At 41.2% G+C, this 144,179-nt stretch overlaps 5 protein-coding genes and 1 long non-coding RNA gene across 11 annotated transcripts in view; 3 read left to right on the forward strand and 3 right to left on the reverse strand.

Moving 5' to 3' along the window:
* The first annotated feature begins 12,710 nt into the window (after positions 1-12,710).
* si:dkey-205h13.2 (cartilage intermediate layer protein 2) lies at positions 12,711-16,851 on the forward strand. The gene is made up of 6 exons (XM_040125963.1): positions 12,711-12,810; positions 13,953-14,009; positions 14,671-14,842; positions 15,628-15,737; positions 15,864-16,038; positions 16,752-16,851. Exons 1-6 carry the CDS (start codon positions 12,711-12,713, stop codon positions 16,849-16,851), a joined length of 714 nt encoding a protein of 237 aa, XP_039981897.1.
* Positions 16,852-23,363: 6,512 nt separating this feature from the next.
* Positions 23,364-89,002, forward strand: LOC120788908 (glutamate receptor ionotropic, kainate 2-like). 5 transcript variants are annotated; one of them, XM_040125167.1, is made up of 18 exons: positions 23,364-23,497; positions 28,727-28,803; positions 46,273-46,440; positions 47,351-47,614; positions 47,836-47,910; positions 50,080-50,261; positions 51,783-51,836; positions 53,326-53,499; positions 68,072-68,215; positions 69,075-69,182; positions 69,328-69,441; positions 69,561-69,767; positions 71,196-71,419; positions 75,251-75,369; positions 76,368-76,585; positions 77,663-77,888; positions 81,827-82,077; positions 85,281-89,002. In XM_040125167.1, exons 2-18 carry the CDS (start codon positions 28,782-28,784, stop codon positions 85,443-85,445), a joined length of 2,715 nt encoding a protein of 904 aa, XP_039981101.1. In that variant the 5' UTR covers positions 23,364-23,497; positions 28,727-28,781; the 3' UTR covers positions 85,446-89,002. The 5 variants fall into 5 exon arrangements, with proteins under 5 accessions (XP_039981101.1, XP_039981103.1, XP_039981102.1 ...); XM_040125169.1 differs by having other exon boundaries at positions 47,351-47,608; XM_040125168.1 differs by lacking the exon at positions 23,364-23,497 and adding an exon at positions 26,260-26,334.
* Positions 89,003-101,617: 12,615 nt separating this feature from the next.
* On the reverse strand, positions 101,618-117,951 carry lin28b (lin-28 homolog B (C. elegans)). Its single transcript, XM_040125729.1, has 4 exons — positions 117,848-117,951; positions 116,812-117,002; positions 105,211-105,398; positions 101,618-101,930 (listed from the first exon to the last, which is right to left on the reverse strand). Exons 1-4 carry the CDS (start codon positions 117,855-117,857, stop codon positions 101,618-101,620), a joined length of 702 nt encoding a protein of 233 aa, XP_039981663.1. The 5' UTR covers positions 117,858-117,951.
* Positions 117,952-129,285: 11,334 nt separating this feature from the next.
* LOC120789458 (prolyl endopeptidase) lies at positions 129,286-136,508 on the reverse strand. Of its 2 annotated transcripts, none has more exons than XM_040126188.1 (14): positions 136,401-136,508; positions 135,791-135,865; positions 135,260-135,393; positions 134,869-134,999; positions 134,303-134,512; positions 133,789-133,910; positions 133,576-133,681; positions 133,210-133,401; positions 132,888-133,085; positions 132,675-132,778; positions 131,882-132,113; positions 131,543-131,674; positions 131,250-131,406; positions 129,286-130,293 (listed from the first exon to the last, which is right to left on the reverse strand). In XM_040126188.1, exons 1-14 carry the CDS (start codon positions 136,506-136,508, stop codon positions 129,999-130,001), a joined length of 2,196 nt encoding a protein of 731 aa, XP_039982122.1. In that variant the 3' UTR covers positions 129,286-129,998. The 2 variants fall into 2 exon arrangements, with proteins under 2 accessions (XP_039982122.1, XP_039982121.1); XM_040126187.1 differs by having other exon boundaries at positions 136,225-136,429.
* Positions 135,914-144,179, forward strand: part of prdm1c (PR domain containing 1c, with ZNF domain) — a 22,473-nt gene continuing 14,207 nt past the window's right edge. The window contains exon 1 of the mRNA XM_040126185.1: positions 135,914-135,967. The gene's annotated coding sequence lies outside the window, so the exon portion shown is untranslated. The remainder of the gene's footprint in view (positions 135,968-144,179) is intronic.
* Positions 143,875-144,179, reverse strand: part of LOC120789462 — a 9,966-nt gene continuing 9,661 nt past the window's right edge. The window contains exon 3 of the long non-coding RNA XR_005707389.1: positions 143,875-144,179. This exon is cut by the window's right edge and continues 704 nt beyond it. This is a non-coding gene — a long non-coding RNA (uncharacterized LOC120789462).

The following is a 144,179-nucleotide window of genomic DNA, read 5'->3' on the forward strand; positions in this document are numbered from 1 at the left end:
TCCTGGAGGAGACGGCGCAGCAGGAGGGCTCTACCAATCATGCGTCAGCACAGAGAAATTCTCGGATGCACGCCGTCACACATCAGAGATGAACAATAAAGCAGGGAGGTGAGTGAGAGGGCGCTCACAGGAAGTTGATGATTTCACTTGTTGAAGTGTGAGGCCTGTGATGGACAGATATGCAGGTGTTAATATCCTGCCGAAAGGAAATAGCTGTACACTTTACTGACCTCCACTGAGCACGGGAACCTATCCTCAGGCTCCCTAACGCTTGGCTCATCTTCACTCGGACTGCGGACAAGACAAAATGCCGGCGCGGTGGTAACTAATTGTAAGTGGAACTCTGAAAAAAAATAGTGTTCCATGCCGAGTACATTTACAAAATCCGCCTTGCAGTCTATCTGCTGAAACACTCCTTTGTTTATGTTCAACAAAATGGAGCAAATGAGACTCAGACAAATAACAAGATCACCAGTGGAACTGTAGCGCCCTCTTGTGTTACACATGTTATGTTATCGTGTCATCATCTTTATTTCCAGCACCTTAACATTAAATTATAAATGAGCAAAACTGAAGACAGGGCCAGATTTAAGAAATTCAGACTTTTGAAGTCGAATTAATGTTTTTTTCATGATTATCCTTAAGTGTTTGTAAACCAAGGATCATTGAATGATGTTTGTGTTTCTAAGAACTAATAATGGAAGACAATGGGATAAGAATAAGCCTGTTAGTGCCCCTGAGATACAGTGTATATAGTATAAGTATACATATAGTATTTTCTGTATATCTACAGTGTATATACAGTATATCCCTCTGTCTATATTTCATTGATACTTGCATCTTAAACTTGTTTCATAACCATTTTCTTTTATGATATGATTCTTTTTCAGGTATCTTTGATACTTTTTACCTTTTCTGCTCCACGGGCGATTTATTGATTCCAGTTCATCAACATGTCTTTGGATGGTGGGAGAAAAGAGCGAACCAGAGCACCTTGGGGGCACCCATCCAAACACGGGGAAAACATGCAAACTACATGCAAAGAAGACTTGGCCTGTGTGCCCCCCATGGCCTAATGTTTTGAGGCACAAACCATGTTATAGCAACATCTGTGGTTCAGCTCTGGCAGGGAACCATTGTTGCATATCGTCCCCCTCACTGTCTCACCCCATTTCTTTTCTGTCTCTGCTGTCAATCATCAACTAAATGCAAAATACTGAAAAAAAAAAATCTTTAAAAAAACCCCAAAAACACGCTGACATACGATCCCAGGAGCTGCTGAGAGGTGACAACCTTTATGTCAAGATATGTTCTTTGTGTCCCTTGCAATGTTCATAAGCAGTCCAGTCAGAGTAGTCCAATCATGGTTATAGACATTTTGCTCTTTCAAGGTTTGTAAAACTCGGTGATGTATTACATTACACCATACTCAATATTCAAAATACAGCATAATGAAGCAGAGGTGCCAGAAGCAGAAGCAGAAGCAGTGGTAACAGAACAGTTAATTTACATGCATTTAGTTGAAATAACCTGAGCTGGATTCCTGGGACACCAGGGGGGTGTTTGGTGTAGGGGGGATTTGTCCTTCAACCACAGAGGATGGGTTCAAGTCTTTGCGTCCTCGAGCCTTGCCGATTTGTCCTTCAACAAGACGCTGAATCCCTTTAGCGGCAGGGGGGGCTGTTCTGTAATTAATCCTGACCTCAGATCACCCAGGAGGACGGCAAACAAGAGGAGGACTTCCTGACTGGGATCAATAAAGAACCTCAGGGTAAAAGAGAATGGTACTGTGCAGTTGCTGGTGACTAATTCAACCACTAGGTGTCAGCTCAGTTTTACTGTAAAACTGCAGCGGCACTGGCAAGAGTTGAGAAATTGCTGCTTGAGTGTATACAGAAAGAGTAAAGATGCTGTACATTCAGTGCAATAATACACTGGCATGAGTAGTCTTATATGCAATGACACAACTTTTCAATCATGACAAGTTTTCTTTCCTTGTGTCCTTTTCAGTCTAAAACTTTTTTCATCTTTCTCTCTTTGCCTCCCGTTGTCTGCAGTCTCCATTTGTCTCATTACATGTTGAATCACCTAAAAATTATTAGTATAGTATAACCTTTTTAATTTTTTTACTTTCTTTAATCTATATCAAGAGCTTCTAAACATTTGATCCCTTACTCTGATGTGAAATTAAACTGGCATAATAGTCAGCCAGATTGAAAACAAGAGACAAAAATTATGCACAGTATATTAATGTGCTTCTCTGCAAGATAGACCTAAGTATATACACTAATATGATTATATCCAAAACCCGGTCAATAACATTAACTGTGCCGGACATACATTATATTGAGAAGTAATGCAGGTTGCAGTCGGTAGCAGAGAAGATTTAGTTTCTTCTAATCAGTAATCATTTTCATTTAATAGACAGGTAATCATTACAGACAACACTTATTAAGAACTGATTAACAACGCTGCCTATCAACCAGCAGTTTCACAATCTCTCTCACATGAATAACAGAGAAAACGCTGTTATAAAAATATTGTACAATCAATATTATAGGGGATGATGAGAGCAAGATAGAGGACAGAAATTAGGATAAACATGATGATACTCATCTGGGTTGTCTTCTGTGTCTAATAAATGAACACGTCGTGTCATTTTTTATCATCGTGTCATCATTTTTTTTAATCAGAGCTCTGTCATATGTTCCTGTCATGTTAAAGGCTTGAAGCTTGACCAAGATAATATCATGAAAAATGACACAGGATACAGGTGTTATGTGCTTTCCAAGCCTGGCTGTGTAGGTTCTGTGGTTTACCCATGAAACCGACTTATTCTGTATACCTTTCTTTTGGATACAACGTTGCATGTGTTAAAATGTGTTAAAATGCCACGTTCACACTGTCATTCATTATTAAAAGGGGGGGGGGTGTAACAAAAAAGCCCTCATTTACTACATGTTTCCTGTTGTCGGGTACAAGACGTCTGTGTGTTCTTTCGTCGACTTCCCCAATCTCCCAGGGAGTCAGTGCCCGTCAGACCGTTTTTAGGCAAAGAGGCTGCTAAGGAAAGGCTGTCAGCGGAAATGGATGCTTCCCGAGCTCATTAAAGGCCTGTCTGCGGCATGCCAGGCTCTGGGAGACAGAGCCGGAGATAGAAGGCAGCATCACAAAGGAATTCCATCCATCATGTTCCTCCGTGACATTAATATCTGTCATACACCTTTGACAATGCAATACTGCACCCCTGGAGTGAGACATCTTTCTATCATTGAGTTGCAGTGCATGCCAAGAGGTGCACTCAAGTGTTTTTGTGTGTTCGTGTGCACGTGTCCCCGTGTTCTTACGCATTTGTTTGAAGGAGAGAGGGAGGATTTACGGACGTGTTACATCTTCTCCCTTGTTCGTATTATAAAACACTGACTGTGATATCGCTGCAAGTGTATGCTCTTTTTCCAACCAGAGTAGTTTCAGTAGTATTCTGCACAAAGGCAGAGCTTTCAAACCACTTCAGGCTGTTGAACCAAATCAGGAATTTGGAGCGCTACTCCGGGATGTTTACAGTGAAGTGATTCATAATGCACAATATCAGGGCGGAGCAGCAATATTAAGGTGAAAGCACTGTACTCAGCACATTATGGATTTAAATGTGAGTCCTTGCTGTAGGACGTGCCAACCCCCTGTCCTGTTCCTTCACTGGGCTCTATGTGGTGAAGCAGAAATGTCGCCAAAATGAAAAGAGGAGAGATTCACTTCTGCATGACTTTCCAACTCTGCCTCTGCCTCACAGGGTTCTATGTCTTGCTCAAGGACACACCAACAGCAGAGACCTTAATTGGATGAAGGACTGTTTTGTTGTTTCCCATGTCAACCTGCTACCAAGTAGAATAGGAAAAGGGAAATAATCCAAACATTCCCTAGAATTTGTAAAGTGTAAGTTTTAGTTACATTTCAGCCATAATAAAAGAAGTATTCACATCTTGAATAAAATTGTAATACCACAGTGAAAAATGCTGAATTACAAATATAAGTCCTGCAAGTAAAAGTACATGAGTATTATCAGCAAAATATACCCAACGTTTAAAAACATAAAACTACTCGGAATGGCCCATTTCACAGTGTTACATTATTAGGTATATATAAAATTATGTGATTGTTATAACACCTTCATTAACATTTAATGAGCATTTTTAATGCTACTTAAAAGACAGTAATTATAACAACTTTATATACTGTTTGGTAGTTAAACATCAAATTAAAATCCTCATGTTTTATAAAACTATCATAGTTTTATAAACTCACCCTATGTTTTGTATGAAAAATCTTAACTGCAAAGTAGCAGCGATAGATGTCAAACAAATCTAAAATGTTCACTATTTCTCTCTAAAATATAGTGTAGTTTTTAAAGTAGCATGCAAAACAAGGCAAGTTCAAGTTTTATTGTCATCAGCATAGAAATCTACACAATAAAATTACAATTTTTGTTTAAATAGAGCACTTGAGTGAATTTACTTGATTACTTTCCACCCCTGCATTTCAATATACTATCCATTTCTGAATTTATATATAAATATACATTTTACATTTTTTTATTTATATTTTTCAATATTTTTACTGTTGTTTCAATCATCAGATTTCAAGCTGCATTTCATGTATGAAAGGTACCATAATTTGACATTTCAATCTAACAACAGGTCAGTAAATTAAACACTGATTTATGGTCAAACAAATTGCCTGTAACAGTAGATACTCAGCTACTACTACTTGGCAGTAGTATCTTCTGTATTTGAGTCCCAGCCTCTTACCCTTTAACTCTGCTGGTACTGTAATACTCCCCAGATTGAAATCAACCACTGGGGATGATTCTGAAATGTTATTCCCTCGTGTGAAGCATGTCTCCATTAGAACCTCTCTCTTTCTCTCTCTCTCTCTCCCTCTCTCTCTCTCTCTCTCTCTCTCGCTCTCTCTCTCTCTCTCTCTCCCCCCCCTCTCTCTCCCTCTGGATCATAACCAGACTCAGCAGTTTTGACCTGAATAATCGGCCAATAAAACTGTAAATCAATCTGCTGTGGATGGCTTTTCAATTGCACACTGGTTAACCCCAGAGCAGGCCCAGCTTGAGTTGTGATAATCACTGAGCATCTTTTCCTCTCGGTGCGGTGCTGTATATTGATTGCTGCAACCATTCTAAGGGTTTTCATCTGTTTTTTTTGGAAATAATTTTCAGACACAGCATCTTGTTGAATTACTTTTTGACGTAAATTGATCGAATGTCTGTCTCAGAGACTGAATCTATGAATGTTTGCGCCTTTTTAAGATCATTAAGAACCACAGATATATTTTGTGGAATTCTCCTTCTGTTCTTCCTCCTTTCTCCCTGTCTCATCACTCTCCCTCCTGCTGTACGTAGCTCCCCAGATCGCCGCAGCATCACAGGGCTGACTGCCTCCGACAGGACTCTCCTTGGACCTCTCCTCCGGGCCATTTGTCAGCAGGCAAGCCCCGCACAACAGAGTACCGATTGGCAGTTGACTGTAACGCCGTTCGGCGTCAACGAACATAGGCACTGTAGGGGCTGTGAATGAGAAATAATACAGAGGCGAGCTGCGTAAACATGATCCTCCAGCGTAATGACTCAGTTCATAGCACTTCTGTGACAACAGAGGCCTGCCATGTATAAATGAATACACATGCATGAATATTCTCCCCTGGTTAATATTTTATCAGTTACATACCACATGAAACATCATAAATGTGATGAACCAGCATCCATGCGAGCGGTGACCATATGTTGTTCCATATTTCTTTTTCACTGTCTGTGAGTTCGGAGTGAGGCTTGTTTGCTACAAGTCCCTTCTTCCAAGGTGATTAATCATAATTTCAGACATAACAGTGAAGTGAAAAAACACCTCAATTCTCCTGAGTGTTGTTTTGTTTGCTGTTCAGCACCCGTAAAACTCCTGCAGCAAAAAGGGTTCCATTAAACACCTATTTTGCGGCAAGATGCTTAAATCACAGCTGGAGTAAAAGCAGAGGTGACTAGTGTTTTTAAAGGAAAACGGAGATATGTGGTTCTAATTAGACCAGGGACTGTCTCAGCAGACCTCACTGTCTGTGCCCAAACCCTCTCTTTAATTACTCACAGAGGAAAGAGGATGTCAAGTGAAAATAGCAAGTAGGCTCCATGTTCGACATGCTGCATGATTTCTGCTGTGGGGCAGCAGAGATGCAGACTACAGCACTGGGAAGGATTCTTAGACATGTAATCCATCACAGAGAGCTGAATGCAACTTTGAACGAATAATTACAGTAATAGCATAAACATGTTTTTAAAAATAAGCGATTCTAATTTTATTTCCCCTTACTTTTCATCAGGCACCACCATCAGACCAAAATTTTAATTTTGTCCAGTACTTTTGTTTATGACCAAACCTGCAAAACCAATAACTTTCCCATCAGCCTCAGTTATACCATGTGTATTAGTGCTAATTAGCAAATGTCAGCATTCTAACATGCTAAATTAAGATGGCGAACATGGTAAACATAATACCTGCTTAACGCATTTGGCTTAAAGAACTGCTGCGCTTAAGTATAGTCTCTAAAAGCTGCTAGCATGGCTGTATAAGCTCAGTCTGGTCAAATCAGCACCTACCATCAACCGTGGCTTCAGACTTAATCTACCTTAAGGTCACATTTTTTAAAAGCACATGCACTCTGTCATGCGCATCTTTACTCAGTTTTAATTATACTACAGTATGCTTCTTTTTAATTTAACGGTAATCAAATGTTATCGCCACAGCCCCTGCACAGCTCCTTGTGGATATGGTGCTGCGGCAGGTTCTGCAGCCTTTACTGGATAACTAGTGTGGAGATTTTCCAGGCCCAACAACTGATGGGAGAAACCCTGTACGCTGACACACCTGTGGCACATCGCAATTACCCACGAGCCTCAAAATTGTGGGCGCACGCGTGCGAGGTGCATACGCACATGGGGAAAAGCAGAGAGAGAGAAACAGGGAGAGATGGATAAGCTAACACAAAGTTGATGTTTTCACAGCAAAAAAAACAAAAAACAAAAACAAGACAACGCTGCATTCGCCGGCTTGTTGGTGGGTCGCACACCTCCACAGTTACCATGGTAACAGCCATCCCCGTGGAGAAGGGTTCCGGCTCAATCCTGGAGGCCAGTGTTTGATTGAATGGTTGTCGGGATGCAAGACGAATGATGACGTATGAGAGCACTACTGACAGATACACTTCACACAGGGGCGCAGTTAAGAGCAATAAAAGGTTTGTGTGTTTGTGTGTGGGTGTGTTTGTGTATGTGTGTGTGTCTGCTTGTGTGTGTGTGTCTGTGTGTGTTCGTATAGAGCATGTATTAAAGAGTGGGTCACCGAGGGGTCTAGAAGGATTTTTGCTGGCCTAAGAAAAATATCAATGAGTCCTCACACTCTCACTCGCTCCTCGTCTTGGAAATACACACGTGCATAATTTATGGCATGAATTCTCTAGGAATAAATGTGTGCATCAATAAAAGGACCCACCACTGTATGTAGATGTATTAGACAGTTACGGCAATCCCAATTTGCGTGTGCAGCAGGCGCAATAATACCTTTTAAGAGTAATGTACAAATGTTCTCAAAACACCATTCTCCAAATTGGAAAAGGATCGCTGTCATTTCTGGTAACAATCTGAATCATTCTCCATTTCCTGCCAACCTCTTGCTTGCACATGCTAATATTCAATAGCAATAAATAAGCAACAACATATTAGTAGATGAACATTTTGTGCAACCTCAAGATGTGCCAGACACAGGGAGCTGCATTTAAAAGGCACATTATCAAATCTGTGCCTCCTAAGTGCCAATATCTTTCTTGCCTTTATGCAATGTGAAGTTCATTTCCAGTGATAATTAAACCCTCAGCACATTTTCATCTTCTTACCTCTATTTTACATAAGTATCCTAGGGCCAGCTTCTGCTGCATGGAATTTTAACAGCTGGATAGTGAAGACAAAGCTTCTCTCAAAGGATATTATGTGTATACGGGGAAAATTGCGTTTTTAGTTCATGGCTATCGTCAGTAGCGCGTCTGACCAGATATGGGCACATGGACTTCCATAATGGCACTTTGATCTTTAGCTTCAAATTCAATTTTTAGATTAAAACAACATTTAAACGCTCAAGCCAACGCAATGCTGTGAAGACAACATGAAGTTCATTATTTTTAAATAGCAATCAGCCGTTATTAGGTCATGATGATTCTGGCGATCATCCAGGAACACTGTCGCTAGCAATTACAAGCAAATTTGCTCATGGGAAAACAAACCGGTCCAAATCAACAGATATTACTCCCCCCATCTTAAATAACCGCTTTTGTACTATCAGTAAGTGACTGCAGCAGTAGTACTTGCCAATTGCATAAGTGGTTCACTAATGTTATGGTTAAGCTTATGACTCCCTAAACAGCCTGTTTCGTCGGAGGGGAGTGTGGAGCACTGAAAGGTCAAAGATGCGTTTTATATTATACAGCAGTTATACCATAGTAGAGTCTGTGCATCGTGTGCATGAGTTACATTTCAGCTGTGAGGTATTACAAATGGCCTTGTACCTTCCTGCTGCTTTTAGCACTGAGAGGGAGCTGAGATATTCAGTAATAAAAATGCATAAATACAGAGGTGTGATGTGTATGTCTGTGTGTGCCTTTAGTTTTATTCTAATGGGAAGCTGCCAGAGTTTTAGACCTTTGCAGTGAATGCATTTTTTAGTGTGGTCAGGGTTGGTACTTTTCTAAGCTGTTAGTTCGAGGTAAAGAGTTGAGTTGAAGATTTAGACGACAAATGGGAATAGGTAAGTTATACATTAGATAAAATGCATAAAACAGAAAGCTTCTATTTTCAGTGCACCGCTTAGCTCATGACACCCTACATATTCCAAACAGTATATATATATATATATATATATATATAAATTTCTCACTTGGCAGTAGACATAGTTTTGGTTTTACTTGTCCAGGTGTCAAGATACACGTATTTGAGATTTCGGTCTCTAAAGGAGGTGAACGGAAGTTTGTTTGTGGTGCATTCATTACTGAAATATTACATTTAGAGCAGCTATGATCAGTATTTTTATATTAACAACAGCTCACATGACTACATGCGTGTGAAAGATGTCGCCCATAGTGACAAACACACTGAGAATTATCTCTCTCTGCAGTTCCCCTCTGGTCTATGAAGCATTATAGCAACTTTCAGCTTATTGTTTTGGTTACTGGGCCCACAACTTTAATGTTTTGGTGCACCACTCTCATTATTGCTGTTTTCTGCTACGACAGGCTGCTATTTTCATTGTTCCCGATTGTACACTCCCTGCTCAGCACCAAGACAAAGTAAGCAACTAGCTGGACATAGTGGAGCATTTAGCAGCTAAAGAGCCAGTTATTTCCCTCTGAAGTTGCTGGACATCAAAGTGGAGCTAAAAGGAGACTGAATATTGGACTTACATTCTCCAGTTGGCCAGAAACACGACTACAAATGAATGCTAATGTAGCTCCATGTCTGCTGGAGGTGTGAATAGGCAACAAATTTGGCACCTTAAAAGCTGATAATCTCTCAGTGTTGTGTTCACATCTTTTTTCCACTTCCCCCAAATGGCCAATTAAAATAAAAATAAAAATCAGTTAGTATGAGTTTGAATTTTAAGCTTTTGTTGACACCTTATTTCATTTTTGAGAAACAATATCCATATTAATATAATGAATCCACAGGCTTTTCTTTGAAATTTCCATTAGAACTACTTTCTGACAGAGAAATTGTTTATATGCAAACAGCTGACAGCATGCCTGTAAATTATAATTTGGCTAAACTAACCCTAACATTTTCTTGTTTGTCTTCTCGATTTAACATACCTTTTTAACTATCAATAGAGGTGTCTATTTTAACTGCTGCCTGACAATTCAGCCTGACTGCTTCAGTGGCAATAAAGCTTATAACGTGAGATTTTTGTTATCTGGCGGAGCATTTGTTCTCTTAAAGACACAGAAAGAGGACTGAGAAACAGTAAACAGAGTGGTACATAAAACATGCACTAATGCAGAGACACACTGGGCAGAAAGAAATAACAAAACAACATAAGAAAAAAACAAAATTAGTTTTTTCCCTCAGTTACTTACAATTATCTCAGTCATTAGGATCAAGATGAAGATTGTTTATTGTCCTGCCCTTGTGCAAGTCAGTGTTGACTACTACACTATACGCTCATTCATCACCCGACCTCAGCATCATGTCACCATCACATTACGCTGAGCATCAGAGTTGCATATTGATAGTAGTAGACATTAGTTTTATATATATATATATATGTATATGTATGTATATATATATATATATATATATATAGGTATATGTATGTATATATATATATATATATATAGGCATATGTATGTATATATATATATAGGTATATATATAAATGGGTATGTATATGTATATATATATATACATACATATACCTATATATATATATACACACACATATATATATAAATAGGTATGTATGTGTATATGTATATATATATATATATATATATATAAGTATACATATAGGTATATATATAGGTATATGTATATATATACATACATATATATGCCTCTTTTATGTTATAGAATAAATGTAGAAAATGTAGAAAGCTCTTACAAAGACAGATAAACAATGTGTGTGTGGCTGTGTGTATTTAAGATGCCACCTAAAAACAGTATTTTCTCAGAGGTCCGTCTGCGTAAATGGGGCCGATGGTCAACAGAAAGTCTGCAGTCAGCTCCTTCACCACAGGAGGATGGAAACACCAATGATTTCCATGGTGACGGAGAAAGAGAGCGAGAGACGGAGAGACTGGGAGTGTGTGGGGGTAGAGAGATACAGGGGGGTGTGTGTATCCAGGGGTGGGTGGGTGGGGGGATGATAAATGAGTCTACACCATGCACCAGGCATCCAGTCCAAAGCACAATTTAGTGTAAAATATTATGCCGGCCCTTTCAGATGACAAAGTTTAATGCTGATGTATGAATAGACATAGACTATCCCCAGCTGCTATTGAACAGAAGGGGGTAGCCATTCTTCTCAAAGGGCAATTTATTAGCGTACACACAACCACTGCAGACGATGGACACTGAAAAAGGGCAGCCATACTCTGTTCTTTTATGTGTAACAACAAAATGCAGACAAGTCAATGTAGTGATCAGTGATGTGAAGTGATTAGAAAAACCAGACGAGAAGGTGGGAACCCAAAGAGTTCTGGGGCACTGTCTATAACATCTAACACTTTGACACGATGCATCGCATTATTCTGACCTATCTCAGAAATTCATGAGCCGTTTTGAAATCCTTGGAACAATTTCAGTGTTTCACAAATTTCATGAGAAAATGTTGATCCTCATTTCCAACAGAGAGTATTCGTGTTTTAAAAAAATCGCTTTACTTGTTCTTCACTGCCCATCAACTTCTTACAGAATACAATCCCTTTCACTTTTTTTTCCCCTTTTTTCAATTTTTTGGTGTAGGAGTGGGCAGGTATGCTACCTACCCACTCCAAATGGCAGACAAAGTTAGCAGCTAGACGATGAACATACTGGATTATTCCATGCAGCTGCTAAAGAGCCAGATATTTCCCTCAGGGGTTGGTGGAAAGCAAAACAGAGCTAAAAGGAGATCGAATATTGAACTTACATTCGTCTCATGGCCAGAAACACGACTCCAAATGAATTCTAATGTTGCTCCATGTCTACAAAGCCACTGTTGGCTAATATGTTCACCCTTTTAATATTGTTACTGACTACACTGACAGTATGTCACTGTTGTGTTTGCAGTTTGTTATTGATGCAAGTTTAAATAATATAATGAGGATTACTACATCTCTTCTCTCAAATTGCCTCATTGTGATGGCCTGTTCAGTCTCTTTGTTCAAAGAGCTGGACAGACTTGTTTGAAATTACCCTGGGACAGTACATGGATAGGTCATTGTCGATGTCTGAAAGTAGGACACAGAAGGATCTTTACAGAATCAATTTAGTTTTCCCCTCTCAAACAGAATAAGTCTCCATGTACCCACATGGGCATCAGAATGCTCTGTTAGAATAAGAAAAATTATCTACCTTATATAACCGCAACACCTAAGCAGTTTCAAAAATAACTGTATTACTGGTGCTAACTCAGAGTGCAGGTGCTATGAACTAACTCGTATCAGCCACATGCACTCGAATCATCCTTTTATAATTGCAGAGATAGCATGACAGATGCCTTTAACTGCCGAGAGGAAGCCAAATTTGTGCCCGGATAATGGCATTCACTGCAGCTGTGCCGTTTCAGTTGTCACCCACCGTTCTGTAAAGGACAAGAAGGTAACTGCTGCAGTTGTAAATGTTCATTATCATCATGGCTTCAGTTGAGGAGATGAAAGTGGTGTTCAGCCTGAAAAATTGGGGATTTTGCATATTGTCGCCCATGTCTGTCTATCTATCTATCTATCTATCTATCTATCTATCTATCTATCTATCTATCTATCTATGTCTAATTATCTGCAAGGACAGCAGTGTTGTGGTTTCTGACAGTCTTTCTTTAATAAAAAAAAAATCATTAAATTAACACACACATTCCCTTCCTCACACCTAATGAGCTTTTAAAGGTTAAATCCTGCTCAAAGACACATTTGTACGAATGTGGGCCTCTGATCTGTTTTTGCAGATTGTGGGATACGATCTGCTCAGCCACCCAACACATTTCCTGTGTCCTATTGAGCCTTTCAGATCTATTTACGGTAAAGGAGCTGAAATGCTGCAATCAGAGAATTTTGAAAGAGGATATGTCTCTTCAACCCATTGTGTACCTACAGGCATGGATCCCCTTGTGTTTTGGATTTGTCTCTGTGAAACAGATATGCAAGGGAATGAGGTTTAAAGTGAGTACAGAACAATAGTGGAGCTGTACACCTCATCTCCAACAATTATTTTCCTATTCAAACCCGTGGAATGTAAGAATTATATTTGCGCACATATCTCGTTCCAGACCTGCTGTTCTTTGAATGGGAGATTGTTTCTTTGGGTGTGTTTGGTAACACATAAACCCAGTGAGTGTGACTGTTTACCTGTTGTCAGGAACTCAATATCTTCCAGATTGTGTCGAAGCACTATATTTAGGTGAGTAGATGGGACAAGTGTTCATTAAACCAGGCAGAGGTTCGTACTATCATATTGTTCTGCTGAGAGGTTCTGTGGGTGAGTTTTCTTCTGTTTTTGCAGAGAAAGGTAACATTCTCTCTTCTGACCTTATTTTTTGCAATAATCTCTCTGTTGCCTCTTGTAGTATGTGTATACAACCATGTGAGACACTTAAGAACACTTTCATTAATCTAGTCCAATACACTCTAGTAATTTCTGCTACAGTCACAGTATGGGCATTTCGTGAATCTGGATTTTATGTTTTTAAGGAAAATTAACTAAAAATCCAGATGTGTTAAATTTAAAAAACAGGGGAAAAAAAATCTTATACTTGTTCATCTCAATGAATGTTTTTTTTATTTCTTGCACCCCTTAAGAACTTAATTTGACACTGCACACATTTCTCATTTTATTCTCTTTTATTTATATTGATGAACACACACAACTCCACTCTTGCGAGACAGGTTTGAAGTTCCAGTATTACCTGCAATCATGATCAAATTGGTAAAGTATGACCTGTTGTACTATGTTTGTACATACATTAGATAAGTGTACTCTCATATTCTGTAAGTGCAATGTTATAAATTTCTATTTTCTCTTATAGTTAAGCGTTGCCATTGCTGCAGGATTGGTTTTTGGTAGGTTGATCTCAATAACTGCAATGACCATTAACATCTGTGCATACTGATGAACTGCAGTCTACTAGCACTGTACTCATGTGATCTGTGATCATTTTTACCAGAAAGCAACCAGCAGGCCCTCAATGTGTCTAACTCATTGGAACCAATGGATAAAAAGAGTAAGTACCTTCACTGTATTGTGATAAAATGCATAGTTTGATCAAATTTACACCCAGTGTGCGGTACCATGAGTGAGGAAAAGCCTATGAACTCTATGGTTTGCAGCAGAGCAAGTCTCTCACTGTTCCATGCAGTTGTGAAAACTGAATAAATTTCAATATTAAATCAGGTTCTGAAGCAACTGAACTGTTGTGTTGTTGTCGTTGTTGTTTTGTAGTTGCACTGTCTTTCTTTTTCATGTGTTAGTAAAATAAGACTTTTGAAAAATCTTTGTCATTTGTCACACAGGAACACTTTCACCTCCCTTCCTTCCAGTCAAGCCAGGTTAGAGATTTCCTGTCAGTGGCAGTCCTGACTTCTAAAGTACAAACTAAACAATTCAGTGGTTTACTTTGTAAAGAAAATTCTGACACCTTTTGTGTGTTTACGTGTTTGTTTTTTAACCCCATTCAGGATGGCCCTGCTACTTTCCCACCCACATTCGTAAGAAAATTACATCATTACACAATTTTTTTTTTTTACATTTACATTGCATTTGCCTTTGTATCTTCGTTTGGACATTTGACACTCATCTGGATCAAATTGCAACATGTGCAGTTACAGAAAGGTTTCAAATTTCATGTGGCTGTAATTGATCTCAATTTAAATACCTTGGTCCAGGATGCTGGACAGACTGGTTTGACAGAGATGACCCTATTGGAACCGGAGACTGGGAAACCCTCTACAATCTTCGCAAAGAGAATCCAGGAAAAATCTGCCCCAAACCAGTAGATATTGAGGCCAAAACTCTATCTGGGCTTAGTGTGGCTGCAGCAGGGGATGTGATTTATAAGTGAGTAGTGTATGGATACGGTTTGAACGTGTTGAATCCAGTAATTCATATTGTATTCTACTGAATGTGTTGTATTAACGTTGTCAATGTATGTGTCTGTGAACCTGTTGAGACCAAACACACAATATTTCCATTGTTTCCGCTTTTCAGTCATGTTTTGGTAACCACTGAGCATCAGACACGGCATACTCAGCAAAACGATTTATTCGTCTGAACAACTGTTAAAACGTTAGTTGGTGGTTTAATATACAGATCTATGATAACATATTAATTGGACATAATTCTCTTCTAATTAGAGACTGTCCTGTCATTTGGGAGTCACGATATTGAATATATAATATGAATGAATCTATGTATTAATATTTAATATGTTTTATACCACACACCAAGAAAGCAAAACATGCTAATGCTAGACTCTGCGAGGCTGCACTTATGCAGATCAGCCTGCAAAAATGCTCACAGAAACAATCGTACCATGCTGATAACAGGTTTAACATTTCACAGCCTTAGTTAAGTGTGGTGGCTTGCTAACATTTACAGATTAGCACTAAATAAGAGGTACAACTGAAACTGATGGCAGAGTCATAAGTTTTGCAGATATTTGGTCGTAAAGTATTTGACAAATTAAAATTTGAGGCATTTCACTTAAAACCACAAATGTGAAGCTCTCGGTGGCGCTAAAGGATCAACAGACTGACTTTACCATCCCTTGAGGGGATGCACTTAAGTGGATGCGTCCATTAAATTATTTTTGAGTAAGTATCCCTCTTTGTTTTTTTTGTCAGAAGTGACACAACCTTAGGATTCATCTGCAGAAACAAGGACCAGTCCAAGAAGATGTGCAACGATTACCGTGTTCGCTTCAGCTGCCATCCCCCTTTCTGTGGTGGAGGAGGTACTGTGTGAGCACCTTCTATATGTGCAGTGTTAAGCTGCCGATGCAAAGTGGACTTCTTCTCTTTTTATTGTTTGTGTGCATGAGCACTCATCTAGAATGGTGCTCTTTTATGGCTTCCTGCAGTGTGCTGGACCAAGTGGTTTGACCGGGACAATCCCAGTGGAACGGGGGACTGGGAGCTTCTGATTTACCTGAAGGCAGCAAACCCGGGAGAAATTTGTGACTACCCTCTGTACATCGAAGCTGTCACCACTGACACAATGACCCCGGCCATCCACACAGGGGAAACCTTCTTTGCGTAGGTTTTCTTATAGGGGAAGAATATTGAAAAAATGACATGTAATAATTTTGAGACCAACGACCGACCAATCAATCAGTTCTTCTCAACATTAACACTTCTTTTCCAGAGTTTCCAAATCATTAAGATGTACTGCCTGGAGCCACTGCTTAAACAGTCATTTGAAACTTTGTAGATGCACATTTACATTAGATAAGATGAAATTTTAATGAGCCCCATGAGGAAACTGGGTAATAGGCACGTAATGTCTGAAACTTTTAAACCTAGCTGTGCCTTACTTTAAAACTGTGCTAACAACTTTTACTGAGAAAATATAGTCTGTGTGCTCTGAGGAGTAAGAAACATGAATACACCAATTTACTGGCATTTCTTATTTCTGATTATTTTATGTTATTTTGATTGGACATTTGAGACATTTAACATTTGAAAAGAGGTGACACCTGACATTATGACATGGCCATGTCAAGAACAAACAAAGAATAGATAAGTATAAATTTCATCTTTCATCTTTATTTCACCTAACAGCAGTTTTACAAACTACATGTTTCTTTTTTACCATTTTTAAACATTAATTTAAATAAAAATAACAATGAATGGTTTTAGCAATGTTCCCCATAAAAATTAGGTTTTGTTTGAAACTATTTTAGAAACGGGAAAACATTTCCTGCTTTAAATTTTACTGATTCATTAACCGTTTGCAATCCTTTTTTCAGCTACAGTCCAACTCAGGGATTTGTTTGCCGCAAAACGGACCAGAAAAGTGGCGGTTGCCGTGACTACAAAGTTCGGTTTGGATGCCCATGCAGTTATTGAGCCCTGACTCCACAGCAACACTGAGAGTGATGGGGAAGAGAAGAAATTCCAGTTCTTATTACTTAAATTTTTGTCTGCTTGTTCCTTTTCTTCTATGTTATATCATTTACTGATTTCCTGATGAAATAAATATGTATAAATAGGCCTTTTTTCACGGCAGACATTTTTTGACTCGTCATAGTTGGAAAAGCACCGGTGTTACTGATAACATTAACAACGGCTCTGGTCTGATCAAGTGTCCGAGTAAGCCATGGCAGTGTGACAATGAGCCAGCATGCACAGTAATGGGACCCTGAAACTAAAGCGGCTAAATGGAATTCAGTGTTAATTTTATTATTTGCATCTATGCTTTTCCCACCATGAAATGTCAAATTATCTTCTGTGGCAAAAGGCCTTTTAGGTGCTTTATCAGCCTATCTTTTCATTTTGGTGATTATGAAGTCATTATCTTGTATGAGTACTGTAGAAAACAAATTACCACAATAAAAACCCTGATAAACAGCAAATCCCTTTTCTCATAAATTTCCACTCTACCCAGCTCATTTGGACTGTACGTGGCTCACAGGTTTACACAAAGTTATGATTCAGTGTGAGTAATGCAGACATATGTCCTCTCAGCAGATGGTGGGAAATAATATACAGATAGTAGGAGGTGCTGGATAGGAGTGCTGTTCAACAGCAATATGGGAATGTGGAGAGGTCAGTGAATCTAAATGTTGTATCATCAAAAAAAACATACATGCCAACACTGACAAGCGCAGGTATAACAGGTAATATTTGTTTTCCCTTTGCTTCTTCTTTCTCAACCAACATTATTTCTTTTTATAGCAGTAATAGTTTGCGTTTTCAGTGCAGGTTTAGTGTCCTTGCGACCCCGCTCACTTCTCTCTGCCCTCAATCATGCCTCTGCCATGTTTCCCTCAAAGTCAAATGCTCCTGATGTGAGCCTGCAACCCGCACAAGCTCCTGCAAACCCTTGAATGTACACACATAGGCAAACAGCCATATGCAGTATTTATACACACACATAGTGAGGGGAGCAGGGAGATACAAGGTGATTCCTGCCACCTCAACACCATCGACAGTTCCTCGGAAGATGAACACTTGTGATAGGTGCTGGAAAGAAACTCTGCAGTGCATTTCACAGAATGCAAAATGAGGGGAGAAAGCTTTTCCACTGTCTGTTGTTGGAAAACCTTGTGTTGTTTGGGTGTTTTGCTAATGCCTGCGTGCTTGTGCTGCATCAGTATTTCTGCCCTTTTATATGTTTTGCTGCTATTTAGCTTCGAATATGCATGTCTGTCCCCCAGTAAGACTGTGTTGATCTTGGCAAAATATGAGGAGACAGAGAGGAGGAGGAGGGAGGGAGTAAACTGGATGCAATCTGCTAAACTTCCCCTCTTCACTTTTTCTTAATGATGAAACTGAAGCGGAGAAATTCTGCTAGTGGTAGTGAAGCAAAAAGAAATCTGCACTATTGAAGTGCAACAGAAGTGTTGAAGCTTCAGAGCGTTATGGTGTTCCATTCTCTTCCATTAATCTCCCAATATTCCAAGGCTGTGAAGGCCTATTTATAGACCAGGGGATGATTAAGTGGTGAAGCACTGTGCCACAAAGGGAACCAAGCTCATTTTCTTTTTCCCATCCTCTCTCTTCCTCACTCACGCTCTACCTCCTTCTCTTTCTCTCTCTCTTTCCCTCCCTCTGTGTCTTTATTTTCTTTATCACCATCTTCTCACTCTGTCTCTCTGTTGTCCTCTTTTTCACAAGTATATACATTATATTATATACCCACCCTTCTTTTGCATAATTTAGCTGTCAGTGGAATTATGTTAGACTCGAGGGGGTATGGATTAGTCCCTCAATTCCATTTTTTTTCCTATTAAGCGTTTGACAAAAGAGTTTATGGAAGTGCTAATTGTTATGAGGCTACACAGGGGAGAGTGACAGCTTTAATAAGGGAGGATGAAGCCCCATCCAGCATGTTTTCATGACTACGTCGAGCTGGATCAAGAGAGATGGGTGTCCATTAGTTGTAAATAGAGGAGGAAAACATTTACCGAGATCCAACTTATACCTGCTATTGCGAAATGTCCTTGTAGAAGTAGAGCACTGCACAGGAAAAGGGTTAAGGTAATTTTTGCGTGATTAATGGTGGAAAGGAGAGAGGAGAGGGGAGGAGAGGACGGGACAGGACTGACCTCGCTCATGCTCAAGATCGGCCTCATTTCATCACCTCCTGAACACAAAGGGCGTAAATGAGATCAAACTCTTCTTTATGTTTTCAAAATGACCCTCCCTCTTCTGGTCCAGGTCCATATTTTTCCCTCGGTTTTACGGAGGCTTAGGTGGCAACCTTTTCCTGCAAGGCGGATTTTGCACAGGGCTTACTCTAGATGCTGAGGACCTCTGTAACAAGTACTTGTCTATTAGAACCGGCCTGAGGATTTGTGCGAGGAAGAGAAACAACAGACAGTCATGTAAGACTTGAGATTTGAATATGTTGACCATTTTGTCATTCAGAAAAGCAGGAAGGTGTCTACATCTATTTGTGAGTGGGATGCTCAGAATTCTATATTGAGAATTTATGCAGAAGTATATCTCTTATACAAAAGAGATATATGTTTTTCTGTCAATAACTTTAATAGTTAGGGGTTGAAAGTCCCTACATTTATTGCAATTTAACACATCTCATATGTCCTTAAATCTATCACAGTTCTTTGCAACCACACAACAACCAGAGCTTGTATTTAAAGACAAATTTGTCACACTTTTTTAGCATTTCTGTTTATCTGCCCAATATATTTTGGTACTACTGCAGTCTTGGCAGTCCATGAAAACACTCAAGCTGTAGAAGGCACAGTCCATGTACCTTGAGTTATTTTTAATAAATCCCTAACCAGGCAATTTGATAATTCTCAAATCCGTGCGTCAAATGCCATTTAATCTAAAGACACAAATTTATCACATTTATGATGGTACAAATTTGATTCATGCCGAATTACGTGTAAATTAATAGCTCAGCCTCCAACACTACACTGTCTGGGTAGTGAAACACCAACTTTAAATCCCCTTTACCAAAGCAATATGAGCCTGAAAAGCTATTAGAGCATGACTCCTGAGAGATGAACAAGACAAAAGCGTTATGCCTGTACCCTTCCGGAAGGTGAGAACAATACCAGGCTATTTTCACTCTGAAAAGCCATATTAGTCGTGCCAGCTTTTGCCTGCCGGCAACTCCTCTGTGATAGCTGTCTGGGGCATTTTGTTTCCAGTCACAGTAGCTGATCCCTTGATTGAAAACATTGAATGCTGAGAGGGTGTTATCCCTGTTTGGAGTTTCTGATCCTGGATATCTGAGGCGACTGCTGGGCCCTCTCACCCCCAGCTGCAACAGTTGATCCCTGGATCTTTGTGGAAGCAGAGTGGATTACAATGCTGGGATGGAAGCCCTAAAAATGTCAGAGATGTTTGCCTGGTACGACCCTTCACTGAGAAGAAATTTTTCAGGTGTGTAAATGCATGTAAAGCAGATTTCCTCATGGAAAAGCTGAGGCATTCCTACCAGAGCTTCCCTGTCTGTGGGACTGTGACTGTGAAAGTCCTTGTAGAGGTGTTACACGCCTGAAAAAGATGCCCTGTGTTTTCTTGCTATCACTTCCTACGTGTTGACACAGGTCTAGTTTTATATTGCATGGTGACATGACATCATGTTAGTGGCATTTGCATTTACAGGTGGTTTCTGTGCCTGTTCTGGCAGTGGTTTGAAAAATGGTGAGAATTGGACCTAGCACTAATGAGCCTCCATTAACAAAGCCCCAGATGTGCACAATATCACCCATGTGTGTCCATACTTTGTGTACCCTTCCATGTCTTTCTCTGAAAGGCCCTTCTCCGACTCTCGTTCATGGATACCAAACATGGCGATGTCTTTGCAGAGAGCAAAATTTATTTGAAGCTTTTGTATAACAGTTTGCGAAGCCTTGTGAGCTCCCTTCTTATTCTCCAGTCCCTTTCTCTGCAGGCAATTTCTTGACCACTATTCCAAGGCGGAAAGTCACTTTAGCAAGCATTGCCAAGATCTCTATTTGAGGGCCAAAATATTTAGGCAGACAGATGCATTTGTCCACGTTTTGTCTATTCCTCTCTTTCAAACTTACATTCCGGCTCTCTCTGTCTCTCTCTGTCTCTATCTCTCTCATACACACTCACATCCAAGCACACACAGGGGGCTGTTTCTTCATGATTCACACTGAGAAATGCCCTGTAAGGATGTCCTTATCCTGCAAACCAGACTCTGCTGGATGCTCTGTAATAACAACTCCAGCCGTCCACCATCCAATAAGCCTGACTCTCTGCTGTGTATGTATGTGCGTGTGCTTTTGTTTTTGTGTGGCTCGGTGTTTGTGAATATGTATGACTTGATCTGAAACCACAAAGCTCAGAAAGCATTTATTTTCCCAACAAGTACAAAGAAATAAACAATTTATACTGAATAAATAAAGGAAATAAAAATATTTATTTATTTAGTTTTACCTGTGTTTGATTGCATTTAGGGGTTATTAGAAAATCTCAGCATCTCATATTTCTCTCATAGATAATACGATTGATGGTGAGAACCCTAAATAAAATTTTAAAAAGTAAAATAAAAATTTTAATTATTGATTGCTTGGAACATAGTGATCATATGGATGGACAGAAGCAGATTACACTGCGGGAGAAGTCTGAGAAGTTTCTTTGAACATTTTTACTTTTTTACACCAGGAAACTGGGTCAGCTTGCCATCCATCAGAACGACAGTTCTAATGGATGGCAAGCTGACCACAGCTTCTACGAACTTTTCAGACCGACCTTTCTGTATTTAATACTCAAAATATAGGGGTTCCTTTGCAGTAGCACCTAAAACATGGTACAGACATGTTATAAAAATGAGACCGGGGGTTATCATTTGTAAATGGTGGACACAAAGTCCGTTGGCTTTTATTTTGAACTTTTGTGCAAATGGTTATGGCCACTCTGGGACCATGAAGCATAATGCTTTACTGCCTTGTTCATCCTTGTCTGAAATGATGATGCTATCTTTAACTAAAACTAATTAAAATTATGGATCCAGAGAGTGAAAGAGATTTAATTTAAGATACATTGCGTGAATAAAATCTGAAGAGGAGCCAATTTAGAGGTCCTAAAAAAAACCCATGGTCGATTCACAAAAGTGTTTTACTTATTTGGTCTAATTACACCTCTTCTCTTGCTATGTGGGCTCGTAAAGAATGTGCTTGATTGACATCTCCTTGAAACTCCCCGGCACTTTCATTGGTTTGTGAAGTTTGGAGAGCCCATGTAACTCCAGCATAGCTCCACCCATCCTAAACATGAGTAGAGGTCTAATCGGACAGAATAAGTGAAAACCTGCGTGGACATACATGGGGCTTTAATCAATGGCGAGTAGACCGACTTGTCATAGCAGGCAAAGCACAGGTGGAACTAATAACATGAACAATGGCTCAATTCCATCAAGTTTCCCAGTAAGCTATGACTGTGAAGCCGCATGCACAATAGCAGGGCCCTGAAACTGCTGGTCTAAATGGAATGCAGTTGTTATTGTTATTGATCACAACTGTACTTCTCCTGCTGTGACATGCCAAAGTGTCTGCTGTGAAAAAGGTCCATATTGGTTTCATTAGAGACCTAAGCTACACGTATTCAATGGGGCAGAAGGGTCACAATTGTCATGGTAATCACCAGTATTGATTTTGATTTTCGTGATACATTGCAATACAGATGCAGTAACATGACTGAACTATACCACAGTAAAGATGCCCTTTCACACAGAGGACAAATTGAATTTACAAATGTATACAAACCAGTGCGTGATTCAAAACGTCGCACAATGCAGGCGTAGTACTAGAGAGAAATGAGGCACATCCAACTATGCTACACAGTCATTCAAAATACACCTCCATTGTCGAAATTATTGCAATTATTGTAATCAAACTGTTTGTACGGCAGTGTTTCGCCACTGTAAAGTGTGGCGCCGTTGAATGGATGTTAGTTTTTAAAAGCGGTTGCCGCTATGCATGTCTTAATTCTTTAAATGGGTGACAGAGAGGCCAAATACTGGACAATATTTAGATGCAGTGTATTTCTGTTTTGATTTCAAGGAACAGTAGGGTCACACATTCTGACAAGGGTTCACCAGAAGCTGTGACCCTTCATTCTCATGTGCTTCTGTTAACCTGCGAAGAGAGGAAGCTACGTTCAGTAATTATCAGGCGGGCCACTGGGCGTTTCTCCCACCTCTATTAAAGGCTGAAAAATATGTCGAGGTCAACCGAAGCTCATTAGAAATTAGAAGACTGTCATTTCTGACACAGTGCAATTATACAATTATACAAGGTGACGTCCGTGCAACAGCGCCGCCCTTGCGGTCAACGCTTTACAAAGGTCACAGAATGCGTTTTTTTAAGGCAGGAGCGTCAGGTGGAGCGTGACAATCATCCCGCCCTCGAGTAACCTGATTGGACAGGCTCAGTAACAGCCTATCCCTGAACAGCATCCGTCTTCCTGCTTAATCCATTCAAAACATGACGAGGTAAACAGTCCCACGCCCGAGCTTAACTTCGTTGGAACGCGCACGACGCTTTTGGTAAGCAAATTATGATTTAACGATTTGACCGCGGCCGGTCCGGTCCGTGTTTTGACAGGAGCAGTTGTTACCAGACGCTAGTTTAGGCTAGGCCTACCGAAAATGTTGACCTACAGGTAGCCCCCCCCAGAAGCACGAGCACTTGTGATAGCCAATGTTAGCTAACATAGTGTTACGCTTTCGTCGAGCTAAATGAGTCTCTTTTTTTTTTTCCTGGTCAATTTTGAAAAGTTTTTTTTTTGCGTTGTTTATGTTGTGATGCCTGTTACTGAAGCTGGTCGACAGCATTGTCTTGTCAGAACTGTGCGGTTTACGGTCACATTGATATTCGTAATCTCAGTTGCCAGACTACCGGCTACACCGTGTTGTCCACCCCGTATATATCAGTGAGGGTAGGCTGAATAACAGAAACACCCCTCTCTGTAATTGCAATGCAGTTCAACAGCAACACAGACTACGACCTCCAAAACCATAAAGCATGAACTCCTCTCTAAAACGGTCTCAACAAAAGCTGAACATTATAACCTTCGTGAGGGTGGGATTTACTGCACGACCGTTGTATTGGACTCCATTAGTTTCAGAAAAGTGCAACTTAAAAACTGGCGGCTGAGTGTATCATCTTTTGTATGATTTTCAACTTATATTGAGCAGCTGTAATATGAGGTATTCCGCACATGCTGTATTGTAATGCACATTACTAGTTTTTCTGTAATGCTAAAAATGGGAACCTTTCTAACTGTGGTAGTACTGTAACGTGTTAATTTGGTCATTACTGTAATGATAAAGTACCTTGGTGCTACCATGGTAATGGGTGATTTGGTCACAGTTACGATGACACATGACCACAGGACTGGTAGAATTTACCATAGCACATCATGGCGCTGACTAAATTACTGTGCCATTTTTGGAAAAAGTATTACTAGTGGATAGAAGTTACAGATGGCTGTCACATTACAAAGTCAGAGAGCAGCATCGGAAGCAAATCTGCCTGACTGCAGTTACTGGAGATGGAGGGGGATGCGGTGGGGTTTGCAGGCATCTGTCAGTACTAACTGGAAGTGACAGCGTGCAGAGAGGTCCTAATTACTGTCTCACTTGACTAATTGTCATCTCTGAAGAATGTATTCCCACTTAGGTCCTAGGGATTTCATTGACAGCACTGCTCAAGTCATATAGGCCAATGCTGACTTCTGCATGCGGCTATGCTCAAAGGCATTGCTGAGGCAAAGCCATCAGTGGGAAATGTAAATATACTGAGCTCAAAACTGCCATGATTGCAGGCTCAAGTGAGGCGTGCATGGTGTGGTACATTTGCAGGGACAAATGCTGTGACACCGTAGCCGGGAAAAGGAACGGGTTTATACGTTTTGTATGTGTGAGTGCTAAAGGAGAAAGCGTGTGTGCTTTAAAGAGGCCCCTACTTCAACTTGCCAAAGTGTTAAGACATCCTCAGCTACAGTCACCCTGACATAATAGGCAGATGAAGTGAGACCATTGTTGGCTTTCTCGAGCCAACCAAAGTTAAAATAAACTTGTAGCATTCAGAATAATGAGGTAGAGATGGGCCTTTAGTACGGGCAACTGAAATGAATGAATGTCCTCTTTTTCAGGGTTTTACCATTCAAAGTGCATCAGCTTCTCGTTTCCATGGTTTCCCTTCCCTGTGCCAATGCTATCTTTCACCAGTCTGCCTGTGCGAGAGAGCTAAGGAGGGAGGGCAGAGAGCGAGAGAGAGCGAGAGACAGAGAGAGAGAATGACAGAAGGCTTTTAGCAGTGGTTATCTCTCCTTTGCATAAAGTCCCCTTTGCATTACCCAGTGCATGAATGGCATCGGAATAAACACACCAGCCAGCTCATATGGAAGCCTCCCTGGGTTACAAGTGAGTGGGTGTGTATAAACTCATCTAATTTGTGGTCTCCTTCAAAAAACGACACGGTGTGATCATGGACGGGAAAAAGAAAGAGTACATCTCCCAAATGGCACAGGGGTATTTTCCCATTAGTCACGACAAGCTAAAGGAGCAGGAGTCATTTTAACATTGTAATGAGACAATTTGCCATACCCATCACCTCCTCTTGTCTAAACGGTTTACACACACCGTTATCTCATCCTGACTGGATTACTTGGAAGCGAAAAGTTTGTTACACTATGACCTCTAATTGGTAATCAAGATATTATCACACAAAACAATGAACTCGGCTGTTTTTTTTTGTCAAAGTAGCATAAGCCATACTTTTGTTTTTTAAATGTCCAGGGTTCAGGCACAGAAATACGATACTATTTAGATTCACATTAGAGAATCGAGTCGGAATCAATTGTGGCAGTGGCTTAATTCTATCTCGCAAATTAAATTTTGGGTGCACTGAGTGTAGGAGCGCCCGGTGGCATTTCACGCTCAGCGCGATGCCTTCGCATCGGGCCAGGGGGCGCTGTGACTTCGAGAGGCAGGCGGCGTGTGCATGTCGGTTGACGTCGCCTCCCCGAGTTCAATAAGCAATTCCTCTCATGCCGCGTGAGGCTCTGCCGACTTGTACGGAAACCCCGAGTCTTCTCCTTAATTATGCCAGTGGTCCAGATGGCGGCGTGATGAGTGCCGTTCCCTTTGATGTGCTCACACTGCAGAGTGCCGGTGTGTAGACCCCGCGCCGAAACCCACACGCGTTCAAAGTCGGTGTTCGCACCGCCCTACTTGATCCCACCTCGTGTCCTGCTTTGGCTGATGATAAAAGCGCCGTCGTCAGTGATAAATGTGTTAGCTTTTATTTGTGTGTGGGGGGGATTCGACGGATCCGGTAACGTACAATGGGGTAGCACTCCAACAAAAGACGAGGGCGGGTCAGTATGTGTCAGTATGTGTCAGTGTCCTTTGCTTATCCACACCTTTACTATTAATGTCACTATTCTGCGGTCTAATGACGATAAAATGCATGTGCAGTAAACAGCAACGATGCTTCAAAAATATCCTAGTGACACCGGAGGAGACAAAATATCATTGAGTATTACAAGGTAATCTGGAAGATATATTTTAAAGGCACTAGGTCCATACGGGACAATTGCGGTGACTTTATTGGGGAGTACTTCTATGCCACACACACACACACACACACACACACACACACACACACACACTCATAGACTCATGCATATCCTACACAAGCCAGCCATTCACACGTGAGTCACACAATGACAGTGTTTATCCTTGGCTTTGGATGCTGGTGGGCGCCGATCAAAGAGCTCCTTTCACATCCCCGTTGGGATTAAATGGCCCTGCACCTATAGCTGCAGCTACCGCGCTGGCCCATGACGAGCGTCTCGTTGCTGGCGGACTTTGATAAGGCGCACGGAGTCTTGAACCACTAGCGTGTAGGCCCACACAAGAGCCGCAGATCCCCGTCTTCTCGGTGCCGCGCACCCTATAGGGTTCACCCTCGTTTGAACCCGCTAATCAGATAGAAAGGGCGGTAGGCCCACTTAGTATCTCCAGAGATACTGCACGTCTTCTCCCGTGAAATTTAAGCAGCAGTGGAGCCTTTGAGTGTATGTCACACACACACACACACACACACACACACACACACACACACCTTCACATCGGAGGATGGCTCGCACTCGAGAAAAAGTCTGTTGCTGGAAGGCTTTCAAGTCTAAAGTGGAGTTATTTGCATAGGTTAAATATTCGTGCCTTTCAGCAGCTTCTGTCGATATAGCCTAACGGATTTGCTGTTCTGCCAATTTTAATTCCTTTCATCCCACTCCTCCCACCTCTCTGGAATGATGGTGTAAACTGTTGAAAGGGCTGTGGCTTGAAATCTCGTAAAAAAAAAAAAAAAAAAAAAAGGAGGTTTAGAAAGGGAAGTTATGAATGACAAAAGCAGAGAGTGGACCTACATATATCCCGCTCGGGTGTGCGGGATATATGAGAGAAATCACTGCAATGAAATCCTGCGGGTATGAGATTCCCACGTCGCTTGTGTGCAGAGGTTGGCCGGTTACTGTGCGCAGGGTGTACGGAGTTGGTTCTTCGTGTGTACACATGCGGGAGATGCCCTCAGAATTGGCCCGTAGGCTTCAACAACCCGCAGCGTGTTAACCCCGGCTTGGTCGCCGCCAGGGCAGCCGTCTGAACTCCGTGGAGGACCGCCGCTGGAGCTGACTCGGCCGCCGCTTGAGTGCGCAGGCTTGCAGTGTCTCTGCCCATGGTGCTGAAAAGAGATCCCGCTCTAACAACAAGTGAAAAACGTGAGAGTGTGGCGTTAAGGAGAGGTCGGAGTCGCCCCTTTTATCACGTAAGATGATCAAGTTTGATCAAGGGCATATAATAACTTTACTTTCATCATCATAGGCTTGCCCTTGCTCCTGTGAGTGGATCCCAATCTGGTGGTCCCGTAATTTGGACTAATTGCGAGTAGGCTCAGGGGTTCGGCCCCATGAGAGAGTGCGTGTTTACCGACACAGTTTCGAGAAGCATGTGAGCTTGGTGCCAGTTGAGTTGTGGAAGAAACGGAGGAAAAAACGCAGCCTAGAGAGGTGGAATGAAATAAAGTTTCCTGCTCCTCCCTCCCCATTTTTTCTGCCTCCCTTTCCCTCTATCCATCCATCCACCCCTCTTTCTGTTCTCCACCTCCCTCTTTTTCACCTCTCCCTCTCCCTCTCCCTCTCTCTCTCTCTCTCTCTCTCACTGGCACCGTCTCTGTCTCTCTCCGGTGCGCGTTCACAACACTAACCTTGGCTCGACGTCAGAGCCTGTGCAGCAGTGCAGTATAATGGGAGCGCAAGCAACCCAGAGCGCCTCATAGGGGGGCTGCATCTCGCTGCTGTATCCTGTGCCTGGCGCTCTCCTAGCTCCTCTCCAGCCCGCTCCAGCACATCACCTATAGCCCATGCTCTGGCTGCCCCCTCCCCACCGGATCCGTACCCTTCGACATGGACGTCCCGCCGTCCCTCGACCCGGAGGATTGTTGTTTCTTGGCGCAGTGAAGGAGGAGAAGGAGAAGGGGAAGGGATCATGCCGGGACTGCTAATGGATTTAGGGAAAGCGCAAGTGACCATGCCGTGATCTTGCGCATCCAGGGCCGCCGTCACCCTGCCTTGCCCAACGACCGTAGACGAATTACGGGGGAATCGAACCCGCGCACCGGGGGGATTAAACCACTGTGCATTTTTTTTTTTTTTTAAACAACATGAAGATTACCTCCCATCATCTGATGATAACCAGTCTCGTTTTCAGGTCCAACCTCAGGCTGATCCCGCTTCTGCTGCTGTTTCTCGGTTACACTCGCGGGATGCCGCACGTTTTAAGATTTGGTAAGATTCTTCTTACGTTCACCATTTCATCTGTAACGATGTCTGATCACACGGACTGCCCGCATGACACTCCACAGCCAAACGACATTGACGGGATGCAAAAGCAGAATATATCCGGACGTTTTTGTCCCCGTCTTACCTCGTTTCGATATTGAGAGTGTAGAGTTGGCCGAGGAATTGAACCTGCACCCTAAAATCACGTTTGTTCATGAGTAGTTTACACTTGTATCTTTACAGTCTCATCATTTTCCGTATCACTGTTCGGGAGGTTGTTGGTTTTTTTGTTTTGTTTTTGTTTTGTTTTGCGGGATGCATCACACCGTGAAGGATGAATGTCGTTTTCCCACAAACTAAACTAAACCACTAAACCAACGATACAGTAACTTTTAAAAGAAAATCAACGGCGACCCGTTGGTGAAGGCGTACTCCTATGCAACAGTTCACGGATATGGGCAGCTGATGAAACTCAAGGAAACAAACAAACAAAAAAACAAACAAACAAACATCACTTCTGGACTCTCTGCTCGCTTCCTCGCACCAGTATACTCGAAGGGGTCCTGCATCTCCAGGGCCTTTTAAACTGCTGACATCCTCAACAAGTCCTCCGCAGTAAATGTTGACACGTGAACGTTGCCCCCCCTGAGCGCGGATCAATCACTCTGATCTGGCACAAGGGCCAGTCAATACTCCGGGCAGTACTTTTTTTTTTCTTTTTTCTTTTTTTAATCCTTAACCCCACCGAACCGCTACCCAAACGGGAATTCCCGTGGCTCATTTATAACTTTTTTTTTTTTTATCGGCATTGATTTAAGCAGGTAGTTCCGGTTTTCAGTGGCGTTCGGCTGAGTCACGTCGCGAGCCACACAAACGTAACCCACATAGCTGTTAAACGCGCCGACCGGAAACCATCACTCGCGCTGACAGTGGCTGCTTAGGTGGAGACAAGTGGCCTAAAAAGTTGATCGGCCACTTCTCTTCAAGAGACTAGCCCACAGAAAACCCATCGTTTGGCAGGAGAAGGATGGAGCCTAATTAATGTCGATTATCGGAGGAGTTCTTCAGCCGTTGCCATTACGGGTGCAGTGTATGCTGATTCATGGCTTTAAAACTGTGCTGTTTAATACCCGTTTTTTCTGTCCCAAAATCACCAAAATCGCGGCCCCGTTTTGGTTTCATCTGTTGCTTAGTTAGATCCGTCTCAGGGTGGCTTCGTTTTGCCGATCTCATGTTGCATGTACGGCGCTCACCGTGGAGTGACAGGGGAGCCCCCCCCACCCCCCACCCTCACACACACACACACACACACACACACACACACACACACACACACACGCCCCCACCCCGACGGCGGATGTCATCAAGTGTTGACAACACATCCTTACAGTGCTCCCAATTCCCCCGAGGGTCCTGTTTAAGAGTCAGCCCGCGTCCGCGAGAGCCGCCGCTATGGCAACGGGATGTGCTTTTTTTTTTTTTCTTCTTCCCTGCTGCATCCTCAGCCCGAGGAGCGATTTCCCGTCTCGCACGTTGTCTGACAGCTGCCGGGCGTCTATTCAGTAATCCTCCGGGGGACGCCGACGTCCCCGCTTAATAGCATTTGACACCAAAGTTTCCAAGCCGGCAAAAATAATGACTCAGTTCCCGGGAGAGACAGTGGAGCAGTGATTGATAAAATATTTGAAGTACGCCTACACTGACACAGTAGGAGTAAAATCTGGCAGCGGATGCCGCGTTGATGTGTATATTTGTATATTATACTCTGTGAATATGATGACATATTTTATTTACTTATTTATTTATTTTTAAGACTGTTCTGGTGGCAGTGATACGACCGGAAGCGCGGCTAGAAAAAGCCCCCGAACCTCTTGTTCAGGACCACGGACAGCGAGCCGTCTTCCTGGCCAGCACGGCATGTGGCAAGACCGAACAAAAGACCGGAATGCATTCCAGAAAAGCTTTAGTTTCGGGGTTTTTTTTTTTACGTAGCATCGGCACCTTGTCAAGTCAGGCAGCACCTACTTTACCATTTTTGTTCGAGATCGCTCCAGTTGGCGTAGTGTAATTCATTCGCTTTAGAAAACGCGATATACTTATCCGTCTGCCAGTTACAGCTGTGTGTGGGCGATTTTTATCGAGAAATTAAAATGTATGTCAGTGTGTGTGTGTTAGTGCATGTGCTTTGAGAGAGGCGGGAGAAAATGCAAAATTTTTTCCAGTGCATTTCCTGTCCTGCAGGATGTGCTTGATCATCAGATAATCCCAGCTGCTCCTGCAAGAGGCTGGCTAAATGAGGAGTTCAACTCCCCTGGGTCTGTCTGTTCCCTTCCCACCGCAACTTCCATTCTGCCTGGACAGGCAGCTCACGTTGTACAACCACGGCTCTCCCGTCAGACCCAGAGCCCTTTTTTTTTTTTTTAAACGCACGCTATAACTCCGAAGCATAGTCAGCCCTTTGTATTCACAGCATCGGTCTCACCGTGGAAAAAAAAAAAGAAACAAGAATTGTGCGGGTCACCAGCTGCAGGCAAATATGCTGACCTTATTCCCAGACAGAATTGAATAATTGTTTTCAGTGTTTCTCACTTATAAATCATACAGGTAATTCATGTACTTAGATACTGAAATGGACCTGGTGCAGCCCTTACAAGCTGTAATAAAATGCACTTGAGAGAAGATTCTCTTTATATAACTAGTTCACACCTTTTGAGAGCACTTAATGAGACCTTGTAACTACGGGTCTCAGAGACCCAGAACAATGTTGGTATTTTTTAAGTCGCAATTTTTGATTTTCCTTCCACTTCTACCTGTACAATGTAGGCTGAGAAAAAGCTGTAAAATTCCCACTTTAAAAATGACATGAAATCTAACAGTTTGGTTTTTCTGGCATGAAAAACGTAACTATGTATTGAATTTGCAAGATGAGCCACGTTTTGATTACATTCTTATTTTTTCCTTAAATTTTAAGAGATTTTTTTTTTTTATGATAGGGATCACAGGAGATATTATAGCAAGATCTGACCTTCTTGCTGAAATGATGAATGAAAGTTCAGTACAACATAAGATGCTGCTATGGTAAAAGTTCAACTTTCTCAGTTGTCATAGATTGCCTGTTAAAATTCGCTGAGGTGGATAATCAGGGCTGTATTCTATAGCATCACGTGACAGCTAACTGGTGGGCTAAAACTAAAGGAGCTCATTTTACTTTCTTCCATGGAAACAGTGCTATATGATCTTATTTAGCTGTCCCCATAACAAATGTTCAGTCACTCAAGCAATGAGTCATCACATCTGCCATTTCATTAGAGCTGATTGAGTTTTTCTTACAGACGCGTCACATTCATAAAACGTCTTACAAAGAAACGAAACAGAGCGAAAATCATCAATGAAATTTGAAACAGTGTTTTATTTCTGATGTCCATAGTTGGTCTGCAGCTGGGAGGTTGAGTGATAACATTATCACCGCCATCTTCAAACAACATTGGCAGATGCATTATGTCCCGGGGCTGTCAACTGCTGCTGAAAGCATTGTTGACTCAGAGATGCTCATTTTGTTATTATTTCCTGCTTATATTTATGTTTTCCCAGTTCAGCCAAGTCCGGGAATATTTATGACTAAAACTCAACTTTGTTTTTCAGTTTTGAAAGGAAATCAAGTCATTTTTTTCAGTCCTCTGGCAAAAGACACAATCCCCTCTGGTGAAAGCTAAGTTTATCTAGCTACTTCCACAATACTGTGCCAGGGTAAAGGTCCTTAATTGCGTTAGAAATATTTAACACTCTTTTTATCCCCTCAACTATTGTGTTGAAATTACAAGGTTGTCAAGAACGAGCAAGAGTAGAGGGAGCAAATTCAAGGGGAGTTTGTAGTTAATTGACTTTGTTTGCTTTCGCTTTCCTCCAGCCTGAATTATCAGCATGCTGGAGTTTAGACTGGGTTTGCAGGAATTATGGATAACACCCTGTGCCCTGGCCCACTGCCAGCGTGTTCATGGCAAACACATTTAAATAGGCACAAAGCTGCTTAAAATATTCATGTGTCACTTGGCCCCGCCACAGCTTATAGAAATATGAAACTATCTCTTCTCTGCTGGCAAATGATTTCCATGGTTTAAAAATACCCACCGTGGGTTTCAAGAACAAAGAGGAGATCTGTTGTACATTAGCATGCAGCGCCACACATGGACTTGAAGCAGGGAAATATCTAGATGGATTTCTAAAACATGTTTACAGTCCCAAGTCTTTGAAGGTCTTGCTGTCATGCCTCAGTTACAAAAGGCTCAATGGTGATTAATTCAGTGTACAGATTTCTTGGCATTTTGAAATGGAAAATATCTGTGAGGTATGAAATTAGTTTTTCTGTTGTGTTTAGAATCAAGTCAATTTTTGAGATTTACCAGCTACATTTGAAAATATTATTTACATGAAAGGAGGCTTTAGGTGATTGACTTTGTTTGCGGAGTAACCATTTCTAGCATACCTGCGTCCTCTGACAAATGGTCTGTTTTTGCAACACAAATGGAAAACATCTGAGTCCTACCTACTTCTACTGCCTTATGGAAGGCTTGATTTCTGTATTGGCTTTCATTATTCACAGCCTATCACTCTTTGTCATTGTCTCTCATGGGTTTCCCTGGGTATCAGAAGGGTTTCAGGGTTGTACTGTGTGCGCAATTGTTCTGTGAATCTGTCCCTTGAGAAGAACACTGCAGCATGTCCAGCTGCCTGGTTGTCTGTCTCATAGCTGACTGAAGGTCAGAGCTGAAACCATACATACACACATACACACACACACACACACACACACACACACACACACACACACACACACACACATATATATATATATAATTGTTTTTTGTTTCTTTTTCTTTTTTTTTCTTTTTTCTTTTTTTTTCTTTTTTTCTTTTTTTTTGCGTCTTTTAACACACGTGGAGCTGTCCTTCTCGCAATCCCACCAAGGGAGATTGAAGAAAATTTGAAGTCACTGAGAGGTATAAGAAAAACAAGAGTGTTTGTTAGAGAGAGAGAGGGAGTTCTGTGTAAAGTGTGAGCGATAGTGAGTGAGCGAGCGAGAGAAAACAGTGAATGTTGAAGCCAGAAGACACAGAGTAAAGATAGATTAGTTTGCCTCAGAGCAGTCCACTCCCAGCCCACTCTCAGTTGTAGTCTTCTATTACTGTTTTGTGATGGCCGCTGTGAAGAAAGGCGGAAGGACAGTCGAGTATGCTGTGGAAATGTAGTTGGAGGCCAGGAGTCATGCACTGCAGCTCTGAGTAAATGTCAGCAGTATAGTATTAGCAAGCTGAAAATTTGCCTGAGACTACTTATTTGCATCAAATAGCTTTTAGAAGAAAGACAAATGGTTAAAACATTAATAACACAAATAGCCGTGTAGGTTCCTTGGGGAACTAAACCCAAATATGTATTTTTATTAGCCTCTAATAAATTTATCTATTATGTCTCTTTACGTTTTTGGCTCTCTTCACTTCCACTAGACCATAAGATGGTGAGAATCTATAAAAATCAATATGTTTGTATTGCTGCTAGGAATCATGAAGAAAAAAAAAAAGACAGACACTGGCAGCGCAGCAAGTAACCAGTGCCAAGTCCCAGATACCCCTTTCTGTGTATATCTATCAAAGGTTGCCATCTGTGAGAATGCAAACGCTTACACTTAAAAAAAAAAAAAAAAGAAAAAGAAAAAATGTGTACCGTAAGAAGTATGTGTAGGAGTGGATTAATAATGCGTGTTGCTGTGAATAAATGACGACTTTAAACAGCCACGAGCTGCAGGGATTTCTTTAGGACCGCATGGTTTTGATGTAGACACTATCATAGTTCTTGTTTCTTCTTTCGATCTGTCTTACATATTCCGAAGTCAGTCGGACTTGTTCATTTACTCTCAGCGTGATATATGTTCTTAACTGGCTGTGCTTCAAGTGGTTTGAAAAATTGACCTTTCGCTTGCTGCAACATTGTGCCATGCTCCGCTTTATATGTGGGAGTAACATGTTTTGCTTTAACAACCTTTAACTTCATAGGAGCTCAGCTTTGGTAATTAACTATTAAGTGGATGCTTAATAGAGGCAAACAAACCTGGTTTGTCAATGGTTTATTATGGAAACTGGCGATAGTGCTGTTTGGGAGCTAGAGTAAATGTTTAATGTGTATTTACTCTATGATTGATGACTGTAGGAGGGTCATTGATTGCCATTTGTTGGATGTGTTTGTTGCTAAAGGGCTCAATTGTAAATATGCATTTCTAATTTCATCCATGTATTTATATATGGATCTAAAACTGTGTCTTAATGTGTCTTATGAACAGAGGCACATGTGCATTCCAAGCACACAGACCAAGTAAACATACTTGATGGCACATACACCGTAAATGAAAGCACTGAAGTCCAACCTACATGGGATTCGGAAGTCAATTGATTACAGAACGCCCTCCAGCTGTGTTGGGTATGATGTGTGGCACCAATCAGGTTAGGAAGTGGTGATTCACCTTCAGCCCAGCCAACTGAATAAAGGAGTAAGAGGAGGAGGGGGAGCATTGGGCTAAAATAGAGAGCTAAATTCGGGCTCCCATTGACAGCACGGCCGATCGGATGAATGACTGTTCCTCTGTCTGAATCAAGGACACGTGGGGAAACGGGCTCTGGAGGAGAACGTGTTGAGGCAGGCTTACTTAAAATCATGTTCTTTGAATCAGCATGACACTCTATTGTCCACGATCCAGGGCTATGCAAAATGTCCTCCTGCAATGTTGAACATTCCTTTTGCTCATAGGATTTTTTTTTAAGTGTTTGTGTAGCATTCTTGAACCATCCTTCCAATCCTTTTGCTTTGAGAGTATTTGCAATAAGGAAACTTGAAAAGCGCAGTATCAAGGAAAGAAACTAGTGCATTTGTGTCTGATTTAGTTAAAGTAAGCAGTGTTAAAGAAAACCTAAAGATAACAGATGTAAGCTGTCATTAGTTAAAGAACTTAAAAAGATTCAACTCATTTTGAGAAACATTTTGACAAAGCTTTCCTGCTAAGACCTACAGCTTTTGGCTTCAGTAGCCTTTGTCAGGGTTCTGTTGTTAGTCGCCCACACTCAAAACTACACAACTCCCCTATTTGTTTGATATGACCCAACAATCTTCCCCTTATCCACACGCAAAGCATTATAGCGGACTGGAACAGACTTGGATTGATTTCCCATCTTGCAAAATCTGTTTTACGATTTTTAAGGAGACATAATGAATCCAATTGCCTCCCTTGCACAGCTACCAATGAGATATACCCACACCCAGCCAGTGTTTTTTTTTTTTTTTTTTTTTTTTTTTTAAACATGACAAAGGGCCCCAAATTTCCTGCTCAACGGGGTGTGAGTAAATGTGAAAAATGGTGAAATAAACAGTAGTCGTAGTAGCACAGATCGGGAGAAAGGTTAAAACAGGACTCTTGATTTTCCATTTGTTTCACCTCTATTGTCTTTTTACGTTGAACCTCAATAGATCTTTTTCTTATATATTAAGAAAAAAATGAGCATGCACTTCATCAATCAGTAATTTATTTATTTTTTATCATTATGCTTCTGGGTGTTTTCCTCGCTAAAGTCAGCATGCAATGCTCTTTCATTTCTTTCTCTCTGTGCTACCGTGCATTTGCCTGTGTATGTTTGTAGAACAAGCAGGAAAAATTGACACACCTTTGCAGCAAAGTGTTGCGTATTGACTTGTACTTGTAGCTCTGATCATCAGCTAGCTTGAGTACAGCAGTGGCTCAAGGGAGGCTGATGAACCCAAACCAGGAGCTGACATTTTCCTGCCCTGTGGCTGAGGGAGAGGAGGTAGGATGCAGGTGTCTGTTCAGGTCTAATAGGCCATCCATTCAGTCGTTTAATTGAGTGTCTTTTATCTGCCTCCAGTGACCTCTTTTATTCTCCATTTCTCTCTCTTCGTTTCCCTCGCTCATCTATTTTTTCACGACCAATCCCCCCTCTTTTTCCTCCTCCCTCCCTCCCTCCCTCCCTCACATCCTTCTCCTCCAAACTCTCCTCTTTTTGGTTGTCTGACAGCCCACCCGTCTGCCATCTGCGTAATACCTACAGCTTACTCCGACTTTAGACATCATGCCAATCACCTGTTGTTTTCTATACACATCTGACATCTGACGGGCTGTGGGGACACAGTGTGACAGCGAGCTGCACTTTCAGCATCAAATCAATATCCAGAATCCAGAAAATAGAGTTTTCTGCCCATTTTCTTTTTTCTTCTTTCCCAATTTCTTTCCTTTTGTCCTTTTTTTTCCTTTGTCTCTCTGTTGTATTTGTCTCCCTTTGGCTTTTAGTTTGTCTCATGGACCTTCCATTCTACTTTGTTCTCTCTCACTGTCATCAAGCCTTACTTTCTCTCATCCCCTGGTCTCAGTGTCCTTGCACACAAAGGCATGATTCCCCATTTGACTTACACATTCCAAGCCTCCCCTTCTTATTGTGCCTATGAATTTCAAAGCAAGTAATACCCTTTCAGTCTCAGATTTCCATTTAACTTTCCCAATCCTGGAATAGACCACTGTACTGAAGCTTTTATCACCGTGACTCACTTTATAATGCATCTAACATATAGGGAACACGGCAGGGGCCTGCACAATACTCATTTGTCTCAAGGCTTAAAACTGTTCCCTATATTGCCTCCTCTATAATCGCCATATTCTTTTCATGGCAGATATGGCTTTGATTAGACAATATAGATCCAATATAGATACTGTAGTGAAAGAGCTTGCAAACCACCACCAATGACTCTCCTAGTGATTGTAATTTAATTTTAGTATGTTAAAAAATTATTGCCCTATCTATTCTTCATATTTATATTTTATTTCTAACATTTTTTTTTAGCATATTTAAGTCAGGGTTTAACATCCTCTTTGTCATTTCCTGTTTTGAAAATAATAACCATCTTTTGAGCATCGATCTCTAAATTTATGAAGATTAAAAAATTATTATCAGATCACCAAAATCCTGTTTTTAAAAAAAAAAAAATTCTCTCCATCGCCCTACAAAAACCCAGCTGTGAGCATTAAAGAGCTGCCTCCTGAATTAATTCTTGACCTTTGGCTCTGACACGAAATAACATCTGCCCTTCTACAAGAAAGTAAGTCTAATTTTACAGCCATTTTGTCCAAAATTACAACGGGGAGTGTGCAATACAGGGCCATTTTGATGAGCAGGAGAACAGTGAGAATTACAATGAGAGGAATAGAAGGAGGACAGGGACGGTAGTCTCATTTCTGTGACCTAATTACAACGTTATAAACTGAACGTCTTTTTAGCTCTACACCAAGGTCTGCTGCATATGATATATGTAAGATGCAAGTAAGAGAGGTTGTAGTGTAAGTTTATCCTGCACTCACACTTTTCAGATAAGAGTGATGGTTTCATGCCTAAAATGTAAATGTTCAGAGATGGCACAGTAGTGAGATGAGAGTCTTAGCATCCCACTTTTTGGCAAGTATGATGAGAGATAGTTGGAAATCCCACTGCTTAACTTTCACAGATTTTTTTTTTTTTTAAGGCCTGCAGATTACTGTTAGTCAAGTTCTCATGTATATTTATTTTGGTGAGCGATACAGCCTGAAGGCTGGAGTGTCCGGGGACGTTCAAGACACCCAGTCCATCCTGTCTGATACTTCTCAGCTGCACCACCATAAATGATAATACTGCTGCTAAAATTGTTATATCACAATGGGGAAAGTGATTATAAACCAGAGATGCACACACACATGCATAGTCACAAAGTTCTCGAGGCTGTCTCCTGCCTCTCTTAGCCTGCAGTGGATAATTAGCATCTCTCACACGTGCTTAGGCTTGATTAAAACTCCGCTTACAGTGAGCAGTGCTGTGAGGTTGCCATCTGTCACCTGCCGAGGCCACCATGAGAGGTACTGTAGTCAGTGTGAGGAAGACAGTGTGTTCATGTGTGTGGCTGTTTGACAAAAGAAAGAAAAGAAGGGGCATCGAAAGAGAAACGGCAGAGATGGGTGAGGCATGAAGCATTAGGAAGCATTCTGGTTAATGAGCGGTCCCTTTCACTGCCTAAGGCCCGTATATCAGAGCTAAATCACATATTTTCTGTGTTGGCAGAAAAGCTCCAGACTGCAGTTATTGGATTTGTCTTATTTACTTGAACTTTATGACTTTGTAACAGCAGTTTTGGGAATGCTGATTTTTATACTTGGAAGTCCGATAGGAAATGTTCTCAGGCTCATAAAACCTACAGTGTATGAAAGGCACTGAATTTTCCCAAAATGCATGTGCATCAAACAAATAAGTAAGATTTTTTTTTACTAAAATCGAATGTTTTCATGCCACAGCTGTTATAGAGTACATTATAGCTGCATGGTGGATATTTTTGTTTTATTGATGAGAAATTTTAATGCTGCATTGGAGTACATTTACATGAGATGTATTATAACACAGATACACACTAGTATTCCCGTTGTTGAAAACATGATAACATCGGTAGTTATGCACTAATAGGAATGTTTGCCCCCAATTAACAGAATCTGTTATTCTCAGTATTACATGTCATACCCTGAAATATCAGTGCAGATGGGAATGATGGATTCAAAAATCAAGGAAACTCCATTATTATCAGCTTTTGTAACTGTCCGTTACAGTGGGAAAAGGATTTTCAAAGTGACCCACAGAGAACCAACATAAAGACATTTGAAAACGCTTTGCTTGCAAAAAGTGAAAAGATTATTGATATTGAAGCTTGACTGCTCTTCCTCAGGCATCTTTCAGCGATGCCTGAGGAAGCGCTCAAAACATCTTTCCACCTCTCTGCATGTTATATTACAGGCACTATAATGGCTGCCTTCTGCTCTGTGTGCACATCAGAAGCTTCAATGAATATTTTTACTCTTTGCAAGCAAGGAGCTTACGGTTTTCTTTACGTTGGTGCTATACCAGGGAAATGTTAACATTAACATTAAGCGTATGTGGTTTGTACTGACTGAGCTGTAGCATGCATGCTTCACCTCCACAGACAAGAATGAAAATTTTCCACAAAGGAAAATATGTGATTGATTAATTGCATTTTTGAAAATGCAAATTTTCCTACCTATGTATGTCATGCCAGATGTTTTTTTGTTTTGGACTTGTTGGTCAGACTATACAAGCTATTTTTTAAGAAATCACCTTGGGCAATAAGAAATTGTGATGGACATTTTTCACTATTTTTGGATATTTTACAGACCAAACAATTAACTAATCAATTGAAAAAAAAATGCTGTCCTGTTGATTGACCATAAAAATAAATACCATTATTTGTGTTTGTATGAAATAATTTTCAGGCAATGAAATACACTGCATAAATGCTAATTAGGGAAAAAACTTTTCCCTCCTGTGTGTGTGTGTGTGTGTGTGTGTGTGTGTGTGTGTGTGTGTGTGTGTGTGTGTGTGTGTGTGTGTGTGTGTGTGTGTGTGTGTGTGTGTGTGTGTGTGTGTGTACTAACACTACAAAACATGCACTTTCCTCTCTGTGTCTCTAGATGTCTAAGTAGGTAATTGAAACTCAAGAATGGGACTATATGACAATATGAAATATTTCAGCAGAATAGTGAATTTTAACATAACACATCATCATTGTAAACAGTAGTTATGACCTTATGTTTCTGTAAGAAGCTTTTATAATCTATGGAACATGCCATTATTTATGCGTAGTGTGTGTGTGCATGTGTTAAATGATGCTACAGATCTACCAAAGCAATTGACTCTGTTCCTTAGTTTGTCTATTCTCAAGAGTAGGCACATATTTGTGTGTGTGTGTGTGTGTGTGTGTGTGTGTGTGTGTGTGTGTGTGTGTGTGTGTGTGTGTGTGTGTGTGTGTGTGTGTGTGTGTGTGTGTGTGTGTGTGTGTGTGTGTGTGTGTGTGTGTGTGTGTGTGTGTGTGCGCAAGCGACTCAGTGCACTTAGTGCTCATAGTGTGCATCTTATTTTCACAGTGGTTGGTATTTCTTTTCAGTTGTAGCTGCAAATTCAGAACAGCGGAGAGGTTGGAAACTGCAAGCAGACAGAAGTCATTTGGGACTTCAGCAATTCAAGGCCTGTGGAAGTGTACTCACAATTTGGCACAATTAGCACCAAAAGGGGTCCCTGCTTGACAAATTAGCACACAAAATGTCAACCGGCAGTTTAGCACATCCACAATGAGCCCTTGCAAATTAGCACATATTTTGAGGAGGGAGCTGACACATTATTATGAATAGAGAGAGCCTGGCAAATTAGCACATCTGTTGCCAGCACTCAGAATTAATACATGTTATATGATCACTGGTTTCCCACTTGGAGCTGGGTCAGGGATGAGGGTGGTGGCACACATTTCTAATTTCTAATTGAAGACTATGTGTGTGTGTGTTCCCATTACAAGAGATTGATGAGACTGATCTTTTGGCAATGGTAGAGCTAATTATTACTCTGAGAGCAACCGAACTGGGGTGTCTTTGAATGCCGCAGGCGAGGGCTTTAAATTCTCAGTCACATTTTCCCCAGACTCAGTTGTTTCTTACCTGACAGGTTTGTTTAGGCTCAGTCTTTGGAGTGTGTGATTGTGTGAGTTTCACACGTGTATGTTGTGAGGTGTGTGAGTAAGCCTGAGGCTTAGCGTCCAGCAGTGGCAGGTGACAGTCCGGTCCACTGTCAAAAGGCTTTAGGGTGATAGAAGTGATTCTATTCCGGAGAAAATACCCACAAGCCAAACAAGTCGGATAACAACAGCTAAACTCTTGTTCACATAAGCTGCTTTCTAGTGGTTTCACGTTCAGTTTCCATAACTCTAAAAGGGTGGTTGATTAAGTACATTGCTGAGTCACTGTATTGATTGACTTCTTTGTGCTTATATGAAGTGTGTTTTCAGCTGTTTTTTCCAGGTTACGGATCTTTTTAAAAGTTTTTATTGCTTGGTCTTTCATGCTATGTAAAACCTGAATTCCTGTTGAGGGATCTCTATTCTATTCTATTCTATTCTATTCTATTCTATCCTAATTCAGCATTTGTATACGGGGAGTATGTACAAACTTACCTTACAAATAATAGTATTTTACTCTATTACTTCTACTCTTATCTCTTTAATGTTTTTGAAGCTCAAGTTTACTAGATTTAACCGAGAATGCACTGAGTGTCTTCTTAGAAAAAAGGAACCCCTATTAACCAAGTTTAGTGCTTTCCTTATCTTGCTCTTACAAAGCCAGTACTCTGTAAGATACTATCTCTGAGCCAAGGCCGGAGGAGATGTAGCTGCATTGTCAAAAAATTTAGTTTTGTGTATCACCTCTGCTACAAACGGTATAAGAGCAGCATGTATCTCTGCCCATACATGTAGAATAAAATAGAATGTCATACTTCAGCAAACAATGAAGAAATACGTATGTCATCAAATGAAGTACACCTCTCCAAATAGCTTTCTACTGAATTTTATACAGACTACATTGAGGATGGCTTGTTTGTGTGATACCATAGCATTGGCAAGAGCCCTGCACAGTTGATGTATCCCATGCCTTGGTCAGATTTCTGGGGATCTTCAGGGAGAGAAAGAATTGGCCCTTGTGCAGGATAGGAAGGTCAGTCTACCACAAGGGGAGCTTCAGATTAATGACCAGGGACGGCAACTCTTTGCAGGCACTTCATGCATCATGTCCCATTCACCAGCCAACATATCAGGGAGCGCTCCCTCTGGGAATTTCTGGGATATTTACGGAGCGTTTCCATCACTTTTGCCTCCTATTGGCTCCAGGCACTGATCCTCACCAGCTGAAAGATGGAGGGAGACAGAAGCAGGCCAGGGGGTCCGAGTGAGGAGGTCTTAGAGCCTAACAGATTGACTTCATGTGCATACCTGAGCCACTTGCCCTAGCAACAAGTTTGCTCGCCCGTTGCCATGGCAGCCACCCAACAGTCCACCGCCATCCTGCAGCTCTGCTGCTGGTCATTAGTCACAGAGACAGGCCGTCCTCACTATCACAACGCCCTTCCTCCACCAATCAGCTGCTCAGATTCAAAAACTGCCAATGCCTCTTAGCCATAGCATACAGTAGATGCATGAGTCACCATGGCAACTTATCTGACTCCTATCTGCCTTGTACAAGAGCATCCTTCAGTAGAGAGAGCTAAGTGTAGTTTCATTCATAGTTATTTTAGTAATAAATACATTCTCCCTGCTACTATTTACATCATACTGAAGTCACAATAATATAGTGTTAGTTTTAATCTTTGTTCAGAGCAGCGTGTGAGCTACATATTTTGTTCATCTCTACATTCATATCAAGGTTCATGCATCACTGTTGTTTATGATTTATATCCTTCAGAGGTGAATGATTTCTGTCTACTGGGACTAATTTCAAATTAACTTCATTTCTGTCCAAGTTACTGTTTTATGTTCAATCCAAAATGCACTTTGACTAACTGTGAACAGTCATTAAAGAGAATAAAACGTACATAGAGGAGACACCATCCCACACTGCACTTTCATTTTGACTTTCTGCTCAGTCTCTCTCTCACACAAACACACACACCCACACACACACCCACACACACACCCACACACACACACACACACACTGAGACACTCAGATCAGCAACTCTGTTTTCTCGTCAGGGTGATTATCCAGCTCATAACTCACTCAAAGCTTTCAGTTGCGCCATAATTCACCCCAGTCCCAATGATGGTGGCTCCATAATTCACACACACACACTGATTATCTCAGCTATAATTCACATACCTGCAATTAGACGGACTACAACAGCGAGTAGTGAGAACAAGACGGATGTTACAGGACAGAGTGTTATTAGACTTGAAGCAAGCTAAATATACATTACATCCCATATGAATGTGTGCAAGTCTTTTCCAAAATGCTGAAAGTCCAGTTTGGGGAGAAGCGTCAGATTCGTCATTCCGTGTAAACAATACTTAGCATCTGTTCTCTAAAAAACATAAACCAAGGACTCATGTAACATATTTGATTCCGTAGAGCAGTAAATCAAACAATATACATTTCATTTTTTCTATGTGCTATCATAGTCCAAGGTAATTTAGTGTTTGACGTCTCCCTTGAAATACTGAATTTTATGTTTCTGCTCCTCTGTGTTCTCTAAGACGGAGAGTTTCTTTAAAACCACCGTGTCCAGGCCATACAGTGTAGCCAAAGAAATCTGATGAAAATAACTTAATATCCCTATGGACATTTTCAGACTTGTTGAACAGGCCAGTGGAGCTCCATCTGCTCCCTCAGGGCTTTAGTATAATAATTATCCATGAGGTCAGACTGACATGATTCCTATCATCTTTAATGGTGATTCTCGGGTATTCGTTCTTTTGAAGATTAATGTGCCATTTCAGTGAAATGAAATACCATGAATAGCAACATGTTCTTATCACAGGGGCAGGGGCTGCTGTGGCTCGGGTGTTAGAGCAGGGCCGTCCACTAACCGGAAAGTCGGTGGTTCGATCGCCGGCTCCTCCAGTTCGCATGTCGAAGTGTCCTTGGGCAAGATACTGAACGCCTAATTGCCCGGTTTGTGAGTGTATGTATAGAAAGTAGCAAGTATGCAGTTTGTATAGAAAAGAGCGCTGTGTGTGTGAATGGGCGAATGAGGCAGTAGTGTAAACCATCACATTGCTACTGTATAGCAGGAGGATTAACACATGAAAACCTCATTATTAGACCTCACTCAATGACATAGTGAAAAACAAAACATGTATGTGAGTGGCTTTTTAAGTTTGTTCGCAGCTGTCATCCTTGGGTCTGACATCTTTTCAGTTTTCAGTTTATCTATAGGAGTATTTGTGTGTGTGCACATATACTGTATGGCTGTGCCACGGTGACAGTGATAGAGCTCACTTCCCTAAGTTAATGACATCTTCTTTGCCCTCCTCTGCACTCCTTCTCCATCATTCCCTGCTGTGGCCAGCTGCTATTTATAACTGCTGTGGCTATTACAGAAAAGCTTTCTTGCTCTTTCTCCACTTTTAAAAATGTGTCACTCTCTTTCTGTCTTTTCCTCTTTCAGTCTCAGTTTTCCCTCGCTCTCTGTAATTGAATCAATAAACAGGCTTTAAACTTTTTTTCAGTTTGGATTTCATCAAACCAACTCTCTGTTCTCTGAGAGGGTGGGAACTGTGGATGGACTCCTGAACTCTTGCCTTCGAGAGTGTTTCTCAGAGCAGCTCTCACAACCCCCCCCTTCATCCACTCTCTTTTAAGTTTGATTTCTGTAAAGCTTTCTCAGGATTTAGTCCATCCTCAAAGGTATAGCCAAGTGTTCAAATGTAGTTTGATTTTTTTTTTTTTTTAATGTTTATTTTGAAAGTTTAAGTTGTTGCTTGACAGCTGTTTCAGTTGTTTGACATAAAATATTCTTTTGTAAAATTTTATTGTGTTGCATACTAGGGCATATTGCACTACTTGTGGCTTTACTTGGCTTTACTTATTTCTAATGATGAATGTGTGAAAATACGCTGTCATCATTCTCATTGCCCTATTTACACCTGAAATTAGTAATGTCCGGGGTGACTGGCTTATAAATTAGATGGAACAAAAATGCATGCACTTTGTAACCCCTAAAAAACAGCATGTAAATTTGATTGTAACTTCAATAGGTCCCTGTACAAATATCCAAAAGGTAACAAGATCACTCAGCCAGGCACAGCATGATGCTCCCTTCAGGTTGCTCTCCCATTAAACATCAACAAAAGTAACAGTGAAATATGATGCAGAAATATTAATTTGAACTTTTGGATCGATTTTATGTGATGTGAGCGTGATCAAAAATTTCTGACTTGATTGACCTTCTCCTTCACCTGCCCTTCTGTTCTTGTCAACTCTTTCTATTCCACTTTCCATACCCATGGCTCTTAGTCTCTTTTTCTCCTCTCTACCTTTTATTCTTTTTGCCCTAATTTCGTCGTTCCTTGCGCTCTTGTTTTTCTTTTCTCTCCTCTCATTTGAGAATCATTAAAATCAATGGGACAAAATAGAAGAGTGAACCTTTCTGTCAAGGCTGAGCGAGGAAGTTAAAGAAGGGCACCCACCCCTGAACTCACCTCCCTACGCAACTAATTGCCTATAATTACACTGACGACTGCTACAGAATTCAAATCAGCTGAGATCCAAACGCCTAAGCCACACTGTAAATCCGTTTCATGTCAGTGTGTGACTGAGCTCTGTAAAGTAGTGAACACAATAGCATCAATAATATGAGTGAAAATACTGAAGTGTTACAAATGATAGCACTGCTTGATCTGTAACTGCCTGATCATTTACTGGATCATTTAATGATTGATACATCAAATCGATCATTTACTGGAATGTCACTTGTGTTAAGGAAATCTGTTGCAATTACAGGAGAAGGAACAACCGCTATTCAGAGTTCTTGTTCTCTGCTGATTTTTTTTTTCTTTTTTCTTTTTTTCTTCGACCCTCAGGAGGAATATTTGAATCCATTGAGAGCGGCCCTTCCGGAGCAGAGGAACTAGCCTTTAAATTTGCCTTGAACACAATTAACAGGAACCGCACCTTGCTCCCCAACACCACACTGACCTATGACATCCAGAGAATAAACATCTTCGACAGCTTTGAGGCCTCCAGGAAAGGTGAGTCAGTATGTATGTAGGAGACATTTAACAGCACCCCATTTTGTTTGTAATTAATCACACTTTGATGAATTATCTAGATGTATAATAAAATTGTTTTTGTCATATGACACCCATGTATTTGAGAACTTTATGGTGATATCATAACGGGTTTTGAGGAGTGTTGAAGAAATTTACTAGAGTCTTTGCAACTATCCAGAATAAAGCATTTTAAATGTTTGTTTTTTTCTGTTTGGTAAAGAAAAATTGTGAGGTATGCAAAATATTAACTGCCAGGGATTTTAGATGTTGCAGTAAAGACTGAGGTTAATTTGGTATTGTTGTCCCCATTAGCTTCTGCTGATTACTATTTTCCCATGTAAGTACACACATATATGTATGAGACGAGATCTAGATATTGATGGGTATAAAAGAGAAAAAAAAACAGGGAATATAAAATACAACAAAAATAAAGAACTCATAACTAAATATGTTGAAAACAAGAATGTACTGGTACCCAGAAAGAAATAAGAGAATATTAAATTAGACCACAAAAACTAAAAACTGTTTCAGTTACATCTTAAACACCAGATTGGCACCATTTAATACTATCATGACTTAATGCTAACTATATTGTTCAAACCTCCGCAAAGGCTTTTATAAACGACATTAAAATGATATATAAATAAAGTACAAGTTGAGCCAAAGTTTTCCCCAGTGTAATTAAATCAATATAAATAACAGTGTTCATGAAAGAGGAGCTATCCGGATTTATTCAGAGTATCAGTTGGGTTGTGGTCATTATCAAACATTTGTTACGGTTACCTGTTGGTTTTTGCCAAGGGTGACATGGGCAGATACTGAACAGTAAGAGTTTAGAAACAGTAAATTTACCAGAAACAATAAACTGATTCTCTTGCTACCCTACCAGCATGTGACCAGCTTTCCCTTGGGGTGGCGGCCATTTTTGGCCCCTCACACAGCTCGTCGGCTAATGCAGTCCAGTCCATCTGCAATGCTCTGGGAGTGCCCCACATCCAGACCAAGTGGAAGCATCAAGTGTCAGACAACAGGGACTCGTACTATGTCAGCCTGTACCCCGACTTCTCCTCCCTCAGTAGAGCCATCCTCGACCTGGTGCACTTCTTCAAGTGGAGAACGGTCACTGTAGTCTATGACGACAGCACAGGTACAGGTACAGTTGTTGTCAGTCTTCATCTTCCAGTGGTGCGTCTGTTCTATGCGATGATGAATTTAACACTGTTTAAAACCTGCAGCATTTACACCCTGTAATGTCCAGAAAACCAAGAGGTACCAGGTGAACTGCAAAGAGCAGCACTGCTGCTCAGGGTTCAGTGAGTGCTTTGTAACCTGTCAAGTTAATTCAGAAATCAATAGCTTACTGTTCTGCCTCAGTCCTCCAGGTTCTGCCCATGTCAGTCTTCCAGGAGAGTGAGCAGCAGCAGAGAAAAAAGAGAACCACATTACCCAGTATGACCCGATGTCTCTTCACATTAATGCAATGCAGAATTGTAGTATGTGGGGGCTGACAACAGCCATTAATAACACACAGAGACACTTGATCTCTGAGGGTGGCCATCAAATGTGTCTGTGAGCCATTTTGTCTATCCTGTGACTTTGTGGAGTGGCTCATAATATGCATTTTATAAGAAGAGTCGTTTTTTAGCTGGAGTGCAGTGATATTTTATGAGATAAAGTGTTACCGCTCCAGAGAAGATAAAAATATTCAAATGCTTATTCGCAATTTACGAGCTATTTGGCATGATTTGGTTGACAACTTAATGTAAGCAAATTAGACAGAGTTGAGATGGAGTTTAAGTTTATTTCAGACAGGTCGCATAATGAATTCCATCCCTACTCTGAGAAAATGAATATTGTCTTGTAGTTGACATCCTAAATTATGCTCATGAATAGATATTTAAAGCCTTTTCTGCTCCTTTTTATCAACTTACAGTGCCTTGAAAATATTCTTTTTTTTCTGCTATTTTGCTTCCTCCACTATCTCTACTTTTACATCTGTTGCATACATTTCAGTAAAGTCCTGCAGCATACTGGCGCCTGTACATTAACCTCGGATGATATCCCAATGACTTGTCCCACTTGCCACATTATTCTGACTTATCTCCTTGACCTCTCTTCACTTCCTGCCTTGGAGCTCAGTATGTTAACACCCTCATTCTCCAGAAAACTGCCCTAGTGAGATGCCAAAAGGTGACCTCTCGCCTCTCTCTCTGTCAGATAGGAGCAGCTTGGGCTTCCTCTATGGAGCATTTCTGCTGTAACACACCTGACGCCCTGAAAAGTGTGACAGCTGCATAGCCACATTTTATTCCCCCACCGCTTCCAACCCAGTCCCAGGCTGTAATCACAAAGCTTCATGCTCCAGGGCCCCGCGCTGGTGATTGGAGCCTATCTGACGGCTGGCAGGAAAGACTATCGGAGGGAATAAAATATTCACACACAGCCGTTAGAAGATCCAGGGGCAAAGTCTGAAGGCATTAGCCAGAGCCCACAAACATCTACACTGACAGTGTTACACAAATGTTGAGCTCCCTTGACAGATTTTTTTTTGCTTGCTTAACACCTCCCAAAGTGTCAGTACGAACAAAAACAGGAAGACGCAGATATGCCCTAGAGTAGGGATCCACTGGGATTACCTGAGGAAAGCTCTAGGAGGTTCAGTATTCCTCCCTACAATGGTGGCTTTTCACAACAAGACCTGCATGTTCCTATTTCACACCAATCTTTCTATAGGCCTCAGGGAGACCCAACCCCACTCACAGTAACACCATTAAACTGCTCACACAGCACTTCATTTCAAAATAAAAAATAGGCTGAGCTATCTTAAAGTGGTTCCACAAAAAAAAAAAAAAAAAATCCTATCTCTCCAGTTCCCTCTCAAACTATCCTCGCTGCTCCATCCGTTTTTATACCCATGACAAGTAATCATCTCTCCCATCAATCCAGCCTATTTCATCTCTGGACTCTGAAGTTCTTTACTGAGAGAGAAACTCATTGTAATCTCATCACAGTATCTCCCGGAGAGCTTTCTACCTGAGCGTGTGGTCGAGAAATGAAAGGTGAAGATTGTAGCTCAATATGTGATGGCGGCGTCAGGCTCCCTAGGGGCAAGTACAAGCTGGGCAAACAGAGCTGCTCTCATCAGAGCACATCTGAAGTGTGTGTGAGAGAGGCAGAAGAGACCGGACTGACCACGGTTTCCATCAGGATAAAATTGAACCTGTTCCATGCTACTGTATGGTATCATGGAAGACGAGAGAATCGACATTTGGGAGCCTTCTGTGGGATTGGAAGTTACTGTAGGAGGGTGCAGATCAAGGTTCTTTCTATTTTGTGCTTTTGCTATAAAAGAGTGCAATGTGCTGGCTTGGTGTTAAATTCTCTTGATAGGTCTGTAGCAGTCTGTTTGCTTGCCAGGCATGAGTAGGAGGATCAATAGACTGTGGATTAGGAAGGCATGCATATGAGCCTTTTTGTGCCGAGAAAACCTGAAGCCAGTTGGTTTTTGTGGCCTCCTAAGCATCGGAGATACTTCAAAATGGCGGCAGATCAAACACATTATGTTGATACATCTTTAGAACTCATTTTTCATGCTATAAGTCTCCTCTTTGTCTGCAGGTCTCATTCGACTGCAGGAGCTGATCAAGGCACCGTCACGATACAACATTCGTTTGAAGATCCGACAGCTGCCCACAGAGACCAAGGACGCCAAGCCACTTCTGAAGGAGATGAAGAAAGCAAAGGAGTTCCATGTCATCTTTGACTGTGGACATGAGATGGCTGCCTGGATCCTTAAACAGGTATGAACCCACCTTAATGAGCTGTAGTAGATAGTTAGATTCCCTGCAAAACCAAACCTCTTTATGGAGCCCCAAAGCATTTTGAACTAACTGTCTAATAGACAAAACAAGCAGATTGCTGACATAACTTTGGAGTGTGACATATTTAGAAAATTTAGATTAAATGATCACTCAAGAAAATAACTGATAATGACGCTAATCGTTAGTTGCAGCCCTATTCAATACTATTTACCTTTTAAATTCAATATGTAAACCGTAGTAGCAGTTGATTTGATGAAACAGTCTGCTACATTTGTAAATGAGTAATTTTATCACAGCGCTTCCTGAATTAATTTAAAAGTGAATTAACTGCAGCCCCAAAATTTACATAATTTTCCCTAATAGAAACATAGATTCAGTTTGCAGTAAATAGACTCATAGTTCATTCATTATGTATACTGTACGAACTAAAACAATAAGCTCATATGTGTTCCCTTTATTACTCTTTCTCTCTGTAAGCACTGATCCAAATGATTCGGATACCTACTTTCTGCTCTGCGCATCTTTAATCTCTTTGTAGAATATTAGATCTCCACTACTGACCCGTCATAATGGATGCTCTCCATTGCACAATAAAGGTTTTTTAATTAGAAAGTCTAATTCTGCTCACAGGCATGTTAAATTCATTTAACATGGGCGTATTATTTATGAGAACTGTGGGGGTTCTTATTGAATTGAAGTCTTCTCATGAGAATATTGCACTGTTCGCATTCTCTATGCAGCTGTATGTCTACGGGACTCAACAAGAATGATTATTTATTGATGATGAATACCTGGTTGGCACAACAATAACAAAAAAATACGGTGTGTGTGTCAATGGCTCAATTCAGTGTGTCTGCCAGTACATTCCAGATGACTACTGGCTTAAAGCTGGTGTGTACATCATATTCCAACAATTTGTGCATTCATTGTGACCACACACAGATTTTTTTGTGTTTTTTTGGGGGGGGGGCTATAAAGAGGGCTAATTCCGTGCTCACAGAAAATAAAAAGGAATTTTAGTTTTTATGGGTTTTTTTCCTATCACATTGAGAGGGAGCTGTGAAATAAGCAATATCAGTACAAACGACAAATTTGGTGTGAAAAGTATCCAGTCAAAAATCCTTTTTTTTTTTTTTTTTTTTTAAACAGGTAAAGAAGCTTTAGATGTGTTATCTGAATTTCTCTTTCAGGGGTTGGTCTGGGTATGGAGGGGAAGATTAGACATTACTACTTGTGTGCATCTCAATCTATGTGGGATATTAATTCAGTTAATAAATTAATCAGTCATCAGCTCCAATTCAGAATGCTCTAGATATGCTCTTTAAACGTAAATCTCCATTCTCAGCTGCCTTCCTTGCCAAGGAGGAGATGTCATCGTCTGAGTGACTTTGCAGGTTAAATAAAAGTTAAATGAATAATTAAAATGACTAAAGTAATAAGCTCATTAAGCTATTAATCTTTGATTTTTAGTTACTACCTGCTGTTCTGTCCTCCTTGTAGGCCCTGGCCATGGGTATGATGACAGAGTACTACCATTATATTTTTACTACCCTGGTAAGTACACTAGCGTTTCTTTTATGTTGAAAAAAAATGTAGTTACATATGTTGTTTATTACAGTTTTTGCACAGCTCTTTCCGCTTGAAAATGTGTTTGGTTTGAACAGTTTCCTTTTTCTGAGCTTGATGCAGTGCAAACACTCACCTGTTTTTGTTTATTGCAAGGCAAAGAGTCATCCATCTGTCTGATTGTCTGACAGCAGTTTTTTTCTCTGAGAACAAAATTAAATATAACTCAACCAAAAGCTATTCAAACAAAGAAAAACATCCTATTATTTTAATTTTGTGTGAAGCATTTTGAACCTGAACTACAGCCCGACTTTCTGGTGATAGAAATAGATGGCCTTTTAAAGCTGACTGGTTGTCATGTAGTTGATTATAAATATACTATTTGCATTTAAAGAATCACTTACAAAAGTTTTACTTCTGTTTATTTTCTAAATTCAGCACCAAACTTTTCAGCCCACCTGGCTGTCCACAACCCTGAGTGCAGGAAACAAAAGCCGTTGGATATATTTTATTCTGACTCTTGCAGCGATTGAAGTTCTCCAAAATTCTTTGATCTAGCCACTACAAAGATTGCTACGCTCCAGAGGAAAAGCAGCACATCTTCACCGAGCACAGAGAACAGAAGACTGAGAGCTCAGATAATAGCCCTGAGCAGATGAGACTGTCACCCATTTGGTCCATTATAGCGCTAACAAACAAATGGCATGCTGTGTTGTTTGGAGCACAATTGCAAAGGCTGAGGGAAAGGTTGGAGAATACTGACCTGAAAAAGACATTTACCAGTGTGCAGGACATGCAGCTATCCCTAGAGCGTCCTAATAAGAACCTGGCTAGATGAAAGAGGAGTGAGTGACAGCAGGTATGTCATTAGGAAGGGAAAGAGAATAGATATTATAGGCGTGTTTCAGCGGCATGCTGCGGCTTGTTGGGGTGGAAACATGCCGACTCTAACAGCAGTCAGTGTTTGGCAGGTTGGAGGCCACTGTGCTGGCCAAGACTGCCATATACTGGTACCAAGCCATCCATGCTGCTTTCGGAATAGGACAGCAAACACTGACCATGGCACCCCCATTCTGCATCCATCACCTGCTGTTGCTCCATCAACTGTGTTGTTGCGTCCCAGAGAAATCTGCCTGGTGAGATGCCAGACATGCTGTATGCAGGACAATGGGGTTGTCCTTTCACTTCCACATGATAGATGGCAGTCCACCAAAAGCCTGCCTGTAACCTTGAAAGCCTTGCCTTAATCAAGGCTACTGCCTCAGCATGAGATAAAATAAATCCTGAAATACCTTCAACTGCACCCTTCTGTTCTCATTTCTCTTGCTAAAGCTGCCACTCATATAACTATTTTAAATTATTTTTAGATTATTAAGCATTAGAGAGGTTAAGAAAATAAGCAGTGTACAAACAAAGATGAGAAATTAATTATTTTTGCAGATCAAACACATGTAGACTTTCATCTTAATGCTTCCAGGACCTTTTTGCCCTGGACATGGAGCCGTATCGTTACAGTGGAGTCAACATGACTGGGTTCCGCATCCTCAACACAGAAAATTCTCAGGTGTCGTCAATCATCGAGAAGTGGTCAATGGAGCGGCTACAAGCCCCGCCTAAACCGGACTCAGGCCTGCTGGATGGATTCATGACAGTAGGCTTACATTCTTTTATGCTGCTTAATGCACATGTTATGCTGTGCTTGCAAAAACATTGCTTATAGCTGTACTTCGCTTCTATATCTCCAAGTGACCAAATCCGTTGGAAGCCATGTGTAATGTAAAAGCAACTTTGGAAATATTATATTGTAGCCACTGGTGTTTGTTTAAAATGGTCTTTAAGAAGCTGTACATGATGGTAAATGAAATAAATCAAGCTTTTGAAATATACAATAGTTTTAGAGGAGAATGAGTGAGCACCAGTTGTCAATCACAAGTTCCATGGTGCAGGGCTCCTAGGGTGGGTACGGAAGCAGCATGAACGCCCTCTGCGTGGATTTTGGGGGTTGGTGCTCCTGGGTCTAAATGCTCAGTAATGAGCCGGTGTGAATGGTAATAGCCGTTTATCTGCCCTCCTGCCTCTCACAACTCTCCTCCGGGAGTGTGGCCAAAATATGACAATCTGTCAGTGTTCACGCGGAGAGAGGGAGCAAATTGGATGGAAATTATGGCTTTGGTTTTTTAGGATGCAATCCAAAAAACATGGGATAAGGTGATTTAAAAGTGAAAACTGGAATGGAGCTCGTCATGGACGTTCAAGGTCCCTCTCCGTGTCTCTTGTTGTAAACAGTCAATTTCTCCTCCCTTCCCTCATAACACCTTCATTGCAGACAAGCACCTTTTTTTCCCCTCTATCAGCCAGTCTTTCTTTCTTCTTGGCAGATTTAAGATCTTCTATCAGAAGTCTTACATCAAACACTTAAAGACAAGCCTTCAAATTAAAAAACGGGGCATGATGCCTATTCATATATCAATCACAGCCTTAATTCACTCTAACATACAATCAAAAATGAAACCAAACAATAAGTCGTGGAAATAAATGTGTATAGGAAAATGTGTAATGTAAACATACCAGAGTTTACTGTAATATCTTCTTAGAAACATGCAACACACTGCTGTAAATATAGAAATATCATATTTTATATCCCTCAAGCACTAGTATGTACATCCTTTTTCCCGTGTGACACTTGAGTGCAGAAAACCAAGCAAAGCTGTTATATATGCATAAAAGATTAAATCACTTGATTTTTTTTTTTTTTTTTTTTTTTTCCTCCCCTCCTCCACCGGAAATTAATGGATATTAGTGGAGAATGTTGAATTGATTAATTAGCGTTGCATGAATCATTTTGTCAGATCCTATACTACATATTGACATATCTCACTGGACTAGAACCACCGTTGAATAATAAATAATACGTCGAAAGCCTCATGTAAGCTTGATAAAGTACTTCATTAGAGTGCTCTATTTATAAATCCCGACTCTGATGTATTTATTCTTCAGAGTCCTCCACCCTAAGAGGATTCTTTATAATGAGTGAATGAAGAGATAGCAGCGTGAATATACAGTAAAAACGTTGTCATTCTAATGGTATAATAAAAGCATAATCGAGAAACGCTTCTGTGGGGGTTTTGAAAATAGCCTCTACCTACATTTTAAATGCATGGGTTAAAATTATGTTTGGTCTGTCTGTAACTCAAATGTGTTTATTTAATTTGTAGACTTGCCTGACATTCATGCTACAGCGCTCTGAGCAGAGAAGCCACCTGGAAGGGTATCATTAAATTAAAGTGTGGGAGGGCTGCAGCAGCCAGTGTGTGACCTTCCACCCCCGACCCTCCCTGCAGCCTTTTAATTCCTCTCCCTCATACCTCGTCATTCTCTGCAACACAGAAGCCTTAGTGGGCTCTGGGCTTGTTTGTGCTCGGTGACCAGGCAACAGTTGTGTGGCGATGGTTACCAGGACAACGCCGCCCGTGTCACCTTGTGATTTCATGAAGGATTGATTGACTGAGTGGGGGAGGAGGAGGAGGAGGAAGAGGTGGAAGGTGCAGTAGGTAAAATGGTGGTGGCGGGGGAGGGGGGTCGATGATGAGTAGGAGGAATCGGAGAACGGGCAGGAAAGATGGGGGTGGGGAGGTTACGAGCGTTCAGAGGTACATGTGATGTCCTCTCACACCACTAGGCTCGCCTTAATGCGGCGTACTGTATAATCACAGTGACGCTCAGTGCCTTGGGTGAGGCCAAGTGTTGTCTCAGGGAAGGATGCATAATGAGAAGTCTCTCATTGGCCAAGGCAGGCTTGCAGACACAAACACTCGGCCTCTGCCTCTTAACTCCGTTGGTCAGAGTTATTTCTGATATCGTCTGCTTCATCATCTGTCGACTCTTTAACCATATCCCTGGAGTAATTTCTAACTTTCTAATTTCAAATTGTTGTAACTCTCCATCTTTGTGGGAATTGACAGCAGTTAGAGACCTACAATCTGTGTATAGATAGATAGACAGACTAGATATTTTCGCATCTAATCTGATCATTATTTGTCCCATTTGTGTATAATTATTTCCTGCAGATAATTAGATATTTGGCTTTATTGCTTGGTTGCAAGTTGAATTCTTTTAAATCCCCATCCACTGAACTAAGTATATACTTGGATTTAATTGAGAAAAAAAACTGTTTCCCAGTTGTATGCCTCACTGAAGCTTTAGGCCCAGATATTTTCTACATCTGCTTCATTTCATTTATGTCTACATTTCATTGAAATATAATTACCACAACAGAGGACTGGATGTTCTCCAATGTCATTAAAAAACTTGAAAATTCTGATGTAATTGCTCATAATAAGGACTCTGTTATTAATAGAGAGCAGTTGTTTGAGTAATGTGTATGGTATGATGGGGCTGCTCCTTTAATTTATGAGGGACAGGATAAAAAGCATGCTAGACTAACACAGGCTAAATGAATGGGGAAAAACAATGAACACATGTAGATACTTAACATGCTTCCAAACCAGCAAGGAAATGTGAGCACACGTGACTGTTTTTTTTTTTTGTTTGTTTTTTTTCCCTTTCCGTCAGCAGCTATTGCAAACCTATCCCTGAGCAAGAAACTTAACTTCATATCAGCAAAGGAAATGCATGCTCAGCAAACTTTCCCAGGATACAGTAAATAATTGCTAATGCCAATGATTTAAAAAAAAAAAAAAAAAAAACACAGCATATGCCCCTAACACTGGATTGTAAATTGCCATTTCCCTTCCTTCTAAAAAGCTGTACAGTCATAAAAGAACTTTGCTTGGCTGCACACAGAGCACAAGAAACGTTAGCTTTGGTGACATACAGATGATGAAAGAGATGTGAAAAGTTGGTATAGTGTCCATACTTAAGTTAAAAGATTTTCATTGTAATATGCTGATATAATGCTGTTTATGCAGGTGTTTCTTCAGCAGTAGCTATTCAGTGTGTTTGCATTTTGTAACTCTATCCCTGTACAGTTGTTAATGGCAGTCCGCTGTTCCCCCATCGGATACAAATTGCAAACCCACACACAGGGGATTTAATGATGCATGTACACATTGGGTACCATGTCACAGAAATTTGCAGCATTAAGCTATGATTTGCAACATGAAAAAATTCCTCCCCTGAGAATTTTGACACATTTCACTTATTAAAACAAATGTACCTGCAACCCATGCCCGTGCAACTCTCAGATTTAACTGTAATTTGTGAGTGAAGATCATTTGTGAGACATGATGCTGCCACCATTTGCAGCTTGCGTGTAAGCAGTACTTGCAAATTGATTTTGTGAAACAGGTCCCTTGATGTTTTTCTGAAAATAAAATCCAAAGCATACATGTATTTTATGTAATGCGAAAGACAACATTTGATATTAAGGTTTGTTGACTTCTTCATTAGACTTCTATTTTAATACAAAGTGACGCAATGCATCTCTCAGCCCCAGTTTGCTTGGTTGCACTGCAAACACATAAACAAGAATTTCCACTCAAGTTGTTTTTGCTGCTTCCCCCAGTGGTCGATACATGTTTGTTGAACTCAGCTAGCGTGACTGTGGGAACTGTATTATTGTGACAGACTTGTTAAATTACCAGGTTTTAATGTGATGTTTTGACTTTTGGACGTGATGATCCTTTTGTTTACATCTGTATTACAGATTGTGCCTTTAAGATAAAATGACAGTAGATTACATCTGAATACATAAGAAGTATACTTACTAAGAACTATAGTAAGAGCTGATTATACTTTATTTCTATTTGGGCTTGAATTAGGGATACTGTGAGCAGAACATGAAAGAGAAAGGGAAAACGGGAGGAAGCAGGTTTGCTGAAAAATGCACAGGGGGAGGGAGAGGGGGAGAGAACAAACACCTTGCTGCATTAACAAGGACTGCTGGGAGTAGAGTGGGAGCTGCCCACACAGTGAGAGCAGGATGGAGGAACCTGCTAGGTGGCAGCTACACTCTGGTTAGAGGGTGTTTTACCCTGCATGTTAACATACAAGTGTGTGTTTGTACTGTACTGTATGTACGTGAGAAACACGCTAACCGCACACTGATTTCTGATTCAGTCCCCCACGTATAGTGGCTCCTCTGAAGGGGGGGGGGGGCGTGGCTCTCGTTTGGCCTCGCCGGCAGGTTCGCTGTGGGGTGGCACATGGCTGCCTGTAATCTGACAATAGGAAAAGAATACTGACATATGGATCCCTCTCCCTGCAAGCTGCATTCATATAAGATTTCTACCAAATAATTCTCCTCAGTATGGGTGTTGAGCCAAATTTGGCGCTCCCCAGTCAATATGATATTGAATACAAGACACATACTGTAATTTTGCCTGATATGAATCACTGCACAAATTAACTTTACTGGAAATTAGATTCAGCATTTGGGGAATCCTCTTATTTGTTCAAGACTGACTTCAGTATTTACCCTGCAGCTGAAATACGTTCTACAATAAATTGGATGTGCTCACACTAAATATCCATATATAGTGGTTTTGTGCAGCAGATTCTGTTTGGTTCAGCCTCCAACCGATACATCACCATGACTGGCATTATTGGCCAGTTTTAGTTTACCTCAGATATATTGGTATCGACATACTGTATATGTCAGCCAATTAGTTACAAGGAATTGAAGTACAGAAATGCCCAACAATATGTTTGGAAACTGTTGCCATAGTATGGTTTGTCTTCTAGAGAGCACTTACGAAATTACTTTTCAACTTTAAAAATATCCCCTTCAGCACACATCCTGATTACAGTTCTTTAATAACCACATTTAAGGGCTACTTGTCAAAATTGTTCATTTGTCATGTGTGTATGACGAAAGAACAAATATCAGCCTATGCATTATAGATTTTTTTTTTTTTTTTTTGTCAAATATGCGGTATATACATATCATGCTCTAATTAGGTGTCATTGCAACCTGCTCTCCAGTGCTTTGAAAAGCCACCGTTTTTTGCAGCTACATAGAATAACGTGTTGCTTTGATGTTGTATTTGATATAGGACAGACAGAGCTAACAGAATGAGCTCCACACAGATTCACAGGTTGGTTGCATCCATTACAGCAATGTGATCTCACTGCCTCTGATCCCAGTTGGCAGAGGAGAGAGCCTTTTAAAGACAGCAACTGTGGAGAGCAGACACTCGATGCCCTGTGCCGGGCACCACCAGCTGGGCTTGGCACAGCATCAACATTATTAGCACCAGTGCTCCCTTGGTCTATAGAAGCCTTTTGTGAGCAAGAATAGGCAGAGGGAGAGGAGGAATTTAAAAGGCGAGAGATATTATCTGTTTTTCCTTTTGATTTTGCCCCCTCTAACACATTTTGCTTTGCCTCTTTTGTTTGATGTCTTTCAATGTTAATAAACTAAAATGAAAAAAGAAAAAAAAGACAGTTTAGTACAATAAAAATAGGGTAAAACCACAACACCAAACACATTCCCTTACAATATCCTCCTGCAAGTCACATTCTGTACCATGCACACACGTGCACAAAAGACATTCCTCGACATTATAATTTGAGCAGGCGCCCGCTGATGTTATAAGGGACAATAAAAGCCTGTGCAATCAGGGACTACAACCATCATCAGATCACTATCATACAATCAGCCCCTGGAGACTAGTGCAGGCAGCAAGAGCTGTGTGTGTCATGGTCACACTCATGCTCAGGGATATTGGCTGGCCCTGGAATCACTTGGCAAGCTATCATCCTTTGAAACGCTGGTCCGCTGACCAGCAGACGTAAAAACACACATACTGTACAGTATGTATAGAACATAGAGTATATGTAATCGGGTGGAGGTATTGTACTTTTTACTCCACTACATTTATTTGTGCATTTATAGTTACTAGTTATTTACATATTAAGATAAAAACCTAAAATGAGTATAAAAGAGGATGGGGTTTTTATGCAGTGTATTAAACTACCCTTGCTATACCATGACCAGCTACAACATTAAAACGCCTCTTACACATTCATGCATCAGTAGTGATCCAATAACATAATAATAAAACACTCTGGAGGGGGGCTTTCCTTTCCAAGACTTCTACCTGAAATGGTGTGGTATTCCCACTTTTACTTACTGTATGCAAAGGATCCGAGTGCCTCCTCCACCACTCTTAACTTCCCTGTATGTGCATGCTTGGCATAGTCATGTGCACAAAAGAAATGAATAATACAACTGTAGAGCAACACATGCAAAAAGCATGTCTTTTGAATACACACGTGGAAAATGAGAAGGAATTTATGCTGTACTGTTGCACCATTATTGCATTTTTTAAGATTAAAAAGTTTTTGCATATTCTTATTAAATATCAGCATACAACGAACAAAAACTGTTCCTAGTACACATTCTTTGAAATTCATAGCATCATTCTACCCAGGTATTCTGGAGAGACCCCTGCAAAATGCCCCCACTGTTTAGCAGCAATCCACATTTAATTAACACTGCCTGTGTTGTTTACACTATAAATCAAGTGTGGACTCCCTCCATGCTGCCTATATCCTCTCCACCAGATGGTAGCGAAATGCGAAGGACTGGTTAGCCCTCCAACAAACTCTCCTCTCCTTAACTCTATAGAGTCCAGTTCTAACTGGTGGTTGTTGCCGATGAAGCCTAGCTCTTAAGTGAGTCGCCATTTAAACACAACCTATGTCTTGAAATTTTGGACAACGTCACTTATTAACTAAAGGGAGGAAAAAACTTTTGCGTGGGAGCCTACTAGACTCTTTAGCTAAACCTGGCTGGAGCCTGATAAATATGAGGAAAGGCCATCACGTTAAACAGCCACTTAATCAGACGTAGTTTTGGCAGCGTGGTGCTAATTAGGGTGAGCTCTGAAGTGGACAATGCTGCCAACAGCATGCTGTTGCCTGAAGGGTCTGGTGGGACACCACTGCTCTGAGGATTCACAGCCTCTAGTTTGGCACATGTCAAATTGGGTGTTTCTCATGTGCAGTCACTTGCAGTAACAAACTGTGACATTTTTAGCCACACTAGCGTTATGGCTCTGGGGACGGCAATGTCGGTCTGTCTGTCAGTCGGTCCACCACTTTGGTCCAGACTGAAATATCTCAACCACCATAGGATGGTTTGCAATGCACTTTTGTACTAATATTAATGGTCTCCAGAGGATGAATCCCACAGCCTTTAGTGATTCCCCTGACCTTTCTTCTAACATTACCATGGGGTTACAATGTTGAAATGCATCAACAACTATTACATGAATTGTCATTAAATGTGGTACACACATTCATGTTCACCTCAGGATGAACTGTAGTAACTCTCGTGATCCCCTTATTTTTCATCTAACAGCAGGTCAGCTTTTGAATTTGTCCAATATTTTGCTTTATGACCAAATATCTACAAAACTAATCACATTACAATCAGCCTCAACTGTACTTTGTGTTTAGTGCTAATTAGCTAATGTTAGCATGCTAACATGCTAAACTAAGATGGTGAACATGGTAAAGACTATGCTAAACATCAGCATGTTAGCATTGTCACTGTGAGCATGTTGGTATGCTGTTTTTAGCATTTAATCCAAAGCACAACTGTTCCTAAATACAACCTCACAGAGCTGCCAGCATGGCTGTAGATTGTATGTAAGAATGTCGCTTTGGCAGCAGCATCAGTGGTTTGTTTGGAAAAAAACAGAAAAATGAACTAGGTAGTTAGCATGAGCAGTCTGTGCATGTTTGAACTTCTTTAGCGATTTAGCTATGCAAACAAATTGTTTGTTTTCAAAGTTCCATTAGGTCACGAAGTCTCTCCTCCATTCTGACTTTTTTTCTTTCCCAGATTCAAATATGGTATTTTAGTATTAAAGGGAAAACTATAAGGTTATAGTGATTTGAAAAGTTATTCTTGAAACAAAGAGATCACTTGGACATTGGTGAAAGTACAATGTAGGGTCAGAGTGGAAGTTTCAACATTAGAACATCTTTTGGTATTTGATATAAGTGTACTTTAATAACAGCATCAATACTGAATATGTAGAGACATACATCAAGCAGAGTTCTGCTCACTCTCATCACTCCCACAGGACTCTCTCTTTTAAACCAACATTCTCTGCAGTTTAGTTCTTTATCCCATTTTAAAGTGCACTTAAATCTACAATAAAGCCATGAATGTGCTTTCACATAAATCCATAAATCAATGGATCCGTTACCCAGGGGTCCTCGTTGGAGGAAGCCAGTATTACTTCCCTGTGACAAAAACCCAATCTGAAAAAAATACAACAAGGTTGCTCTGTTGCCTCAGCATGTGGAAAGGCAAAGTGAGAAAGGGATTAATCCTCCAAAGCACAAAAGAAAAAGAGGAAAAATGACAGTGACGGCACTGGCAGTGCCACGCCATATACCCACACTCCGAGCAACATGCATGCACAGCTCAGTTAAATACTGGAGAGAGCAACCGAGGAACGCAGAGGCAAGACACTGAAAGAAAGACAAAAGTGAGAAATAGAGGGAGAGATAGAAGAGAAGGCGGAGGGGACTGAGGAGCTGGGGCAGAGCATAGGCGGTCAGAAAGAAAGAGACAGAGAGGAAAAGTTACAGAGAGAGAGAGAGAGAGATGACATTACACTGAGACTTAGTTACCTGAGGGCTTTTTTTCCCAAGCAAAATGATCTGACAATGCCTGCTCTCCCTTCTCTGCTAGGAAGCCTGAAACAGCCATAATATACCCCATAAATCACATGTGTCACATTTCAGGGTTTTTCAACTCTCGTCTTTTCATTTTTGTACTGGAGAGAAACTTCTCAACGCATTGACTCCGTTCCGTCGCCCAGGGACTCATGTAACACGTCAATGCGTGAAATACATGGTTAGATCATACATCACAATTCAGTTACTATAGTAAAAAGGGCTTAACCTTAAATTACTGAATAAACAGAGGCAAAGAGGAACAAAAACTGAGTGAATTCGAAAGAAATAAAAGCAGCTAATACATAAAAATGTTGAGACAATTGAGGTATCAGAAATCACATAACATCACATCTGTAAACTGTATGCCCATCGGACTTTAAAGGAATAGTTCAGCGTTTTGGGAAATATGTGTATGGCACTGTCATATCTGTTTGCTCAGTGTAAAACTGAAGCCATGAGATTGTAGGTTAATAGCTTAGCATACAGACTGGAAACAGGTAACCAACTAGCCTGGCTCTGTCCAAAGGTAACAAAATCTGGCTAAAAGTATCTCGAAAGATCACAAACTAACACATTGTATCCCCTTGTTTAATCTGTACAAAAATCAAAGTATATAAACAACAGCTTGTGCAGTACGTTACCCCCAGTAAAACCACAATGTGTAGTTTTTTTTTTTTTTGTTAACTCTGGACAGAGACAGTCGTTATGTTAACCTAAGCTAACCGACTGCTGGCTCCAGCTTTATATTGGACAGACAAGAAAGTGGTATTGCTCCTCTCATCTAATTCTCAAAAAGAGAGTGAATAAGCATCTTTTGGAGGCAGTATTTATTTTTTTTATTTGCTGAAACAAAAAGTCTTCATTAATTATGTACAGTAATTTCCTACAAGTATCCATTTCCTTCATGAGAATTTCATCTTGGCAGATAAAACAAATACAATAAGTCACTCAGTGTGGGTGGTATCTTGATTAAAGTAGAATAATTGGTGTATTTTTGACATAAGACTCGGCTTGACTAGGGAAGATTTAATTACTAAAAATCATACAGTTTAGAAGTGCAGCAATTTAGCTGACAGCAGAATTTGTGACTGTGATACTTATGCCGACTGTGCAGTGAAGCAGCACAAATACATATAAACTATGGAATGAAATGAATAATTACCTCCGTCTTCTATCAAATCATCAAACCCCACGGGTCTGTCTGTGATCTGAGGGCAGAGTGACTTCAGCGCCGAGAAAACAATGAGCTTCTCTCACTCCCGCTGACATTGTGACTCTGATGCTGATGGCAATGCTGCCTGTGCGTGCGTGTGTGTGTGTGTGTGTGTGCGCGTGCGTGCGCCGGTGCGCGCGTTGTTGTTGCTGTGTGCCTGGCAGCTGCAACCCAGCGATGCATGGTGAATAACAGGTCAGTGCTAATCTCATTAGGCCTAATCAGATGTATGTGATATGTATAAACAGTGGAGTTCCACTGTACACAAGCAGCTTCAGTACACGTCCATCACCGAACGGGTAGTAGTGTGTGTGGTTAGAGGAATGCTGGGGAAAGGATGAGTGATTGAGAAGAGGTGAGGAGAGAAAGGGAGATGTCATTTTTCAGGGTGCTACATTATCAGAGGAATTATGGAATTATGCACAGGTGGAGAGCTGGTGTGAATACTGATGCAGTGAAAATGAATATATTTGGGTAAACACACAGACACACAAGCACACACACACACAGCACCTAGCTCAGTAGAGTTTGCAGTTCACCTGTTTATAAATGAGGAAACTGCATGCAACTACGACAAATGAGGCATGCCTCTGGGAAGCCTGCAAGTTGAGGTTCGTCGCTGTGTCTGAGTGTGCTCGCATTTTTGCGTATGTGGCGTACACACATCTTGCTAATTCGTTCATGCATGTGTGTGTCAATATTTTTGTGTTCCTCACGTATCGTGTTTATGAGAGAGAGAAAATGCAAACATGAACTAAAACATCAAGGGCTGGAAATGAAGATGTAAGGTGTGAGTCATGAAATGAAGGAAAGAGGCATCTACGCTGGTACATTTATTGAACGAGATGGAGATTGTGTGATTTCAGATTGTTATTTGGGTGTTTGAGTGGGAGAGAGAGACAAAGAAAGGTTAGAAAAAAAAGGCAACAAGGGTTTTGGGCATCTTGTTTGAAACCTTCTCCCCTCTCTGGTTGAGTGTCCCCAGGGTTCGAGATTGGATTCACTTAAAGCACTTAAAACATCCCACAGGACTTGGGCTTGGCTCTGAAATAAATATCAAGATCACTCTTGGATTTGTTTTTAAATTGAATGCAATCTGCCAGAGCTGGGAGCCATCATTTCTCACACACACACACACACACACAGCCCCCCCCCCCCCAAAAAAATCTCTCCTTTTTCCACTTGATACCAGCCTCTTTGTTTCCAACACAAAAGGATTTCCAGGAATTGTTCTGCTCGAAAGGCAAGAAGGAACAAGATCTTTGCCATATAAATAATTTGAGCTGGGCAAAATTTGATGTATCATGGCAATCATTTAAAAGTTAAAAGATGGGGGAAATACTTCCAGGAATAGTTGCTAAGTTGGAGGAGAAGCTCACAGACTGACATAAATCATTCAAAAAAAAAGAGGCTGATGGGGGATTCACTGGAGTATTTTGCCCTCGAAGTGCAAACTCAGCAGCGTACACAAATGTGTTTATACTGTACAACCTCTAATAAACTCCTGCTCTTGAATAAGCTGATGTATCTTGTAACCAAATCGATCTTTATGTTCCAATAAACAAATTCCTGTCTCTAGTATTGCCCAGTTAAAAAAAAAAACACTGTTGCAGATGAAGCATGTATATATTGTTATCACTGTAAAACTGTCAGTGTAGCATTTTATAAGGCTTTTTCAAAGTCTTCTGCACGCATAGTGTATATGATTCATCATAAAGTAGTCTCTTTCATTTACCAAATTCATTTTAGCATATTATATGCATATAATATGAAATGCCTGCTTATCACTACTGCGAGCTGTTCAATCTTTTTTTGCAGTTATAAGTTTATTCTAAAAAGAACTGCACAGTAAAATGTCTGTTTTGGCAGTTAATTCAATCTCACATTTACTCATAAAATCTTTCATTTCCTCAAACCATGTGAAATATTTGCCACAGGATGAGATAATCCCACTTGTTTCCAGTGATTCCATAATAGGGTTTAATTTTTCTGCAAAGTATTAATATCTTGAAACAAAATAAACAGAAAATGTATTCATGGAAAATAAATGAAACTGTCTCACCTCTGGCTGATTTTGTTGTATTTTGATGCAAAACCAAACTTAAAGGATACTAGAATAAACAATCTGATATGGATGCTCTTTCTTCTGCATATAGCCTAGGGATGAACAAAACGTTTAGTCAAATATACAAGGCAACATCTGTTGAGCTTATGACATGAATTATTAGCCTTCTGTCACACATCAAGGTTGTGCTAAAATATCCCAGCTGGATTTTATCCGAGGCCATAATTCAGTATCAAAAGAAAAGTAAAAATAAACCTCCAAGCAGAACTTTAAGACTGTCTGTTTTTAGAAAACAAGTTGTCAGATTTTTTTTGTTTTTTTTTTCCAGAAGTGTTTTTCACAGAATATATTTATAGCTATAATGATTTATTGGAAAAAGCAGTGCATTTTGTAGTTTGACCCAAATGAATAAAGAGTCTGTAGCTAGAGGAATGCAATATTAATTGATTTGAAAGTCAAGGCTGTTGGAGGAAAGTGAAAGAGGTCACAAGCAAAACAGAAGTGAAGAGAAATTAATGAAGAATTTTAAAAAAGATTAGTAGAAGCAGATGGGTTTTTTTTTGTTGTTGTTTTTTTTGAATTTCATAAATTCATCCATGTTACTGCCAAACTGAAGTCAATCGAAAAATGAATTTTTATGAATAAATGAGTTCAAAATGTATCATGTACTTTTGAAATGGAATGCAGTGGACTGAAACTGAATGAATGTGAAACTTTTCTGAATTCAGACTGAGCTTTTTTTGAAAATGCATCCAGAGAAAAAGCTAGATTCAGTCCAATAGTACGTCTTTGTACATACAGTAGCTTGTAACGCAATAATTGGATGATTGTATGTGATGAACTTTCCGTTCAGTGGAGAAAATGGTGTTTGGATATCGGCTGTGCATAAAAATCCTCCTCTCTATTCAAGAAATAGATTAGTGGAATCGCAGACTCTTTTCCTAATCAGCGTTTGCCATGAACACCACCACACACACACACACTAGCACACATCCACACACTGCCGGCACTGGGAGAGCAGATATGGCTCTAGCTGTTCCCATTCCCAGGGACGCAGCGGGGATGAAAGAGTGCAGAGATTGGTCTCCCATCCTCTGATCTGCTGCTGCCTTTGACATCAGCCGCCACCAACTCCACAACACAGAAGAACTCGGGGAAAAGCTAAAAACTGACAATCTGCCCACCACCGCACACACATTAACTCCCTCTCATCCTCTCTATCTTGAATTTCCTCCCTCCTCACTGTTGGATGTAAGATTTATTTCTTTAATTGGCCTGCCACCATAAATAAGTTTTGAATAAATTGTATGTGAAGCATAATTTTTTGCCCCTCCTAGACCCTTCATGCATTCTTTTCTCCCATGTGGATGGCGTGGATGCTTCACTCCGCCTATAGAGACAACATAGGGAGATGATATGAGCTAAGCAGCAGCTCAGCGGTCTCCTGCTTTGTGCCTAGCTTTACCGGAGCCCGGCTCATTCTCTCTGACAGCCAGCTCATCCACATAGACCCTATAGCTGCAGATTCTTTGTGGTCTCAAAGTCATTTTTCATACTCCCTCGCAGGTTGGTCACCCAGGACTTGTCAAATTAGATCAATACAGTGTATTTAAGCCTGTGTGGGACCATGGAAAGAGGATCTGAGCTCAGCTGTAACGTGTTGATCTGGGTAAATGTGGAGTGTCTCAAACTGTGTGTACAGACAGCATGAAGTGAATTCATGTGTGCCAAGGCAGAGTGGTAAGGATAAATCTCAGCATGTCAGTGTGTGAAATTTGAACTTGACATTTCCTTTTGATGTCTTATCACTGGGGTTATATGGATGACCATTCACCATGTACCCCGGCTACGCTCTGTGTGTGTATTTAGCATGTTACACCAAGTGTGCCGATCCAAGTTGTCCTGTCTGCTCTGGTGCCTGTTTTGCGTTCCCCCTCTCTGGGGAATAGGCACACCCATCAGGAACCATTAGTCTTCTCGCTGACAGGCCAGCCTTGCACTGAGAGACTCTCCCTGGCGGAGCTTTCTCATTGCCTTAGACAGTGGTCGGGTATTTTTACTAACAGACTGAGACACTGTGCCATTTGTGCAGGGCATTTACTGCTGGCATTACTCCTAATTTATGTTCTCTTGTCCCGACTAAGGAGTAAAGCAAGTCACCCGAGACTTCACACAGTTTCTTATGTTCCTCTGCAGGTGAACAAATGGATGGATTAAAGGTCATGTGGACAAATGTAGCGACAGGTGTTATAAAAATGTCTAATAACATTACCATCCTGTTTGCAGACGGATGCGGCGCTGATGTATGACGCCGTACATGTGGTGGCGGTGGCAGTGCAGCAATCACAGCAGATCACCGTCAGCTCTCTGCAGTGTAATCGCCACAAGCCGTGGCGCTTCGGCGGGCGTTTCATCAGCCTCATCAAAGAGGTACAAGTCCATCACTACTATCAATTTGCACTCTGTCTTGACCTCTGACCTATGGGATCCACTGAACCCTGTAGCTCTGCTGTTTTATATTGATTAGGGCAATCACGTGTTTTGCAAGCATTTTCTTTGTAAATCACTGAAATGCTTTCATTGAACTTTATTGCATATTATGAGTGTGGTTTTCAGAGCAAACATTTGTTCGCTTGGAGAAAATTGTGATCATGATAAAACGTATATAAACATCCCAAACAAGCTATTGCCTAATCTTAATATACTCTCGAAAATCTTCATCACATTGTAATCTAAATAACCACTGCATTATGCACAGTAACTACATGTTGTTGTTGTTTTTTTTCATTCTTTCTCCTGCTTTTTCTCCTTGCATACTTCCACTCATGTTTATGTCAAACCCACCGTGTGTCTCCTTAACTCTAGTCAGGGTCAGCCATTTGCTTTGTTCTACAAAGCTCTCTGGATGGTATCATTGCAGGTAATTTTCAGAATGAGCCATTGTAGTAGCTGGCGCTTCCTCCCCCTTCCCGTGTCTGCTGTCGCTCTCCATGCCCGTCTGTACCTCCAATGGCTTTGAAGTGAAACTTCAAGCACAATGAACCACATGCATAATGAAGTCTCACCTGTCAAACTTGCTTCTATTCTTGCCGCTTTATTGTTTCTTGTTATGTTGTTGAGATAGACAGTGAGGAGAGAGCCAGCTGGAATTCATAATTGGGAAAGAAAAACTTTTATGGTTAGAGGTTGAATTGATATTGTTGAGAAAGACAATACCTTAAGGTTAATGGAATGACTGTCCTGAGAGCCGAGAATTTTAGTTTATTATGCCGTATATCATTGTCTGTAGGCTCACTGGGATGGTTTGACAGGACGTGTTCTCTTCAACAAGACCAATGGACTGAGAACAGATTTTGACCTGGATGTCATCAGTCTGAAGGAGGAGGGGCTGGAAAAGGTGTGTCACTCATTAGCGTTGTGGATGCTGTGTGACTTCTGAGTCTTAAATAACAAACTGTTGGCCTGGAGGCTTTAAACTGTTTTATTTTCTATCTGTTGACAAGACAAGGTGATATTAACTTGACACTAAATAATTTCAACAGATTGGAACATGGGATCCTCCCAGCGGTCTGAATATGACAGAAACTCACAAAAGCAAGACATCCAACATCACCGACTCTCTGGCTAACAAATCCCTGCGTGTATCCACCATACTGGTAGACACAAGCAGCATACAAAAAGTCAACAAATACACACAGAAAAAAAAACAACTGTATATCTAAAACCAAACACACAGACGTCTGCACTTATACACCAACTTATTTTTCCTGTACAGGAGGAGCCTTATGTGATGTTTAAGAAATCCGACAAGCCTCTGTATGGGAATGACCGCTTTGAGGGCTACTGTATTGACCTGCTGAGGGAGCTCTCTGCCATCCTGGGTTTCCGCTACGAGTTGCGATTAGTAGAAGATGGCAAGTATGGCGCGTTGGATGAGAGCACGGGCCAATGGAACGGCATGGTGCGGGAGCTCATGGACCATGTGAGTCAACAAACACCAGAGCTGCACATAGTTCAATGCAGAACATTCAAAAATGTGGAGAAATCACCAGATACATCCAAGCCAGGGTAAAACGCTAATATGGGACACTGATTTTCATACCAAGTAATTTTGTCTAAACTAATAAAAAATCTGCGAATACAGTGGTAACATTTAATCTTGTTTCCAAAGTAAAACTAGTTAGTATTGTATAATACTTATAATAACTTATAATAAGTATTTTGTAAAATCAACTTAAACCAACTTTTCTTTATTCCAGTGCCACAACCTGCCTTATTCCTTCTTGTCTGAAGGCTCTGACTCATTTTTTAAAAAGTCTTGAAAGCCCATTTTAAATTGGAAACGGGTTGAAATATTCTTAGTACTCTGGCCTGTCTCTTTAAAATAAGGTTACAATGTTTTAAAGAGAGACTATGTAACATTTGAAAGAAGAATTAATACACTTCCCATCTTACAAAACAAGTTCATTAGTAATGAAACACATCGTTGCTCAATTTAATATGTATATCAGGGGTTTTGCTGCTATAGCCTTACCTGGTTTGTTATGACCAGTAGTTTATGGTGGCTATGGTCGGTTAACATCAGTAAACTTTAGATAGATATTGCTGACATTACTTAGTAAAGATGCTGACTTCATACCCTTCTCTGCTTGTGCTTCTGGTACGCTATGGTTTAGTATTCAACATTACTTACGTAATTGTCACTTTTGGCCACATTGAAAGCTTTTCAGCAAAAGGTACGTGGGCCCCTTAGGGATAATAAGGTTTTTAGGAGTCAAATATATACAGAAATGAATTGATAAGATAGAATTGTATGCAGTAAAATGCCTATAACAGGAAATTATGTATTTTACTTTCCATCAAGATGAATGTTAGCAGCAGTAGCCAGCACACAAAGCACAGAAAATGAAAAAGAGTCATCTACAGAATATCAAAAATCTTGAGCTGAACATTTAAGGAAAAATTCACTGTAATGCCGGCACATGGATTAGTAATGAGTAATAATGTAATGTCTTGAAGGTGTTCTTGTAAAAATACCTCAGAGCAAGCACTCAGCACCAAAGAAGGTTAATCTCACGTTCAGGGGGACAGATGGTTAATTCGTCAAAGACTAATCCCAAAATTGTTGCCTCAGTGACTCACCTTTGACACCAATTAAGAAGGATCAAACGTATAACCTGTAATTTCATGAAAAACTCAGCCTCCTACCTGCTAATCTAGCTGAACTAAAGACCCTGGCTATTTTCTCTCCTCTGTCATGGCTCTTCCTCCTGTACATATTGACCAGTGCAGCTGTCGACAGAAATCAGATGAAAATTCAATTGGCTGTTTTCTATTGGTGGAGCCATAAACACCCCCCAACACTAGCACTAACCCGCCTTTACTCCGCTCCTTTGTGATCTCATTGCAGAAAGCAGACCTGGCAGTGGCTCCTCTGGCCATCACCTATGTCAGAGAGAAGGTCATCGACTTCTCCAAGCCCTTCATGACGCTGGGGATAAGTATCCTCTACCGCAAGCCCAACGGCACCAACCCCGGGGTCTTTTCCTTCCTCAACCCCCTCTCACCCGATATCTGGATGTATATTCTGCTGGCTTGCTTGGGTGTCAGTTGTGTGCTGTTTGTCATAGCCAGGTAACATGTCAACCCTCCCTTTCCCTCCCTCCTTCCTTCCTCCACTTCCTTCTTACCTACCTGTTTGCCCGCTTTCACTAACATAGCAGCTGCTCCCTCCGGGCCTGAAGAGGATAATTCATTCAGTGAGAATCATCAAGCTGTTACTTGCAGGAAAAAAACACTCCTGGAAGAGGCAGTACATGCCTCTTTATTCTTAGATGTCTTCAGTGATGTAGATATGGTCTCATATATATCAAATATACAGTAAATATGTTGCAATAAAGAACCATACCAATGTTTTTACAAGTTTGCTTATACTTTATATGACCAAACAGCAAATCTCAGGTTTTCAGAGCCTCCCACCATCTTACCCCGAAAAGTTTTTAAAAAAAACATTATTTAAGCTTCATTATCATGCAATGATATAGTAGTTTTGAGGAAAAGGAGACAGTAAATGAGCTAAAGCAATTAGGAAAAACACTGGTATGAGTCTTTTAAATCAGTTGATTCCTCACACTATTCCAGGCATATTTGCACAAGCATTGGCAACTGTAAAGCTAGCTACCCGTTATATACCTCTTCATCAGCTGTAAGAAATGTCCAAGTACAATGGTAACATTGTACAAGTGCAATTCTTACAATGTCTTGAAGATCCCACCCCCCCCAAAACCACTGATGCATGTAGAAAGATGTGTGTTAACCCCAGGGCTCCTATTCTTCTCTTTTGATCCCGAGAGGTTTGGGTTTAATGCACATTTCCTCAAATGTTACCGGCATAATGATCACATGAGAGGAAAGCGGCAACTGTCACCTAAGTTAGCTCAGAATATGCACATTATACCCATAGCCCTTTGTTTGCACAGTTTGTCAGGGTAAGTGTAGCATGCAATCATCTTAATATTCTTCTGGTTATAATGAAGTGGCCTTCGTACCTTTATTAAATGATAATGCTCTTATCTGCGTGCCGTTTTGCACACCGTGGCAATAAGTAGTACTTGTCCTCACACTGTGTGACCAAAAATGTTCAGCAAAGCTTAAATCTGTAGAACAGGGTTTTCTACAGTTCACTGAGCTGTTTCTTTCATAATTGTAGTATTGATTGCATGACAAACAATTGATTGGTCAATCCCCCAAATGCAGAGTATATTATTTTCCTTAATCCTCTACAAACAGAGTAAGTGGAGTGAGTTTATGAAGTCCCAGTTTTGCGCAATAAAACACTAAACACCTCAATCTCACTAGGGATTCACAATGCCTTTGAACAACTTCCCACATACATACACACTTTTTTTTTTCTGACTAAATAAGCTATCTCATTTCAAGCTCCAGAGAAATACATTCCACTCAGTGTTTCCTTCCAGCTCTGTTTGTGGATGAATTGATTTCTCTCTTTATTAACAAAACAAATGGCATTCTTTCAGATCACAAAGAAAAAGTCTACCTGCCAAGAAGAATGGATGATTTAAATTGCATTATGACATGTTTACATGTAATTACAGGCTGTTGCAGTTTTGCAGGCCAAGTCCCAGACTCCTCTGAATTTAACATCCCCAACGCAGCCTCTTCACTTGGCCTGAGAGAAGAAAGGCAACAGATCTATAAAGCCAGCCAGAGTAATTAAATCTAACAGACAGTTAATGGAGGGAGCGTGTTGTGTTATTGTGGTCGGGGACGTGCGAAGGGGAAGAGGAGCGGGAGAGGGGGAGAGAGAGAGGAAGAATCTTTTTAGAATTCTGTGTGCAACTCGACATGTCCCTCGTGTTCGGTGTGAGGAGGTGACCTTACGTCTGCATGTTCCACATCCCTTTCTTCCTGGTGATCGGTCTGCAGTACACAGCCCACAGGAATACGGGCTGGCCGCAGGCAAAGGTCAAACAGAGGAGCCATCGGGCCTGGTGCATACAGAATACACATGTAGACACCGAGAGACACAAACGCAATCCAATCAAGTGTGTGTTGTATAGATTTATACCCACCACGTTTCCAAGGGCGCATGTCCGATGGCACCCACAGCTAGCCTCAAGCAGCAGCTGAACATTATATGTAACATCTGTGAACAACAACATCATTAAATCATCACAGAAAATATTTGACTTTGAGATGGATTTGACTGAGCCAATGCAAATACAGTTGCTACCACAGAGAAATGCACTCCCACACGGCTATGAAGGCGCATGCGTTAACATTCATGCGCCAGAGGCTTGATACACACAGGCATGAAAACATACACACATATGGACACGTGAGCGCACACACTGCATTCCACACAGCTCCACAAGGCCACTGTGCCATTTCAGTTGCCTGTGGTTCCAAGGAGACAGAGCTCATTGACATTCTAGTAAATCAGGCATCCTGATGGGGTTGACAGGAAGAATTATAGTGTGTCATCACAGCCGTGACCACGTAGATGATTCTCAAGGGGCCAGCATAGAAAATAGCTGTAAAGGAAGAGCAATATGACAAAAATGTTGCCACATTCACGATGCTTGTAATATAAGACCGTTAATTAGGCTGCTGCGGCAACAAAGAACGATCAAATGACATATCTGTACATAAACAGGAGTCATGCAGTGTGGTAAGCAGTTGTTACCATGCTGCTCTCTGCATGGTGACAACTGCTTGCTATTTTGTAAACATAGTACACTATATGTATACTCTCTCTCTCTGTCTCTCTCTCTCTCTCTATATATATATATATATATATATATATATATATATATATATATATATATATATAGATATAGATATAGATAGATATATAGATATAGATATAGATAGATATATAGATATAGATATAGATAGATATATAGATATAGATAGATATAGATATATAGATATAGATAGATATAGATATATAGATATAGATATATAGATATATAGATATATAAAATGTTTATGTTCTTGTGTGTCTCTAAAACCTGTAGTTGACCAATAGCATCACCGCGTTGTCTGATGAACCCTTAAGATCCCGTCCACGGGCTTATTAGCATGCGGCATATTGGGGAAAAGCTCCTAAACAGCCTTACCCGATGGGCCCCTCAACTCTGCATAAGCAATGTTCCCTTTATCAACCACTTCAGCACAAACTCAATCAGTTCCTGATGCTTAATGCTAACCCAATCACCCTGCGCTAATGCCATGCCACTTTTGCTTAGGGTAATAAATGAGAAATGTCCACAACTGACCTGAAGACACTGACAGTCAGCTGAGACAGGCAGCAGGAGGATGGGGGTGAGGAGGAGGAGGTTCATAGGGGAAGCAAGGTAATCTTGAAAAAAATGACGTACAGGTTGTTGGGGTGGGAATGCACAGGGAAGGGAGCAGAGATGAAGGTGTAGAGGGAATGTGAGAAAAGAGGAAAAGCAGCAAGGGAGAGGAAGAGCAGAGATGACTGTTGGGACAAGAGAAGAAAAAAGTAGAGCACAAAACCCACACTGGTGGTGTGAGGAGGATAAGGCGCATAGTAATGGTGATTGCAGTTGCTGGGGGAAACACATAAAGGCTCCCGAGTCAGTGAATCCAAATGAGCTCCAAAGATCATCACGTACTAGGGCATTATTACCAGTGACAGTCTTATTCCAGCCTATTGATCAGTTCCAACAATAAACTGATGGCATTTGAATATGCCAATAAGTTGATCTTAGTGAAAGCTTGAATGATTTGCTTTGGTCACTGCAGAAGCTTTCACCCTGAGGCCACAACACAGGATTCCTGCACATTTACATTCCCTTTGTTCCTGCTCACAGTGTTTTAAAATGTGTGTTTTATCTGCCGTTTAATCTGCACCAGGGAACACACTGTTCTTTGCTCTGTGCTGACATATCTGTCTCTGTGCTCTCTCCTTTATAGGTTTAGCCCTTATGAGTGGTACAACCCGCATCCATGCAACCCCGACTCAGATGTAGTGGAAAACAATTTTACGCTGCTCAATAGTTTCTGGTTTGGAGTTGGGGCTCTCATGCAGCAAGGTAGTTGCCTCAGCCTGTGGCTGCTGTTGCTCTGTGGAGCTGGAGCTCTCTATATCCCACTGTCTCTGAGGGCTGGGTTGTTTTATACAAGCCAGCTGCAACAGAGAGACCTCTGGGGGTCCCAACAGAATTTAGAGTAAATGGGCATGTAATGGTTTTTTCAATTAATCAACTTAGCTCATAGAAACATAGAATAAAGCTACAGTATTGAGAAATGTATATATGGGAGGGATGGACTTGAACAGCCCTCATACCACTTGAGTAACAAAAAATTACCCTTGTTTTAAAACCCTGATTTAGAGATTAGAATTTAAAGAAATATATATAAATGATTTTATCAACAGTAGCTCGAATAGCAAAACTACTGAGAATTTTTTGAAATAACATGCAGTCTGTAAATCCGCTCTTCATCACAGTGAGGATAGCACTATAATACCCATTGTCCTCTCCTCTTGCCCTTGGCCCATCAGCACCTAGAGATCAGTGGGGTGTGGAGTCAGGATGTGAGGTTACCTTGGGTACATGAATCTCTGGCCCAAACAGCCTGTCACTTCTCCACACTGTTCTGAATGATCGATATTGAATGTGTTTATTTGATTTGATTGATTAATGCAAAGCCCCTTGTTCTCAGGGGACACTTTAAATAGCACTTTTCTGTGTTTCCTGCATTATATAAAGCACTCAGTTGTGACTGAGACAAGACAATTTCACTGTTTTGAAATCCAACAGTCAAATGTTTTGAGAGCTCTCTCAAGTGGCTTCGTCTTGAAGCGAGTGGCGTACCCTCAGCTCAAAACTTGAAGAGAGTTCTTGAATCAAGTTTTCTTTCTTTTTTTTTTTTTTTTTTTTTTTTTTTTTTAAAGGATCTAATCTTATCTTGTTTTTCACATGATCAGAATAAACAATTAGATACAAGATTAGAATCATGATGAGGACTTGCTGAGATGAATACATTTTGCAGTGTAACATTCACCCCTTCCACCTCCCTCCCACACCAGGCTCAGAGCTCATGCCCAAGGCCCTGTCAACTCGAATAGTGGGAGGCATCTGGTGGTTCTTCACCCTCATCATCATTTCCTCGTATACGGCCAACTTGGCTGCCTTCCTCACCGTGGAGAGGATGGAGTCGCCCATAGACTCAGCCGATGACCTGGCCAAACAAACTAAAATCCTGTACGGGGTGGTGGAGGACGGTGCCACTATGACCTTCTTCAAGGTAGCTGTGTCTGCCAGGGTGTTACAGAGTGGCTTTATGAGGACCCTTTCTTTCTCACTTTTTAAAGTTATAATCTTTGAGATTCTGGTTCTGTTTGATTTTGGCAACACCTGTGGGTTTTGGGTGGTAACAGTAAGTGCTGTCTAATACTACGGCAACTACTGCTCGAGCAGTTACTTTGTCATTAATGCAACACAGGAGCAACTGGTGTATCTTACAGCACAGCCCCACAAAGTCATGTTGTTTTGATGAAGAAACAGTCAATTATAATTGCAATAATAACTAATAGCTGCAGGCTGATTTCATTCTGCACATGGGGCAAGTAGTTTTTCACACCAAAGCAACCCGCTGTGCGGCACGTTACCTGAATCCTCAACCAACAACTCAATGTTGCTGCTCCTTCTTGTTCCTTAACATCATGCAATATTTTAAACTGATTCGGGGCCAAAGAAATGCTGAAAATGATCCCGTCTTGTTTTGTAGATGCATTTTAAAAATTGCATTTATTTCACAGTAAAAGCCACCTTGTGTTTCACCACGTCAGCACTTTAAGCACGAAGCAGCAGCAGTAGGAAATGTTCGGTTTGCATTGGCTGTATCCCAATACTGCTCTTATATGGTGTTGGGATAAAGTTAAAAGCAGTATCAGTAGTAGAAGAAATACAGACATATATTGCTTCCTGTGAATTTCCTCATGCCAAGGCAGACATGAAAACTACTATATAAAGAGGTAATTACAGAATGTAAATACATTGAATGGCTATTGCCGAAAAAAATGCCAATCACAAATAGCATTCAAATAACGGACTTTGATTTCATGAAAACTTTGAGGATTGTAACTGTAACCTCCTTTCTTTTTCATAAAAATAACAATATACGCAGACATTTCTATCTTTTGTTTCTCAAATAAGTTTGGTAACTTCATTTTGCAATGACATTAACCCCATAACCCACATAATGAAAAGTTACACACTGACACAAAATTCTTAACAGTAGAGCTTAGAGTCGACCACCATATATGTTCCTAAAGCTGCTTCTGATCTCATTCCTCTCCCCTTTTTTTCTGGTGACTTGCAGAAGACAAAAATCTCCACCTATGACAAGATGTGGGAGTTCATGAACAGCAGGAGGCAATCTGTGATGGTGAAGAACGCGGAGGAGGGCATCCAGCGTGTCCTGACCTCGGACTATGCCTTCCTCATGGAGTCCACCACCATTGAGTTTGTCACCCAGCGCAACTGCAACCTCACACAGATCGGAGGCCTCATAGACTCCAAAGCCTACGGAGTGGGAACACCTATGGGTGAATGACCTCAAACCTCTATACGCCTCTTTGTTGGCTGCTGTGTTGTAAAGTGCTCCAAAAAAAAGGCGCCATTCGAGATTTCTTTTTTTTTTTTTTTTAAGCCATAATGATTTTCTCCCAGGATAATTATCAGGGTAGAGAAGCAAACCTGGGTTAAAAAATATTCACAAATACTTTTAATGGTTTGCTTTAACCTACTTTGGGATCAAATAAGGCGAGATTATGAGTGCAAGACAGTGAAACGATCACAGGAAGCAACTCGAAAGCCAATTTAGTGCAGCTCCCTGTGAGTTACTTGACACCGTCTCAATTGATTCTGAACATTAAACCACGACAAAAAAACACTTCAGAAAGTATAAAACAAGCACTAAGAACTGTTTCAAACTGCTTATTTGACCCAGCGCCTGATAAAAATTAATATTCTAACATTTTACAGTGCCATTATCCTATGATGAAGCAGATGAGATAAAACCATCAAAACCACCATTTTTTGACATTTTAGCAAATGATATCATGAATCAGATATTTCTCCCCAAAAGTTTTGTTGACTATAAAGCATATGTCAGGGTTCAGAACCCCGGCACTCCCACTGACCATGGCTGAAAGCTGGTGATGAGCTGGTGATGGTTCCAACCCCGGTTTCACGGAGGTTAGCGTGGTCATGGCGAGGCCAGGGGGAGCACTGCGACCGAGTATAATGGCCACATCGATCATCAGTGATATGAAGGCCATCAAAATATAGAGGATTAATTCTGGCCATCCACATCTGGACCCGGCTGCTGCTGATGAGTGTGAGGCCGTTATAGATCTGCAGGGATGCCGTGATTGCCATGGCTGTGACAAAGCTGAGGTGATGCTGTGAAATATAGTCCCACTGTGGCTCCATGAGTGCAGAAGTACTTACACTGATGCCCTTGAGATGGACACATAGACCTAGAGCATGGATCAGTGCTTTTTTCCATTCATGTGGAAGCATTGTGTATCAAATATATGACTAAAATAAAGCCCAAATTACTTTAATTCAGCAATAAGTGGTTTAGTATTTAAATGCATAAAAAATGATGATTTTAAAATGTCCACTTTCAAAGTTATTACTGCCCAATCACTCATTTCAGTCTCTAATCCTGATGTTCATTGCTCAGTATTTCAGAAATAAAGCTGATTATAGCCTGTAAAATGTTTCTTCTGCGATAGCAAAGGTCTGGAGATAATTATGTTAGTAGTTCAAAGGGAGTTCTGTTTTCATGCCGGCAGTCCTCCTCGAAGAGTAGGAAGATTTTATTTCTTTCAGATAGTGGCTTTCTCCTTTTGTCCTTGTCCCATACGCTATGAAGGCCTCGGCCTGTACGTCAACCTTTAGCCCTTGACTTTTAACCCACTGAGCGCCGTTTAGCAGCTCATTCCCTGTAGGGCTGTTACATTAATAACCCGGAGCAAGCCATATAATAAGTCTTAACCTATGGCCGCATGTCGGTTTTTCACACGTCCTGTCCCCAAAACACAAATGCGTCATCTACAGCTATCGACTTAAACGTGATCACATTAATACTTGAAGGCAGACAGTGTGGGAGTGATGGATGTCCTCTGGTGTCGAACATCTGTCAGGTAGTTGTGTATGCGCAGTGTGTAAAGTACAGTGCTTTTCCATTCATGTGGAAGCATTGTGTATCAAATATATGACTAAAATAAAGCCCAAATTACTTTAATTCAGCAATAAGTGGTTTAGTATTTAAATGCATAAAAAATGATGATTTTAAAATGTCCACTTTCAAAGTTATTACTGCCCAATCACTCATTTCAGTCTCTAATCCTGATGTTCATTGCTCAGTATTTCAGAAATAAAGCTGATTATAGCCTGTAAAATGTTTCTTCTGCGATAGCAAAGGTCTGGAGATAATTATGTTAGTAGTTCAAAGGGAGTTCTGTTTTCATGCCGGCAGTCCTCCTCGAAGAGTAGGAAGATTTTATTTCTTTCAGATAGTGGCTTTCTCCTTTTGTCCTTGTCCCATACGCTATGAAGGCCTCGGCCTGTACGTCAACCTTTAGCCCTTGACTTTCAACCCACTGAGCGCCGTTTAGCAGCTCATTCCCTGTAGGGCTGTTACATTAATAACCCGGAGCAAGCCATATAATAAGTCTTAACCTATGGCCGCATGTCGGTTTTTCACACGTCCTGTCCCCAAAACACAAATGCGTCATCTACAGCTATCGACTTAAACGTGATCACATTAATACTTGAAGGCAGACAGTGTGGGAGTGATGGATGTCCTCTGGTGTCGAACATCTGTCAGGTAGTTGTGTATGCGCAGTGTGTAAAGTACAGTGCTTTTCCATTCACCCCGGCCCCACTCTCCATATCCTCCTCTCGAAGGACCCATCCTATTAGCATTTATCCAAGGCCTGCTTTGTTACGCCATCATTAATCATTTGAAATATGAGAGGAGCCAGAATCAGGGGACTCAGATACTTGATAGATTTCTCATCTTCAAATGAAGTAAGCATATGCTTTTCACATACACGTGCATACATGCATTATATGATTGCGTATTCAGAGCGCTACATTTCTACTGAGCCTGCACAGAATGTTTAGCTGCACATGTAAACTTTGCACGTCATAAAGAAAAGCACATATACCAATAAGCACACCACTGGTACACTTGCAAAAATAAAAGACTATTTAGGAACAAAGAAGCAAACACCGATATGCTGTTCAAACATCAGTGGCGCTCTATGTGTTTTTCGGTTTGTGTATTAACGTCCCCTTTGTCAGTCTAAATATGCAGAGACTCTGAGATGAAAGGGTGATGGATGGCAGCAGATAAATGATAAATGAGACAGAGAGGGGATCAGCTAAAGGGGCTGACAGGCATAACTGTATGAGAGCAGCAGACAAAGTGATGCTACCTGCTACCTGGGGCCAGATTCAGTTTTTTTTTCCCCGGGAGTTTTAGCACAAAATGTTTCCATGTTTGTAATATCGATTTCGCTTCTGTCCGCATTATAAAAATTTAACATTTTACTACTGTTTCATCTCTTTTTAGTCCTTCTGAATAAGCGCATGAGCCAAAATGCCTAAAATGGAAATGGAAATATACAACCCGGCTTCATTACATGTGATTTTTGTAAGCACATAAATGCACTAACAAGCTTTTAAAGCAGTTTATAAATGATACATGAACACTCAAAATAAGTAATAATCTTTCCTGGCCTGGTTGGGGCAGAGTGTGTGTGCTGTGCCTTGATTGGCCGTATGTTCTGTCTCACGCGCTGTGGATGGGAGAGGAACACGACCCCACTCGGGTACTCCATAACGATTACTCCTCCTTTGATCACGCCAGCACTCGCTGCCCCTTAATGCCGTGTCGCTAATTCTGGCACCACATCCCCCTGTCTGTGGATGTGGGTTATTTTACTCAACATGACATCAACATGCATAAAAACACACTGATAGAGGATCCCTGTCTCCAGTATACACATCTAATCCCAAACACATATGCACCCATGTAATGTACACCCCACTGGGCTGCTCTGTTTATATGCGCTATTTATGGCATACGAAAGTGTGTGCAAGCAGCAGCTAATTCGTCAGAATCAACAGCAGCTCGGGTACACAAAGCCCAACTCCCTGTGCATTATAATTCACGCACTGCAGAGAGGAGTGAGAATTCTGGAATCACTCTGTGAATATAGGGATTAGTGGGATTTGAAGAAGGACTTACAAAAAAACTCCCTCTAAGCAGCCAACAATAACATGACAGGTCATATGATCACAAGTGAACCAGAATGTGTTTAATACACCCACCACTTCTGATTTATATATATATCTAATATGTCTCTCCATCCATCAATGACAATGACATACTAAGCATAATCATTTTTCATATTTTGCTACTATCCATGTTCACCAGTCTCACGTTGTGTTTCTGTCCCCGCAGGCTCTCCGTACAGAGACAAGATCACAATAGCCATTCTGCAGCTTCAGGAGGAAGGGAAGCTGCACATGATGAAGGAGAAGTGGTGGAGGGGGAACGGCTGTCCCGAGGAGGAGAGCAAAGAGGCCAGCGCTCTGGGGGTGCAGAACATTGGTGGCATCTTTATCGTTCTGGCTGCAGGACTGGTGCTGTCAGTGTTTGTGGCTGTGGGGGAGGTCCTTTACAAGTCTAAACAGAACGCACAGCTGGAGAAGGTACTAGAGTCTTTTCTGATACATCTATTGGATTAAAGGTTCTGATTTTTTGTTGTCGCAACGACTGTTGTTTCTGTCCCAGTCATTTTATTTAAGATGTCTTTCATTTAGGATATGGCCTCTGTCATCCATCACTCCTCTTTATTCATGCCTCACATTCTTAGTTTACTTCATTCTTAAGGGAAATTGAAATTTTAAACTCGAGCAATTAAACCAAACCAAAATCAAATAAAACACAACATACATACTGTATTGCACGCTTACAGTGTTTAGTTTACTATAAACGTCTGTTCTTTTTTGTAGGTTCAGGAATTTAAAGGATATTTTCAAACCTTTCACCAGTCTACCTTAAAACGCACGCTCATATTCACAGTGAAATAGTTTTTGGTCACTCTAATTATTCCTCCTGTCCACATTGGCCGTGAAGAGATTCCTCCGTTGTTCTTGTAACCTACCCACTTGATGTGTCTAACGCAGACTGCTGAAGCCTCAAATTAGCCTCTGCTGAACTTTATAAAGCATTTTTGCACAGAGTGAGAACTATGACCCCCCCCCCCCCATCTTAATTTAAAATCTCATCAAAATGGAGTCCCCTCACGACCAGCATGAGCAGACAGAACAATTACTGCAACTATTTCAATGTGTATATATGGGCATGTAATTATTGTTTTTTAAAAAATGAGAAAATGTGAGCTTAGCCTTTAATCATGTGATTTGAAACATTCACCGTGCGTACAGTGCGACATATGTGCAGCTTTTTTTTTTCTCCTGCCTCTGGTTATGTTTCTTTCTAGCAAGAGACTGAATACATTTCAGGCTGTTCTATCTGTGCTCTATTTTAGTACTGAGTGCACATGATTCATCACACAGTGTGGAGTTTATATTTTAGGGCACTTTAACTTGTGCAATGATGTTTCCGGATAATTGTGAAAATCCGTTTGATAGTGTATTTTAATTATTTACATTTACAGAATTATCTCAGCGTAGCGGCGTGTTACTTTATTGTAATAGTAATTCGTTTCTGGATTTTTTTTTTTTTTTTTTTTTTTACAGGATGCATATATTTCAGAGCACATCTTAGTTATCATTAATCAAGGGCCACAAGACTGGGTCGCAATATTCAGATAATTTGCAAATGCCACAGTCTCTATGCTGCCAAGGTGCTAGTAATTTACATGCTGACAACAAGCCTCTCCTCTATTTTCTCGCCCTGCCAACCTCCTCCACCCTAACATCCCCAGCTTTTTTTTTTTTTTACCCACCTTATTCCCCATGTTTTCCCCATCAGTCTAATCCATATCCCTCCTCATTGTTTTTCACCATCCCCTTTCTGCCCCTCCATACTTCTGTAATCACTCATCTTCCCTAGTATACAAAATATCTCATTCGCCAAACAAGTATATGTAAAAATGGAGGAAAAACAAAAATACCTGGTACATAAGCCACCCACAGATATCCAGCTCACACGCCTACGCACATACACAAACAAAAATAATAGCTTCACACTTTAATGCTTTCCCTCCTCTTTTAAATCTATTTTCCTCCTACACCCCCTAAGAATTTGAATTAGATTTTGCATAATCAGAAAACTGAATGTATGGAAATTTGTCTTGGCAACGTTGATGCACAAGCATATTGACATTTTATAGGATTTCACACCACATGCATTATGCAGGGACAACAGAGGCTCATATTACAGAAGTTACATAACGCATGTCACTGTGAGGGGGTGACTGATGTTTTAAAAGAAGGTACCAATATTTTGGGATTTAATCCGCTGAAGTGGATGTTTAGTCCTTTGTTCGATATCTTTACATTTTCCTGTCACATGCCAAAAATTTACAAGTGTTGAATGTTTTGCTCAATATTTGGTTCTTGGTATGGTGCGAAAGGCTGGGAACAGCATTCAGACCTTTGTGAGACAGTAAAGCTGAAAAGGGTGAAATCTTGGACACATCAGACCTGTTATTCAAACAAATATTGTTTAGGAATCAAATGAACTGGTTTTGACCCTGTTTGGTCTGTCCATTGCTGAAACTCAACTTGAGTTTTACAACATTAAGGTTTAACTTTTGCAGCTGGTTCGAAAAGTTTCAATCTATCATCGACTGCTGCTACATCTTTTTTCCATTTTCTTTTTTATTTTCAGCTTGTTGATGATACTACTCAGTAGAATTATCAGACCCAATGCATTTTTTACAAAAAGGGCAATGTTAAAGGGGTATTTCACCTACTTTACACATGAAGATCGGTTTATTCATCACGAGGAGTACCACTTAGCCTGTAAAAACGGTTGTATATTGTCTCCTCTGGCTCTGAAGGGGCTTTCTGAAGTCTAAGAAATCATTTTAGATTGGGTTTTAGACTTAAATTCTTTTGAGAGAAAACCTGTGTTGCAAACTGGGCATCTGGGGTTTGTAAGACGAGGCAGGGAGATGAAAGACCAGGCAACATAGTTATGCAACATGAAACCAATATATACAAAAAGATGAAGGAAAAGAAAAAAATTCAAACGAATTAATGGCATTAAAGGCACCATTTTCATATCAAGCTATATGATGCCCAGTAAATCATTAATGTTGATTTAATGTGAAGCTCAACTGATTTTTGAAGTATTAATGCCACTATGTGAAAAAATGTTTTAAAAATTCGTCGCCCAATGTTGGTGCCCCCTAGTGGCAAAAAAAGAAACTGTGGCCGACATCGGTGCATGCCACTAAACCCCCCCCCCCCAGATGGGTTGAAAGAACACATTCAATAGACTGCACCCAAATACATACACACACATAACACATGTATGCACACACGTACACACGCAATCTCATCTGACACATTTGTTTTTGTGGTATATTTTCCGCAAAAAAAACAAAAAAAATAATATCAGAATAGTTTGAAAAATGTTATAATCGCATAAAAATTCTACACATAGTGGTTTTAATAGTGGACAGTCCAAACAGTGTTACCAATGGATTCTTACAATATGTAAGCAAATAAATTTTCATCACGTTTTCTAGACAGTTTTGTAGTCTAGGAGAAACCTCCACCATAATGGCAAAGGAACTAATGTCTAGCCAATTCTGTATTGACTAAAACACTAGTATAGGATATATATTCAACACAGGAGAGTTGTGTAGGTTTGAAGAATGTGGCAGACATCATGGTGCCAGCCATAACTTTTCCCCCTTTCCTGATGCCCTCTGCAGCGATCGTTCTGCAGTGCCATGATGGACGAGCTGCGCGTGTCTCTGAAGTGCCAACGCCGTCTCAAACAGAAGCCTCAGCCGCCCGTCATCGTTAAGACAGAGGAGGTCATTAACATGCACACGTTCAACGACAGGAGACTCCCAGGAAAGGAAACCATGGCATGAATCTGAAAGTAACCCGTGCACACCCCCTCAGTAAACAAACATGGAGGGGAGACTGGGTCGAATTACTGCTGACTTAACCGCAAACTGAGGTTAGCAGTCAAAACAGGATTCCTTTTGAACCCACTTGCTTATGTAGATAGATGTTTCCTGTGGAAATAAAGATACCTGAGCAGTGTCACCTCACTGTGACGTTCACTTTTTGAAGGGAGCTGGAAAGGAAGGACTCATGGGTTTGTGTTGATAAAGTATGTAAATTGAAATGATTCCAAGCAGGTTTGGGGCAAGACACAAGTCTGGTCCACACTAGAAGTGGACTGAAACACACACAGACACACACATAACACATGTATGCACACATATACACACACATACACACACTGTTCTCTTGACACCTGTGCAGAGCAGAAAACTTTATTGTGACAATAACACCAGATGTAGTTTTTCTGTTGATGTCAATGCCCTTTTGTCTTACCTCCATGTGTATGTGACCCCATCAGTCCCTCCCTTCAGTGGTTTCAGTTTCTTTCAAATGATTTGAACAAGCACTAATCTCACACCAACGAAGAGAACGTCAGACAGAGCCAAATGGTTTACTATGAACTGATGTATAACAGTGATATTTAGTTTGAAATCATCTATGCTGACCTTGTTGAATACTCATTGTTTTCTTCTGTAATGCCTTTCTTGTGCCAAAGTTCTGCCATTGTAAAGAACTTTCTGCCATGCCTATTATGTTCAAAGCCTCTACAAGCAACGTATAGTGTCAAAGTCCTTATTCATGTCCGTCCTTACACACGGTCTGCAGTTTTCACTCTGTATCGGTTGTTGTTTAAAAATGCAGTATTTCTACAAAAATGTTTGTTTTTGTACAAGAACAAGAAGTTTTGTAGTACTTTGTATCATGGTAGCCCCTGCTGTGGACAACATATGTAGCAGATACTAACTCAGCCCTCAAACTCTTGACAACTGGTGGCTAAGGGGCTTTCAAACTCTGCTGTGTAGGGTTCATCTCTCTCTCATCATTCAGAGATTCTGTCTTTTTTTTTTTCCTGTCAGTCTCGTGGGGCCTGCTGTACATAGTGTCCGGGGACAATGTGGTGGATTTTGGTGGGTAGGGACAACGAAACTCTAAACGAAGGCGGTGACTCATTCTAGATATTGCAACTGTCAGCAAAGTCCTACCGACAACAAATGTGGTTAACTAAGGGTAGCTATGATGAGTCACCATGAAATACATAGTAAAACACGCAAGTGTTGCTTATGGTAAAGATAAATGTAGAAACCAGGCGACAATGTCATCATCACACTACATTTTAGCCTTAGGAAACTGCCAAAAGTTTGACTAGTATCAAGTCTTAAAGTTTCACGTTTTTAAACTTGTGAAAATAATTATATAATTATACTATATACTATAGCCAATACTGGGTTTTTTAGGCCAATACTGATGATGATATATTGGCCAATAGTAACTGTTTTAACCTAAATACATAACATAAACAAACAATTTTGATATGGATACATACTAAGCGGGATAGGTGACTGCTGTAAAAAAGCAACTCGTCAGTGCTCTCTGGTGGACAAACTTTCTTTAAATTACCTTAGACCTAGTTTGGCATTTCTTTACTGAAAATTCCTTGTTACTGACATATACATCCATACCAATATATCTGATATAAGCTAATACCGGCCGTTATATTGGCCTGGCCAATTTATTGGTCTCTCTCTAAAAATAATCAGTCAGTGCATTAAAGGTGCCATATGTAAGTTTTCGCTGTCGCTACATAGCCGACGTTAGTATTAACAGCTGTTTACTTACAAGTCCAGAAGAAACGTTGCGAGTTTAGCATCAAACTTCATTCCTTTACTCACCATGAGCTGTGTCCAGCAGCGGAAAGCATTGCCAGTGTTAGCTGTTTGCTTCTATTCCGATCACCTCTTTTCTTCTACTGAAGTTAGCAGGCTAACCAGCGAGCCCTGGCCCTGCCGGCCCGTCTAGTCATCTTCCATAGCGAGTCATGGTAGCATGCAGGCTGCCCTCAGTGTTCAGCAGGAGAGGATGAAGAAGTGGCTCTGCCCAGACGGCGTATTGTAACCACTTATCCTGTAAACGCAACGATGGCCAAAGCTCTTGGCAAGTGACCATTATCACCACATGCTCCACGCAGGAAACCATGTTTGGCAGGAGAGGAAAACTTACATATAGCACCTTTTAAGGGTATACTGTTCAGTTAGGGGATCAATGCATAAGGTTATGAGTAAGTCATATTTTGTATGCAAATCAAGTTGTTTCAAGAATTTATTAGAAATTTGTGTCACTATCTATAACCAAGACAGAAGAGGACAGATGGCTGCTCCTGAATAAAGAAATAATGTCTTTTGATTCTAGAAAATTATGGAAACAAGTTGATTAGTATTTGAAACAGTTTCAAATAATCTCACAGCACTGGCAGATACTTTTCCCTTACTTCAGAAAACACTACCCTTAGGACTAGATGATAGACAAAAATGACTCGACAGGAGGTAGATTTTTGCACCCCAAGGTCCATTTAGTAGCTGTTCTGCAGTTTTCAGTCATATCTGACATTCTCTATCAGCAGATGGCGTTTGCTCATTTGTCACGACTTTCCATTGTCTATTTCCACTTTTAAGCTAACATGGATGAGAAGTCCTTAAAGTGCTCAGATTTTCCATAAAAATGGAAATCTGAACATTTACACTTTCAACTGGGCAACTCCATCTGCTGATGAAGATCGTGTAATTTTATCGAGAGCTACTAAATGGACATTGTGGTGATATTCTTTTTTTTAGCTGCTGATTCCAAGGTCAAGATTGAACTTGATAGGCCACTTGTGAATGTATGAAACAGTATAACTGCAGTAAGTCTGATGTGGGAATGAACAGCAGCTTCGTGGCACTTGCTGTATGTTACCATAGCAAATGTCTCACCTTCGCTCATATGCGAGGCGTCACTTCACTCACGTTGCCTCAAGTGGACTTGAGCAACTCGGGGGCGTGATGTTGATGATAGCTTACGGCCGGAGTAGATCGCTGAACCACTAATTGTCTCCAAAATGTGGATTCTCTTCGCCGAGTGACACAATCACATCTGGCCCCACTACACCTCTTACCTGTTAACTCTGTTCCATGTTGTGAAATGACAAGCATACATGGTAGTTCACTGCATCACTGCCCATGTCTTCCCACTCTACCAAGTTAATCATTCGATCTGTTATTCCAGGGATTTCAAAGACAAAGGAAACAAACAAACATCCACACAAGGGCCAACGCTTACGTTGACATCTCTGCTGTACATGAATGGATATAGTTAATGACTTATTTAAAACAACCACATATACACTTTATGAAAATTGACAGGGAAGATGTAATCATGAAACTCGTTGGCGTTCTACCAGTGTTGCTTGTCATTTTCCTCCCAGCTAGATCTACTGGCACGAGCTGAAGTGACGGAATACCTGGAAACGTTTATTGGAAATGGCTCCAAAGCTTCGCTGTCCTTTCAAAAAACAAAAATATGAGCTCATGAAATTTGACACTGATGCAAGGTTTTACAAATAATGTCATTAAAAATGTCATAATTGTAAGTTTTGCCTTACATTATTCATGCAACCTTTTCATATTCTTTTGGCAACAAATGAGCAGAAGACAAGATGTCTTTTGGTATCTCCTTTTAGAGTGCATCGATGCCATCAGGTATAATGATCAGCATTATGTCTTGCAGGATTCTGAAATGGCAGACTCTTTTAATTGATTAAATCCCCAAAGGCTTGATTTGTATTATCTGAATGAAAACATTAGGTAATTGCTAAATTGTTAATCAAATCAGGATTGTAAGCGTGTTTGGGCAGCTGTTTCCCTGACTTGCTCCCTGGCTGTTGGTGCATCTATCCACCTGGCTGTGTGCCGGGGCTGTGTACCGCTTTCTCTGACTGCACGGTTCCTAACACATCCCTCTGAGATCTGAGAAATCCAGATGACTGTAAGTATATAGGAGTACACAGGAGACTGCACAGTCTGACAAAAAGGCCCCGGGAACGTTCCACGCCTTCTGACTCTCTGATTTTTTTATTTTTATTTGTTTATTGTTATTTCCCTCCCACAGGCGGCGGTGGGCAGTCAGACAGCTCAGGGTTTCTGACAAGGTTTTTTTTTTTTTCCCGGGCGTAACGATGAAAACTGTTTTTGCAGGCCGACCTCTGCCACCGCAACATAAACGGCCACCCTGTCTGCCCTCCAGATCGACAGGGAAGGTCAGAGCGTGCGTCAGTGCATTCAGCGGGGACCGTTTAGTCTGTCACAATTATTTCCATCATATTAAGTCCTCTTCCTCCATTTCCTAAGTGGTCATTGGAAAGGTATCCTTGGATAACATCTTGTTCATTAGGCAATTAATGCTTGAGATTGCGTTGTGGACAGAAAATTGCTTTCTGAATGTGACTTTGGTTTGTCACACAGATATTATAGGCTAATAGCACCTGCCAAGGAATTTTTTCGGATGGAGGAAATGTATTCCTCTGCTCATTTCCCAGTGAGTTTAATAATTCAGGATTCCAAATTAAGAATCATGTAAGCCCACTTTGATTTTTTTTTTTTCTGTTGAACAAGTAGCAGTACATGTACTTGTGAAGTCACTACACACATTAGGGGTGGGCAGTATAACGACGATTAGTATATGACCAGAGATTTTACCATACAGTTTATACTGGTGGTACTGTATCTATTCCCTTAGTATCTCTTGGTGTATTAGACAGTTCTGGGAAATGGCACAAATCAATAAGCAGGGCTGCTTTGTGGTAAAATTAGGTTTATGTATTATTTTTGCATCAATGTGATGAAGAACCTTGATATCTCAAGTGTTTAATTTGCTTGATTAACCATAAAACAGACATTCCTCCCTGGTTATTAAATCCATAAACAGTTTTTATTAGCCACGCTAGCGCTGCGGCTCTATTGAAGGCAAGTGTCAGTCGGTTGGTCATTCTGCCACTTTGGGCCAGATGTAATACCTCGTCCACTATTGAAGGGATGGACACCCATAATCCCGGAGGATGAAGCCTACTGACTTCAAAGATCCCTGACTTTTCCTCCGGCGCCACCAGCAGGTTGACATTTGTGGGTTTTTTGTGAAATGTCTCAACAACTATTGGATGGATTTCCATTCATGCCGCCCTCCGTATGAACTGGGATCACTTTGATCCCCAGGCTTCTCATTTAGTGTCAGGTCAGATTTTGAAAGGGTCCGGTACTTTAGCTCATGACCGAACACACGCTAAACTAATCACATTCCCATCGGCCTTCAGCTTTGTGTTGGGTTATAATCAGCAAAGATGGTTGACATCATGCCTGCCAAACAGCAACGTGCTATCATGTTGACATTAGCATTTAGCTGAAAGCACCGGTGTGCCAAAGTAAAGTCTTAGAGTCGCTAGCATGGCTGTAAAGTCTCTTAGTCTTGTTTAGTTAACCTTTCCAGAAAATGCGCAGTATCCCAGTATATATGGAAACAATGGTATTGCATGTACAGTGACAGAGGATTTTATCCCTATTGTTCACCCCCAGCGTACATAACTATACTTGTCACACCTAGAACAACTGAAGACTGCAATTGAATATGGATATTCAAATCCCTGTGACTCATATACAGAATAATGCCCTAGAAATATCACTGATCACTTTACAACTGTTTCAATTTGACTTCTACAAACCAAACCAGAGCAAATTACGGGAAAACTGGCCTAAAGATTTTGACAGGGAAAGCAATCTTACACATCTATTATGTTAAGTATGACAACGATATGGAATTAAAGTGATATATGATTTGTTGCTAAACAGAGTCCTGTTGTAGACATTTCAGGTAAAAGTAAGGTAACGTGCTGACTACAAAGATATTTGTTGCTTTTTTTTTTTTTTTTTTTTTAAAGGCAAAGATTCAACAATTTAACATCTTTTTATTCACCCTACCTCAGTCTAAAGCAATCACTGATTCCTGGCATGGTCTGCGTAAATAGTTTAATGATTTTTCACCATGCGGCTCCTATCAACAAAGCTAATCTTTGGTGCAATATTCAGCCCGCGGTAGATGATCCCCCCTTCTCTAGACATTTCAGGTCTCCTTTCTGTGAAGTTCAGCATGTATAATATGAAATCCTGGGGAAAGGCAATAAAAAGGTTGCTGTAGATGGCTGAGGCAGGCAGGCATTGTTGGATTGAAAAGTGATGATTTGGTTCGCATGAGGATCTTGCCCAGCAGTGGCATGTGTCTGCCCAGAGATAGCAAAGGGGGGCGTATTGGAAGAACCCTTGGCCCCACACAAAAGAAAAAAAGAAAAAAAATCTAATGGTTTTACTGGGGCTAAGTGTTTTATCTGTGTGACTGAGTGTGTGTTTGCATGCAGAGCCTTCACCATTTGCCACCTGTATGTGGGTTTCTGAAGTCACACACGTGTGCCCGCGGGGACAAACCCCGCTCTGGCTGCAAATGAATTAAAACTTGAAGAAGTGATCGTTTATGCCATGTAGCAATTCGTTCGGACGGTTTGCCATCTCGGTGGTTTTTTTTTTTTCTTTTCCCAGTGGCAGATGTATTGTGGTGGGTGGCAGCTGCAGAATGGAGGAGCACAGCTTGCTAAGTGATTCACCCTGCTACCGGTGTCTCCGTTACCCCGCGAGTCTTTTCACTGACGACGTTTTCATTTCTATTTGCTTTATGTGTAACAAGGGTGGTTGGCTCAATTCTTTGACAGCTCTGTCAGAAAAATGACAGTGCTGGTTGTCTCTTAGACAAGGGTTGAGCGATACTAATGGGGCGTTTGGAGGCTATTTCATTTTCATGACCTATCCTACGCTGGTTCTGAGAACAGGCAAGGAGAATATCACGCTAAATCACATTTTAGATGAACATGTTGATGGTGCTCAGTCTGATAAAACCCCGGGATTGATACCGCGAATGAGTTCACTATCTGACGACGTCTGCCGCGTTTTTTTATGCACACACCGGAAATAAGCGTGTTTAGTGGAGAACCAGTCACATCTCCTGACAGCAGAATCGCTGTTTTGTTTTCTGCTGTCAAATAGCACTCCTGTTCCTCACCAAAATCCCCCATTAGGTTCTCTCAAACAAATGTTCTCTCTCTCCCCCCTCTCTCTGCCTTTGAGTCATTCATACTGTTGATTCCACCTCTGGAGAGATACATCAGGCATAAGGCCCTTTTCTTTCATCAAGGCAGCAGCTTTAAAGTAATTTTCCTCCTCTCATAGGGAGCCAAATGGAGATGAGAAGATGTCGATTCATCTCTTTGGCTGTCCCCTTTGATCTCTTTCAACATGAATTCCCAATGCACAGAAAGTAAATGGGATTTTTTTTTTTTTTTCTGTCTTTCTCTGGAGCATGGTTGATCATACAAAATTGACCAGAAATGACTCTTAATGACCCCTGTGTTTTACTCCAAAAAAAAAAAAAAAAAAAGAGTACCCCAAAACACACTCCTGGCTATCATTACTCATAGTGCATTTTAATGAAGGATGAATAATTCAGGATGCACTTGTAGATGTAATAGTGGCCTGATGCCGCGAACGTCTTTACAGAGGCATGGCCATCTACGTGCTTGTGCGTGTGTCTTTTTGGGACAAGGAGGGTTTTGTGAGAAAGTACAAAGGTTTCAGCGGGGCCTGCATGCCAGTGTGTGTTGTTGTCTGTCGCATTAACAGACAGCAGTTGCGATTTATCTTGTATTCCCAGTGCAGGGGCCCCTTCTCCGTCACTGGAAAGGTTAAAGCATACAGCCTGGAGGCTGTACCACAAAGGTCAACATGCAGTTTAGGAATGAGGAACAGGACAATAGAGAGAGAGACAAGGAAGAAATGTACTCCGCTCATCTGCTCGTCCTGAGTACTGTCTTTGACAATCCTGAAAACACACACCCTGTACTACTTGCAGCAAAGGATCGGCAGTATTTATCCTTGAGTTCTCGCTATCCTTTCTCCCTTGTCCTCTACTTCTTCTTCTTATCACTCCCCATGATACCTCCAATATCACAAGCTGTTAAAAAAAAAAAAAAAAAAAAAAAAAGCTGACCTTGACGAAGCCATCTCCAGAGATGGTATGTGAAGGAGGAGCTGCGTAGGGAAATGGTGGTGGTTAACAAAGGGAAACTGTAAACAAAGATCATGTATTAAATGGACCCCCTCAAGCCTGGATGTGCTTAGGAAAAAAAGACAGTGAGAGAGACAGCTGGTAATAAAAAGCAAGGCGTCGGGCCATTAAAGAGGAGCAGGAGAATGGAGAGAGGGCTGTGAAGAAACCCCGGCGTCTTTGGTGAGTCAGATGTGTTGAGGTGGTTAATCTGCTTTGGCTGTGTCCTTCACGGGCCTGAGGGGGGACAATGATACAACGGCACTAGGTTTCCCCCTAGTGAACAGAACGGAGAACTGATAGAATAAAGAGAACCATTTTTCTTCACTCTGCCAGCCTGTCATCATTTATTTTGAGTTTCAGTGACATCTAGGTGCTGTGATTAATGTATATTATTGTTTCTCTTGTCGGAGGAACTATGAAGACGTGACTTTATTCAAGGTCAGAACTACGAAGTGGACAAGAATTGAATGAGCTGAACTAGTTTCAAAATGCTCTCAAAGGAAAACAAGAAGTACACAAGTTCTTATTGTTTTCTTTATGAATTGGCTGTTTCTTTTTTTTTTTGACACTTTATTAATGAAAGATAGCCCTTAAAATTTCCGGAAGCTCAAGGTGATATCTTCAAATTGCTTGTTTTGGAAGTGTGACAGTGACCTAGGGTTCCAAGAAGCATGCCATGTAACTGCAACATCTCCCGGTCAAATTGGTCGGTTCAAGTCATCCCACTTGCCCCAAATTTCCACTGTACACTAACAGAAATAAAGGCAAGAATGGCCGAAAAAAAATTTCTTTAAAAATATAGCTTGATTCGTCCGGCCAACAGCCCAAATCTCGGAGATATTCAATTTACAACAATAATAAACCGAGAAAATCAGCAAATCCCCACATTGGTGAAGATGTGAAAGTGAGAAATGCTTTCAGCACTAGAGGTTTTTTGTATTTATGAGCCTTGAGTGCTTAGATTTTCACTTATTTAGGGGAACAAAAAGAGATTGTAAATATTTATCTTTATGTCTTTAGCGTTGGTCTTGCTCATCCGGCTTTGACCTTCATGTAGTGTGCTACTTATTTTCTCCTTTGTGTAAGCCCCATGAAGGCAGCTACGGTGTCTTTGCTAGGGTTACGGGTATGGTTAGGTTATGGTTCGGTCTCATATTAAGTTTTAGCCTTATGATTAGGCTGAGGCCTGAAGGTACGTTTGGAGATTAATGTTTAGGTTTAAGGCAAGCACAATAGATTTTGAAGGGGTTCTCCAAACACACAGCCCCCTGAAGCTTCCCAAATAACACCCGTCTTCATGTCCAAAACAAAGTTGAAGAAATTATCCTGGATTAGCTATAGATAGCTGTATATTGTTTCATAAATCCCAGGCTGAAAAATACCTTAATGTCCCTTGTTAAAGAATGGTCAAAAGCAAAGTGGCACAGGCACAGATGTCCTGATTTTTAGTCCGTTATGTAGGTCAAGCTTTTAAAAAAAAAAAAAAAAAAAAAATGCTGAAACCTTCCCATAATCCAACGTGACAGAACCTTTCAAGTGAACCCTCCTTTCCTGGTAAACGCTCATGTCTTTTAAACTCCATACACCCTGTTTTTTTAATGCAGGATTTTTGTTATAAATTCGTAATCTCCAGGCCTACGCCAAGTTAATCATTCATGTTATCTTGTTAGACTCGGCGAAGCTCCTCCAGAGCTACCGAACTGTTTTCCACAGTATAACTAGTACTTCCCATGATTAGCAGACTGATCTTACAAGTGTAAAAATCAGTGGAATTCCCCTTTAACTGAAATATACATATGGTAACAGTAAAATAGTAAAACAAGGCGAGAGTGAACTTTAAAATATGATTTACATAGAAAAGAAAAAAACAAGCAAACATTAAATCACGTCAATGTCTAGTAGGAAATTATACATACTTTAATGCCAATATAATATGTTTATTTTCCAATCAAGTAAAACATTTAAGACATATTTAAAAATCCAATCCAAGATTCACAGAAATAAAAAATGCAGTACACTTATATTGGGGGTTAAAGTAATGAGTGATATGCACACAGAAGAACATTTTTCCCCATTCAAAAGCAATCAGTGCTTGGCTCTAGCCGTACTCCAGAGATAAGAGAGCTCCGGAGACTCCCTCTGGCCACGATGTAGAGAGTAAAAACACAAACAAACGAGAAATGTGAGGTTATTCGTCAATACAAGGAGGTATCTGCACTTTCAACTGCCTTGGTTGGATTTATAGGTCCTTTAGAGGTCCAATGTTCCAGTCTGATTTCATGTACATAAAACACAACAGGAATCTGACACGATACAGTTCAGTTAAAAAAATAAACATCATAAATGATCATCCCCTACAACACATTGTTTCTCCAGTCAAGGCAAAGCACAGAGCAGCTGACAAAAAGGCAGCAGTTGAGGTATGTGAGACTGACTGCGGAGGTTTCCCTGTCTGGCATCATGGCATAGTACATCCTGTCTGTCTCCAAAGGCTTTTGATACATTATTGAGGATAATTCCGGTTTCTGTCCCCGTTATATAAATGTTTTTTTCATATCATTCTCGGGTATTGGGGTAGTCTTTGGACCAGGTGTGCATGGATTTATTGAAGCTATTTATCGTCTCTTAAGCATCTGAAAAATGTAGACACTGATAACACACATTTCCCCTCAATTATATTATATTAATTGATATTATTCTAATCTAATTAGCATTAAGTTGTTGTCCAATGAAAACCCAGTATTTCCACATTTTGGGAATTTGACCTTTTCAAATAAACTGAATGTTTAAATGCTCCTTTATAGGAGGGTTTGGGAAAAGGCTAAAAAAAAAAAAAAAAACCTTTAAAAATTCCACTGGATTTAAAATTCAACTCGTTCCCCATTTTGGGAAATATGCTCAGATGCTACGCCATTGGTTAGCTTAGCAGCTTGTTAGCTTAGCTTAGCACAAAGACTGGAAACCGGGCGAAACAGCTAAACTGGCTCTGTCTAGCCTCAGTTTGTACCTCTCATGTTTTAGCTAGCATACACTGGAGTAGCCATCGGTATAACTAAAATATAATTAACCAGTCATGTTAGAGAAAAAACAGGAGCTTGTCGAAAAACACTGCTGCTCTGAAAGTATTTCCAGAATCCCCAAAGACTCTTCTAGGGTCGTTCTGGGGTTTTGCAAGGATCGTCGGTTATCTTTTAGAGAAACCAATGGACAGATGCCTCTGTGACCCGAAGCTGTGCCGGCTGGTTAGCTTAGCTTAGCACAAAGGCTGGAAACAGTTAGCCTGGCTCCGTCCAAAGGTAACAAAATCCACCCGTCAGTACTAATTTAACAGGGTATAACCTGTCCGTTATCATGTTCACGATTTTTTAAAGCTGCAGATTTGCTGGTAGGGTGTGAGTGTCTTTTTTCTTTTTTGCTAAACCAAGCTAAGATTCAACGGACAGAAATGAGTGATTAGAGTGGTAGTGATTTTTCCCTCTGCTAGGAACTGATTTAGCCTTTTTCCCAAAATCTCGAACTATTCCTTTAAAACAAGCTGTCTCTCTCACTTCTTCTTAACATTTGGAAATAATGGTTTTCACAGGACAGCGACAAAATCTGACGAAATTTTAAATACTGACTCATGAGACCACAACGATATAACGCATGAATTACCCTTTCACGTACACAACACTACACCAATCCTTATTTTGTGAAACTAAAGATTTAAACGAAGACTATTTAAAAGGTTATTCTGATTAATATCTCAGTTTCTCAACAATCATGACAGTCTTTGTTAACAGGGTCTCATAATCAATCTTCTCTACAATGCCTTTGACCACATAGCAGGTGTAGCCCTCTTCATCTAACATTTCATTTCTTTATTGCCACCACCGAGGGGCAGAAATGCACAAGTGTGGACTCTCGGATCGGTATATATTTCAAATTAAGTTTGATTTAGGACCTAACAAGCTTGTAACCACACTCGAGATTTTCATTGATTTTATTTCTTACCGTATTCTGTGGCAGCAAATTACATCTGAGGCACCGTGTTCCCTTTTCAAGGTCTGGGACTCAAACTGAGTCCTCTGCTGAGATGTAACTGTTACATTCGGGATGGCAGATGTTTAATCTTGGGTAAAACCTTACGCGACATTTTTGATGACTGCACGGATGAGACTCTTTGCTTGTGTTGTCTCATGTTTGCACGATTCAGAACTTGCAGCCTTGACAAACATTTGATTATTTCTACCTAAAGGGGATTATTTGAGAGGGTTTCTTAGCTGTGTCTAATACTGAAAAGGACAATAAAAAAAAAAAAAAAAAAGAGATCAATCAGTAGTTACATTGATTGGAAGAAAATATAAGGCTACTAACGACATTACTATATTTTACTGTGGTCGTGTATTTTGTTCATAACTGACATAACTCCATATGTAGGCCCACTGCAACATGGTGATTCTCTCTGCTGAGTGTGAACTGTAATACTACGGTCATATGCAAAAATCAATCTTTAATCTCATGAGTTAGTTTTTTTAAAAGCAACGATAACAATATTTATCTTCATAAACGTTTTTTTTTTTTTTAGACTGACGTCTATGCAATGTCACCATTAGTACAAAAACATCTACCGATTTCATGTTAAATGTTAACGATGCCGCTCCAAACCACAAATGTAGTTTGCAAAAAGAAGGGGCATCAACTCCAAACCACATAATGTCTGATTATCTGAGGCTGTAAAAACGGCTGACAAAGGCCATTACCACGGAGCCCAAAAAGAAGAAAATATCTATTTGGTAATAGGGTCAGACAAACAAAACATACAGATAGGCACTCCTTGTGCGAAGTACAATCGGATTCTTCTCCACCTTTAGTCCGTCATATCAAGTGGTTACAAAAACGGTTATGATAAAATGCTTACAAACTAAAAATAACAGTCCATGTCTCTTCAAAATTTGTTCGCACGGAAATGTAAAATATTTCATATTTAACATGTCTATAGCTAGACCAGCAAACTGAGGTAAACTCACTGGCTGTCTGCAGCAAAGTGATAAGTGTATACTGACCATATAACACAAAGCTGGCAGAAAAACTTCACCCTGGATGTGTGAGGCAAGCTGAAAATTTGCGTAAAACCTTCAAAAAAAACAAAAACAAAACAAAAAAAAAGGGCTTTGATTGTAAGAGAAGATATATTTGGAGTGATGAGCCATTTCGGGGCTGATTCGTTGATAATGCCGTCTGATTCTAGTGCGACAAGTGGCAATTAACAAGCAACTGCATGGAGGAGGTAGAGGGGGCTGGGAGGAGGTAAGGAGTTTGTGGAGGAACAGCGCATATGAGGTAGAGTTTTGCTGTAAACAAAAAAAAAACAACCAAAAAAAAAAAAAAACGAGTTTGCAGTAAAAGGAAAAAGTAACTCATCAAATCTGGGAAGGAAGACCAGGGAGCCTGTGGCAACACTAGGGAACTTCTCACACAACACCTCACTAGAGACCTACAGTTAATCATACAAGCTCATCAAAAAATATACAGAACAAAAAGAAATGCACAACTATGTATAACTCAAGAGGTAGTTGCTAATATCAGTACAAGAATTGGTTACATACGTCTCTTCACCATTGCTTTACAGAGTTTGTTGAGTCAGTCAGTGGATGATTCCCAAAAGAATACAATACATTTTTTTGGTTAATTCCCTGAGAACAGTTCATCATCCTGAGAGGAATTGTGTGTAAAAATGTAAAAATACATCATACAAAAAGATGTTGTTTCCATAGAGACTTGAGCATGGCCTGTGCTCCTTCTGTGGTTTGGTCTTTCACTTTTCTTTTTTTTTTTGTGTCATGCTGCATTGTTGAGATTCTTAACGATTTTTAACGCACGCACACATTCAAAAAGCTGTACATAAAACAAATAAACTAAAAAAACAAAAAACAAAAAAAAAAATACACACACACACACACACACACAGACACACACACACAACCGTAGTATTGCGCTTTCAGCAATAAGTCCCTCTTATACTGAAAGAGCGAGGATAGCAAGCAAGTCTTTAACTTTAAATGCCTTCAAAAAATAAAGCCAAACTCTTTGGTATAGAAATATACCAGAAAAAGTTGGTTGTCTACGTAGAGCTCTTAAAAACACACAAGCTAGTTTGATATCATCATACAAAGTTATTTGATTTGTCAGAACATTAAGATACAACTCCAAAGCGACCCGACGTAAACTTTGTGAGGAGTCGACTTCAGATAAGCTCTTTTCACATTCAATATGGTCAGAGAAGAGTTGTTAGGTCACAAATAAGTGCCACTAAAGCCATACTTGGGATTCAAGTTATACCAAAAGCAGCACACTCTCTCTCCCTCTCTCTCTCTCCCTCTCTCCCTCTCTCTCTCTCCTCTCTTCAGTGAGTCTGAAGCAGCGGCAGCGACGGCGTCTCGTCCCAAAGAGGGGAAGAGCGCTACGTGGCTGGTGCTGACTAACAAATGGTAGGCACAGATGGAAGAGGAGCAGGTGGCCCGATCGCACTGTAACACAGCTGGGGGAGCAAACAGCTTGACGTTCTGTGACATTCGTTTTCCAACGAGGAAAGAACCGGCGAGGTATTAGGTAAGTAGAGCAGCTGCGATGATACCGTAAGTCGTCTGATACGACACCTAGAATAAAACAAGGCGAGTCTTTGTGCTGTGTCAGTGGTGATTGCTGACTGTTTGAACTGATGAGTAAGAAGGCGTGGAGTTAACTTTAAAAAAAAAAGGTCTGTTTGTTTTGTCGTGGATGAGAACAGTTAAATAGAGAGAGAGCTATACGTTTTCACACAACAACAAAGTATCCCATGCAATATACAGGGCTATTCAACTATATCAGAGCTAATTCCTTATATACGCATTACTTAAAGTTCAGAGAATTTCAATTACATCTTGCGGCTTTACATATATATTAATGACTTATACTATGATTTATAAACTGTAATGTTACTTTAAACTAATTATACCACAATCAAAATGGAATTCTAACGATCAATTTATTACCTTGAATCTAAACTATGAATCAAGCTTAATTATATGACGTCTTTTCTAAAGCGTGCCTACCTAGCATAGAAGGAAACAAGGGTTAGGAGTGTCGAAGAAGAGGTGCTCCAGTCTGACAGTTTTACTTTCTTTTCAGAGCACACACACACACACACACACACACACTACAGAGCGCACGCTTTCTCGTTCTCTCTCTCTCTCTCTCTCTGTCAGTCGCCGCGCGTGCGCAAGCACAAGCACGCAGGCTTGCTCTTTTGACAATCAGTTGGTCCAGTCTGTCTCATGTAAGAGAGAGGTACGTGGTGAGTGTTTCAAGAGCAACAGCTCACCGTCTTTTTTTTTTTTTTTTTTAAATTCCCTCCGGAATCCATCAAGTTTCCGTAGGGATCTTTATCAATCAAGCTAACAATCCCGTGGGTCTGGTTTATCGCTCAGAGGGTCTCGAGCTTTTAAAAGTCTTCTTCTAATCCTTCTTACAATGAGCTACTGTGTGTGCTAAAAGGATGCATCATGATTTTTTTGGAATGATTAGGCCTACAGGATACAAATTTGCGGCTTTATAGTCGACAACATCTGTAAGGAAAAAGCATTCAAAATGGCCAACACTTAGGTCCAAACGGGAAAACAAGGAGGGAAAAAAAAAAAAAAAAAATCATGAAAACAAGATTCATACCACGTTGTTTCACTCTTGAGCTGCACTGATTGAAACAAGAAAAACAGTCATTCCCTGCAGTCACCATTCCAGCGGTGGTTGCCATAGCTGCAAGTCAGTCAGTCAGTCACACACATTCACGCACGTCCGTACCCCGTTGATCGTTGCCATAGCTGCGCTGGATAGAAAAATAAAAAACAAATAAAATAAAAAAGAAAAGAAATTAAGACCTCCCATTTTTTTCACCGGTGTGAGGTAGATGAGGGGGGGGTGGGGGGGCTTCAGGTATCCTTGATTGAGGGGAGATATGAGGGTCGGGGGCTAGCGGTGATAGGTTCACCTCTATGGGCTGTTTTCAGGATTTCCTCCACCTCTGGGTCCGGGGGCCGCGGTGTGTGTGGGGCTCCTCGGGGGAGGAGGAGGAGCCCTCCAGGGGAGACGAGCCTGAGCACTCCTCCTCCTCCAGGGGGCAGAGGTAGGGCCCGGTCCCTGGGCTGGAGGCCGAGGTAGACGCATGTTGGTCCTGAGAGCCTGTGGCGGGCGCCAGCGCCTTGTGGGGACACTGTGCCACCATGTGCGTGATGCTCTGGCAGTAGTGGCATTTCTTTGGCTGGGGGGGCAGGCCACACTCCTTGGCATGGTGATCCAGACCTCCACAGTTATAACAGCTGCAAGTGGTGGAGGGGCGAGAGAAGACACGGGATGGTGACAAAACTGTCCAAGAGCAACAAAAAGCAGAAACCTTCACCACTTCATTCCTTAGTTTCATGAATAAAACACCATTTATAGAGAATACTTTGTCACTGGAATTTATTTGTAATAAAAAATAAATACATGAGTCTACTTTAAAAAAAAAAAAAAAAAAAAAAGGTGGATATTGTTATACAATATCAGAACTGCAAAGTTGAAATACATGCTCCAGCTTGGATTGGCCACTAGATGGGAGTATGACACATGATACTGCTCTGGATCAAATGTTAGTGGCACTCTGTGGCATGCCGAGCTACACCATGTTATTACACTTGACAAGAAGCACGAGGGTGCTGAGAGAGCGGCGATGAAAACTGTGAAGGGGGCTGAGATTTCAGCCTGTCAAGACGCCATCAGTCATTTTGGCACGGCATCAAATCGAATGGACATATGGGCAATGTCTGCCGCTTTAGACATCAGATGCATTTATTTGAGGCTTAATGTCCTAAACGACTCACTGTTCAGGGTTCAGCGTCTTTTTTATTGCTGGTCTGCCGTTCAGTGCTTAATACCTCTTAAGCAATTCAATCTAGCACACATGACATATTCACTGTTTTAACACATCACCGGGGTTTCACGTTGATTTTGATTTAAAGGCCAAACAAAAGTCATGTTGTCTTTACGTGGAGGCTGAAAGCAGCAGAAGCTCATCATCACGAAACAGTGATCAAGTCTAAGGATTTTAAGATGCATCTGATTCGACAGCCAAGAAAAAAGAAAAAAAGAAAAAAAAAAAAAAAAAAAAGGAGCACGAACACAGTAAACCAGTATGTCAGCAAGTTGCTACCACGACCTAAGACATCAAATCGTGAAAGTGTGTCTCAGCCTTCACTGCCTCTGAAAATGGGCTGAATTATCTCCAGGGAGCATTTAACGTTCATACAATACTTTACATCCGATTAAAAAAAAAAAAGTTTGAACAAAGAAATATAACGGACTGGTGTTCATGTTTCTTATAAAAACAAGAACATATTTTGAAAGTCTTTTTACTATAATTACAGCTAAGTTGCTGATAACAGGAAAAAATGAAAAAAAATACAGTATATTAGTTAAGTGTTAAACGGCAAGTTTTAAGATGCTAATAGCAAGTGTCCTCACAACCCGGATTCATAGAACTAGAAATAAATTCATGTCATAAAATATACTTTCATTACTGATCTTTAAATTAATTTATGGTGTTTTTTTAAAAGAGCTATAACAATAGATCAGGGTTATTTATATATTTTTTATATTCCAAATCCACAGGTAGCAATATAAATGTATTAATCTATTGTAGATTTAAGGTTATTTTAAGGTTTCTAATATTTTTTTATAATAAAGTTTCACGAAAGAAAAATCATAATTAAAATTAAAGTGTTATATTATACATCTCAGATTATGCAGTGGCTAAGTATAAAGACAAACCGTTTAATCAGTTCATTTGATTCAAAGGCTTAAAAATGATCTAAATTTCAACATTTACAGAAAACAACACAGAGTCAGAAATACGACTAAATTCTTCTGAGCGACAAGCGTTGCCAAATCAAGAAGCATTGGCACACAGACTAGTCTTAATACAGAATCAGAATCAGAAAAAACTTTATTAATCTCCTCAGGGAACTTGCTTAACACTATGCACTTTTGCTCTTTAGCACTGCACAATAAGTTGTCATGTCTACAGCTGTTTTATCAATTAAGGTTAACCATTTTGAAAAGACTATCATCTTGGATACTATGTAGTTATGGTGATTTACAAGTCACATGACCAATGAGCAATATTCCATATAAAGAAACTGGAGACCACCTCCGATACCACCCTGACGAAGACAAGACAACTGAAAACCATCACTTTGTCCATCACTTTTAGCGACGTTTAACTGTAACTTGTTGTAGAGACATTTTCTTTGGGAGGCAGAATTTTTGGCAGCAAAATGGTGACAGAGAAGAGTCTGAGCAATCAAGAAAATTCTGCAGCATTTGGAGAACATCCTTCAACAACCAGTTATAATGACCCTGCTTGTTTACTCATTTTTGTTTTCCAGAAAAATGCACTGCTTTCAGAATCAGCGTCTTCAGTCATTATTTCCACGGCCGCTGATTTTTCTGGAGCGGGTCACGCGAGCATCAAACCCACCGAGACAGCTGGGATCTGAGGAGCCGGACTACACAACAGTTAGTTGCGTAACGGAGTGACCAGCAGGGGTCAGAGCAGGAGCTGCCACAGGAGCCGCTCGCACTGAGCGCGCTCACAAAAAGACAGATGACATCACTGAGATCTACCTGCCGTATCTGGATCCAATAGCGCCTTGCTCCCACCTTAGCAGAAGGTAGAGACACTAGACCCAACACTGGATCATTGATCCCAGATATACTGAATTATTCAGCGTTGTAAAACAATCAGGGAGCCTCTCTCTCCCAGGTACTGTTTCCTCCTTTCCGACGAAAGCTTCTCTTTTCATACCTCAAAAAACCGGACGGCACATGGGTTGTTCAACCGTGGCAGCTGTGATGCGGCAACACAGAGAGCGGCGGAGCCGGACTTTCGAATGTAAATGTAGCCTTGTGCTCGTGACCCCTTCCTACAACAGATACAGTATGTATACTCGGCTGTGCCTGGCAGGTTTTCGCTATACATCGGATGAAGGCGTTCTCTGTCCGCAGGAGGACAGGGAACACAGCCGCCCGTGCTCAAACCACCGGGCATTTCCAAGGAGCTCCATATGGCTCGCTCTGACAGATTTTCGCAAAGCACCCTTCAGGATTTAACCGAGGACAAAACAATTGATTGAGCTACTGCCGCATTGAGATGCATATAAGCCCAATCCATCCCTCTGCTAAAGCCGTCTCTAATGTAAAAGCTGGCAAATTGATTTAAAATAGCAGCAATGGCAGGCAAAGTGCCCTATTCAATTCCTTATTATGGTGCTCAATAACCATAGCAACAGGCATGTACTCGGGCAGATTGAATAGATTTAATCTATAATCTCAGCCCACTCAGAAATAGCTCACTGCAGTGAGATGTAGGTATAACATGTCTCCTACCTGCAACTACCAAAGCCCACATACATCCAGGTCTTTTCAGAAGAGGCCCAGACTGCTGAGATGTGCGGACATATATATTAATTAATTAACTGAGATTCCTGCAGGCACAGACCACATTAAAAAAAAAAAATCATTCCTTGCTTTCATTTTCGTGCTTGGTGATTTTATCACACTCACCGGTCTCCCTTTGGTTTGCGTTTCTGGAGTGGGACCTTCCCCTTGGGTCTCCTTTCGCTGCCTGCGCAGGGTCCCCCACCAGGTCCGGTTACCCGCAGGGACTCCAGGCCCTTAGAAGACTTCTTATAGGTGAACTCCACCTGCTCACCCTCCTTTAAGCTGCGGAAGCCCTCCATCACCAGTTTGCTCTGTAGGGAGAATAAAAAAAGCTATTATCCATTTAACAGTGGCAGATTTTTTTTTTTTTTTTTTTTTCCCCAAATGATGATTTGTACAATACAGAAGAGTGTGTATTTAAGTCAGAGGCTAAAATATGGCATAAGTTAGTGCTCGTGTTACTTGAAATTGCTCTAATTTCAATATTTAAACATAAAGTTTCACCTGTATTTGTGGGGGTGATTGACGATAATAATGATCTATATCTATATATATCTATATATATCTATATATATCTATCTCTATATATATCTATCTCTATCTATCTCTATATATATCTATATCTATCTATCTATATATATATATATATATATAATCTATATAATACGATTTCTGATGGAGTACATACGTATGTATGATTTGTAAAATTTTGTAAGAATACAATTCAGTGTAAGACAGCAGTAAGAATATCTAAGTCAATTAAATTATCTTAGACATCCACATGTTCTTGAATAGTGGCGAATCATTTGGGAACCAATTAAAGGCAATTCAAATATCTCCAACATATAATTTTTAAAAGGCTTTAAATATAAAGCGGTATTGCGATGTGCTTTACCTTGACTGGTTCTTATGGGTATTTTTATTAACCTTGAATGATATACTAAACTGACAAAGACTGTACCCTGCACATACGAATGGTCTAGGCGAGAGAACGAGAGCCTCCGTAGAAGCAGAAAGGTAATTTTATAATGAAAAGACTCAATTTAAAGCTCAGCATTAATGGTATGTATGTCCACACCCATCGGTGTGATTTTAACGCAAGTGTTGAGTGAACAGTTGCCAGAGATATTGTCGGGTCCGTGAGCGAACAAACTGTGGTCCAATCAACACTTTGCATCCTCCAAATAACTGCCACAGAGGAACTGAGCCTTATTAGCACTTGCAAGTTTATTGTGGGGGGGGGGACTGCTGCTTGCAGCAAACATATAGTAGCTCACAATGAACACATCATTTTCAACATGGTGGATCGACCGTATGTGGTTTCCACCAACTGTCACGACAATGTGTGCACAGAGGGACTTGCTACACTGGCGTTTATCTAGTTTTCGCAGAGACACCACTTCCTATTCTTTCTGCGGGGGAGAAAAGACAAGAGTGTCACATTCTTGCAAATCATCTTCTCTCAGCACATCCACCATCCATCTTATCTACATGATCAGAATTATTGATTTAGTTAGTACGTAACCACAGGGCAATGATTTATGTCTCGTTGATCGCACAGAACGGATGGCTGATAGGCGCAGTATCAATGACCTTCATGAATCGCAGGGAGCCCTGCAGATCTCGGCATAGGTAAACACACACCCACATGGGCACGCAGTGTTCAGAGCAAACCTACTACCTACTATACATCGAGTCCTATAAATACCACACAGGCGTTCTGTAAATACCGTGCGTCCTGTAGAGACAGATGTGTAGGAGACAGGGGAAAAGAAAAGGAGGAAATGATCAGACGGAATCAAATGTGAAACTATAGAAGAAGGAGCTCAGCAGCGTTTGCTCGCCCGTTTCAATGACCGTTTCAACGACTGCAAGTACAGGAGGCTAAAGGTGCTCCATAGCTGGTCTGTTGGTAGATATAAATGAATATGGAAGCGAGAATTTAAAAAGTGGGAATGTATAAAGCAATGAGAAGTGTGCAAGTGAAAAAACGGCGTGTGAATTAATTACAAACTAAGAATAGAGTTGGCACCCACAACACTGTGGTGGATATGATTATCACTATTTACATTGAAATAAAGGTAAGTTTAGGATAAAACAGGGTTAACATAAGAGTGGAAAATTATGTTAGAAGTAGTGGCTATTTTACTGTATGATTCTGAAAAACAAGAGTGTTAAGAATAAGCGTAATAAAATTATTTTTTAAACCTTGTTTCATAAGGAAGCCCCTTATTTTCTAAACCTAATTTAATTGAGAAAAAAAAAAATCAAATGAGTAATACAATATACTCAAAATAAAAGAACTGTCTTTGCATTTTTTAGTAAACCTTTTAAAATGCAGTTGACAGATGGTCTGACTGACAATGTCACAACACTGAGCACGGTTTATTTAACACACTCTCGACTCAAAATTATTCCATACTCTTTTTAAAAGAATTCTAATGATATTTACTAAATCAAAAACAAAAGACTTTTCAAAATGCATGAAAAGCTTATCAGGCTAGACAAATTAAAACTTTTATTAAACCTATATTAAATAAATCAGTTTTAGGTTATTTTAAAAAGGAATTTTTCATGCAATACCATTTACAAACATTCATACAGGTCGACTTAGACCACTTAGATGAGTTAGTTAGTCTTTAATATTAACTTTATACCTAACTTTAACTAAATATCTAAAACTTTTTTGTATGACAGATACTCTTAATACATAAAAACTATTTTTTTTTAAATGGAAAATTATACGGTTATTACAGTTTCTTCGCATCCTCATCTCAACTAAAATTTTGCTGCTAAAAATGTTTCTTAGGGCTTGTGATATACAGAATTCAATGACAGAATTTTAAAATCCTCAACCCTCCAAAACACAAATACAGACATGAACATGTATTTGCCTTATTTCGATTCATTTTAAATGTGTGTAATTGGATTTTTTAAAATATATTTATTTTTTAGAATATAAACATCTGTCTTAAGTAAATACGAATGAAAAGGAGCTATGAATTGTGTCAAATTCAAAAGGCACTCCAACGATATCACACAGAATCAAAGCAATCACAAGGAACAAATTGTGCTTCAATTTAGAGAAACTGAAACACAGATAATAAATTTTAAAAAACTGTTTTTTCCCCACAAAAACGTTTACACAGAACAACTGTGCCGTCTGCCTTAATATCAAACTTATTTGAAGCTATTCTTCCTCCTCATTTACACACTTTTACATTTCCACAATTTAAAAGAAAGGAAAATCGCCAGTGTTGAAACATTCGATACAGGTAGTTCACCACAAATTCAATCATTCGTTTCTCTCTCAGAATGATTTTCCTTTCTCTCGCTGCTTTTGGCGAGGGTTACAGCCAAGGCCACTTTGCTTCTCATCAATTGCTGATGGACGACTCATAAATTTCGTGCATTCAGGTATTGGATTTGGCCTTGAAGGAAGGACGAGGATGAGGGAATGAAAGAGACAAAACAGATGTAAGAACAGAAGGGACGATGAGGTGAGTCACAAACTGAGCTTATAAGGGTCGATCTCAAGTGCCTGTGCTGCAAAAACAATGAATTCCAAGAATTCGACGATCAATAATTTATTAATACATCAACCAAAACTGCCAGGACAAGCCTACATGCGTGCTTGGCTTTCTATTTGTTATGAACGACAAACAAAGGAGCCTCAAGCTGTTTCAACATTCAAATTGAACCGCCAATTGATTTTATGAATTCCATCATTAGACCATGCCAGTGACTGAGAGGCATTCCTGCAGCGTAAATTGGTAAAGAGCAAATAAAAAAAAATTGCACCCATCCCCCCCCAGAAAAACCCACCGTATTCTGAATAATGAAGAATAATTATCAACTGGTAGACTGTGTGGCGCATGAGCCCTTCCTCTTCCTCTCCTGTCTCCAGTCCACAGGCAGCTTGTCTCTCCAGGTCAAAGTTGAGTGGTTTGTCTCAGCACCCTACCCCCTCTCCAACCCCCTCAATGCCCACAATGCACCAGTGAGGAAACCACACAACCTCTTTTGTTCTGCAGAAATGCAGGAAAACACAGACACACACACACACACACACACACACACACACAGATCTCCCCCATATAGGACATGGTATCACACTCATGCCTTCATGTCAAAGAGTTTAATTTCTGAAGCATGGGTTTACCAAAGCTCAGTCTCCGCAATTATGTAATAAAAGGCAGCATGGGGCTTTACGTGTGTGTGTCTGTGTGTGTGTGTGCGTGCTTGTATGAGCGGGTGTATGCATGTGTCAATGTGTGTGAACAAAAAAAAAAAAAAAAAAACACTTCACAAATCAGAACCCGCAACCCGAGCCCCCTCCTCTCAAGTGACCTGGCGGGTGTCCTGACCCGTTTCAGTTTACGCACAGAGGTCAGGAAAGGGCACGGCTAGGGAGAGGGAATGAGGGAACGTCAGAGGGAGAGAGAGAAAGAGAGAGGGCGAACACAAAATGGAGGAGTGGCCTGGAGCAGGGGGGTGCTGGAGGGAGTTTGGAGGGTGGGGGAGGGGGGTGGTGGTGTTCATGGAAATGCCTCCAGCACATTCTGTTCAGCTCCAATGGAGGAGCAACTCCTGATCAGTGGCTGGACTTCAGGGGAGCCCAGGCACAAAACCCCATTTGATCAGGAGCCCCACAGGTCAGCACCAGAAATCGGGGGGTCAGCGGTACAACTATCCCAGCACCACCCCCTGCCCGACTGGCGGACCACACCAGCTCTCTGCACTGTAACTCAGAACCACCAGCAGCAACTGTCACGACCCAAAAACTGAAGAAACTGATCCAACAAAATGGATACCGGCATAAAATGGTTTGATTATGCTTACAAGCTTCCCTATAGGTAACAGATATCTTCCTATAGCCCTAAATGTGTGTAAGTGTGTGACTGTTGGAGCATGTCTGTGATTGTGTGTGTGTAGGAAGGAGCCAGCGATCAATACGGACTCCAACATCCTGGATAGAAATAGCCCTCCTTTTCATTGGCCGAGCCCTCGTCATCACCAGGTCCAGCAATCAATACAGGAAGCTGTAACGTGAGGGGATGGGGAAAACGGAGAGAGAGGAGACCCACCACCCTCCGCCAGCCTCTCTCCATGGTGACCACCAGCTATGGAAAGGCTAATTATGGGATGCTTTAAATCAGAGGTGGCCCACACGGAGCCGCGTGCTGGATTGTGCTCATATTAAGAGGAAAGGGGGTGTGTGTAGGGGGTGAGCGTGAGGGAGATGGTGGTCGCCATGTGGCGTGGTGCCATTAAGTAGCTTTTTACACACAGGAAATGCTAAGTGGACAAAGCTGGGCCACATCAGCTCAGATGGACATAACCCGACAGGACGCATATAAACCAAAGAAGAAAGAGGAGAGAGGAAAAGAAGCGAGAAAAGCTGGATGAAGGAGAGGAGAAAAAAAAAAAAAACACGCCGGTGAAAACCACCAACAGAGCCGCTCTTATGACGCTGACACCCCAGCCCTCCTCAACACGTTGTCATTAGTGGCCCTGACCCTTGAACCCTGCCCAACCCCCATCAAACACTTAAAAGCCTTCATGTTTCCCCCTGCCTCAAATTAACAACATCCAACACCCCCCGATTATGACTGGGGCAAATATTTGATCTGGGGGCGGAAGCACTAGATCATCTTGCTACGTTTATCAGCATGAGAGGGGAAATGAACCTAGCTGAGGTGACCGGTGATAAAACACACCGCCTGCTAATAACTGAACCCATTCACAACAGAAACACTACTACAAAGCATATGGTTTTTGTTTTTTGTTTTTTTTACAGAAATGGTGGGGTTGCTCTAAAAAATTCAGTGTGGACCATTCGAAGACAGGACACCCACCAAATACAAAATATATAAAAACTGACTGATGAATAAAAATGGTTGTTACTTGAATTATCTGTCACATTTTTGATATTATACAATACAATCCCACAAAAAATGGACGGTATTAACACAAACTTATTTTTTCCAATATGAAGCTGCACATTCGTTAGTTTAAATTGTACAAGCAACATTGTCATTGCACATGGTTTGAATCGGGACCATTACTTAATTGGTCTTATTACAGTTGACTACATTTGCAGAGGCAAAAAAAAAAACAGAAACTACTGTTGTTTCTTGTGTATGTTTAGGCACCTAACTCAACCTGTCCAGCAAGGAAAATAAGTAATGACGCATGTCAGACTTGACAGAGGTGGGACGTGGGTTATAAGCCGATTCGCCGAAGAGATAAAGGTGAGCAAAATGTGGTCTAATGTAGGCCTATGTCTATGGATTACAAAAAAACCTGCTTCAGACACTTTCATTGCCACTTTAGATCTAATTTTCACACATTATCTTATCAGTGAAAACCGTTTTTCATAAGAAAATGTATGACATTTATTTACCCTTTTTTTTCCTGCTCTTTTGAATGGAATTTGAAAGTGAATTATCTCCATTTCAAAACCATTTACCGAAGCATGTCAACCACCGGTTTTGACAAATCTCTCCAAAAGTAAACTAATTTTTTAAATATTTTTACACACGCTTTGCCATATACTATATACCTAGATATTCTTTTAAAGCATTGTTTTCATCCTCTGTCTTTTACAGATGGTTAGTTGATTGACAGAAAAAACTCATCTGCAACTATTTTGATAATAGTAATTGTTTTAGACATTTTTCAGACATTTGCTGGTTCAAGCTGAGGATTCGATGCTTTTCTTTGTCATACATAATAGTAAAGTGAATATATTTGGGTTTTTGACTGTTGGTTAGATTTAAAAAAAAAAAAAAAACCTATCTTAAGATGTTATCTCGGGCTGTGGAAAGTATTACTGGGACTATTTTCTGTCATTTTGTAAGATTTAAAATAATCAAGAAAATAATCTGCAGATCAATCAATACTGAAAATGATGAGCTGCAACCCTTTTAGCTTTGTTACCATGCAAAAATTTCTTTATTCTGCATAGACAATTAAACAGCCAAAAAGTCAAAAAATTTAAAGTGCATAAAAAAAGCCTCTTTCAAAGACATAATTACTGATTAGTGTTTTATTGTTGAAATGTTTCGGTTTGATAGAATTTTTCAATTTAATTAACGTCAGAGGGGCAAACATACAACAATTAACTTTTACTCACATGACCAGTTGACCTGGACCCCCTTTGTTTTTCAGGTGAACTGCGACTTGTTTTTAGCCCTGCTCTGCTTTCTGCTTCACCACCTTTGCAATTACCAATCACTCCGTTGTATGTGGCCAGCTCCTCAAAAGGAAGTCATGTGACTCCTCTTTCTTCTTCTTCTCCTGCGTTTTTTGATGTGCAGAAGAGCAGGGTGGGTTGGTGCGAGGAGGAGGAGGAGGAGGATGAGGAGGAGGAGGAGGAGGAGGGTGGGTGGGGGGGATAGTGTGGCTGCAGGAGAGACAAAGCCTGATACTGGCTATCTGGAGGCAGAGATGGGTGGGGCCTGCATGCCAAACGGTGACACGGACCAGAGGTTAATCTCACTAGGGGCCCACTTTAACCTCGCTACACAAAACACACACTCTCCCTCGTGCACTCACACACACACACACACGCACACAGACACACAAAACCTAAAACATCTTACAACAGTTCACATGTAGACATCGACAACCTGGTGGTTAAGAGTGGAAAGTAGGAAAACCACACACACACACACACACACGTACAGGGGTTCCATAAATTGAACACACACTCGGGAGGTTTCAGGAGAATAAGAGCAGCAGCAGCAAACTGTTCAACATTTCAAACTGATTACCGACCAAGGGCAAGCAGCCCCCCACCTCACCGCCACACACCCCTTCACCCCACCCAACCCTCCTGCCTTTTTGTCTTTAAAGAAATTCCTCTTTTTAAAGAATGCCTGAGGAGAGAGAGCACCCCCTCCCCACCTCCCACCCCACCCCCAATGTCCCAGCAGGAACTCACACACATGCACACACACACACACACACACACACACACACACACACACACGCAGAAAAAAATACTCAGGTAGAGAAGGGGTTGACAAACAGAGATAATGAAATGGCATGTGTGCAGAATCCCTAAGCAGAGAGCTAGAGCGGGCGAAGAAGCTTAATTACTCTCTCTCGCTCTCTCTCTCTCACACACACACACACACACACACACACACACACACACACACACACACACCTTCCAGAAAGGAAGTGATCAGATAGGAGCCCTGATGAAGAGGCCTCCCAGGAAGAGAACTCGTGGTCGGGCGGGGACCCTCTCACTGACTCACTCACACCCACGTACACACTCACACTCTCACCCTCCCTTCTCTTACGTCCTGCTCTTCCGCTCCCTCGTCTTTTTCCAACCTCTCGCTCATGTTTTCCTCCTCAGCTACCACTAGCACACCCCACCCCTTACCCCGCAACACCAACCCCTCACCCACACTTATTTTTCCCACATCCCCCCCTCCTCCTCTCTCTCCCCCCCTTTCTCCTGTCCTCATGCTCCCTTCTCCCCTCCCCATAGTTTTACCTCTGTCTCTGTCTCTTGTGCATATCAGGGTAGGTGTGGTGTAGGAATATATCTGCCATCTTTCCACTGCTTCTTGTTTTACGTTCAACTGACTCCTTACCGTTTATCATAAATGCAGAAAGTATTGCATGATCTTTGTTTCAAGCCAAACTCTCTCTTTCAACAGCTTGTATAATAAAAGCTTGTTTACGCAGGTCTACTTGTTAGCATGCCACTGATTAGAAAATGTTGCCTTTGCTACAATCAGTTTTACGTACAGCTGCAACAATTCATCGACTAGTTGGTCAACAGAGAATTCAACTATTTTGATAATCGAATATTCCTTTGAGTCATTTTTTAAGCAAAACTGCCAAACCTTTGTTAGTTGCAGCTTCTCAAATGTAAGGATTAGATGCTTTTATTTGTCATTAACGATACTGAACCGATTATCTTTTTTTGGATTTTGGACCATCGGTCAAATAAAACAAGCAATTCAAATACATCTCCTTGGGCTGTGGGGAATTATGACAGACATTTTTCACTATTTGCAGACATTTTATGGACAAAATGATACATTAATTAATTTTTGTTTTTAAAATCATCTGATTAACTGATTATGAAAATAATAGTTAGGTTCAGCCCTACTTGTATCCCAACGGCAATACTCTTAACACTCATTACAAAATAGAGATTTCAGACACTGAAGCCCATTGAGCCCAAATCTGAACATTTCATAAATGTAAAGACTGCGAAATATCATCAATTTGTCCAAATGACTTCAGGCTGCCAGCAGAGACAGAGAGAGGAAAGAACAGTCAGACAAAAATGAGTGACTGATTTAATGTGAGCATGCAGATGAATGCAAACGCTGGCAAAGGAATTGGGTGCATTCAAGATGACAATGTGATTATGAATGCATAATGTCTGCTCTCTGCATTGAACGACACTTGTATCATTAGTGTAAACACACGATTAGAAATGCTGGGGGGAAACGCACTAGTATAAACATATGATTCATTGTATGCTAGTCAATTAATCTATGTGGTTTTTTGTTTTTTTTTTTGGAACAATTTTCATTTTTATTTTTTTTTAAACCTTCTAAAAATTCAACTCCCTACACACTATGGTAGAAAAGTCATTATCCAGAGCAGAACCTGGCTGTTACTGATTGCGCCATTTTCTTCTCTACATCTTCATTAACAGAGTGCCTAGACTGAGCCTATGAAATGACATCATGCGTTTGAAAAATACTACATGGCACCGGCCTGTCCTGCGCGATATGTTACAAAAATCAGACTTCTGATCAGCTCTTTAGGCTCCTTCCCAGACTAGACCTTCATTCCCTCCTGCCGGCCTGATCTACTTCCAAGACACCTCTGGCCAGCAGGGAAATCCAGAGCCTGGAGTATGTAGATAGATGCAGTTGGTTCAGACCATGGAGCAACAGTATGAAAGTATCAATCAAAAACCGATAACACAACGCTGCCATATGCACGGCAATGTGCACCTCTGCTCCTTTTCAAATATTCACAGCAGTCCTTGCATATCAATAAGTGTATGCACATGCATACAGAGCCTGACGGAAAATTAAACACGCTTTGTTTGATATGCACATGACGATGCAAATCCATGCCATCTAGCCAAGGTCAACATATTGTTCAAAACATAATCCAACCCAAAATGTGAACGTTTTACCACCAAGCAGAATTTAGAATCGCTCTATATCTGACGGCTAAATCAAAGATTACTTTGTTGAAACCTTCAGAACAACGGAACAATAAGAAATACACAACTTTATCTTTGTCGAGATTAATGGCACATTCACAATGAAGGAAGTCACACGAGTCAGGGACAATTAAAAATATATAATAAGAATAAAAATAAATATAAATAAGGTGCAGTGAAATGAAACACCACAGCATTACAGACCCAAATTCATCGCTGGAAACTGGTGGAAAACACAGGCACGAAAAAAACACATCATTTTTTCTGCAAACCAAGCCAAACTCAGTAGTACACTGGCGTGCAACTTAAAAAACAAAATCATACAATCAGAGTTATTCAAGTTCCACCAGAAAGGGGCAGACAGTGAAATAAATGAATGCCTTTGTGAAGGCATACATTTATATATCTCGACACTCCTAGGCTGCCTGATAATGATCAATGGACCCCTGTTTTTTTTTTATTCAACGCTACTTAACATGCTGACATCTGACCCCTAATCTGCCCCCAGCACCACCACCACCGCCACCAGTTAAGCACAACATCCCGTGAGCCCACAAGGAGGACACTTCTAGGAGAGGGTGTCAAATGAAATGGTGAAAATGCCTCTCCCTCATCCTCTGTCGTTCCTCCCCGAGGATTTTAAAGCCACTTTATAGGACCGTAAAGAGGGGGGGGGTTTAACCGGGGGGCTGAAAGAAGGGACGACTCATCTGCTCTTTGTTGGCTGCAGAACAAGTCGAAAACAAGGGCCTCGGAGACGGACTGCACGCACAACAAGTCCACAGCGGGGCTGTGTGACCAGGCTTCACATCACACGAGTGAGCGTGAACGCCGGCTTCCAGTAAACTGGGTGTTGCGTCTCGAAATACACGGAGCAGAGCTCAGCCTCCCGGAACACGGCCCCGGCGTGAGCGTGCACAGTTTTGACTTTTTAAAAAACGAAAACACAGCACATGCTTTCCGACACGTTGGCAGGCTGGGTCTCGAGCAAGCTCTCGCGGTCCATTGGGGCCAAGTGTGAAACTAAGCGTGTCATAGCCACACGACATTTCTTTCCCCTTTCCCTTTACAATGCAGGGGGAAGCGAGGCAGGAGAAAGGCTGGACGCATGTGGCTCAAAGAGGAAACTTGACGGTTTTGCTTTTCTCTCCCTCCCTCCTTCGAGCCCGTGGACAACATGTGATTCCCCAGTAACATGTTGGGCAATGCAAAACATCCGGGGGGTAGGCCCTCACTGCAACCGCCGACTGGTGCCCGGAGCAGCAGCAGCAGCAGCGGCAGCCTCGAGAAGGGGGATTGGAAGTGGCAGTGAAATTGTTGGGAAAGCGAATCTAAGCTAATGAATCAGTCGTCGCTTTTGCACGGTTCTGGAAACCAGAGCCGGGTGAGGCCGATGCGCGCCACATCAAAAGAAAACAGATGTTTATTCCTCGGTGGTTTTGTGTGTGTGTGTGTGTGTGTGTGTTTTCCCTTTTTTCCCTCCCCTCCTTTTGGCGTCAACTTACTTGGTGGACGAAAACATCCAGAGGGGGGTCGACGGGGCTCCCTTCGCTGCTGGTCATTGAGATAAATCCGAAGCCCATCCGGACGTTGAACCACTTGCAGAAGCCCAATCCCGACAGGATCTGAGGTCGAATCCGGTCCTCCTGCTCGGCGGACTTGGCGGGGTCTTCTCCGCCACCTTTACCCGGCCCTCCTGAAACAAGGGGGGGGGGGGGGGCACACAAGAAGCTAGTTAGAACATTTTTATAGACACACCACAGGATGGCGATTTCCCTGCGCGCATACCGGTCTATATAAGTTCAACGGGGCTCAGTTGTGTAAAAACTTCTTCAAGGAGCGTGGGGGTGTGGGGGTGGGGGGGGAATCCCCCTCCACAAGCTACGTGAAGTTCAGGGCCGGTAGAAATTTCCTGCACTACTATTTTCGCCATCACATTAGCGATCGGGGGGCGCGTGGTGCTCTGATCCGGTGTGCATCAAGGCAAACATTCCCCCCAGGAAAAAAAAAAAAAAAGAAAAAAAGTAGTTTATTACTCCATGACAGATGACTGCCTCTGATTCGTGCACGGGCATGCTCGGCCGGCGTAACTTGTGGAGGGTTTTCCCCTCGTGCATCTGCAGCCCGCTCCCGCCGTGGAGTCGTGGGCTACTGGATCCAAAAGGCAGGTGTACACATGGTTCCCCGAGCTCGTGCCCAGCGGGCAGAGCAGCGCACAGGCTCCGGCGGTGCACGTTTCTCTGACGCGGCGAACCACGGTTACGTACGGTGCTCGGCAGCGGCGGCTCGGGTCGCCTTTTTTTTTTTTTTTTTTTTGAAAGGTTTGGAACAATAATCACGTTGCACCTTGCCCCCCACCCCACCCCTCCAAAAAAAAAAAAAAAAAACACCAACCCCCCCCACCCACCCTCACCCTTTCCTCCCTCCCTCACCCATTCCTCCCCTCCCCTCCTCGCGCGAGCAGATTGGGAGGAGAGAGAGAGGAAAAAAAAAAGAAGAGAGAAACTAAGAGCAGAAAATAGAAAATAATTGTAGAATAACCTTCGGCCATGTTTCCCCGCGGACCCTCTGCGCCCAAGTTGCAATAGAGAAGCTTCCTCTGCGAAAACGGGCTGCGGTAGTCACCATTAATCCGACATCCTCGATCCCATCGGTCACCAATTTAGCTCGCATGGTACGGCGTGCTTTCTGCCTTTTGATATTTTTGTCATGTCTCTCTCTCTTCCCTTCAATCCCTCTCCTCACTCACACCACCTCTGTACTGCTCTCTGCCTCTCTCTCTCTCTCTCTCTCTCCCTCTCCCTCCGATTCTCTCTCTCTCCTTCGCTCTCATTCGCTCTCGAGCTGGCTGTGCCCGTTCCCGTAGTGAGAACACGTGACTTTGTCAATTACATGCTTTCTTGGTACTAATTTCTGCCCTGAGATCCCAGGGAAGAGAGGGAGGGGAGTGGAGGGGGGGGGAATCGGACTCGCAACCGTCGGGAAAACGCACCCCAGTTGTGTGATTACAACTGGGGCAACAATAGACCACAACACGTATATCATAGAGTGCAAATGTACAGCCTGCACTGTGTTTTGGTGGCAAATAAATACTGAATCCTAAGGGGGCTGGTGTAGCCACAGAAGGGTATTGTGCACTGAGATGAGATTAGATGGAATTATAATTAAATTTAAGTGAAGTTTGTGGGATATTTGCACAGGAAAAACAATCAATCGAGCCATTACAACAAAAGCAACTGATGAAGTTAAAGGCACGAAGGCACAGCATCCACACTGACTGACCTACTGGTTTCCAGGCTTATTGTACAAGATTTCCCCGCTGCAAGATGTTCATGGATGGATATGTAGCTGTGTGCCCTGTGCATTGCATTGTTTGCCTCATAGAGCTGCAACAAACATGTGAATAAATACATAAATATGCATATTATATTAGTTAGTTGGTTTCCAGCAAAACATGGAGACCTCAAAAAATACCATTGCAGTGGTGAAACATTTTGTCACACCTGAACATAACTTCTTAAAAAAAAAACAACAAAAACATTACATTGCAAACAAAGAACTTAGATAAAATAAGATAAAATCTGCCCCAAAAATTTTTCCTTCCTAAAGCACAGCTCAGGTGTGTTTGTTAATAATCATCCACCCATATGTGTCTAAGCATCCTCTCAGATATCTGTTATACACTAAATTAAAAATACTAAATGATTTGGAAGATACATTAACTTGCTACACCGGATACAAAGTAAATTCACAATGCTAGTAAAACATGGAGGCACGTACATCCTTTGCCTGTGTCTTTGTCAGTCTCCTTTTACCCCGGACAAACAGCTGATTGCAGACCAGAAGACAGAACCCTGCTCTTTAATGTAAGATTCAAATTTCTCTTGAATAAACGTGTTACAGAAATAACAACCAACCACGCTGAGAGACCTGAATTCCCTTTACCTCAAACCAAGAATGACTCGAGAACGACACAGAACAAAACGTAAATGTTCATTTTCCTTGCTTTCCGTGCGTGGACATGTTGTTTCAGAGCTCGTGCTCCAGCCGTACGACCAGTTACCTCCCAGCATCATAGTGGGCACCAGAGGAGAGCTGAACTCACAGCTTTGGAATGTGACTAGAAAACCCAGAAAAACAAACCTGGAAACCGATGTGGTCAGTCCCGTGATCTTGAGTTGTCATTGGGAAATCCGTCCTCGGGCAGCAGACAGTGGCCCGAGCACGGATTTCATGATAGTTTTTAATGATGTTCATGGTGCCGGATTTAAATGGTGGATAAAAGGATAGAGCCTGCACACTCAGGAAGGCATCAGCTGAAGCGTTAGACGGGTTGGTTTCTCTTCTGTATCACAAAAGAATAAAGCAAATGAGAAGTTGTGAAGAAAATGTTTTCCCCTGAACGGGAACCAGATTACTTTAAGATAAGTTAATAAGAAAAAAAACTACCACTATTAAAGATAAAACTTAAATACAATACAGTTTAGCAGAGTTATTAAAAGTTATTCAATAGACCTTTTATCTCCATATAGCTACATAACTTTTGTCAGTTTGATACCTATGACTTTACTGATGCTTTTTACTCTAATAAATGCTATGAATGTAAATCATAAAATGTGTGTTACCCCCCCACGCACAAAAAAAAAGGAAAAAAAAACCCCAGATATAAAGTCTCTTCCACAGAAGTGAAAGTTTTGCACAGGTTCAAACTCCACTACAACTCTTGCTGCTTATTCAGGTTATATATAACGTCCGCCGACATGGAACAATCCCTCTAGAGAAGGGCAGGTCTAGCCGGGAGCTGCAGTTACTCAAGACCACACACCAGATCGATTAACAACAAGCCTGAAGTATAGCATGTTCATTGAGAAACTTCCCATCTTATCTCACATCTACCCCTGGTGGGACGTTTCTCAAGGGGGCTTTTCCCCCGGTATGAGGAATGAGGAAAAACACATTGGTGGAATGAAACAACAACAAGCCCATCTCCACCCACTAGGGCTACAGGGCCCACCCTCCGGAATTCACGAGCTTTGCCCCTACCCCCAACCCATCCATCCCAGCCCCCGCGCAAAGGCCTGTTTTTGAAGATGCTTGTAGAGGAGGCCTCCGCAGTGGCCACAGAATTACTGTTTGGGTCACAGGGTTGGATGCCAGTGTCAGATGTTATCCACTCACTCATATCCCGACAGGACCTTTTCTGATTAGGACAAGCCAGGGGAAATCAGCACAGCGCGGCTCACCGGCATGTGAGCGAGCTAACGACAAGGAGTAATGTAGACACGGGTGGGTTTGGATGTGCCTGTTTGTCACGGGAGGCAACTGGAATACAGAAACAGAGATTAGAGGAGATTTTAGGACACCTAAACATACCGTGAACACCTGTTTAAATCTGCAAAAGACTTTCATTTGTGAACTACAAAGGAAACATCTCAAACTTATGTCACTTGTATAAAGAAAGGGGGCTTAAAGGGAATACATGCTTTACTGAAAATATAACATCTTCTCTTTACATTGGTTGTAACACCAACAACAAGTAATACTTTCGCCACCTTTATATTTATACTGCAGAATAAAATTGTTTTCAAACTTGTTCTAACTTCGGATCATATTTTTTTTCCCACTGTTTTGTTTTGGAGGTGAGCACATAGACTAAAAATAAAGCAACTTTTCAGAAGAAAATTTGAGGGAAAAAAAAGTTTAGGGAACAACTTATTTTGCATTGTTTGTCTTATAAATCAACACCAACCAGATGTCACACTTTAGCCACGGTTTTATTTGCCCTGTGAACAGGATAAGATTGTTTTATTAAACTTGTTACAACCTAACATCAATCTTTTTTCCGCTTGTCTACTTGTGGAGAAGAGAATCGTATCATTAAACCAAAAAAAGAAACTTTTCATATGAAGTCTTGCAAAACGTTGAAGAACTCACATAACATACCAATGAATCGGCCATTTTTATAGTTGAACTGAAAATGCAACTTAATTTCTTCAGTTAGTTGGTTTTTCAACCAACTCTAGACGCCTTTTAATTTATCTTTATGCCACATGATAGGATTGTTTTCAAACTCGACAGCTATCTTTTATCCACGTTTCTATTTGTGAAGAAATGCACCGAAAGAAAACTAATTTTTCATAATGAAGTTTTGCGAAAGGTGGTGAGCCTATTTTACGTGAGTTGTTTTTCTTATAATCAACACCAAGTGGAACCACCACAACCATAATTTGGCCTCCTTTAACTTGTCTTTATGCTAACTTAATTTGAAAAAGTAGTTTTTCCAAATGAAGTTAGCAATAAGTTTGGGAACTCATATTAGCAACTTGACTATGAACTGGCCTATTTTTAAACTTATAGTTAACCCCGACTGGAAGTCATACTTTAGCCACCTGTTTGTTTGCTCTTATGCTGCAGGATAAGATTCTTTTCAAACTTGTTTTAACTTCAGATCAGTGATTTTTTTCACACTTCTATTTATGGTGAGTAGAATATCACACAAAAACAGCAAACTTTTCATTTGAAGTTCTGCAAATAGATAATGAGCTCATATTTCTTACATAACCAAGAAATTTTGGTCAAGTCACTTTTTTTTATTTTCCCTTATGCTGCTGGATAAGATTGTTTTCAATTGTGTTTTAAATTCACATCAATCTTTTTTCTTCTTTTCTACTTGTTAACAAGTACATTGAAAAAAGAGCAACTTTTCACGTGACGTTTTGCAACTCATATTTATGACATAACTATGAACTGGCCTATTTTGTTATGGTAAAGTTATTTTTGATAACTTCAAGCTGACTAACCGTGATAATAATAGCATGAAAATGTAAATGTAATTAAATTTAGAGGAAGGTTTTGCTCGTCTGTAACACTTGATATCAAAATTCTGCCTGTATGAAAAGTCTGGTCATGATTAATAAAATATACAAATGAAGGTGCATTGTCTGTAACTAGGAGAACAGACTTGTGCGAACCCTTTCGGGGTAAAACAAATCTCTGTTAGGCCTATATGAAATTCAGACTTACAGCGTGTAGGTTTTCTTTGGTTTGGTTTATTGACAACATCTGAATAGATTTATATGCTACAACGTATACACTCATTAAGGGATAAAAAAAGCTAATATTCTAGGCTTATTTCCACTGTTGTCAGTTGTGTTTTCACATAATCGAACTTTTGTTATGCCAGAGGAAGAAATATGGTCTGTTAACTTAAAAAGTTAAAAAAAAACAACAACAAAAAAACATTTATCCCCTGAAACTATTTTTAAAAAAAAGGTGGGTGGTGATTTGCTGTGTAGGGAAAATCAGCTGGAAGTCATAATTATATTTAGCATATAAAGATTTCTGATTCATCGCCGCATAAGGTTCTTGAACTTGTATCTACTTGTTTTAATCAGTTCTTCAATAAGCAGTGATGAAAACTGAAGTCAGCCTGGCCCATAGGCATTCGGTTACCTTGGCCAAAACAGATAGTTGTGATCATTTAACCTCACTGGCACATACAGGTTCCTGGGCTGTGTGAATACCAACTTTCCTGAGCAGACCCTGGACTCCCTCACCCCAGCTAACCCCACCCAACCCCCAATCCCCACCCTGTAGGCTTCCAGGGGAAATTTGCCTTTACCCTGCTTTGCTGTCAATGCAGTTCAAAGGGGTTCATTGAGTTCGTCTCTCTCTTTTCTCCTTTCTTTTTTTCGTGAGGGGGTTGTTATTTGTCGTTAACTTCATGCACTCCAGCCACCAATCCTTCACTTTTTATATCCTCCAGGAGGAAGTGTAAACAGTGTTTGCAAAGCAGGTCATCTTCCCTAAGAGTCATTTCCCCCCCCAGGAACTAGAGAGTATGGGCATATGAAATGTTCCACAAGCAGAAAGTGATTATTTTCTTAATTATTTTATCCTTTTCAAATTCTAACTATAGGCCAATTGTACTGTACTGAGTTTCAATCCACATTCTTCCAGATTTCTGTCTCTACCCCTGTAAGAGCAGTAGAAATTAATCGTTTTCCACATTTGATCCAAGTTCTTCCCTTGACACATCCGCGGATTTCGTTAAGAAATATTTCGGATGAACGAAAAATAGTGCACAAGTCTCACCAAATCTCACGTGTGGCATGTGCTTCATGCTTGACCACAGAAGTAAACCCAGAGCTTTTGGGACACTCCCTGCATCTTGTCGCTTCGTTTAGCAAAAAACGCAACGAAATCCTTCATTTCAAACCATATTTAATATTAGTGCAGGTGCAATAAATGTTTCGACGCGACACTTTCAAGCCGACACATTTTCAGGAGCCTGTAGACTTTTTTTTTTTTTTTTTTTTTTTTTTTTGTCCCACCTCAAACTGGAGAATTTCCAGTTCGGTCTGAGGTGGGCAACAGCGAGAAGAATCGCAAGAATATAGATATAAACATTAGCATTTCTCTATAGTTCGGCGAATCACGTGGTCCTCCCTAGTTTTCAACGCGACCGGCTCCTCCAACCGGAGTAAACAGGGCGAGAATATCTGAATGAAATATCGGTGACGTCAGGGCGAGGGGGAGCTTGGAGCAGAGCGCCTCTGCGGCCGCTGCGCCAAAAACTGCGCACAATGGCACCAAATGTCCGCTGCCAGCCCCACAATTCATTCCTTTTATTCCTTTCTTTTCTTTTTTTTTTTTTTGATTATTATTTTTTTTGATTATTTTTTTCCGTTGTACTTCTCAGCTGGGATTCGGCAGGTCAGTAGCCTCAGTCTTCATCTGCTTCTCCTTATAGCCTCATTTAACCTTCTAAAAGTTTCCCACCATTTGTCCGATGAATCGGCCTCTAACCGAGTGATCGGTGGGTCTCTCCGGGGAAAGATCACGCTGATATTCCGTCGATACTCTCACCATAACTTTGGGTGGTCGACGGCGATCTCTTACATTTGATTCTCCTTTTTTTCTTCTTCTTATTTCCTTGTTAGGACTTGAAGTTTAGTAGTGATAAATATAGATATAAAATGCCCCCCTCCAAAAAAACAAAACCAAAGAAAAAAAGATGATGGGCTTCAATTGGGGCATGTGCATGCATCTTTATCTTCTCAGCTTTTCTGAATGTGTTTGATAAAGGAACAGATCCACCACTTTTGTCGTCTTGTTAAGAGCCGGTCATGTCAGGTCAACGGAAGGCAGGTTCTTGCAGCTCCGCGTAGATGAACTCATTGCAACTAAATACCGCAGTAAGCGTTTGCCGGGGAAACTTGGAAGTGGGGGGAAAAAAATTAAATGCAGGCTGCTCAACAAGAGCCCTTCCGTAGAGAGTCGGGGGGGGGGGGGGGACTCACCTGTAGGAGAGGGAGCGGACATCCTCCTTTTTTCTCCGTGCATGAACGGGATGGCACCGGCAGACCAAAACCTTCCCCACGGCGTCTCCCCCTTTGACGGACCAAATGCGGAGGAAGGCAGAGGTCAGCCTTGCGGGACTTGAAGCCTGCCGACGCTCTAGTTTCGATTACATGTTTGGGCTGACTTTAACCTGCCTGCAGGCCAAGTGACCGACCGGAATCAAAGAGATTTTTCCGTGGATGAATATTTGATAGTGACGCTGTAACATAAGCTGCAGCAGCGGGTGGGGTGGGGGGGGCAGATTTTGCTTTAAATGTCCTCACAGTGAACCAACAGATTGCTGCGAGCCGGTGGCGCAGCTCTGGAGAAGCGTCTCCAAAATGGCCCATGGATGAGGAACATTTCTCGCTTCACTCCCCGGTGTTTCTCTAACGGCTGCCCCCTGTCAATCTGCTGGTCCTAAGCATCTTGCATTTGTAAGAAAGCCTCCACAGACCTGAATCTCGGAGAACATTTTAGCTACCAAAGAGGCTCATTTGTCAAGTTGTTCAGTGTCCAGGATAATGATAAATCAATGGCGAATTCAAACCCAATCTTCTGCACCTCTTAAAGCTCATCATTGCTCTTCAAACCATGTGGCATCCACAGCCTCCCCCATCATGCTTGCAGCCTTCCCCCACCTCTCTCTCTCTCTCTCTCTCGCTGTCTCTTAGATAAAGATCCATACTTCACATCCCCCATCCACCCCTTTATTCAGACCCATGAAAAAACACACTTGTCCCTCGTAAGCCTACACCACAAGTAATTCTAGCTGATCGCACATGGAACAGTCGCACGGGAGGTCTTCGCTCTGTACCTCAGCGTTGCCCCATAAACGATCTTCTTCAGCCGTCCCAAACCTTCCCTTACTGATCTGACATCTGCCGCCCACTCACTCCGCCTCGTGCCCTGACTGAGCGGTGGAACTGAACTGGCCCCGGATCAGCGATTGGGAGCCGATAGGACCGAAGGAACCGAGGGTGGATTTGACATAAATAGCGCCATCCATCGGTTTGCCACGGACAGTCCCTTGCAACAATTCTTGCATCCCACCCCTTGCGGGGAAGGCAGGTTCCCGTGAGACCCCGGTGGTCTCTTCTCACAACCGGCTGCAAGATGACTGAGAAGAGACCGAGAATGCTCTCCTCAACATCTTGCCTCAGCTAGAACAAGAACTCAGGGAAAAACTTCCATAGACGGTCAGGCAGATATTCTGTAACTGCTGTGAAATTCAGCTGCCTAGTTCACTATATAAATGTAGTAACCTTCCAAATACAAAGGCCAATAAAAAACTTTTTTTTTTCTAGTAAAAACCAGATGTAAAAATAATTTTTAAAAATTGCCACATGATTTAAACACATAACTACCAAGGGCCTGTTGAATAAAATGGAGGGAAATTAACGCCTCTTCTTTTTTTTTGCTTTTGTGTTTTGGGGTGTGAGGTGTAGATAATAACTTAAATACACGTCAAGAAAAAACGACAGAATGACAAACGATTCATTTCAGAGGAAACGTACGTGAAGAATTAAGCCAAGGTACCTGTGTTTATCTTCTTCAGTCACTGGGACTGAATATTTCATTTCCTTTAGAAGGCTTCCAGAGCCCGCTGGCCTACCGCGTGAGGGATTTCCATGTTGTTGTTGTTGGGTTTTTTTTTTTTTTTTGAGAGAGAGGTACACAAAATATTTACATGAAGTTTGGTGCTGTTGAAGATTTGCTCCTCTCGTCCTCTCGGGGTGCAGGTTTACAACTTTGGAAAACAAAATAACGAACTAAGATGACAACCGCCGTAGCAATTCTATACATATGCAGTGGGGGCATTATTTAATTATTAGTCTTCCGCCGAGTAATATAGTTCCCCCCGCAGTGGCTGAGCGGCGATTTCCGGTCGGCGCATTAATATTTCATCGTAGTCACAGGTGTGTGCTCATTGGGTAATTTAGACCGTCTTCAAACGCGTCGGCCAATCAGAAATTAGCACCCGTGCCACCAGTTTCCCCGATACAGTTTAGAGCACAAGTTAACGAGAATAGTTCTGGATCCGTAGCGAACTTGGGAGCTGATTCCGCCTCTGTCACAGCTCGTGTTTAGGTGTCGCTCACGTTACATAGCTTCGTCAGCCATATTATACAACATCAAAACGAATGGTTTTGCGTTTAGGCTCCAGAAAAAAAAAATGAAATGAGATTTGTTTTTTTTGTTTTTTGTTTTTTGAGATTTGGTTTCCGACTCGGTCCGGTTCGTCGACGCACCGCGGAGCTGCCGCAGGGTTTCACAGGGCGGCCAAGCGCCATCTGCCGGCTCACCATCGCCTCCGACACACGTACGCTTGCACACATAAGTTGCTCATGTTTGATTACAAGGGGATTAAAAGGAAACTGGGCGCTCGCTGGTCGTTTTTGTTCCATGAAGTGATTGAACTGTGTCGGCATTATCTTTTAGGTTATGCAACCTGTTGTTATCAAATCCCGTCGACTCTGGTTCCTTTTAGCATTTCCGGTCTCCATGGTGCTTGTTGGCTGGGAAATGATTTGTAGCAAGTGTGAGTCAAATCCCATAAGCAAACCCTGTGTTTTTCAAAACCTGCAAACACTTTGAATTGCTCACTGATGAACTACTGTATATGATTTGAAAAGCTAAAATATCTGTGAATTCTGCTTTTAAGATTTTCTGATTTTTTTTTTTTTTTGGATATACATACAGTTCATTTACCCACTGTTGCATTTATTTACCCTGAAAGTTATTTCAGTCTGACCCAACAGCTAAAGTTGGTGAATAAGTGGATAAATGTCCAAATGGAGCTGAAAAGTTGAAGAACACAATTTAGTTTTAAAGCATTAAAGTAGGTAAGTTTTTAATGTTAAAGTAATGTGTCAGAAGGCATTTTTTTAATTTGTAAAAACGAGCACAAATTTGTTTTAAAAAAATTACAAGGGATTTAATTCGTATAATTTATAAGAGGTGGCCTGTTTGTCTTTTTCTGGCTCCAGACATCAGAAGCTGAGAAAATACAACAAGTAGTGTTAGATTTACATGTGCACGAAATAGGAAACAAGTCCATCTCTTGCACTGTATTTAGTTGCCAAGTTTGTTTCGCCAGAACATTTTACAAATCGATCGACTTGGATTTTTGTGGAACTTAAGAGTTTTAATACTTTCCTCCAGATTTAAAAATCACAATCTCAGTATCTGCATAAAAGTGATAATTGCAGTATCAGGCATTTTGGGGGGAAATGGAACAAACATTCTAACTTTCCTAATTCTCCATGTCCTGACAATTTTGCTAAAAATGCACAAAAGATTTAAGTGCATCTGATTTTCTTAGGACTGAATCGAAAAAGACTCCTCTAACTCTAAAAGTTATCCTACTGCCATGATTTGTATCTTCTTGCTGTGTTTGATTAATTTCTTACCATGTGGAAATTTGAAGTTTGTTTCATGTAACGTCAAAGCCTATACACAAATGAAAGAATTTAAGTATTTGTGTGTTGATTTTGAGAATCTCAGGATCTCTCGCTGTGAGCTCTTGATGCCTTGAAACATAACCAACCCACCGATACGAAGAAATCATTTCATCCATCTGGGACAGATGGTTTTGTCCTTGCGAAGTTTCAAGGCCTAACAGCATTTTTCTAAAATGGCTTCAAGTGACTGAAATGCTGGGATTTGAATAAAATAATATCTGAATTAAAGGACAGAAGTGAGAATTGTTATGTGACAAGTGAAGACACTATAAAGGAATGTTATATTATATATATTATATAAACTAATTGTTTTGTATGTAATTTTTCTATTTGTAAAAGTGTTAAATTATAAATTTTTTCAGTGTCCTTTTTAAATTTTAATGCTCATTTATGCAATAACTGGAAGTTGTGTATTTTAAAATAAAAAAATACCTAAATCCAACATATGTGGCTAAAGCACTATTGTTTCATTTTATTTCTTTGTGAATTTTTATTTCCATTCTAAAAAGTCTCTGGCACAGAAATGAAGACAAATGGAGGACGTCGTTTTTGAGAGGAATCCCTTAAAAGTCTCTATAAAATTTCCTCAATGAACATTACGGTGGGACATCAGATAATTTCTTGAACAGGAAACATGTATGTTGAGTAACCCACATGGGGCCCACTGTCAGACCACCCTCGCTCTCTGCTCCTGCTGCACGTGTTGGTCGTTTTCAGAGCGACTGCCCCCTGCTGGAAGACCGGACACCTACACAGCCACAACAACACCAGCAGCTTCACATTGCTGCGGCTCTCTTCTCTTTTCCCATTCCTCTCTCTGAGAACAGGGCCTGTCGTAGATTGAAATGGAATAATATTTTAAAAATTAAAAATAAAATGGATTGAAAACTCCAGTTGTCGAGTGTCTTTTTATTTTCTCAACTCAAGTAGCAGTAAACAAATTGGTTTGAGGATTATCTCGAGATAAATATGGATCACGTCAGTAATGTATCAGAAAAATGCGTTGTAACAACAGTATCATCATTTGTTTTACAGTGAAATCTGCCCTGTTAGGTCATTAATATACAGTTCAGTTCTTCATATTGTATGTTGAAGCACTTAAAGACACAAAACACTACTACTGCAAACTCTTTCAGTGTTACTGTTCTTAAAGAATAAAACAACAGGGCTAAATCACTGTTTAAAAAGTTGTTTATTGTAGCTGTGGCATTGTGTTTTGTTTCCTTCAAAAGGTAAACAATCAGCACATGTCAAGAGGTAGAAATCATTATCAGTCTGAAAGAAATGTGGGGACTGACATTTAAACACTCTCACACTCAGTCACACACACACATGCTCACACACACACCACACCACGCAAAGTGTTTTTTTTGCATGTTTCCGCACTCACATCCACAGCAATACTGTCCGCTAGCAGTATCATCATTTGCACAATACTGTGTTGTCAGAATTGTAAAAGCTGAAGCTCAATCAACATCCAACAGCGTTTCCATCGTGTGCACAAACGAAAAATAAATAAAATGCATCAATGGTGGAGCATCCAGAGGATGTAGAAATGATCTTCAAATAAAACTTTTGCCACTTTGACCTCATGACTGTAACGGCTGATTGGTTGATCACTGTAACCATGAAGGTGCCCCCCTCCCTTTACACACCCATCACTGATAATGTAGTAATGCTTAGCTCCAGCAGGACTACAAACATGGCCTGCAGGACAGGGTATGTTGTAAAAGATATAGTAATGGTGGCTGGGTAAAGGCGAGTTATCCTGTACCAAGTGTTGGTGTACAGTTATAAAGAACATGTGAACAGTTGGTATGAGCAGTATTCCAAAGATGATTTGAGTAACAGAAGAAAACTAAACAAAAGAAAAAAAAGCATACTGGTTATTTGACCCAAGAGATGTTGAGACAGCGAGCGATAAAGGCGTAGGTGTCAGCCACCTCCTGGATGACCTTGCTGGTGGGCTTGCCGGCGCCGTGGCCCGACTTTGTGTCCACAAGGATGAACAGGGGGTTTGTCTGCTTGGAGCTGCGGCCCACGATGTACTGCAGGGTGGCGATGTATTTGAGAGAGTGGAGGGGCACCACCCGGTCATCGTGGTCCCCAGTCAGCAGGAGCACTGCGGGGTACTGGACCCCGTTGCCTTCTGGGACGCGGATGTTATGGAGCGGGGAGTATCTGGGGCACAGGGGAGGGAAGTGAGAGGCTAAACATTAGCACAAGTGTAGAAAAGAGAAAAAAACCTGTAAATTGGTTAAAGTTGCTAATTTACAATAATTTTAATTACTGTATAATCTGTGGATTTATATTCTCATTTAAAATCGGTAAATCATTTTGTCTATAAAATGTCAGAATAATTCAAAATGCCTGTTATGATTTCCGAGAACCCAAAGTGTTGTCTCAAATTTCTTGTTTTATCCAACCAGCAATTCAAACCCAAAAATACTCACTTCACTATCATATGCGACAAAGAAATGCAGTCAAATCTCACATTTGAAAGGCAATAAACAAAGAATGTTTAGCACTTTGGATAAAAAAATGGAAAAAAAAAAAAAAGATTATTATTATTTCATTCAATTAATTGACTAATCATTTCAGCCCTAATGTCGGCTATGAGAGTTTTCTCTAGCACAATCAGTCACTGCCTGGTGACTTGCCTCAGCAAAACGCTTCCTTGATGTGCCTCAATACCTGAGTTCGGTCTAGAGTTTTCCCGGGCATTTTTCTGGCTCAGTTCCAGTGTCACAGATTAGTCATGGCTCTAACTTAAGACAAATCAAAATAAATTTAAATGCATAGCGGCTGGAATTATATATGTAATTAATATTGTCTTGGGTGGATTGAAGCCAGTCAGGCCATGTTGGTGTCTTTTTTTTTTTTTTTTGGCGATCACATTTCCACACATGGCCATGGTCATAAATAAAGTCCTGATTCTATTTACAAAAAAAAAAATTCATTCATAAACGCAAAATTAGTATCAACACGGAGATGACTTGGTAAAACGTAAATCATCCCATTTCACCACACATCAGACATTTAAAGATATGTATTGCTTATGCCAGTGAGGTAGTCATATCAAGCCAACATACTGTTTTTATGCATCGCATACAGTACAGACTGCTCAGAGCACTTACTTGATGAGCCACTCAAACTGCTCTTTGTCTTCCGAACAGCCAAAGTCTGTGGTCCAGGCGTGGCCGATGGTGAACTTGTGGAATTTCAGCATGTCCATGACGCCTACCTGAGCAACAGCACAGCCAAACAGCTCAGGGCGCTGGTTCACACAGGCCGCTGGGAGAGGGGAAAACACACAGTCCGATACACCCGGGACTTATTACAGTGCAGCTACAAAAACTCAAACTGCTGGGAGGCTTCTTCTGAAAATGGATACTTGCTAATGTCGATCTTCAGCCAGCAGCATACGTACCTACAAGCAGACCACCGTTGGAGCCTCCATTTATAGTCAGTTTGGAAGGAGAAGTGTACCCTTCCTTGATGAGGTATTCAGCTGCACACTGGAAGTCCGTGAAGCAGTTCTGCTTGTTGGCCAACATGCCAGCTAGAAGAGAAAAAACACAAAGCAGGTAAATTGAAAGGTTTGTGCTGGTATTATTTGAAACAACGAACAGGATGGATGAGCATGAGTTGAACCTCTTTTAAATGACAAATCCACATTAACCCAGGGGCAAATAAAACGCGCTTCCCGTGTTTGCTCTGTTTGTTTGCATGGTAATACGTAACAGCGCGTCACTAGATTCCCCCTCACCTTTGTGCCAGGTCTCCCCGTACTCTCCTCCTCCTCTGATGTTGGCAACAGCAAGGACTCCATCCAAATGTCTGACAAAGATGAGGCGGGAGACGCTGTAGCTCGGTGTGATGGAGATGTTAAAGCCTCCATAGCCGTACAGAAAACCTGGATGGGAACCGTCCATTTTGATGCCCTTCTTGTGAACGATAAACATGGGGATTTGAGTGCCATCCTTGGAGGGATAGAAGATCTGGCAAAAACAAGGAGAAAGACAGACTGTCAGGGCTGGAAACAGAGCCAGGAACTGTTCAAGGACTATAAAGCTATGCACAAATCTTCATCTGTCCTTGTGTCTGAGGCAGAAAAGAGCAGAGTAGGAAAGATAATATAGCCGTAAAATCCTGTCCTCAGTAGGAATAAAGCAATAAATCTGATACTGAGAAATCATATTTCTAGAGGGTCAACTGGATTCATTTTCAAAATAAAACAATAAAATGTCATATTAAAAATCTGTTTGAAAGCGCTGAGTTGAGGAATATGACTTTTGCCAATTTTAAAAATGCCTCCAGTTATGCCTCAGCAGACTGAGAAGGATCCATTCTGGTCGAGCACAAAAACCCCGGTTTTTCCTTTTTTCTCTTGACAACTTGATTGGAACCTGTCGTACATTGGGTCAGTACTTTAAACACTGGATCAAGGTTGGCTTTCGTGAACAACTTGATGTAAAATTTTTTGAGGGAAACTGAGGGTAACGTGTGTTCAAAGACAATGAAATGTTGAAGTGTCAAAAAGTAGCTGATGTTCTAGTTACCTGGGTGGTCTGGTAGTCGGAAGGGTTGAAGCCTTTGACGGTGACCTCTCTGAAGATGTGGGGCTGCAGCGGCTCCTGGGTCAGGTCACAGTGGTAAATGATGGCTGGATGTAAGAAAGAAAATCATCATTTCATTTGTTCTAGTATTTCCAAATCACCTTGACAATATGTGGGATTATTAGTTTTCTGGCTGTCAATCTAGTGCTCTAGTACCTGGGGAGAGAAAGGAGGTGAAATAGTAGAAGATCTCAGAGTCCCGCTTCCGTCCTGTGAAGCCCACCACAGAGCCGACGTCCAGAGGGAAGGTCCTCAGCTCCTCCCCTGAGCTCAGACGGTACATTTTCAACACATTCTTCACGTCGTGGAGGAAACACACAAACAGGTAGCTGGAGTATGTGCAGGTGGCGAAAACTGTGGGTGAGACACGGCAAAGCAAAGACAGCAGGTAGAAAGTTAAAATGTGGACCTCAGATGACAGCAAGAAAAGTTTACACTTAATCACTGGTATTTCAGTAATACAGTTCACACAGCTAACCAATAACGTCCTTGTCATGTTGAGGGATGAGCTCCTTCCAGTTGCTCTGAGCAGGGGAAGAAAAGTCGATGTTGATGAGTCGATAACGTGGGGCGTCCAGGTTGGTCTTGAATGTGAACAACGTGTCCTCGTTGGTCACGTACTCATACTCAGCATCAAAGTTGTCGATTAGCTTCACCCATGGCAAAAGTCCTGGACATACGGACACGTATATTTCAATCCTATAAAGAAGGTGCTGAACATGCTCAATAACACACAAACCAAGACTCTATTTGTAGTTTAGTTGTCACAGTTTTAGTCCAAGGATAAAAATCAAAAATATAAAAAGTATTTTAGAGGCCTTGCAAATGAACATGCAAAACATACCTATAATACCCTGAGGAGTGGTCTGAAGGTCACAGTACCACAGTCTGTTGACTGGATCACAACCTTCCCTGATGGACAGCAGTACATATCGCCCATCATCTGATACCTGCAGTGCACAGTTAGTCACTAAAACGTATCTGAATATCAATAAACACATGTTTTCCTATTTTTTTTTTTTTTTTTTTTTAAAGTGAGGTAACCTTTCGGGCGTACCTCAGCTCCACTCATCCACTTGGGGTGGTCAGGGAACTCGGCGCACAGCACGTCCTCAGACTGCGGCGTCCCTAGGACATGGAAGTACAGCTTCTGGTGCAGGTTGGTGGAGGTTTCGGTGCCTGACAGAGACAACACAGTTTAGTTTCATCACTGCTCCCCTTAGTGGTGACACAAAAAAATGTTGCTGGCTTGGAGAGTTAAGGGGGTGTGAAGTGGATTGGTGTGGATTGCAGCAACAACGCTGATGAGTCAAAGCTGTATAAGGGCAGAGGATGACAAAGCTACACATCTGTCAAACTAAAAGAAGAGGCCGATTAGAAAAACAATAAATAGATTTTTTCAGTGGACCTAATTAATCTTTAGTCTCAAATGTTTGTTTTAAGTATTGAGCTTTACCTATTAGGTAATGTATTTTATTCTTTATATTCTGAGGGATAGTTGTGACAGAAACAGCAAGGTTTAGGATTTGAGAACATCTGTAACCGGCCAGCCAGCACTATCTTAACCTCACCATCACTCTTGCCCTCTTGGTCGGGGTAGGAGTTGTAGAAAAGTCCCTTCCCATCATGGGTCCAGGACATGCAGCTAAACTTGACTCGCTCCAGGCGGTCCTCTAGAGGCATGGCGCCTTCAACCTGCAGGAACCGGATCTCCACCCAGTCGGACCCGCTGGCACTGGTGCCATATGCCAGGTACTCCCCATCCTCAGAGAATGCATAGCCTTAAAGAAGAGGAACATGAACAGAAGCTCAACAAAGAAGAGAAGGAAGTAAACATTTGTTATTCAGCTGTCAGTTTGGACACTATAAATAGCAGACTTTTTTTGGAGATAACAGATTTAAAATTCAGCAGTTTTTTTGTTTTTTTTGTTTGTTTTTTTAAAATCACATCAAACAACATTTCTAGCAATTTATTCCAGGACCATTCACAAAAGCCTTTAAAACAGCATGCATAATGTTTGTTTCACCTTCATGCAATTTCTTGCAAAATATAACAATTACTATCTAGTGATAAAAAGAAACACAAAATAATCAATATGCAAAACCTGTAATAATATACAGTCATTTTCAGACTTACCCCGAAGGGCAACTGTTCCGTCGTCAGAAAACGTGTTGGGATCCAAAAAGACCGTGGGCTCAGCATCCAGGCTCTCCTGCACGTACATCACACTCTGGTTCTGGAGGCCTGTGTTGTAAAAGTGAAAGTACCTAAAAATAAGGGGAGAAATTATTCAGGTGAAAAGGAGCCTCAAAGATCTGTGCTCCTAGAAAAAGGCTAATTTGGGAAATAAATCCAGTTTGACACTAGAGCATCTGGGTTGATAAAAGCTAAGCAGGGTCCTCATCAATGCTTAGATGTCAGATGTCGCGACTTTGCAATGACATTTCATAACTTATCCTGAAGTGCTTCCATTACCTTCAAATGTTAATAAAGTGCTGAAACGTGATTGTGGTGTGCCTCGCCTCACCTGCTCCCCCTCTTGAAGGGACAGCTATACTTGGGGTAGTCATACAGCTCTGTCATGCGCTCCTTGAACAGATCTCGCACCTCACAGCGCTCCAGAAACGGCAAAGTCAGCTGGTTCTGGGCGCTGACAAAGGCCTAGTGAAAGAAGAAACAATACCAACATACAGAGGTTTGACACATTTACGTACTATAATCTCTGTTGTCAGTTCCGAGAAACAGGCGTACCAATTTATCTGAGTTCTTTTGCTGACTAAAACCGCAACAGATGCTTTTACATAATGTTACAGACGAGATGGGGTTTTGGGTTTTACTCATCAAAGTAACAGTACAGATTGCTCAGTAGACCAGCTTCTTGGAACAGGCCCCGGGTGTTATCAACAAAACATTAGGGCGGTGGTGGTGGTGGTGGCTTGTGCAAGAGAGACCTGTGCACCAAAACGGTATAACTATATTGTAAGTGTGTAAACTGCCGTGAAATAAACATTGAAGTAAGTAATTTATGACCGCGATTTCAAAGCTGATTAAGATTTACCTGTGTCTTTTCACTGTCCGGGTCCTCCAGCCAGCTGTATGGATCTGGTACTTTGCAGCCTTGATAGTCATCCACCTGAAACAGGTGAGACAGCGATGACAGGTGTTAAAATGTGAACTAGCTGGGTGTGGCATCCGCACGCAAGACAGGCTTGTGCTACCAAGCCGGCACGTCCAGGTTGGTCTGCGATGGTAACCAAGTATCACAGAAAATGTTAGCTAATAAGCTTAATATGGGATTTGTAGTGAGATACAGCAAACTGGCGAAGCGCATCCATGCATTTGTCAACAAAGTCAGTCTGGGCTGCCGGACCTGGCTAAGCTAACTAGCATGCTAACAAAGCAGACCCTCATTTCAATGAATGAAAAAGCGTGATGATTAAGCATCCCGGCTTATTAGCACGCTAGGCTAGTCGGCTAGCCACATTTACTTACAACTGCCTCGTCACGGTAAGCCTGTGGATACTGAAATGCCATTTTAGAGGTCAGTTTTCGGGAACTGCGTAACAAAACAAGCTGCTTCAGAGAGTGAAATAGTGGTTTTGAAATAACTCTCTGGATCCCGTAAAACATCAACTTAGGGTGCTGAAGGCTTTAGCGGAAACGCTGACCTGCTTACACGCAGTCAACAGGCACTTTGAAGAGGGGATAGCTGGCAGCTGTGGGAGCAGCCCAAATGTTGTAGCGCCCTCTGCCGAAAACAAACGAGAACAGCGCATCGAGGACAGGCTGATGAATGGCAGGCAATGCGCATTGGCTACGCCTACGAACTATATGGGGATACGTGCTCGTTTAATCTAACCAGGCCGAGCATCACACTCAAGATTGCAATGAACATAATTCAAAGTTTTAATGTGCATCATTTAAGTTGTCTGAGACGCGCAGTAAAGCAATTCGTGGATCAATAATCTCTGCTTTAACATTACCCTCGTTCAGCATTCTCTTGTTAATATACAGGAAAGCTGTCTCAGACTTTGGGCCTGATTTACAAGGCCTGCTGTAAAACAGTTTGTTATTTGCCACAGATTTAATTTGCCTATAAGTACACTGGCAAATGCCGATTCATCTTCCTTAAGCCGGTGTTGCTGCACTTTTACCCAGTGTTGTGTTGAAGGATGCCTTTACAGTATACCTTCAGCTGATTCAGGAAAAAAAACCCCCACCTCTCTGAAAAAGCCGCCGCAGCAGATCTAAAAGTTAACTCTGCGAAAGGGTGGTGCGTTTGGTTAAATTTGAAAGACAAGTTCAGAAGTTCCGTTTTATGCACGACCTAATATGATCCAACATCAAACCTCCAAACAGCTGACAGATTGCCTGTATTCATGTTATTCTGGAAACATTTGAATGACTTACTTTTAACCAATATTTTGGGGATGGCACCTATTTAAATATCGTTTGAGTTAAAACAAAGCTGGTATAAACAACTAAAGCTCAGAATGATGTTTTTTTTAAGTTTTTGTTCTTTACAGTTTTTTTTTAAATTCACTTTACATGCAGATCAGAAAATAAATTTAAAGATACAGTCTAAAAGTCAGTTGTGTCCCACGTCACTGTTGATTTTGTGAAACTAAACTATGAACACGCAGCACTTTTAAAATTTGCAAAATTAAAAACCACTCGCCATGCAGTAAATGGTGAACTGGTAAATAGCGACATTGCACCTTTAGTTAAAGGTTATCTGAGTCCACTGGGGATCTCCATCACCACGCTTATCTATGTGACAGAAAAGGAGAGAGGTCAGCCCTTCACTCTTCAGTCTTTCTGCACATCATCCTCCTCTTCTTCCTTCCTCTTTTTACTTTATCGGTCGATCCTGATTTGACCGTCATTATCACTGGCACCTGCTCTCACACAGTGACTTATAGCATGAGATAAGGGCACACCCAGGTAGCATGTAACTTTGGGGAAATGAGTGGATCCACTGAAGTACATGATTGGTTTTAAGATACGAGTTTCTCTAAAAACTGATATTTGGACTTTAGCTCTATTTGCTTCCATTTTGTGCCTGTCTAAAAATGGAGAAGTATGTGTTTGCAGCAATAGTCCCTGTCATGGAACGGTTATTATTCCTTGATGCCACATTGTGACTATATGTCATTCTACAGCTATGCAGATAAGAGCCCCGAGACAGGTTTAATTACACAGCAGCGTCTGAGTTGAAAAGAAAACACATTGCTGGGATACCACTGGTGATCAGACACTCAGATGTCTTCCAGGAGATTCCAAAAATGCTGTTACTTTCAGATTCAGCTTGACGTGCGTAAGAGCTGCCAGGCCACCGGGCCAGATTTTACGGGAGGACGGGGAAGTTCTTAACTAGTTGGCGTCCTCTCGCGGGTGAATGCACAGTGAAAGTGGAAAAAAAAAAAGAGAGAGAGAGGCTGAGTGCAGCTGGAGGAAAAATAAGAAATGCTCCGACCGTGTTGTGTTTTTTTCTCTCTGTGAAAAGAAATTAATTGTAGGTTGGTTGTGTCAGTGTGGGTTTCACTGCTGATCTCAGCTCACTGGAATGAAACATTCGGTCTATCCCGATAGACTTTTGGTTTTGGAAATGTTTGTAAATGGATGTTTTAGGTCAAAGGATGGTCTCCGCCTCCCCTTCCTCCTCCCCCTAACTCCATTCTTTGTCTCTTCCTTACGTTGGAGTCAGGAATACCCCTCTACGCAAAGGAGATCTCTTCCTGTTTGCCTATGTCAGGCGCAGATATGGGTCACAGAACTATTGTCCTCTGACGCCTCTGTTTCCCTGACAAACCGGGGAGGGAGAAAACACTGGAAGTTTGTGGGAGCGTGTTTGCGCTCGCATTGAAATATGGACTTTTCATGCACATAGGGTGGGTGGCTTCATGCTTTGGTGTGCTTGACACAGAGCTGGCCCGGGGCTGGAATTGTCCGTGCATGAATTAGACCTCCTCCTCCTGTTTTTTTTTTTCTCCATTGTCCAGGGTCAACAGCGATCTGTCCCCCGTAGTCGGAAGCACCTGTCTCTGTTGCCGCGGACAAAGAAGGATGACCACCTGCTGTGTTTCACTGCACGGGGTTACCACAAGGTTAACTCATTCATAAATCAGAGCGAAGTCACGGAGTAGAACACCTTTTGCGAGAGGTTTTCGGGGTTTTTTGGTTCGTTTTCCACCCATAATAAAGCAGAAAGGATTATTATTGGATTGCCATGAAACAAACATTTGTTGATGAAACATTTTACCATTGGACAGGACTATTCTGTTAATTTGTTAGTTCCTCGGAACGGGGAGACTGGGTTGCAGTGTGGACACAAGCCTACTTGCTCTGTGTAGTTTAATATGGCGATTTGCTACAGTGATACACAACAATGTGTATTAAATTGCCTTTATTTCCCACCACTGATGTTATTGCCAGCAATAAGGGATACCCATGTTCCTCTCATGATATCTCACGGAACCTCGGCCGAAATCTACTGTCACAGTCGAGTCGCAGTCTTAATAATAGTAGTCCAAGGGATCCCAGCGCGACAAAACAATACGCAAGCAATAATAAGGACGCTTTTAAATACAGAGATCACCGGGGACAGCTTCCTGCCTGTTTCTCTCATTTAACAGTCTCTGCTCTGTCCCGTCCCGCGTGCGATGTGGTGGAGGGTCAGTCCAGCCTGTCCCCCTCAGATGTCCTCAGACAACAGGATGTTATTGAGGATCCCGTCAGGGAAATTACAGTGTGCACGGAAGACGGATGTGATTGGTGCACAAATTATAGGAAATGCTAAATGCATTTGTCATCGTGCATGAGCAGTATGTTTGCTCACTAAAGGTAAAGTTGGTTCTTGTTTGAGGCGTTTCCATTTCAACTGATGCCTGGGTTAAGGCTAAATATAGTGACTAATATCGTGTGTTGATCACTGACAAAAGAACAATCATTAATTTTTATTTGAGCTGTGAAAACAAGTCCAGTGTTGTCCACCGGTGACCTCACTTGTGTCTGTTGCAGCTTCTGTCAGTATCTGTTCAGACACACAGTCGTGACTTCTTTCAGCAGAAGGAAAAAAAAAACAAAACATATATGTAAGAGCCACAATAAGACCAAGTCAATCAGCCTGAGGAAAGGCAAAGTCTGTCATTGTTTGTACTGATCATGTTGAAAAGGGAAAGAGAGCGCTCAGGTTACCCAAAGCCAACTTGGTGAAAGAGCCGAGGATAAAAGGACAGTTTTTACAAAAACACAACTTTCAGGTCTTTGATTGCTTGTGCCTGCGCCATGGCATATTTACACTGACAGAAAACCCCTGGTACAGGTAATCCGAGTGAGGAGAAAAGCTGATGTCGTGGTCTGAAGATGGATCTTTATCGTTACGTCAAAGCGATTTGTATCTCTGCTCTGGCGCTGTGTTTTCCTCCTTGTCAAACTTGTCAGTGCATTCTTCCCACTGCACTCCAGTCCCGAGTCTTGACACTGTCACATTTCCAGACAGACACGCTCTCCTCACAGACATCTGGAGATACCCTTTTGTCTTAATTAGTTAGGCAACGGCATGCTAAGTGGGAGAACAAAGCCAGGCTCTAATGACACTTTGCAAAAGTGGTTTGTAATCACTGCGGTAAAGTCTGCACTGACCCGAGAAACGGGGCTGAAATAACACACAAGTTTCCCCTTGTCATTACACAAACGCACACCGCCAGTGTGTGTCCATCATCTCTATACATCTCCTCTCTTTGTGTCCTTTTCTCCGATTTGTCTTTGAACCTCACCTGCTTTGTTTTCTGGGTTTGTCAGAAGAGGAAGAGGAGGAGGAAGCGGGGGGGAGAAAATGAACGTATCGCTTGCGTGCAGACGGATATTACCCTTTAAAAAAGCAAAACAAATATGTGTGTGTGCGTGCCCTGTAATTTTGTTGTTGACATGTGCACTTACAGTGGGGATCTGGGACCCTGGTAATGACTGGGGCAGGTAGTGCTGGAGACAGGTGGAGGATAGTGCTGTCTGACTGGTCCTAAAAGACAGAGGGTGTGTGTCTGTATGGGAGCGTCAGCACAGACTGAAATGTGCAGACAGACACCGTGGCACCTGGTGATGTCATTAATGTTGTCACTGAGTGGCGGCGAAGTTCCCCTTTTATAATGGACACCATTCCTGTACTGTCAGCTCCGACCGTTTAAACGCACTCTACCGGCTCCTTTTTTATGCGCGCTTGCTCAGTCAGTGCTGCCGCCGACAAACAATCCATGGAAGCAATGAGTACATCTGAAAAATAGCTTGACACCGGGAAAGCAGGCTACGCGGTGTCATGCAGAGAGTTAGCGGAGAGGATTGATACCACTCTTTATCTGCTCAGTAAACAAGGAGCTACAGCAAGGAGGTGGTTATTTTATCGAAGTATAAAGACTGGAAACGGGGGAAACGGCGGGCCTGGCTCTGTCCGAAGCTTAAAAAAAAAAAAAGAACAGTCTGCTGGCTGTAGCTTCTCAGAAGTTAGAGTGATATCCATCTTCTCGCCTAAGTCTCAGCAAAAAAACCCATTAAATATATTACAAACGTCAAAATATTCCTTTGAGCATTTTAAGTACCTATAGAGTGAGTGTGAAGTTTACGCTCAGTCTCACACCCGATAGCATTTTTGGCAAGAAAACCTGTTCCAGGTTTCGAGGTTTCACTCGATTTCTTTGTTGGATAAAGGTTTTTTTTTTTAAAAGGAAAAAAAAATGTAATATTTTTTGCCCACTCGACTGTTAATAATTAAACACCTATCAAGGTGAGGCCCATGTATCAGTTACTGCAGTGTAAGGGACGGGTGACACTCACACAAGACGAGGAGGCACACGGCAAGGAATGTGCGTGTATGAATACGCATATGCTGTACATGTGCATATGGCATTAGCTCATACAGCTGGCGACAGCGCGTGTGTGTGTATGAGAGAGAGCGAGAGAGAAAGAGAGAGTAAGGGGAAACTCGACCTCGTGCCAAAGTTTGGCAGCATGGATCAGGTTCACCTGTTTGTACAGTGGCCATCCAGAAATATGGCAGGAATCTGAGAATATCAGGCTACCCGAGGCTGACCGAGCTGCTCCTGAGAGACAGATACAGACGGACAGACTCACAGATGCATACTCGCAGAGAGACACTCATTTATTCCACAGCGCATCACGCCACCATTATTTGCAATCGTTACACTCAATAGTTCCATTTTCTTCAGTTATATGTAGCACTCTGCATGCAGGACATTTAAGAGAGTGTTTGTTTGTGTGGGCGAGTGTGTGGGTAGGTTTGTGTGCATCCTTCCCGGATGACGCATCTCACTGTTGATCATTATTACTGTCTGCCTTAGTAATCAAGAGGAAGACAAAACAATGTGAGCCGCTTTTTAAATACAGTCAGGTGTGGCTCCTGGGGGTCTGACACTTCCTCTGCTGCGCGGCCGCCCACCTTGAGGAGTCAGTCCACCCTGTGGTCAGCAGGAAAACCGTTTTTTTTTTTTTTTTTTTTAACTCAAGGCATGAATTTTTAATGCTGCGGCTCCCATTCATTTGACGAAAGCCGAGCTGCTAAGAAAGCCCAAAGCCGAATATTTTATGTTTTTTAAGAGCAGTGCTCACTGTATCTGGCCTCTCTGGGTGGACGGTTTTTGCGGCGAGGAGTCTAGGCTAGCGGTGACTAAAGGTCAGTTGAGAGGAAAACACAGAAATGTCACCAGTATTAGTAAGCCGTTGCGCACGGCTGATAAATAGGCTTGATAGGACTGTGGGAAAAAGGAAACACTTCGTTTGAGATCAAAGCCGAGAAAGGATGTTTTTTGGCAGTATGATGAAATCGAGGGTCAACCACAGTGGGCTGAGTTCTCAGGGCAGCGCATTGGTTCCGTTTAACAACCATGGGTTTGCAGTAAGCTCACGTAGTTCTCTGTAGAAGACTGTTTCGGTGCTTGCGTTTTCTTTATCCGTATCAGTTTAGTTGTGTGTGTGCATAGAATTATTCATTTAATTATATTACATGTCAGCCACAGCATCTCCAGACGCACCTCGAGAGTGACACTCCTTCATTTTCAGCGAGTCACAAATCAAACAGACTCTAACGGGGCGAAATCAAATCAACACTGTTGCTGTCAAACATGTTTTCAATCCGTGGTGGCGGCTGACATTTCGGTCCGACAAGATCAAATTTCCATGCGCAGTGTTTTCCATCCAGGGAAAGCTTTGGAACGGATCTCAGAGCGCCCAATGGAATAACATAACTACTTTGTGCCATATATGGTTAAAATATGGTTGGATGTCACAGTACACGAAACACGGGTCACCGGCGCTGACACGAGATCATACGCTGTAAAAAAGAAAAAAAGTTGAGAAAACTCAAAGTTTTATGCCAACAAACTGGAGTAAAATTTTGAGTTGGGCTATTTACCCCAGTGCCTTTAGTTTAGGGTTTGAGTTTATCCAACTTAGAATCTTTACTTCTGGTAACTTACTACAAGTTAGAGTAACATATTATTTTACATGATCACAGCTCAGAATTTTTACTTTTTTTTAAACATTTTTCTCTGAGATAAAGCAACTTCAATCAATATGCTGTACCGAGTTGGGATGTTCCGTTTATAAACGAGCATAGGTTCCTTTTTTAATTGTGTCAAACCTTGTCTCTAACCCTCAAGCCATCTTTTGCTCCACTGCAAGTAGTAACAGTAAGCCCTGGGACATTGTTAGTCTTCCTCTCTAAAATAACTTAAGTGCCAAACAGGAAAAGGTGTCAGAGAGTGTCCTAATTACATATCTATTGTATCTTCGTCATGGTTTGCACTGTTTTTTTTTTGTTTTTTTTTTGCCAAGAGCGAAAACCACATGAAACCTCGCAGACACAGCTATAAAAGACACATTTTAACCATGCTGCAATGCATGCTGGGAAGTATATGCGAACAAGATAACATTGTTTCTAAATAACTCGAATCAGTGTGTTAACTAAACAATCCATCGGACATTTTCTCTTCTGAACTCATTAGTATTGGCTCTGGAAGTGATATTAAACAATTTGAACTTGAATCTGACGAACAAAATTTAGCAGAACTTTCTTTATTTGTAATGAAATGATGAACTGACAACAAAGTTACCAGGACTCCCTCACTTTGGCTGAAATAACAGACTAGCTTCATTTGTTGTCATAATTTCAATTTCTACCTTAAATGATAATTATGTTGTTAAGGCCTAACAACCTCTAACTGCTATTTATGCCAAAGAATACAAGTTGCAGTTTTTATAGTGCACACAGCAAATAGGGAAAATAAAATAAAAGATCATATCTACTTTGACAGAATGAATGAAAAAATACCGGAAACAAACCACATCGGCTGTCTTTGAACGCCACACCAAAACCAGTCAAACCATTGACTGGGAAGGGGCAAAATCACATCGACCAGGAGTCATTGGATGGCAGG

The sequence above is a fragment of the Xiphias gladius genome, chromosome 4 (genome assembly GCF_016859285.1).
Source record: "Xiphias gladius isolate SHS-SW01 ecotype Sanya breed wild chromosome 4, ASM1685928v1, whole genome shotgun sequence".
NCBI lineage: Eukaryota > Metazoa > Chordata > Actinopteri > Istiophoriformes > Xiphiidae > Xiphias > Xiphias gladius.

What these genes read in the sequence shown, in the direction of transcription:
- LOC120789458 (XM_040126187.1), bottom strand. Translation starts at nt 136,362, where the DNA reads ATGTTTTACGGGATCCAGAGAGTTATTTCAAAACCACTATTTCACTCT. An exon ending in CTTACCGTGACGAGGCAGTT is followed by an intron (nt 135,866 to 136,224) that starts GTAAGTAAATGT and finishes CACCTGTTTCAG; the next exon opens with GTGGATGACTATCAAGGCTG. An exon ending in CACCTCCTTTCTCTCCCCAG is followed by an intron (nt 132,779 to 132,887) that starts GTACTAGAGCAC and finishes TCTTACATCCAG; the next exon opens with CCATCATTTACCACTGTGAC.
- lin28b (XM_040125729.1), bottom strand. An exon ending in TGGATGTTTTCGTCCACCAA is followed by an intron (nt 105,399 to 116,811) that starts GTAAGTTGACGC and finishes TTCTCCCTACAG; the next exon opens with AGCAAACTGGTGATGGAGGG. An exon ending in CGCAAACCAAAGGGAGACCG is followed by an intron (nt 101,931 to 105,210) that starts GTGAGTGTGATA and finishes CACCACTTGCAG; the next exon opens with CTGTTATAACTGTGGAGGTC.
- LOC120788908 (XM_040125164.1), top strand. Translation starts at nt 28,680, where the DNA reads ATGAAGATTACCTCCCATCATCTGATGATAACCAGTCTCGTTTTCAGG. An exon ending in GTGCTGTTTGTCATAGCCAG is followed by an intron (nt 71,420 to 75,250) that starts GTAACATGTCAA and finishes TCTCCTTTATAG; the next exon opens with GTTTAGCCCTTATGAGTGGT. An exon ending in TGGGGCTCTCATGCAGCAAG is followed by an intron (nt 75,370 to 76,367) that starts GTAGTTGCCTCA and finishes CTCCCACACCAG; the next exon opens with GCTCAGAGCTCATGCCCAAG.
- si:dkey-205h13.2 (XM_040125963.1), top strand. Translation starts at nt 12,711, where the DNA reads ATGTGGGCCTCTGATCTGTTTTTGCAGATTGTGGGATACGATCTGCTC. An exon ending in CCCTTTCTGTGGTGGAGGAG is followed by an intron (nt 15,738 to 15,863) that starts GTACTGTGTGAG and finishes GGCTTCCTGCAG; the next exon opens with TGTGCTGGACCAAGTGGTTT. An exon ending in ACAGGGGAAACCTTCTTTGC is followed by an intron (nt 16,039 to 16,751) that starts GTAGGTTTTCTT and finishes TCCTTTTTTCAG; the next exon opens with CTACAGTCCAACTCAGGGAT.